Source organism: Rousettus aegyptiacus, unplaced genomic scaffold, assembly GCF_014176215.1.
Source record: "Rousettus aegyptiacus isolate mRouAeg1 unplaced genomic scaffold, mRouAeg1.p scaffold_m13_p_3, whole genome shotgun sequence".
Lineage (NCBI taxonomy): Eukaryota > Metazoa > Chordata > Mammalia > Chiroptera > Pteropodidae > Rousettus > Rousettus aegyptiacus.
The window spans coordinates 137,258,040-137,402,218 of NW_023416306.1; the positions used below are offsets into that span (position 1 = coordinate 137,258,040).

At 39.5% G+C, this 144,179-nt stretch overlaps 2 protein-coding genes, 2 long non-coding RNA genes and 1 pseudogene across 4 annotated transcripts; 4 read left to right on the plus strand and 1 right to left on the minus strand.

Annotated features, from left to right (window-relative positions):
- The first annotated feature begins 1,716 nt into the window (after positions 1-1,716).
- Positions 1,717-16,705, plus strand: RTRAF (RNA transcription, translation and transport factor). The gene is made up of 8 exons (XM_016120816.2): positions 1,717-1,941; positions 3,053-3,177; positions 5,794-5,893; positions 10,327-10,413; positions 11,712-11,800; positions 13,838-13,906; positions 16,208-16,256; positions 16,377-16,705. The coding sequence occupies exons 1-8, from the start codon at positions 1,881-1,883 to the stop codon at positions 16,529-16,531; spliced, it is 735 nt and encodes a 244-aa protein (XP_015976302.1). The 5' UTR covers positions 1,717-1,880; the 3' UTR covers positions 16,532-16,705.
- A 109-nt stretch (positions 16,706-16,814) lies between these two features.
- NID2 (nidogen 2) lies at positions 16,815-71,521 on the minus strand. The gene is made up of 21 exons (XM_016120815.2): positions 71,229-71,521; positions 70,268-70,576; positions 62,005-62,237; positions 56,407-57,155; positions 49,425-49,574; positions 48,746-48,991; positions 47,322-47,522; positions 45,756-45,986; positions 37,831-37,974; positions 37,046-37,174; positions 35,988-36,131; positions 29,626-29,745; positions 28,619-28,849; positions 24,810-25,031; positions 24,034-24,203; positions 21,682-21,811; positions 21,024-21,195; positions 20,177-20,334; positions 18,788-18,911; positions 17,810-17,922; positions 16,815-17,511 (listed from the first exon to the last, which is right to left on the minus strand). The coding sequence occupies exons 1-21, from the start codon at positions 71,460-71,462 to the stop codon at positions 17,501-17,503; spliced, it is 4,221 nt and encodes a 1,406-aa protein (XP_015976301.2). The 5' UTR covers positions 71,463-71,521; the 3' UTR covers positions 16,815-17,500.
- A 35,294-nt stretch (positions 71,522-106,815) lies between these two features.
- On the plus strand, positions 106,816-106,916 carry LOC118601092 (annotated as a pseudogene).
- Positions 106,917-118,080: 11,164 nt separating this feature from the next.
- LOC118600401 lies at positions 118,081-119,243 on the plus strand. Its single transcript, XR_004950045.1, has 2 exons — positions 118,081-118,163; positions 118,841-119,243. It is a non-coding gene; the product is annotated as an uncharacterized LOC118600401 (long non-coding RNA).
- A 9,148-nt stretch (positions 119,244-128,391) lies between these two features.
- On the plus strand, positions 128,392-139,883 carry LOC107498116. The gene is made up of 6 exons (XR_001593941.2): positions 128,392-128,554; positions 128,851-128,959; positions 129,508-129,632; positions 130,519-130,640; positions 137,207-137,310; positions 138,960-139,883. It is a non-coding gene; the product is annotated as an uncharacterized LOC107498116 (long non-coding RNA).
- The last annotated feature ends 4,296 nt before the right edge of the window (positions 139,884-144,179 follow it).

The window sequence follows — 144,179 nt, forward strand, 5'->3', positions numbered from 1 at the left end:
GGCTGACAACTTATGGTCCTGAGCTAGAAAGATGAGGTCGGGAGCAAACAACTTAGTTTTGTTTGTTTGTTTTGCATTAAAGGGTCAATTCCAGAAAACAAATTTTAAGAGCTGCTTTTCTTCCCTTAAAAAATATATTATCTGCAATTGCATGCAAGCTTTCTTTTATTATTTTCTTTTGCTGATAGGCTCATTTTTCTTCTTATTTTTTGGCTAGTATTTCCTTAATTACACAACTAGTGTACACCACAGTATATGAGTATACCTGTAGCTTTCATCAAATTTTGTTTGTGGCAAGACATTATTGAAACCTGTTTTCTTAATTCACTCTGTAAGGATCTTAATTGGAAAATATAAATTGTGTCACAGTGCCTCCCTCCTTAAAGCTGTATTCTGACCTGACAGCATGCTTAATACTTCTCATAATTTATCACTTTCTAACTCTAGATTATCAATATTTATTTACATATCTATTATTGCAATTATAGTTAAACTTCCTGAAAATAACTTACTCATTTGTATGCCCCACAAATTCTAAAAGTGTTTACAATCTGTGGAAATAAAATGAAACATATAGCTGGCTTACCCTCAAGAATTTCAATAGCTCCCCCATACTATAGCATGAAAGGCTCTTCTCCATCAGCCCCCTGCCTCTGTCTACAGACTCATAAGCTGTCATTCTCTCCTACCTTCTAGTTTCCATAAGCTATAGCCCCTCTGGGCCGTGCCACTGCTCACTCCTTGCCTTTATACATCCTCTTCCCTCAAAATAAGTTATCCTTTTTAACTGCATGGTGAACTTCTCACCATCTTCAAACTATAGTTCATATTTGCTTATCTGTTTATTGTGTGTGTCCCTCACTGGCCTTTTAAACTCCATGAGAGTAGTGGCCTGGTCCGTCTTGCTCACTGCTCTCTCCCGTGTGTGAAAGCCAATAGGGACTAGATCAAGAAGGATCTTAAATAGAATAAAAAGTTTTGATATTTTCTAGAAAGCATTAAGAAATTATGGACAGGTTTTCATTTTATAAAAATCACCATTGTTACTGTGTGGGGGAATGAACTGGAGAAGGCAGACTAGCCCTACAAAATCAGATAATTAGAATAAACCAAAGCGATGAGTGCCTAATTTGAGGTAGTATCAGTGGAGTTGGGCCAGGGTGTGGGACTTGAGCCAAGGTGTGGGACTTGAGAGAGGCATGAGAGACAGAACAGCAGAAACCAATGATCTACTGAATGCTGTGATTGAAAGTGAGAGGGAGTAAAAGACGATACCCAGTTTCAGGCTTCAGAGACGCTTGTGGCTGGTGGTGATGTCTGTAATTATCATACAGTATTATAGTTGTATGTTTACCTGTGGATCACTCCCAACTAGTCTGAAAGAGATCTTGCTAAAAGTCTTTGTATGAGCAGTGTTAGAAGAGTACCTATTATGTAGAAAACTTACAATAAATGAATAAATGAATGAATGTACTGAAATACTAAAGAGTAATTCTACGATCCAGTGAGGGGTATAGTCGAGAGTAAAAATTCTACATATACTATTCTCTAAATGCTATATCAAAAAGGCGAGGAAAACAGGAGAACGGTGCCTTATCAGCTGCTTTCTGCCCATTGTACAAGCAGGAAGCTGACAATAAAGTTTATTTGAGCGTCGACGTGCCCCGACGTGGCCCCACCTCCCCAGCCAAAGCCGCGATTGGTGAGAATTCGAGGGCGGCCGTCATTCCTAAGCCACGATTGGTGGAGGCTGCCGTCATTTCGGAGCGCCCAGGCGCCTGGCCGCCTTCTCGCCGCGTCGCCGGTGCCTGAGCTGGCCGCACTTCTCGCCTCTCCTCTCCCGGCCGAAGCCCGGGGGACCCGAGCGAGAAGCGGGGACTATGTTCCGACGCAAGCTGACGGCCCTCGACTACCACAACCCTGCCGGCTTCAATTATAAAGGTGAGGTGGGGCCCCGAGCCAGCCACGCGCCGGACACCCCGCCGGCGGCCACTCTCAGCGCCCCAACCCGGGCTCCCTACCCCGACCCTCCGCGGCCTTGTGTACCCCAGGGGTCCCCGGACCGCTCTCCGCTCGACCGACTAGCACCTTTGCTTTCCGCCGCCCCCCGGCCACTCCGGGCCGTCGGAGCCCCTCACCCAAGCTTGCCTTGGCATCGCCACTTTCTGCACTTGTGAACTCCAGACATCCACACTCCACCCCACCCCCAGCACACTAGAGGGAAAATATTCGCTTTTTAACTTAGCCCTTTAACTTAATGGTTTCCCGAGTAATTGGGCACTACCTTGAGCACCTGCTCTGAGCTAGCGCAGAGCTGGAATCCGGGGAATATGCTGAGTAATGTGAAGATTAGTTTACTGGGTGAGAGTCGGTGGGAGGCAGTCAGAACCCACCTAGCAATTTCAGATCGAGACCGTACATAATGAAGCTCTGGGCCAACATTGTTGGAGTAAGCGATATAGTAACGGGCATTAATTATGTTGGGTGGGTCCTACAAAAGAGTTGATAGTAGATGAGAGGGGTGGTTGAACTGTGAATAGGAAGCTATTTGGAATTTTACAGCATTGAAGTTTTTGAAAGTATTAACATTGCTACCCACTGTTACTTAACTACTGTATGATTACTGTTTATTTCCTTCCAAAGTTCTTAGCGTGTGGTAGAGTAAATAAGTAAATACGTTTGAAAGTAATCAGATACAACTTGGGATGCTCAGATCATTGTATATAGCTCCCAAGACTTCATAATGGTAGCTTGAATTTGAAATTCAAGCTTAAATTTTGAAACAAAATAATTTCTAAGAAGGATAAATGTTGTTATTACCTCCATTTTGTAACACAAGAATCAGAGGCACAGAAAATTTATACAACTACTAAGTGTCTGGAACCAGAATTAGAATTTTAAATCTGTTAATCCAAAGTCTGCACCTTCAAATCCTACTTCGAACAGCTTAATTTATTATTTTGGAGTTTAAAAAAATTTCACACAACTATTTGTGTTGAAGAAAGTATTTTATCTAGTGCTTCTGATGATTTATATGGTATTTTTATTGCAGATGAAACAGAATTTAGAAACTTTATTGTTTGGCTTGAAGACCAGAAAATCAGACACTACAAGATTGAAGACAGAGGTAATTTAAGAAATATCCACAGCAGTGACTGGCCCAAGTTCTTTGAAAAGGTAATGAAAGTAAAGTACAGAGAGCTTTTCTAAAAATTATATGAAGACAGACAAGCTTACAATTACTTTTTTCTTTTAAAATAAAATAATGATCAGTATTAGAAGAGCTAGATTTCAGGATTTAACTTCCTTTTGTTTTTTAGAGAAATTATATTCTCTCTTCCTATCAAGCTTTCAGTGTTACATAGAAATAATTTTGTCCGGAAGCACTGTGAGGTTTCATAAATAAACAGTGACATGTATTTTATAAGTGGCAAAATGGCCAAAATAAGAATTTTTACATTAGACTAAACATGTATCAATAATGCACTTATATTAAGATATTATTGGTATGCTTGAAAACTAAGATTATATCTTATTTGCATGTTTCTTATATACAACAGAATTAATCCTAAAAAGCCTTTTATGTGTATCTTAATTTTTTGGCTAGCATAATTTTTACATTGACTTAGTTTAATTTTAATACTACTTGTGCAGAGAAAGAATTTTTTTCTAATTAGAATAAAAAATCACATTTTAAAGTAGCGTTACTTAAACACTTTTATTGGCTATATTTGATAAGATATTTTCTTTTAAAAATATGAAAAAGACTTAAATTTTCATTTGCTGGAGCAAAGTGATTACCTTTCTATTTAGAAGCAGAATTTTATTAGGGGATTGCGTAAGTTACACACTAGTTCTGTGACTATGGGAAAATTTTTTAACGTTTCTGTGTCTCAATATTCTCATCAGTAAATAGGGATAACAGTGATACCAGTCTCATAGGGACGGTGTGTGTTGCTAATCAGTGATATACCTATATTATTACCTGTTCACAAAAGAGGTGCCTGGCCCATAGCAAATGCTATATGCTTTCCTACTTCCACTTCCTCTATTGCTGTTATTGCTGCTACTGGATTATTTTTCTTTGCTCTTAAAAGGTATTTTTGAAAATTTTGATAGGCTTTTAAAAATTTTTAAATGTATTTTAAATATCTATCTTCATATCACGCCTTATGGCCCATTCATATTTATAAAATTACACAAAGTTCTACATGGTATTTGAAGAATACAGTAGTCCTACCTTATATGCAGTTTTACTTTTTGAGATTTCGGTTACCCATGTTGTCAACAACTGTCCAAAAATATTAAATGGAAAATTCCAGAAACAATTTATTAGTTTTAAATTGCTCACTGTTATAAGTATCATAGTGAAATTTCATGATGTCTAGCTCCGTCCTGCCCCAGAGGTGAATCATCTCTGTCCAGCGTATCCATGCTGTATATACCACCTACCTGTGTATGTAGTCATTAGCCATCTCTGTTATCAGATCAACTGTCATGGTATCACAGTGCTTCAAGTAACCCTTAGTGACAGGAAGTAAGTGGTACCCTAAAGTTTCATCACACAATGCCCATGTCATTCATCTCACTTCATCTCACATTGTCACAATAAGGGTGAGTACAGTATAAAATTTTGAGAAAGACCATATTCACATAACCTTTATTACAGTAGTATGTTGTTATAATTGTCCTATTAGTTATTGTTAACCTTACTGTACTTAATTGATAAATTTAACTAAATTTAATTTTTCCCTAAACGTACATCATAGGTATGTACGTTTAGGGAAAAAAATGTATACGTAAGGTTCGGTACTACCTGAGGTTTCAGGCACCCACTGAGGGTCTTGGAATGTATCCCCCATGGATAATGGACTACTATATAAATATTTTTCTGATGAAGAACACCCAGAAGTGACAGTAAAGTAGGATAACAAAGGTAGGTATATTAGAACTTATGCATTGAAACAGTTATCATCCTTCAAGTAGGTTTCTGGAATGATGATGTGATTGCTTATAGCATATTTAGAACTTCTTTCGGAATTACTTTAAATATCCTCAGTATTGACAATTTTTTATATTTTTTACGTGGATTTACTTTTTAGGTAATGACCAAATCTTTCGAATAAGGTGTTGTTTTTTAAAAGCAGGGTGATAAGTTTTTTGGTTAGAAAATAGGTTATGGTTAAAAGGTGCCAGTTAATTATTCTCAAAAGGATTTCTCAGAGAGTTCCAAAAGTTGTGAGTAATAGCATTGTTGCTGGGATTCTAGTATAGTACTATTTTTAGATATACAACTTCTTACAGTAAAAATACTAGGTTACATTGTACATGTATACATTACATGGCTTACTCTCTGGTGGCATTTCCATGTGAAAGCTAAGGTTTAGATAATAATTGGTTTATTTTTATATCCTCCTCTTTAGGTCTTTTTAAAATGTAATTGACCTGTGTGTATTGAGATCTGGAATCAGAAAGTTTAGATTCAGGTCCCAGGTTTAAGTTGTATAACCGTTGGCAAGTGTTAACCTCTCTAGGCCTGAATTTTCTCATCTATAAAATGAGGAAGTTGTTCTAGATCAGTGGTGCCCTGCCTGTAATCTGAAAAAGAAAAATTTCAAAAAGCATGATAGAAGTACTTAAGATGATACACTTAAATATTTCCTTCCTTTGGGTTATATAATTACATTCAAATTTTAGTAATATAAATATTATAAGAAATTATTTGAGATCCAAGCTAGGTATCTTTCAGCTCTACCATTTTTTGATTCTATGACTTTTTTTTCCCCCTCACAGTATCTCAGAGATGTTAATTGTCCTTTCAAGATTCAAGATCGACAAGAAGCAATTGACTGGCTTCTTGGTTTAGCTGTTAGACTTGAATATGGAGATAATGGTATGTTTTGTGGGGAATGTGTGTTTTAAAGAGAGAAGAAAGGTGGGAAAGAAGGAGTGTTAGAATATAGCGAACTTACCAGTTTGTGTTTCTTTGTCTTACATTGTTTTACTTTTGGTTCATTTCAAGTTTTATATATCTTCACGTCCCTTTTCAGCATCTATTTAAAAACTTAATTTTTTTCATAACCATTCTCCTGTGTCTGGCACTTACCCTCCAACTCCCAAATTGTCTGGGAAAGAATTTTCTAAAATTAGAGTCTCTTCATTATCATAAGAAGTTAAAAGCACTGTCTTTCATTGGTATTTTTACTTATTTTTTTTAGAATTTGAAAATGATATCTTCTGGAGAAGGCTAATTGAATGTCTTCTCACAAAGTAATGTTACTTTGGTCACTTTGTCATCTTTCAAACTCTGCACCTTATCCTTTCAAGTTAAATTGTTAGTGTTCCAGGATTGATGGTATTTCAGAATGTTGGTTGCAGTAAGTAAGTTCACAGGAGACTGATAAATATGTCTAATGCCAATATACACTATAAGGCAAAAGTTTCGCAGTAAACTCATGTTTCCTCTTACTAGACTATTTCTTTTGGAAAGGCCTACCAACATCCAAATGTTAGATATGATTATCTTATCTCAACCTCCATTCTCTGTGTTTTATGTTCTCTTTTATGGGACGGTCAGTTCCAGTTCTCTTAATCATTTGTTTATGAAACCTTTTTGATATCTTTGACTTCTCACTTTTTCTCCCATCCTGTCCTCATCCTATCTTTTTCCTTGTCTGTCATATCTTTTCTTTCTCATTTCCACTACAAACGCCCTAATTCAGTCCATGGTCACTTTCTGCTTAGATTATTGTAGTATCTTTCATACTAGTCTCTTATTAGCATCACCCTCTATTCTCATCTGCATGGCTCATCAAGCTAAATGTGTTTTCGAATGCCGTGCTTTACAGTGCTATACTTTGTTTCCAGAAAATACCTCCATGTCTCCAGACTCCTTAGCCTGGTATTCAAGGCCTTTGATAACTGATGTATAACCAGTATTCACATACTTGATATCCCTGCCAAACTAGAATAACACTGGTTCCTATTTACATCTTTTTTTTCTTCCCTCAGTTTCTTGGTTTGCATTTTTCCTTTTGCTAATATGCCGTTTCAGTCTATCTCTACACATGTAAATCCTGCCCATCCTTGTAAGATTCAGCACAAATGCTACCTAGCAGCAGTTTTTCCTTCTGAACTTTTATAGCTTTTACCTCTACAACTTTTGAGTCACTTATTACTTTCCATTTTGCTTATATGTGTTATTTTTGCCATTAAATTATAAGCTTATACTCAGCTTTGTTTCCTTCATGGTACCTCTGTTAGTTTCTTATTGCTGCTGTAACAAATTATCCCAAACTTAGTGACTTAAAACAACTTACTGTATAGTTTTGGAAGTCTGTCTTACTGGACTTAAAAAGCCAAGTTGTCAGCAGGGCTCGTTCTTTTTGGAGGTTCTAGGTGAAGATCACTTTGTCTTGTCTACCTTCCTGGAGGTTGCCTGCATTCCTTGATTCTGGCCTTTTTATCTTCAAATCGAATAGCATTGTGTCTTCCATCCAGTCTCTCTGACTGTTTCCATTGTCACCTCTTTAACTATGATCCTCCTGCTACCCTCTTACAAGGATGCTGTGATTGTTTTGGGCCCACCTGGGTAATGTAGGATAATCCCCCCCATTTCAGGATCTTTAATTAACATTTACAAAGTCTTTTGCCATGCAAGGTAATATTCATAGGTTACAGGGATTAGGAATATGGACATCTTTGGGGGGGAAGGCTCATGATTCTGTCCGCATAGTACCTTACATACTTCCTTATCAGCTTTAATAAACATTTGGCAAATGCAGAATGTGAATGTTTACATATTCTGATATGGAGCATCAGTCAGCTTCAGACTCAAATTTCAGAAGCCTTATGGCAGAAACCTTAAGCTCTGAGACTTTTTTTTTAAACTCCGAATTTTAATTTTAAAAGAAAATACTTGTGATTTTCTTCCTTTAGAAAGTAAATGTTGTAATCATAAGCCTTTGTAGCATTAGTTGATTTTTAGAACTTTTAGCAAAGTCTTTACCTATTCTGGTTTGAGTTGGTAACCTCTGTTAGTTAATTTGCAACCACTTTTTGAAAGTGTTTTTCAGCTATCCCCAAATAAAATTGTAATCACATCTCAATTTACTTTTGTTTTACCTTTATTTATTCCATTTGTCCCATTTGTATAATACTTCAGCTTAGGTTCCCTGGGTACCAAGAACTATGGGTATCTATGATCACATATCTCTACAATTGAGTATAACTCTTAAGTACAATTATATCTCAGTAATAGCATGGTATTTTTTTAAGTAATTTTTTTGATATTGAAAATTATAGTTGAATATTTGAAATTTTAACTGAATTATAGTTGAAAGGTAAATGATATCAAAAGTATATTAAAAGTATAAATTAGAAAACAAGTTTTTACATAATCTTAAAATTCAGAATTGCAAGAAAGGACTTTTTGGGAAAAGGGCTAAAGTAGTAATACTACCCCTTATCAGTAGAAGGTGCTGTTCTTTTGTAGTTCTACATTGAAATGTTGCATTCTTACTGACTTAAGTTATTAAAAATGTTTATTATTTGATGAAACCATTGTGAATTTATAGTGTGCTTTAATTTTTAAAGCCTTTTGTAGCTTGTCAGTTAAGGTGATTAAAGTCTGACTTAAATTTTTTTCCTTTAACTTTTTTGACATAATTTTAGATTTACAGAAAAGTTGCAGAAATAGTACAAAGAATTTTTACATACCCAGATTCTGCAAATATTAACATTTTAATTCATATGCCTTATCTTTCTCTATGTAAATAACACAATATAATATTTTTCTAAACCATTTGATATTAACTTGTAGTTTATTCTCTTTTACCCTTAAGTACTTTAGTGCACATTTCCTAAGTGGATAAAACCACAATATGATTATCAAAATCAGTTAACTTTGATTCAACTCTTATCTGTAGTTTGTAGTTTACCAATAATGTTCTTTGTAGCACACACACACAAAAGTCCTCAATCGTGTTGCATTCAGTTTTTATGTCTCTTGAGTCTCCTATAAACTGGGAAAGTTCCTCAGTCTTCTTTATTTGTGCTTCATGGTACTGACATTCATTTTGTAGAATATCTCTCAATTTGGGTTTCTTTGGTGTTTCCTCATGATTAGATTCAGGGTTTGTATTTCTGTTAAGAATAATACGGAAATGATGTGTGTTCTTTTAAGTGCATCATATCTGGAGGCATATGTTAGTGATATTTCCGTTTACTGGTCATGTTACTCTGATCACTTGCTTAAGGTTTCTCTACTCTAAAGTTACAATTTCCCCTTCTAATAAAATATGTATACTGTTAGGAGATACTTTGAGATGATGTCAGTATGCTTTTGCTCCTTGAACTTTCCCCCTAGCTTTGCATCCATTTGATGATTCTCCGATGGGTCAGTTTTGATGTCGATGATGATTACTAAAAGGTGTTTTTCTAATCTGTCATTCTTTCTGATTTATTTGTTGGCTTTCTATCTTAAGGAGGAGCTTTCCCATTTTTCAGATTTGTTTATTTAAATCAGTGTGAACATGTGGATTCTTACTTTACTCAATGGGTCATAATCTTTTTTTGTCATTGTGTATTTTGATGTTTTCACTATTAACAGATTTTGCCAGTGGAAGCTCCATTAGGCTAACTCCTGTCAGACGTAATAAATTTTAAATTTTATGTTTCTTCTTCTTTTATTAGCAAGTCATATAAATACTATAGCCAAAGATGGCATTTTGGGCATTGAGTTTAGTGAATATTAAAGTATTTTTACTGTAAAGTCTTTAAATATTAAATATTTTTCAGGTCAAAGTTATAAATCTATCTTTGGAATTCTGAGTTTCAGATCTCCATGAAATAAGTTTGGATTGTGATGATGTATTATTTGAAGTGTTGATTTTTTTTTTTTTTTTTTTTAGAAAGCCAGGTTTTGGATTCTGTATATGGCATTCAAAAGATTTGGGAAGAAACTTTTTAGTGGACTTGCATTTGATCTGTGTAATTTATACTTACCCTCCTTCCTTTCTACTACTCCTACCAAATTTCAGAGGAAGTTGTAAAAGCATTCTCTCTTAAGATTTAGATTGTTTGAAATGTGTTGCTTTTAAAATATTGATGTAAAGATATATATGTCAGGTATTCAGTAATCATTTTAGCTTAAAAAGTCATAATCACATTGTCTTTGTGAGTTTTTTTAATAGCAAAAAATAATTGTGATCAGACGAGTTGTCTTATTCTTATAACTGGTTTGGCTCATTAAGTTTGGTAAATAAGCAATATTTGTTTTATCTTAATTTGTAGTTCTACAAATTTTATTTTTGCCTATTTTTACAGCTGAAAAATATAAGGACTTGGTACCTGATAATACTAAAAATGCTGACAAAGCAGCTAAAAATGCAGAGCCATTGATCAATTTGGATGGTAAGTACAGTAGACCCCCTTCTTCACAGTTTCACTTTCTATACTTTAAGTTAGCTCTAGTCAACTACTATCTGAAAATAGTAAATGGAAAATTCTAGAAATAATTCATTTTAAATTACACACCATTCTCAGTAGCATGATGAAGTTTTGTGCCGTCTTACCTGGGCTATGAATCATCCCTTTGTTCAGTGTATCCATGTTGTCCAGATTAGTTGCAGTATCGCAGCGCTTGGGTTCGGGTAACCCTTATTTTACTTGGTGGTCCCAAAGTACAAGAATGGGATGCTACCAATTTGGATACGCCAAAGAGGGAAGCCGTAAAGTGCTTCTTTTAATTGAAAAGGTATGTATGTATAGGGAAAAACATAGTATACATATGATTTGGTACTGTCTCTGTTTTAGGCATCCACTGGGGCTCTTAGGGTATGTCCCCTTTGGGAAAAAGGGGATGACTCTATGTAAATGTATTAAAATGATTGACATTATTGGTATCTTATTTTTTATTTTGTTTTTTATTTCCTAGAATGAGGTCTGGGTTTATTTGGTTTTAGTTAATTAAGAATGTTTTATGCAATCACCTTTTGTTGTGGGTATTTTATTCTTTGTGATGTTTTTTATTGTATTGCATTGTGCTTTCTCCTTCCTCTTGTAGTTGCATATATAAATGTTAAAATGCTGTTCTTTGATCTTCTCATAGTAATGTAGAGGTTTCAATTTGTGTTTAACCCTAGTGGTGATTGTTTGCCTTCCTTGGTATATAACATTTTTTCTAATCTAATGTGACACTCTGAGAAAGTAAAATTTTTCATTATTTTATGTCCCAGATGTCTTTTAGGAATTTTCCTTTTAGAAGTATGAAAATTCTAATTACTTAGATTATAATGTGTTAAATATTCTTTCACTGCTATATTATGACCTACAATTTATGAGTTATGAATTAATAAGCTGCTTGGACACTCGAGAGCTGTTCATCGAAGAGATCTATGTATTCAAATTAATAGCTTTGGGAAGAAATGTTAATTAAAAGTGCTACATAAATGGGCCTTGCAGAAAGTTATAGGACAAACCTAAGATGCATTTAGTTGTTTATTGGATTGTTCAGTTTGGCTGATGAATCAGAAGACCATTCATTGCCACCATCAGTTTACCTAGTTGCTGACGCTCCTGTAGTGCTTTTGTCAACAGTTTTAAAAATTTGTTACTGGACAATTCAAATGTTTTTGTAAGTTTCTATGTTTACATATATATCTAATTGTACGTTTGCAGAGCTGTAAGTTTCCATTTTTAATCTTTTATAGTAAATAATCCTGATTTTAAGGCTGGTGTCATGGCTTTGGCTAACCTTCTTCAGATTCAGCGTCATGATGATTACCTGGTGATGCTTAAGGTCAGCTTCATATTGTTAATTCTTGCCTGAATATATTTTTTAACAAGTTCATTTTCAAAAAACTGATATTTAAATTTATAGTTGAGTGTCTAAAATGTGAAGGAACGTGGGACGTAAAGGAGATTTCATGATTTCATCTATTTTAGATTATCTAATAACTGATAGCAAAGAATGTTTACTGTGTGCCAACCACTGTGCTTTAAATCATTTTGCAAAGATTGTTTCATTAAATCCAACAATCCTAGAGGCAGGTGCTAATACTGTTCTTTTTAATATGTATATGAAGAAATTGAGACTTAAAAATAATGTCCAAGACAACATGGAAAATGATAGAGTCAGGATTTTAATCTACGTACTCTGACCTTGTGGTCCATTCTTTTTTGTATATCATTAAGGTAGTGGAAAATGCCAAATCAATAATGGTGAATTTAGTCAAAAATACATACTTCAGAATCTCTTGGAACAATGAATATTCTATCTTCCAAGTCATCTGTCCTAGGTAGGCCTCTCAGTTCAGAGAACCCAGTGGTCTGAAAGAGATTTCTTACCTTTGAGGAAAAATATACTCATACTTCATAAGATTTATGCCAAATGATTATGATAGTACAGTAGGGCTGGGGGGAGGGAAGTGGTAGTTAAGATACCAGACTTGGCAATTATTTTAGAAATAATTATTGATTTTATGAAAAATTAAAAAGCTTCGGACTATGCCTTGTACATGTAAATTACTTTTAAACTACTTTGTAGTAAATTGAATAATTAAATTTCACTCTACCCACAAGAGATTAAGCCAGAATTTTTTCTACTTTTTAGAAGTGTATGTATTAAATGGCAATTGTAGTAAGGAAAAGACTCTTCTGTTCCTAGATTATTATAATTCTGTATGCTGATTCTGAATGTTAACTTGGATGTTCTCAACTCAGATTGGCTGCCAAGAGACAAAAAGTTGTTTTTAGTGAAATTTAGCTCTTTGAAAGGCTTGTTCCTTACTCAAGCAATTATGTAAATTACTTTGGAACATTTCTGCAGTATTCATGAGAGCTTTAATCGTAAACTGAGGCGAGAAACAGACAATGTTAGCATTTGGGGGGTACTTTTCATTAGACTTTAAACACCCAATGGGAAAAAGTAAAAGTCAGCTATAACCAAAAGCTTTATAAAATTCTAATCCTAGCTGCACGATTATCCTTTGAGTTATTTTAAGAAGCATTCAAATAATATGTAACCATATGGAAAATACCTTCATAGGTTTGTCAAGTGTAAGAATCAGTATATTAACTGGCAGCCAAACTGTTCACATTTGCAATCACTGTTAAAGATTGGTTTAATCCTTTTCAATTGTAGCATTTGGGTTTTTACTATTAAAAATAATATCTTTATAAGTTTTCACTTATTTTTGAATTGTAATTGTCATTTACGAATTAAAATTCCATTTCAGAAAATCCTATTTTTTGAGTTTGTGTAGGTGTGTTCATGCACTTGTGTCTGCCATAATAAAATGGCTTGGCGATTTAAAAAACAAGCTGGTCTATGAAAGATCCGAAATCATTTTACTATAATTAAATGAAAACAAGGACAGTGTGTATGATATGCTACCATGCTACCCTTGTGTCAAAGTCTGTGTGTGCATGACCCTGTATGCATACACATGCTTGTAATTTAATAGAGTCCTGGTAAGGATACACAGGATCTGATGATGCTTGTCTTCTGGAGAGAAATGGCTGAGGCCTGGGTAGAAAGGAGACCTACTTTTTACCATGTATTCTTCTTTATTTAAAATATTTTTTTTACCATGCACATGAACTATCTATTCATAAAGGTTTTTAATTGTTGTGAGCATCATTCCACATTATTAAATGGTAAAACAACTTTTATTACAATAGCAGTTTTAAACATTTTTTAATTTACTGGGGAGTTTGTTAATGAATTAGGTAATTCTAACTTTATCAAACTGGGCATTCTTGTTCTTTAGATTCAGAGAAGAAAAGGTGACAAACAGGCAATGAAAACTAAAAGCAGAATTTTTTGGTTTCTTAGGCAATTCGCATTTTGGTCCAGGAGCGCCTGACACAGGATGCAGTTGCTAAAGCAAATCAAACAAAAGAGGTATATATTTTTTTAATATAACTTATAAATTAATTATTAATGAAAGTTTCTTCTGCTGTTGTCATGAGTTTGAACTTTGCATGTATCTGCATAAGTTATCTATTCTAGGTTAGAACTGCACAGAGAAAGGATAACTTCAAGGCAGTTGAATTTGGTTCCTAATCACACTGTATCTAGTCATTTTTGAGTGAAAAATGAATTCATGGTGATCTCACTTCATATCTTAGAGAAGCACCAATAGCACATCCATAGTCTACCAATACAAACCACTTCATATGACTAGTTGAAGTTTATTTAGAAGAATTTGCCCTTGTGAAAATTACTGGGTTATTTTGACTAATTGTCGGAAAACAGGACACACCTTCTCTTTCTAATTTTTTTTCTTTGACCTAAATTCCATCATCACTCTTGTTTCTTCAGAGAAATCTATTCCCATTTTCTCCTTTCTATTTTATAGCATAAAACATAAGTAACTTTTAAGATCACCTAACTGACAAGTGGCTGAGCTCAGGCAGTCTGATTCAAGAGCCTCTGCCATTTTGTGGTGCTCTACGACATGAGCTAATTGGCCCATGTGAAGCCAGGTGTAGACACTTTTCAGCCTACAGGTGACTGGTGCTGCCATCTTTTAGTCCTGCTTTGTAGGCGGAGAAAACTATACATCATAACTATCTTTCCCTTAATAATTCTGGTATATTTTTGGATGAAAGGTACCAGAAATCCAAAGTCTTGTTGACTTTGGGGCAGTAGAAGAGTCCTCAGGGATTAGCAGCAGCAGCTGCAGGTATCTAATAATGCATACTTGTGCTGTGTAGATGTTGCAGTGAATGCTTTTGGCACAGCCACCATCTTGTACTCTGGTCCTCTTTTGCTTCCTTCAGTTCCCCAATGTCATTTGTCCTCTGACCCCATCTTTAGCAAGGCTCAGCAGTGTTAAAAGGTTATTAATGCCAAGGAAGTATAGTCCCCTCTGAAAGACACTCAGTTTCTTTTAAAGGTTCTTATTGGCGTATTAATTATGTATGAATCAGGCCACTGAAAATTGAAATAAAGATCTGCTTATTTCTCCCACACTATAGAACAGACAGTAAATTGTTCTGGCATAATAAAATCATTCAGTCAGTAAAACTATGCCTTTGCCTTTGGTTTGGAAGGCAGCACAAATAAGGGAATAGCCAAATCTCTTTGCTCTTATATATAAAGTAAAACTTAGTTTTATTTTCAGTGCTCCAAATCTTAGTTTTAGAGTCATCCCAAAATGATACCATGCTATAATACAGTAGAGAAATTGTTAAAGTTGAGTGTTCTTATTTGTAACTGTTAGAACTAGCATTTGGGCTTTTGGGTCTGTGGTCATCAGCGGTAGCTGGTCCTTGGTGGTCTGTTGGCAGACAAAGAGAAAATGGAGACTCCGTACCAGACTGACATAGAAATCCACCCAGTACAATTATAGTCTTTAGTTTTGCTCACTGAATTATCATACCCATTTGTTTCTTCACTTACGTATTTATTAGCTATTTCGAAGCAGATGGAGCCTGAGTAGATTTTCATTAATAGACTAGTCAAAAATTGAGTAGTGACAGCATTTGTAGCATTGAAAGTATAGTGACCCTTTTTTTTGTACTGGTAATGATTTTACATAATATAATCAGAAAGTGTAGGCTGCCTGTCCTTATTTTAATTTGATAGTTATTGTGAACTCCCTAGAGTTCATCGTGGTCACTGTCTTTGGTATATCTAGATGTAGGTGCTGACTGGTAGGCGAAAGTTTAGATTCCATTTATTTTCTTAAGCTATTTCAAAGTAATTTTAAAATGAACTTTTGAAAGGTAAATTATATGTAATCAGGTAAGCAATATATTCACTGAAAAAAATATGTATATTTTAGATTTGTATGCAAAGACAATGTGCTCAAATAAACTTGCTTGAGAAAAGTAAAAGTAGTCTTACTCCATTTGCCCTGTACCCTGCTGCTTACTGCAGCTAAAATGGGACATAGCCTTGCTCGACCCTCCTTCCACAGCAGTAGTGACAGCACTGCAGCAAAAAGCTATTTTATATGCCTGGTCTTAAAAGATTGAATGAGTGGTGGAACTGAATGTAGTGGGAAGCTAAAGGCCATTCTTTCTTAACGGGTTAAAGTAGGAAAAAACATCAGATGCAGACTTAAAGTGAAAATTCAGTCCCCTTGCCACTGTGGCTAAAAGGGTTAAAATAGCAGAATAGATACCTGCTTTTCAGCCTCAGATGAAAAGAGTCTGATACTTGTATATAGTGTTGATTTGTCCATTTTTTTTAAAGGGCTTGCCTGTGGCTTTAGACAAGCATATTCTTGGTTTTGACACAGGAGGTAAGTGCTTTTGTTTTGATTAATTCAGACTACTTTTAGAGATTTGGTGAATATTTGGGGGGAATAAGTAAACTTTTAAATAAAAAGTTATTGATTAATGCAGTGTTTCTTATAAAACAGATGCAGTTCTTAATGAAGCTGCTCAAATTCTGCGATTGCTGCACATAGAAGAGCTCAGAGAGCTACAGACAAAAATTAATGAAGCCATAGTAGCTGTTCAGGCAATTATTGCTGATCCAAAGACAGACCACAGACTGGGGAAAGTTGGAAGATGAACATTTTAGGATGGCAGCCGCTCACCACTTAGTACAGTTGGGAACCATGTACGCTGTGGCATGTGTTTGGGAATCAAATGTCAATTTACGAGGAAAGAATCCCAGAAAATTGACTATGTTCTAGAGATTTATCATCATTGCTTTTTCTTTAATAAAGTTCAGGAATGTAGATTTTTTTCGACTATGTGTAATATTTATGTATAATTTATCTTTTTCCTTTATGATTAAGGTACATGCCAACCTCCAACTTTGTTACAGAAATAATATAGATCCTCAAAAGTCATAGGAAAACTTAAAATATTTTATTGGAGTAATCTCGAAAATTTAAGAACTGATACATCTTTGGTATTTATAAATGTAATTTTTGCGGGTAATTCTATAGAGGGACTTAAAGGATCAGAAAATACAAATTGGAACATTCTAGCACCTTTTAATATAAATAGAAATGCACTGACGCAGAGGTAAAAAAAATCTTAGAACATTTGTTGGGAAACTATAAATAAATTCATTCTTTCCCATTAGTTCTGCATAGCTTCTAACTGTGTCAAGGTTTATGATCTTTAGGATTGTATTTTTTATACTGGTCACTTGTGCTTTAATTTCTTGGCCAAAAAGAACCCATAGCAAAAAATCAGATAAAAGGTCTTAACATATTTGGTTCTTAGTTGAATGAATTTGACCTTTAAATATGGTATAAATGTTTATAAAAAGTTGCTTTAATAAGCAACAATTAAACTTCTATTACCTTTTTTTAAACTTGGCAATAACTTTTGATTTTAAAAATACAGTAGTAAAGATTGAGGTATAAACTTTTCACAAAACATAGTCTTTTTGCACTGAAATTGTTCATTTTGTATGTCCAGAGACTTCAAATGGCCAATTCCTTTTTCACTTCACCTTTGTTTGCAGTCAATGTTCTTTAGGGTCCAGATTTTGATTGTAAACTCCAAGTCCTTTACGATGTCATATTTACTTTCTTCCTGTGAGGGGAGGTAACAGTGTGTGAATATTTTATGAGTTACAACAGCAAGTCTTTTCAAGGGGAAATAGCTTAGTAGGCTGACGCTTTGGGTGTAACACACAAAAAGCTAGGTAGACTGAAGGTAGTAAAGACTGGTCACCCCCATTTTTTTTGGCCATTAATTTTTCCAGCTCAAAGTGGCTCTCACTGGTGATGATGTCAGTGGCAGCAGCTAGTATCTGGGCCAAGGGTAATCAGTTACCAGATATATCCTCTCCCTGCTGATCCAAAGGAGCAGCCTGAGCACGTTCGTTTACCTGTTGGGCAGTAGGGGTAGACTGCAGTTATCCCGTAGAGATGAGATCGCTGCTCTGGAAGATACTCATCAGTAAACTGGCCACTGTCTCTACTTACTGATATAACACCATCCCTGGTAACAGAAATGAATTCATGGGATTTAAGGTTGGATAGAAAAAGTTAAAATAGATAAAAATCCCTGTCAGCCTTTAACATATTTTAAATTCAAAGTGAGTTTTGACTCATTTAGATTCAGAAGATTTGTCTTTATCAGTAGTCCTCAGACCAGCATCATCTGGGAACTTGGTAGAAATGCAAATTCTGGGATGGGACTCAGCAATATGTTTTAACAAACACTCAGGATGATTCTGATGCTATCCTGAAAGTTTGAGAACCACTGGTCCAAATCAGCGGTTCTCAACCCTAGCTGCATGTTGTAATCGCTTGAAGATCTATTAAACTACTGATGCCTGGGCCTCTTGCCAGACTAATTAAATCAGAATAATGGAATAGGGTAGAAGCGCTTAGACATTATATATATATATTTTTGACATTCCCCAGATAACTGGTCTGAATTATAGTATTTTTCATTTTTCCAGGTGGACAACAACATTTAATAAGTCCACAACATCATTTAAAAAATCAATTTCAATCATATAATTAATATTCCTCATGGTGCCACTTAAGGTAGTCTTTTATTCTTTGAAGATCAGATTTAGATTAACATGCTTCATTTTTGGGTGATTTATTTATTACTTAATAGCTCTCCCACTTTTAAGCTACATATGAGTAATACCATTAAATTTCTGGGTGATATAAAAGTATGATTTTAAAAGCAATAACATTTGAATGACATTATCTGCTAATGTGATAATGAAATGAAAACTTCAATAGAGTTTAATTACTAAAGACACTTACTGACATTTGGTAAAACAAGTGGTGTGTCCTCCACAATAGTTTGCCTTATCAGGCTTATCTTTATCTAGACTGAAGCTTACCTTCTCCAGTCCGTGTGGTAGAAGTGATCTGCATAGCTAACAATGCTGAAGGGGTAGTTGAGGTTGTTTTGAATGACATGCCGTCCAGTTCCATCAGGTAGTGTACACTCCAGTTTTTTTGTTCCTTTTAAAGCATCAAAGAGGGAAAAAAATGAGATGCTTTCATGCCATGGGGGTGGGGAGACTCCTTGCCAAAAATAGTGGCAGGTAGATTCCTTCTTAAAGGAAGGAAAGGTAGAATAGGAAGTAGATATTTTTATTCCCATTGCAGTGACACAAATTGGAAACTAAAATATCCTGTTCTGTTACCAGTCTATAGTTCATCTAACAGCACTCTAGTTTTTAATAGAGGTTAAACTCGTAATCTTTTTTTGGAAAAAAAGATTGCATTTAAAGAAAGTTTCTCCCAAAGCAGGGCATTAGAGATAAGCTTTTTTATAATTGATATAATTTAAAGTGTTAGCTCATAAATTATAGATATAACATCTGGATAGATACTTGCCCTTTGTAAGCAATATATAATAGCCAAGTCTACCTTTAAATAAAATCCTATTAGCTTCTAGGTAGTAATAAAAAACTAAACTAGTAACATGGCTCATATTTTTCAGTGTAAAGGAAGCCAATACTGAAAATGTTGTAGCAGCTAAAGAAGTATTTCCAAGTGTCATGTTTCTCATGGAACTCTGCTTTTTAAAAACATAACTGTTGTTTTGGACAACTGGGTTATAATAGTGACCCATGTGTATTATAGTTTCTCTTATTAGATTATAAATTCTTTAAGAATGGCCTTTTCCATATTCTTTAGTATATTAACTAGACATACAGCATCTTTTCGGTCATGCTAATGAAGTCACACAACAGCATTAACCTGGGTATTAGGAATCAGAGCTTATTACTGATGCAGCCTTTCCTGCCACGTCACTTTTCAAAGAATGCCCTCAGCATAATAGCATACTAACTGTTAAAGTGACAGATATTTCTAAATGTATTACAACACTGGCAAAAAAGAACTAGTAACCTCTTGTTCATTTACCTAAGTTTGTCAATTCCAACAGTGGGTAATACTACTTTTTTAATTAAAAAGCATGCCAAATGCTCATGTAGGGGAAATGGCACACAGTATGAAAATGGGTTGGACGTAGTACTAGCCCCCAAACTTAACTGCCTGATTCACACACACCCCCCCCTAAAATCTATTATAAACATCATTACAGAGTGTTCTTCAAAAGTTTACACACTGAACAAAGGAGTAGATTATGTGCTGTACTGTCATAAGTTTAAGCCAAAAGATCTAAAAGATGGGATTTGGCTTTGTTGTAAAATCTGTTAAGAGTGCTGGCACCCGCTGTAATGGAGCATCCTGTATCCGCATGACATCAGTAGTATTACCTGCATCTGCCCAGCAGAGCAGTTTGGAGAAGGGGTCAAAGGTTAAGCCATTGGGTAGTCCGATGTCTTTATTTACTAGAATTCTTCTGTTTTCTCCATCTAAAGATGACGTTTCAATTTTGGGAGCTTCTCGGTTCCAGTCTGTCCAATACAAGTTCCTGTGGAAAATGAAATAGAGGGAGATGAACTTTACTCAGTATGCAGAACCCAAATTTCAGAACCATCTTTGACATTTTACTCAGTCAAAAACACTTTGCTTGCTGAAATTTAAAGCTGAAAGTTCTTTTTACTGATTGAAGAAGGGTTTATTTTTTTTTTCTAGAATTTCATTTGGTAGACTTCCCATTAAATAATGGCAAGAGTTTCTCAAGGTACAGAAATCCTCCCTGGTTCTAACAAGTACTGAAACACTGACCAAGTTATATGTTCTGGTTGTTGATCTTAGCAATTATCATGGACAGGGAACATCTATTCTCGACTTTTGCTATAATGAAAGGCCAGAGAAATGAAACATCAAGTGTGTGAGTTTTGATTACTCTCACCATTTAATGGGTGTAAACCTTACTGTGGTTTTAACACTGATTGCCTAATGTGTTGCTGATGGAGACCCACTTCATTCGTTTAAGTTACCTCAAACAGGCCTTCCCTGATCATCTGTTCAAAGTAGAACAAAGTGCCTGACACCCAGGAGATCCTCAAATACTGTTAAATTAATGCATTTGAGCTTTTGTGCTCTTGTTCTGAACACCCCCCCCCCACACACACACACACAGCATTGAAATCCAAGGGCTTCTACAGGTAACAAATCAGGATCTACAGGTAACAGAATTAGGGAAGTCTAGCTGACCCTCGAATTGGATCCACAGCAATAGCGCGGGGGTTCACCAGTTCTGTGTGGAAGAGAGCCTTGCGCTCAGAGCCGTCCAACTTGGCCCTCTCTATCTTATCCAGGCCACTGTCTGTCCAGTACATTGTTCTACGAAAGTGGTCAATGGCAAGTCCTTCAGGGCTTATCAGACCTGGAAATAAAACAAAGGCAGAACTAGAGCATTTGCAAATGTGAAAGGTGAATCCAAAACAAGAGATCTATGTTTGAGTAGTCAAAAAAAAAAAAGTCCTGAAGTGTCTGAGTCAGAGAGCCAATTAATGGAGGAACAGATAGCTTTTTCTGCAACCTCTAGTTTCTCTAGGCCAACCTACCAGCCTGATGGTGCTGGAGCTAGGCAGCATCAACTGTGATCACATCGTGAATTCTTAACTATTAGTCCTCCCATTGAGAGCCCTATTTCTCACTAGAAAGGGCTCACAGTAAGAATTACCTTCTCATCCCTTATATATGAACATGTTTGTTTATAAAGAGGCTGTTATCGTATAGCTTAATAAAGTGACTTGCATAGAACTTAACCTCCTCGGTTGGATGAAAATAGAAGGGAGACTTTGGCATAAAACTTGAACTTAATAGAATCAAATGAAATGTGAAGCGTATTCCAGGTGAAGATGCTAACCTGAGTTAATGATTATCTCGGGCTCGGCTCCCAGTTCCAGACTGGCACGGCTAATCGTCCGTCCAGCGACGTCTGTCCAGTACACCATCCTCTCTCGACAGTCGTAGTCAATTCCCACAACTATGGAGCCCTTTGCGGACCAAAACGCAGAATTGGAAGAATTAGGATGCCTTGCATTTCCTTCAGCTCCCTTACTCATGCACGGCTGCAGTGAACAACCTTGCACTGTAGTCTTGCTGGCAGCTGAGCAGAGTGGTTAGACACGTGAGCTATGGATGCCGACTTCTGGGCCACTTACTAGTTGTGTGACTTTGGTACTAAACCTCTCTGTCTTGATTTCCTTCTTTGTAAAATAAAGATAACAGTACTTACATTATATATGGCTTCTATAAAAATTAATACCAAAAATGCTTGTGAAGTGTCCTAATTAGTAATGAGGATGCAGTAAGCCCTCATTAAACACTGTTACTCTTGGCAGTAAAAACAAAACTGACTTCATGAAAACATCAGCCAGTGATCAGAGAAAAACTTAGTCTTAGCAAAGTAAGTTCTCAATATTTTACTGGGCAAAAAGTGACTCCTTTCAAATGTTATCAGCACTTTTTGAATGAGCCTTTCTAAAATTTTCCAGCATATAACAAAATCTACTCACTCTTCCCCTGTGGCATGAGACTTTTTTCCCTACCTGAGGTGCTATCACCCTTTCCCCCAACTCTGTGTCTCACTGCAAAGCACGTCTTTGGTTGTATTTGTAAAAGAAAGTCTACAATTTGATGGATTAAGGAGTTGGGGAATAGTGGTCACGCAACTTTTGACAGGGGAGGTCTCTCCTCCCTTTTTGCTAAATAAATGACAGTCTTTTTAAAAATGCTGAGTCTGTGGTATTTGTTTCCAAAACTCTGCACGATACTGGCTTTATTTAATTTCCAACCAAGACTCCTGCTTTGTGAAGGCCAGCAGATGTGCAAAGCCAACATTTAGAGGCCATCTGGCTGTCCCTGAGGCCATGCCAGCTCCCTTCTTGCCTAACAAGGCCTCCTGGGGCCAGCCTGACACGCCTTTGGGAGAGGAATCAGCATGAGAAACACTAATGCAGGATTCTGCTCCTGTGGAAAAGTGGGCAGTTTATACAGGGGCATCTGAAGGTCAAATACAATTTTACTTGAAAATTAAAAAGTCGTCTGTCTCAGGCAGGAGTACACATCCATATGGGCTTTCATTAACCCAGGGAATCATGGGCTCCATTAACCTATGAAATGCCTTCAAAGTTCCTTGGAGGAAAAAGTCCCAGTTTAAGTAAATTTCCCTAAGATGTGTGTATAACCCATATTCCATTTCTCTTTCAGTTCCACCACTACTACCATAACCACCCTGCCCTCATCAGAGGCAAGTTCAGAGATGCAGTAAAGCTGCCTGACTTGGCTAGAATAGATGGTTAGCCTGAGGTAATGACAATTTTGGTTTCTACCTCTTTTAGGGAAACTTTTACAAAAGAGCATGCTAGTGTTTGTTGAAAAAAATTAAAAACCACAAGCTCAAATCTTAAAAAGGAAGAAAATAAACATCTTTTTATGAATACTGGCTGCTTCTCAAGTTTTTTTGGAACCAGATAAAGAGTTCATTAACAGAAGAAAATGTAAACCTGGATGCTATACTCTTCCTTCTCATAAATTGAGCATGTACCTGGAGTGTAGAGTTTAGAAATGGAATCAGACCATTATAAGTATCAATGCTTTTCTAGCGAATTCCTTTCTCTTTTCATTTTAGAGAAGAGAGCTCTCTTCCAAAATGGAGTGTCCTGGCAATAGGGAGGCTGCTAGCTCAGGAAGTGGCGAGCATCTCCTAGGAAAAGCTCAGTCCACTCCTTTCCCGGTATCACTTCCCAAATCTTCTCTGAAGAGTCAGAAGTTGAGAAGTCGGGCCCATCAGCAGAACCGGAATGGGAGAGGGAGGGGGCTGCAACAATGATCCAGTCATCGATTTCCACTTGGGATTCTCAGCTGACCTGTAGCTAGTCCTATCATTTTGATTTTCAGGATCTCTGGAGATTTGGGGCATAGGGAGAGCCCTGGGGACTTGGGTTAAGAGTCAGTTTTCTCCTCGAATCACCACCATACTGCCTCAATATCCTGACACCTCTGCAAATTCTTTTCCCCATATCTGAAACCCCGTAAACAACTGGAGAAGGCAGCCTTGGGCAGACGTGACGCCCAGCAACAGCTGTGCTTTCTGTGTCAGACCCATGAAGACAGACTTTCACCCAGAAACCCTTCAGGACCTCCCTCCACCTCAGCCCTTGCCCAATCTGAAAGCCCCATGCGGCTCCGCCCCCACAGGAGAAATCTACTTTACATGCAGTGACAGCAGAGTCTTGGCCGCGTCCTTCTGAAGCCTGGTACCATTGAGGGGCAAGTAGCCGATTTGCTGGCCCTGGGCATAGAGCAGGAAGGTGCCGACGGCGGGAGGGGTCACATCAGGCCTGGGCACGGGCCGGACTGTGGGTGGAGCAATCGTGGGTATACCTGCCGTGGGAAAGAGGAGGTTGTGAGGAGCAAAGGGGAAAGGAAACAAGAGGGTGGGGGGAGGAGAAGACAAGTTACTTTCCCACACACCAGAGCGTCCAAAAACATCAAAAGTTCTTTAGACAGATGTGGTCCAGATGTTCCTTAAATTATAATTTCTAGGGTTTTTTTTTCAAGGATCAATTATGTAAATCGCTGCCAATTATTAGGGAGAAAGAGAACAACACATTTCCCTCAGACCAAAGCAGGTTTTGCTTTTTTATTTTTTATGTGAAAAAAACCAGACCCAGTAATCGTGTCAGCTTCTCTGGGGCCCCAGGATGACATACGTCCCCTTTCACCCTGGGCTGGGGGAAAGGGGAGTAACTATATGCTAAACTGAGTTCCAGATGTTCTTATTACAAAAACTGCTAATGGCAAAACCAAACAGTAAATCCAAATTGGGATCATGGGTGGACTGGATTATAAATCCACACGGAAAAGTAGTGACTTTTCATTGGACCTGCTGATCCCTTGTTTGCCCACCTTCACGCACAGCTGGCAGCCTCCCTACAGAGAAACCTCAGGTGCAGCTCCAGGGAGTGAGGGCTTTCCCTGAGTGCTTACATGCAGGGGTGGTGCCTGGCTGGGAGCGGGTGCCCTGCACCTCTCTGCCATCTTTGTCCACACACCAGCAGAAGTCACTCTTCCCATGGCACTGCAGTGGGATGAAGTGGCCCAGGTCATCACACTGGGGCACGTACTGGTCATCCCTGGGCGTGCCGCCATAGTGCTCCAGCAGGTTTTCCCTCCAGCGCTCACAGACGGTCCGGGGCCTCTGGGTGGGCTCTGAGCAGATGGGACAAAAAAAAGCCTTTGATTAGGAGCCAAGGACAGAATGCAGCACAAGATCCCCACGCCTGGCCTCCTGGCCTTCCTCCTCTTAGTGTCCATTAATGAGGCCTCAGCCAAGCCTCTGAACGCTGGACCAGAGCAGTAAAGTGTTCTAAGAAGTTCTCCACAGGAATCAGGAGAAGGGGGTCATCTTGATGTTCCTGTCTTCCCAGGCTAGAGGATTTGCCATCAAGACCCCCCACCCCCACACCTCAAATCAGGAAAAAACAAAAGGAGGTAAGAGCTGTGCAGGGCTCACTCAGCCTAGGAAGGGGTTGAGCTCACTCAGGACAGAAGAGCCCCATGCAGACCCCTCTGCCTGAGCCCAGGGCCTCTGCTAACAGAACACTCGTGGGACTCTGCTTGGGGGCTCAGTGGCCTACATGATGCTTAAAGCCAAAGATTTTTTCCCCTCTTGCTTCAGATTCCAGGACTTGCATCTTGAGAGGGTTATCTTGAGACTGGCTCGTATGTGTCTTAGAAAGTATTACTGAATGCCCTACTTATGTATCTGGCCCTCAGTGTCTGTCTGGTGGAAAACTATATTGAAAGTGTAACTTACAGTCATTGCTGTATGTGAGCAGAGCAGAGATGGTGGCAAACTCCTTGATACTGTGTGGCATTCCAGTTCCTAGACGTCTTTGGCCACCCTGCTCTTGGGGTCATCTTAAAGCTGAACACTTTTCTGTAGGCTCCAGTTTCCCCCCATTTTGCTGTCTCCTTTCTCCAGCATCCTCTCCCTTTCCCCCTTCCCTCCCAGCTCACCACCATGCTTAAACTCCTGTTAGCTTCTGTTGCAGAGCGGTTTCTCTACCTGTAATTTACTCCCAGACTGCTTCCATGGGGCCACTGAGTTTCTGTCCCAAACAGCAGTTCTGTCAGAGAGGACTCTGCTATAGCTGCTTAAATAACTTGTACAGCCATCTATGTAGTGTTACCTAAAGGAACTTAAATTGAAAGTGCTGCTTTGTTATTTCCTGCAACTCAAAGCCTATGGTGTGTAGAATCACACAGCCAAGTACCTACCTGATTACCACCATTTGGAAGTATAACAGAAATCTCAGAGGAGAACTAACCCCCATCAAAGCTGCTCTGCCATAGACTTTTCCTAATTAGTAAACTGCACCTCCATCTTTCCATTGCTCAGGCCCAATCATCCTTTACATTTATCTCTTATTCTCCATAGGTCAAGACATGTCAGCTGTACCTTTAAAATACATTCAGAATATTTTTACTTCTCACCACATCCACCCTTGTCACCCTGGTCAAAGCCCCATCATTGCATTGGCCAGCATGGTGCAATCTAATGACAGCCATTGACCTAGAGCTTCCCAGACTTAAACTCTAGACCTCAGGGGATGAACAGAGTTTTGTTTGTTGTGCCAGGATCAGTTTCCCTGCTCCCATCCTTTTCTCCACCCCCCACCCCAGTGTAAATTGAACCAGAAGCCAGAAAGAGTCCTTTTAAAACCATTTCATGTCATTCTTTTAGTCAAAACCTCCGATGGCTTCAAAGGACAAAGCTGAAAACATTACAGTTGGGCTTCAGCATCTATGGTTCCTTTAGGAAAGCAGCAAGATGGTGAATAAAATCCTCAGAGTTCAAACTCAACTAAAGACTAACCAGGTTTGGAGGAAGTGGATGCCTTTCAGGTTGTCTCCTTAGCTCATGACCCATGGAAAGCAAAGCTTTTTAAAACTTCATGGAGAAGGAAAGACTGACTTTCTCACCCAGATGTGTGTCAAACCAGAGAGGGAAATGCCACTCCCTGAACACCCGCCACCCATCACAAGGCAGGATTCCCTAGAGAAATTCCTAACCACCCCAGGTTCACACTCCAAACTCAGAGGATCCATACTTGGTTACGGGGGCCACCCAGCACGGCACACCTCTTTGTTTGGAGTGAGGACACACAGGACAGTCAGCTTCTGGGAGGTGGCCACCTCACATCACTCACACGTGGGCATCCCTCTCATTCCTTACCACTTGAAGTTACTTCTGAATCCAACCATGGATTTATTTCTCTCTGTTTCTGGTTGGCAAGATTTTAAATATTTCGAAATCTTGGGCAGAGAGTGTTTCCCATTTAAGCTGACCCCATTATGCAGATGAGACTAGTCAGAAATGGCAGCCAAGGCCACACCAGTGCCAAGAGGGAAGTCTGGGCGATGGGAAAGAGTCTGCACTGAGAAGAATGTGTCCCTCTTTTAGTCATTAACTTCTCATTCTTTTGGCTCCCTTGTGAGTCTTTGTCCTTAACACATGCTTGTCTCAATAAATTTAACGGAATTCTGAATTTAACAGAATTCCTTTAAGGTACATCCTAACTATCTGATTTCTTCAAATCCCAGCTGGATTTAAAACCAAGGCTTTTTTAAAGAGAAGGCATGAGTGAAACAAGAGTTTTCTGTTTTTTTTTTTTTTTTGACCTGCAAAATCTTTTCCAAAAATAGGGACAGAGAGGAACTAGGAATACCACTGTGGAAACAAGGTGTATGTCTAGATTAAACATTACCAATTTTTACATATAGGAGTTAGAATCACTAATGTCCTGGCCATAACAACAGTATTAAAAAACCAAAACTGGTGGCAATTCTCTAGCTCTTCATAATCACATACATTAAAGGCCAAGGCTAGTATTTATAGAACCCTTTTTAATAGTCAAAATGGATCTTTGAATAGCAAGCTCATGGATATAGGAGCTTTTTTGGGCTAAAACAGTATCAAACTAATGCTATATTCCTCATAATAAAGTTCTGTATTAAAAAAAAAAAAGTTCTTCCCATATCTGAATAGTTCAGTGAGGAGCAGAAAAACCTGCCTTGGCAACCTGTGGAGCACCCGATAACCACCATGCTCCATCAGATGGCCTGTGCTCAGATGATGAAAGACATGCTTATCTTCACCATCTCAAATCACACAGGCTAATAGGTTCCTGCAACTCTTCTAAAGGTGGCCAGGGCAAGAGTGATTCCCCGTGGAATCACATGGCCTGACTAGCAAGGGCTGGGTTATTAGCGTAAACTAGCAGGATCCAGCCACAAGTGACATACTTATTTTTCCTGTCAATATTAAAACAGCCTTCAGATTGTTCCCTACAATTCGGAAGGCAGAATTAAGTGATATAAAGGTAAAAGAGAAGGTGGTTTTCCTTTCAGACAAAAGGCTGGTCTAGCAAGACCCTCTTGCTCTAACATCTCCTCTAAGCTGCCATAACGGATCTTGGGCAGTGGCCTCAGCCTGACCTACACATTCAAGCTCAACTTCTAGTCTTGTTCTAGACGAAGGTTACGAGGCTGGTGTCCCGTCTGGAGCAGTGATCGCATATGTCATGTGTATATGCCTCCATGTCCCTATAATGCCAATGGGCATATAGGTGTGCACATATCATTCAAGTGTCCCTAGGAGGAAGCAGGAAGCTCATCAGCTCTGAGTCTGCATGGTCTGAGCAGCGGTTATAATCTACCCCACAATCAGCACCATTCTGCTTCTCAAGCCCCAGGCCTAACCCGGTACAAGGTTTATTTTCTAATTGGCTTACCTGGTGGCCCGCAGTGAGGTGGAGTGGAGCCGGGTGGAGTCCGGGTACCAGGGACTTCATGACCATTAGAGTCCACGCACCAGCAGAAGCCAGTGCTGCCGTGACACTGCAGTGGCAGGAAGTGGCCCTGCTCATCGCACTGGGGGATGTGGATCCGGGTGCCGGGATATGCGTGCTGAGCCTGGGCACTGCGCTGCTGGTATTCGCAAGGTTTCAGTCCTGAGGAGGAGTCTTCCAAGGCCCAGGCAGAGGAGATACAAAGGAGGAATAAAAAGCATTGCAACCTACCCACTTTTACTAGCCATCCTCAAAGTCTCCTGCCTGAGGATTTTTCTTCTATAATTAGAAGACAGCATAACATGGGAAAAACAGAAAAGCCCTGGGATTTTGGAATTCTAGATTCTTATTTTAGTTCTGCCACTATCTCCTGAAATCTTAGTTCTTGCAGTCCACCCTGTAAGTCCCTAGCTGACTATACTGTTAAACAGCTCCTCCCCTCAGCCTCCTATTGCTGTCCAAACATCCTAAGAGACTCTGGAGAAAACAAAGCTCTGTTCATCTCCTGAGGTCCATAGTTTAAGTCTGGGAAGCTCCAGGACAATGGCTGTCACTAGATTGTACCATGCCGGCCTGGTTTTCCTAGAGAGGTCACATGGGACCTTACTCCCAGCTCACTAGTGCATATGACTCCTGATTAGTAAACTTAATCTCAATACTTCATCTAAATCGCACTCATCAAGGCAAAGCAGATACTAGGGCAGTTAACCAGAAGTGCTACTAGGTAGGGCAATGGATGGGTCATACTCTAGGCCTCCTGGAATGCTAATAGACAGTGAACTGTCAGTAAACTGGACAGCTGGAGGTAACTGAGGAAAAAATCCAGGGCCTGGGAGATCTTTCAACTAAGGCCTCAGACCTGGATAAATCTAGAGTGGGCTGAAGTGCTGTGAAATAGCACTGAAGGAGCTGGGCATTCTCTGTGCCTAAACTGGCCTCCCAAACCTTACCAGGGGTGCACTGAAGTCCGTCCCCATGATAGCCAGGTTGGCAGCGGCAAGAGAAAGAGCCAGGGGTATTGTAGCAGGTAGCCGAGGGGTGACATCTGTTTTCAGCACATTCATCAACATCTGCAGAGGTCAGATGAGAGAGAGGAGGGAGGGAAAAAAGGAAAGGACGTCATGACTTCACTGTACTTACCCTGTGCTCCCACATGGCCTCAGCACACGTGGATCAGTGATGAGCGAGCAACTTCAGAGGAGCTTTGGGCATGAGCAGAAACATGCTGACACCTGAAGGCAAGCTTAACAGAATAAGTCTAGGGACACGTGAGTTAACCCATTAGACTAAGAATATTCAGTGGAGAAATCACATGTGAGGTCACTCAGATAAATATATCCTGCAGTGTATTTCTAGAGCATCTTTCATCTACAGTGAATTCCAGGAAGTTATTGCCTTTGAACTAATCTTTCGACTATAAATCGCTTCCTTTGAATAATGCTACAATACGTATACGTAACAATAGTTTTTTCCCTTCTTTGTTGGCAGCATCTCCCTGCGGCACTGATTTACAGATGCAGGGGAGCCCAGTGAGGCCCCAGACTGTTTTTCATCTAAGTTAGAAGCATGCATTCAGTCTTGCCTCATCAGAGTCCTACTATCTAGAATGCACAATTAATCAAAAATTTTCTTTACTTTCCACTTTTAGAAGAAATAAAAAAGTGTAAGAAAAATATTAGCGGAGGTTTTGAAATAACACATTAAAAAAATCTAAATTTATCAGGCTTACAAGTACAAATAATTCTGGACCCCACATTCCAGTACCATGAGGATTAATTTTCATATATCTCAAAACTATTACATCCTGAAACTCCAAACAAAAGCCAACTTACATTCCTTTTATTTTATGTTCTGACATCAGCACATTGCTGACAATAGCAAGGCACCCCCTTCCACCCACACACCAAAGAAAACAACAGCAAAAAAAAACCACCTCTGAGAGTCTAACTGTTAAAACCCAGGCCCAGTGGTTGAGATAAGCTATCTTCAGTGACAGGAAGTCTTCCACAGTAAGAGGAGGATAAGGGTGTAGGTCTGATCAAGACTCCACTGAAAATAAAGTAGTCACATCTGTAATAACACCGAAAAACTATTTTCAAAATGTGTGAATAGGAAAAAACGTGGGATGAGATGATCAGTGTGAAACCTAGAAAACAGGAGTCCCAGACGACGTGAAATGCAACAATTCAGTACAGCCCATGGCGAGGACACATCGGACCTGGAAAGCCAGACTTACAGCCCTGAATTCGATGTGGATGGCTGAGACAGAGGTGGCTCCTTACCCAGCCTCCTGTGACTGAGACGGAATCTCTTCTAGGGTTATCAGTGTCACCCTGGCTGTCACATCACTCTCACTGAGCCACTCTCCCATGACGCAGGGGCTTTCCCAAGTACCAGCTAAGTGGACACACTGGACGTTCAACACAGGCCTGTTCACAGGAGAGGGATCTCTTACATTGTAATTAGCAAATTAACATCTCGCTTATCCTCAGGCTTCAGGGAGGTTAGTTAACATAAATCAGTTCTCGTAAGCCCCCAAAATCCTGAATGCTAGACCAAGTTTAAAGCCACCCAGCAAAGCTCTGCCCAGATGAGCAGTTGGCCTCCATGGTCACCTTCCTTTCACCTACAAAAACAGAAAGGTAGTTACAAATTCATCTGTGAGGTTAGACGCAAACAAGGTTTTCTGATTAACTCTCTTCAGTTAACCCAAAATAAACCAAATGAAAACAATTACAACAAAAACCTTATCTCTAATCTAATGAATATGAGTTCTATATTGTCATATTTAATTATCCTTGAAGTTGGCACTGTCTCTTCTAAAGCACAATTCAGATGCCCAGTTGGGCAAAGCTGGTGACCGCCTAGTTCCTCGGGCCTGGAAGAGGCTGTAAAGCTGGCTATTTAGCCAAAGCTGTGAAAATCAACATCCAGCCAAATGCAGGAAATCAAAGCTATTCATAATACATATGCTAAAACTACTTTTCATGGTCACAGGAACCCAGGCAATGACAGGAAGCAGGAATTCCTGAGACACAGGGCCTATTTCTAGAACCCAAGCACGGATCAATTTCTTGTGATTATTTTTCAACTAAGTGAGAGGGGATTCCCCAGAGCTGCCAAGTTACTTATGTTCTTCAAGTCTCTGGCCTAGAATTCTGATCAGACCTGAAAGAGCAGCCATCCTCCCCAGGCACTAAAGTCATGGGGAAACGGTCACTGCTGTAAATGACCACCAGGAAGAAATTCCCCAGAGAACAAGTTCAGGCTCCCTGAAATACGGTCCCTGACACCTTGGAGGACCTCACACCGTGACATAAACTGAGCCCAGTCAGCCCCTGCAGGGCCTGCATGCAGAGCAGGCCACAGCCCGCTACAGGAGTGCAAACATGGAGCGGTTTGGGGGGAGCTGGAGCTTCTGTGTGGAGAAGGAGAGCTCTTCTCTCTATCTCAGGACATCAGGTGTCAGGAGAGAAAGCATGGAAAGACATTCACCTCTTGCAAAGGGAAGAGCTTTCCTAGTATCATTCAGGGAAAAGGCTGCATTTTTGCCTAACAATCACTGTCAGGGGTCTTTAGGGACCATTAGGACACTGAGGTCTAGACAACAGTGTTCAAGATATAGCGAAGCTCCTTTACCATTCAGATAATAAAGGCTAATTCTCCATTCTATCATCTACTAAGCTGGCAAAAACCCTGTTTTGAAAATGTGTTAAAAATCCTCCATTTTGAGTTCATGCTCTGGTGCTTCAACATGCTCATGGCCTTAATTCTGAGCCCACACCCAAAACCAGCTGAAATCCCTTCAAAACAACCACTGGACTCTAGCTTCTCCCTCCCTCTAAAGCCCCTCCCCACCTCCCTGGTTTGCTTTCAAACCACACAGTGAAGTTTCCCGGTGCCAATTAACCTCCGTCCCTCTCAAGACCCCAGCAAAGGCTTTGGCCCATAAGTTCTCACTCCCCACCCATTCAGTCAAGCAGCCCTCTGCTGGTTGTGGCCCTGTGTGGCTCTGCATAACACACCTTTCCTCTAGGACTTATGAGTATAATAAGCTTCCTCTTCTTAAGCCTTGTTCTCTTCTCCTCCTGTGGCTGTACCAGATTAACCATGCCTTACCCAACATCACATTCTTGGAACAGAAAACCTGAGAGAATAATGCCAATAGCTTCCCTCGTTTTGCTTCGGAGCAGAGATGGCTCTGGGTAATGGGCCATCTGGAACCCAGTTCAACTCATGCTTGCTCCTCCCTGGAAAGGTCCCAACTCTAGACAATCCATTTTTATACCTGGTAAAGCTGCCAAAGATCCATAAAGACAAACATGCCTGATAAATATACAGTTTATACCAACACAGGGCTGAAATCAATTCAAATTGAGAGAAGCTAGAAATGATTTAACTCTACTTGGATAAAGTAATTCCTGTTAGTGATTCAGACTAGATTGAGAACCTGAAGTCAAATTGTAGCTTCTCCAGAGAACCTGGTTTTTAACAGACTGGCTGGAGAAAAACCCCTACACCCTTTTATTGCTAATTTGATGGAATTAAAAAAAAAAAGTTTGCTTCAAAAATGAACATTTTTCACAAAATAGCACCTTTGTCTCTATTTTTCTCTAGTTTTTCTATCTCTATGGTCACTAGGACACATGCATACTGTAGCATGCCTTTAAATATGCACATGCGTGCACACACATACATGGGCTAATCGAGTCACCTTCATGATTAGCCCAGCCTGGCTTATGCATGGCATAGATCATTAGGAAAATGACCATTCTCTACCATGACATAGTCTGAAGGGTTAGAAGGCAACCACATGGTAACTAACTGTGGGAGGCAGGTTCTAAGATGTCACCAAAGATCCCTACCCCCTGGTATTCACAGTCTTGTGTCATCCCCTTTCCTTAAGTAACTTGCTTCTAACCAACACATGAAAGCAAAATCGAGAGGATATCATTTTTGCAATTATAACTTCCATCTTGCTAGCAGCCTTGCCGCCACTGGCTTTGATGAGTAAGCTATCTTGTTGGAGAGATCCATGTGGCAAGAAGCTGATGGTCACCTCCAGGCAACAGCTAGCAAAAACCTGAGGCTCTGAATCCAACAATCCTCAAGGAACTGAATCCACGAGAGGCTCTTTCCCCAGTTAGTACTTCAGATAAGACCCAAGCCTGCCGGACCCCTCGACTGCAGCCTTATGAGGGTCCTAAAGCAGAAGACTAAACTGAGTCATGCCCAGGCCACTGACCTATAGGTAATAAATGTGTACTGTTCTAAGCTGCCACATTTTGGGGTGGTCTATTATGCAGCAATAGAAAACTAGCACACAGGGAAGCAAATGATGGCTTTGCCATATTTTTAAGTCTGTGGGTTCCAGAGCAAATTCTGGAATTCTAAAAGCAGGGAACCAGAGAGGTAACCAAAGTCTTAAGAACAGACTAGAAGTTAAAAGGGAAAGAGAATGATTCTAGATGGGATTAGGGCAAGAAGCATCTAACCTCAATTAATAGTCTGATGATTAACACTCATCACACCTAGGCTGCAATTAATTTCAACTTCTTTGCTTTAAACCAAAGACCTAAGGAGATTAAATACTTTATAAGCACCATTTCTGCTGACCTGAGCAACAGATGTGTAAATATGAAATTCTACTGACAAATTTTTTTTTCTCTATGCATTCTCATTTTTTAGAACCAGTAGTGTATTCAATCAAACTGAATTAGTTCCACAGGGTACATAAAGTGTTATTCCCACTGTGGGACTTAACAGAAACAAGGAGTCTATGCTCGTTGCCCTGACCCCCCCTTTATAGATGGGGGTACAGAAGGTACCCCCATCTGTAAAGAGTGTATTGATTATAGATGGAGCTCTTTGGCTGGTCAAGTGTGACAAGCACCTGTAGATTACAAATCTACCTCTTTCTAATTTCAAAACACTTGAGCTCTGTCTAAAGCTGCAGGTGTGTTTGTTTGTTTGTTTGTTCGTTTTTTTGGGGGGGTGACCAGGGCTGAACTGAGCCACAATTTTCAGTCATTTCAAAATGTCGTGTTTTCGAGAAAACCATAAGCAGAGATTCCTTATATAAGTGGCAACTTTAATTGATTAAATAGCAAAGTTCGGACAATACCAAACAGCCACATCTGGAAAGGAGTGGAAGGCTGTGCTGTTCTGACTCATTTGGTCTGTCAATAGCATACGGCTTCAGTCTGCTGGTCCAGCCAGCCTGTCCTGATGAGGAGGGAGGCCAAGCTATTTAGGTCTGTTATGGAGCTCCTGGGACTTACAAGGCTTAGCAAATCAGCTCAGTGGGCCCAGGTGTACAGTGGCGGGTGTAGCAGCAATTTGAGCAATGGGGAATAGTCTGCCTTTTAGGTTTATGTTCCCAAGATAGACCCTTTCCCATTCTGAACCCTTTTCTCACCATTCTCTCACTTCCAGTGTTTCATTTTATCATAATTACTGATGGACAGACAGCATGAAATTGAGTTGCAATTCAATAACATGCCACTGGGTACCTTTTGAAAACCTTTAATGGATTATTTAGATTTACACTGAATAATCACTAAAGTACTACAAATTCCAGTTTCATGAACATTTATACTCAGAGTGTTAGGCCTATATTTTCAGTAACAACCTCACACATTATTTCTAAATTATATTTGAACAGTTATTCCTGCATTCTGGTTTAGTGCTTTTATAAAATACTGTATGAAGTCTTAAAAGTAGTTAGATTTCTTGGAGAAAAATTTTGAGTACCTAGGTATGCCTTAATATCCTTTATATCTGTAAAGTTCCTCTATGGATCTTTATCTATCACTCTCCACAAAGACAGAAGAGAGGGAAAAAAATAGAGAAGAAGAATTACATGTATATTTAGTAGACATTGCTTAAAATATCAGTCCAAGCAGGGGAAGAGCAACTAAAAATTAGGCACGATTGGAAGTGTTAAATTAAGCCATTATTAACCAAAGAGACTGAAAGATGGAGACATCCTAATAGAATACATGACTTTCCCTAAGTTCCTCCAGCCTATACTAGGCTCCAAGGAACATAAGGTTCCAAGCTGACAGACTCCTCAGTGCTCCAAGCACGCCTCCACCAAGGACAACCATATGTGCTTAACAATCCAGTTCAAGGGAAATCACCCTGGGCCCCTCTTTCTGATTCAAAGGATGCCTTTTCTCTTTTCCTTTTGGCAATCCCAAGGCTATCTGAGTCAAAGGAAGTGAGAGAATTTCTGAGATGCCCTGGCTATGTGGGGATGGGCATCCAGGTGACTGTCCATAGTTGCTGAGGCTGACCTGCAGGTACTTACCAGTACACTGGTGTCCATTGCCAGCATAACCAGGAAGGCAGGTGCAGCTGAATGTGCTGCCTCCGTGGTGAATGCAGCGGGCCTGGTCAGCAGGAGCACAGGTATGGCTGCCATCCTCACAGGGGTTGGAAGGTGGGGCAATCACTAAAAAGAGAAGGCAAGGATGTCTGAGTTCAGGTCTGCAAATGGGTGAGCCTTGCTCTTCACAGTGTGATCTGCACACCAACAGCACTGGGATATCTGGAGGCTTACATATAAAGAATGCCCATCCCCACATAGCCAGGGCATCTCAGAAATTCTCAGGCCCCGGCCCAAAGCCAGAGAATCAGAATCTAAATTTTAACGAGATCACTAACAAGATGCTTTGTATGCAAACCATCTGGGTTTGTGGTTAAAACACTAGGGATGAAGATCAATCATCAAGATAGTCCTTGACTCAAGTTTATAACTCCCAGAACAAATGTTACACACAGAGTCTCTACAATCACTGCCACTTTTTCATTCCATTGGGTTAAAAGTGTAGATATCATCTAGCTCTACCAATGAAATGAATTTGAAATTCTAGTTCTTTTAGTTCTACTTTTAGGTCCAAAGTATTTTTTTTTTGAACCCTAGAGAGCGTATATTTATTATAGATGGAGCTCTTTGGCTGGTCAGGTGGGACAAGCATCATTGAATTACAAGTCCACTTCATTCTAATTTGAGAAATATTTGACCTCTATCTAGCACTGTTGGTATTTATTAAAGAGGTTCATATTCTCATTACATGATTGAGCCAAATACCAAGACATGTAGTAATCCCAACTGAGGTGAACATCCTTCAATAACTCAACACCAAAAATATCTGCTTAAAGAAAAAGAAAATAATAACAATAACAACAAAAACAAACAGAAAAACAAGATTGAACTGAGCCATAGCTTTGGGCTATTTCTATGAAAATTCTGTTTTCTAGAAAACCATAGAACAGAACTTCTGTACAGAAGTGGAAACATTAATGAATCCGAGAGCTAGGTTCAGCATCTTTTTGGCCAAAAAGAGGAATGATTTTGGCACTCACAGGTGCAAGTGTGCTGGCCATCTGCAAACTGGTAACCACTCCGGCATTCACACTTGTAGCTTCCCTGCAAGTTGATACACACAGAGTTGGGGCCACAGCGATGGAAGCCAGTTGCACATTCATTTACGTCTAGGAAGAAATAAGAACAGAAAAGCTCTGTTTAAATCAAGGATCTCACAAGTGGGTCTGTGAAATCAGTGTTTTCTCACTATTATGAGGCTTCAATGGGACTAACAGGAGTTGAAATGTAAGATTTTTAAGTACCAGATATGGATGCATGTTGCAGATCATCACAAATAATAAATATTTATTTCAAGTCATTCAAGTATAAGCCACAGGGAGACATATTTTGAATATTCTGAGAATTCTTTAAACATTTTAAAAATACTGAGCATTTAGAAGAGAAGAACTATGACAATTTATTTTTTTAATGTAAAGAAATTTCTACTGCTGCTTTTTGGAATATAACAGGGGAAAGAAACAATTTCTGAAATCTAAAGATAACCAGGAAACATACTTGTTAGTAAACGGAAGAGATGCTTATTACAGGCTTAAACTTACAAAACTTAAGAACTCAAAATATCCAGGAATTGTAGTAGATGTCTTTTCACAGTCCCAGTCCCAAATACCCAACTCCAAACTGCCCTCTCAAACCTAACCAGAATACGCATTCGTTTTCAAATCACTGTCTTTAGATTAACAGCTGCTAAGAAGACGGACACTCGTCTGCTATAAACAAAGTGCTAGAGGACTGCATGAAAGGACACAGAGCACACAGCTCTTACCCACACAACTCCGTCCATCTCCATGGTACCCAGGTGAGCACTCGCAGGTGTAGTCTACACCTGTCCCTGGATGGCACCGAGCTCTCATGTCACATGTGTGGCTCCTGTCATAGCAAGGATTCACTGGGTTGGAGTTTGAGTTTTCTGTGTGGGTAGAGAGGAAATAAAAAGCAAAAACGCAATCTAGCTGTTATTAAGAGAATGGCACGGAGGAGATCAAAGAGTCCTCGGAACTGACTGTATACTTGCCTGTGTTTGAGTGTCCACCTGGCAACCTCAATAAATTATTAACATCCAAAGCGAAAGCAAATTATATACACTGAAGTTTTAAATTCCAGAATGGCTTCCTCTAGTGTCCTCTACAGACAACTAACCTTCTCTTGTTCACACTGGGTGTGTGTCCAGAGAATAAAAATATGCAACACATAGCAAGAATCCTCTTATTTAAAAATGCTTTTGGTTTATCATGTGATTCTCAGAATAATTCTATGAGGTGAGCTGTCATTCTCTGGGAAGGACATTTGACCTCTGTGGTCTTCCCCCAAATCTTGGCCTCCACTTAACCATGAGCAAACACCAGATAACCCAAGCTCTATAAGGAACCTGACCCCATTATCGATAATTTTCACCAATAAAGAAAGTGAGAGACATTGGAAAAATTGCTCAAGCTCACGAAGCCAGGAAATGATATAGCAAGGACTCATATTCCAAATTTCTACCTCTCTATTGGGCAATATCTCACTAAAATTTACTGTAAGTCAAAATTCAACTAATAAGAAAATCTTTTTTTTTTTTAAATGGTTTCTAAGACCAAATAAATAGGAATGATTTTTGCAGTACTTACTTTTAAGACTTAACCTTGCCATGGACTCATCCATCCACTAGGTAGTGATGACTGTTAGCATCTAAAATCTTCCCTAAGGAACATTATTTCTAGTTAAAGCGTAATAGTAACACTTACTGAGCATTACATGCCAGGCACTGTTCTAAACCCTTTATATGTCATTCCATTAAATCCTTGGGATGACACTGTGAGGAAGGTATCATCTTCATTTTTACTGCCACGTAACCTACCCAAGGCGCACAGTCAAAAAATGTGGCTGGAGGTGGGATAAGAAGCCAGGAGCCTGGCTCCAGAGACCATGCATCCCATTACTTTCCTACAACCACAACCAAAGGAACTTCATAAAGTTTATATAGTCTAAGCCAAGGGCACAGAGATGGTGGTGTTGGAAAGAGTCCCAGATGCTCAGGCAGAATGAATCCATTAACTGTGGACATTTCTCTGATTCTTCAGGTATAAAATGAAAATGAAAATAACACATATGTCTGCTAGAACTACTGACGAAAATACATTAAGACAACCCAACGCAATGCGTGTGAAAGGCGATTCCCCTGCAGACAGGCCTACCCAGTTCCCAGTCGCTGCATTCCTTTTCCCTCCTCGCTTACGGTTTTAGCTTTGTCTCAGTCTCTAGAATTAATTTTGATCTCATATTCAAAAGATTTCAAGAGCCCCAAACTTCCCAGACTCTACATCAAGCCATCTCTGCTGCCAATGGGGCTCCATCTAAGTTATGATAACTTGGGCTTCTGCCTTGGACGTCTGTGCCAAATCCCCGGTTGTGACAGCCAGCTCAGTACACTCCAAGTCCTGCCTCGCTCGTCACAGCTCCTTCACTCCCCCCAGAAACCAGCATCTTGGCATCTGTAGACAGACGTTGGCAGTTCCACCCACTTTAACTTCCAAGTACCACCTCCTCCTGGATTCCCTATCACTTTACTCTATCTCGCCCACGTCTCCCTATCCCCTTACCTCATATGGGGTAACTCCTAGTCTGGACTCCGGTGCTTACTGCTGTCGCCTGCTTTATAGACAAGACTTTCTCCCAGTCCTTCAGGAGGTCTGCTCACCTTGCCAATGCTTGCCCCACGGCCCACATCAGGGCTCTTTCAGTTTTCTGCTATAAACTAGGATGCCTTGGCTGATTCCCTTGCTTTCTGGTAAGCTCCTACCATCTGCTTTATAAGAAATACCACAGTGTGTTCCTGCAGTGAAATATTCTTGGTATTGATTCCCATGTTACGGTTTGGGGCGGGGGGAGGGGGGTTGGAAGGAGAGCCATGGATTTATCCTCAGTTCATCTCGATGACATGGCTGGAGTAACAGCACCTTTGCCAAGAAAAGAGGGTCAACGAATGGCTCCAGCACTTTCAAACCTGATGAACGTAAGCGAGTTGGCATAAGCCTAGCCCTCCGAATCACGCAGATATCCTTGGATGCCCCTCATCCCTCCTCTGGATCTCCCGGCAGAGGGGACAGAAGCACAGCAATGGGGCTGTGTGGTCGTGGGGTAGTACAGACCAAATTCCTGAGTCAGGCCCCAGCATGTGCGACGGTTAAGAACAAGGTCATGTCCTCACTGAAGGCCCAGTGTTAGACAAGAACCTGATTCTCCATCATGATGTCTCCATTTTAGGAGAAGATTCTGTACAAAATGCCTGGCCTACTCAGACAAAGGGGGAAGTGAGCTTCGAAATGTTTTAATTTGTAAATACTAATGCTTAGCCTTCTTGTTCAGTACTTTCCAGCATTGAATGTTCACTGTGGCACATTCCAGCAAAGATTAGTGAGTATATATGGATACAAAAGCTTACCACCCTGCTAGGCATACAATTGAAAAAAAAAAGAAAAAAAAAAGCAGTACAAAAATTGACTTGCAAACTTGGACAGGATACACTGGCCTATCTGAAATTAAGGGGAAAATATCTATAATTACATGACACTGATTTAAAATGTACTTCACTGACAGGACCAGTCACAATCTGCAGAGTGCAGTGCAAAATGAAAATGTAAAGTCCCTTGGTTCAAAAATTATTAAGAGTTTCAAGACAACAGCAGAGCATTAAACCAAGCAAGCATTACAGCCCTTCTGAGCATGAGGCTCTATTCACTGAATTCAGTTTCCAAAAACATTATTTTAGAAGTACATTTCTAAAACCATTTGGCTCTTTATTCTCTATGGCATGTTAGCTTTTTTTCCTATTATAGTAAGTAAAGAATAGCAGTATCCTTCTTAAGACATTTTCTCTTTCACCCTCACCCTTTTAAACAGCTTGACTCTTTGACAGAAGATCTGGAACTAATTTACTCATTTAATCAAGAGGGAAGAGTGGTTTTCCTTAAAGGAACAGTCTGTTCAGCTTCAGTGAGGGGCCCTCTGCCCAAAGTGTCCTCAGCTGGCCAGAAGTGGGAGCAAGGGCAGGAGGCATTCCTGAGTCCTGTCCTAGGACCCCATAAAAGACAGCCAACCCACACTGAAGCCTGAAGAGGGTGGCTGGGGAGTGGGCAGGGCCAAAGCTCAGACTGCTTGGTGGGAAGACACAACAGCACTCCTGATGCCTGGGAAACCAGGAGCTCCCACATCAGGTGGGGCAGCTGTGCTGTTTCACAGGCATTCCACCCAGATAATCGCTCCCTCTGGAAAAAGTGAGAGATTCTTAAGTTACTGCTATGCACTGAGCGGGGGAGAAAGAAAAAAGAGGTTTTCTTTTTCTTTATTGTTTTCTTTTTCTTTTCCCCTGCTCAGGGAGAATGAATAGTACTGCTGTGTTCTATAGGAGTGGATGACACAGGGTGCAAATATGGTTTTTTAAAAAAGACACACTCCTTTTAAAATTTGGTCAGAATTATGAGGCACTCCCGAGGTCAGCAGTGTTTACGTAGAGGACCAATGCCTGGAGGAGTTAAGAGTGGGCTCTGGAGCCGGTGACCAGGTGTGAGCAAGCAAATCGCTTCAAGTCTATGCCTTGGTCTCTGTCAAATGGCGTAATAATCCCCACATTGAGCAGAGGTTGCTGTGGGGATTAAACGAGTTAATTCATAAAGATGCTTAAAACTGTGCTTGGCACCAAGTATATACCATTCTTTGCTTTTATTATTACTGTTAGTATCAGACTTAGGCTAGAAGGGAAAGTCATATAAAATTCTAAAGGCAAATTAATAACTTGGTACCTGCCAGTTTATTATTCTCATTTGGTATATCTCTAGGGAAAATACACCCAGAGATCTGTCTTATCCCTAAATGATTCCAGAATCGGAATGAGACTGTGGCTTGGGAGGCTCTTCCACTAATTGCTCTTTTTACAGATCAGACGCCTACACCCAGTAAAGGGCTGAACTAGACATGTGAAGATGAAGAATGTTTTTCCCAGTTGTTTTTCTTTAAATATCTCCTTGAGAAATAGGCAACGACAATCTTTTCCTAAAATCAATTGATACTTCCATGCTATTAATTCCTTGCCTTACAATCCCATCTTTGGACACTCAATGCCTATGCCCCCAAACCAAGTTTTCTAAAACTAAACCAACCACTCACTCAAAAAAGCAAACTTAGATTCTCATTTCAAGTCACTTCTGCATCCTAGAAGAGTCTAGTTCTCTTACCTTAATCTCCTATTATCATATTGCTGAAGTGACCCTTGCATATTGACCCTGAAGAGGCTTAAGGAGCCCTGCTCTCCAGTGATCAATCATGGAATCGCCTGTAAGTTACGAATCACCACCTCTGAGACACCGATTCAGGGCTCAGCAGTCTCAGTGTGGAGCTGAATGAGGGAGACAGTCAATCTCTCCTCACGAGCCTCCTGTGTTCTAAAGGAAAACACTCCCTACAGGTTTTCATAATGAAAATGTCCCCTTGATCTGACAATCATTTCCTATCTGTAGAGTTCCCTGACTTCACAGGCTCATCCTCTGGCTCGCCTAACTTTTTTTTTTTTTTTTTTTTAATTAATAGACATTTTCGGAAGTTTTAAGTTTACAAAAAATTGAGCAGAAAGTACAATTTTCATAGCTTCCCCCCACTTGCAGTTTCCTCTATTTTTAACATCTTGTATTAGTGTGTTGCATTTGCTATAACTGATCAACCAATATTGATATGTTATTATTAACGAAAGTCCATAGTTTACATTAGGGCTCAATCTGTGTTGCACAGTTCTGCAGGTTTTGACAAACAATGACATGTCGCCACCCTTATAGCATCATACACAGTAGATCCACTGCCCCAAACGCCCAGCCCTGTGCTCCACCTATTCATCTCTCTTCTCTCTCCCTAAACCTCTGTCAAACACTGATCTTTTTACTGTCTCTATAGTTTTACCTTTTCTGGAAGGTCATATACTTAGAATCAGCCTTTTCAGACTGAATTCACTTAGCAATATGCACTCAGGTTTCCTCACATCCTTTGATGCCTTGATTGGCCTATCTAACTGCATTTTTATCAAGCTATGCAGCTGAGGCTAATGCTGACTGAAATATGAGAACCATTGCTTTGGAGTTTTGGTTTTTCCCCCACTACTATTTTTAATTGAGATATAACTCACGCGCCATAGAACTCACTCAACTAAAGTGCACATACCATGCAAATGGAAATTTTTTTAAAAATGCACAATTAAATGGTTTTTAGTATATCCACAGAGTGTGCAACTATCGCCACAATCAATTTTAGAATATTTTAATCCCCCCCCCCAAAAAATCCTTGTACCCTTTAGTTATCAACTCCCTATCCCCTCTACTCTCCCAGTCCTAGGCAACCAATGCTCTATTCTGTCTCTGTGGATTTGCCTATTTGGGTCATTTCGTATAAATGGAATCATACAATGTCTTCTTTTTACCTTCACTCAGTATGCTTTCAAAGTTCATTCATATTGTAATGTGTATCAGTACATCAATTCACTTTATGTTTAATAATAGTCCACTGTATGGATATATGACATTTTAGAAATCCATTCATCAACTGACGAACACTTCGGATGTTTCCACCTTCAGGGTATTATGAATAATGCTGCTATAGTCATGTACAAGCTTTGGGGGGACATAATTTTCATTTCTCTTGAGTATACGGCCAGAAGTCCAATTGCTCAATTGAATTGTAATTTTGCGTTTAACTTTTTGAGAAACTGCTTGACTGTTTTCACAGTAGCTACATCATTTTACACTTACACCAGCAATGTAAGGGGGTTTCAATTTCTCCACATCCCTTCTAACAAGTATCTGTTTTTTATTATATCCATCTGTATCCATGTGGATTTGATTTTAGATTTTCCTGATGACTAATGATGTTGAGCACCTTTTGGTGTGTGTGTGCTCAATGGACATTGCTTATCTTCTTCAGAGAACTATCTATCCAAAAATTTTTGCCTTTTACTTTGCTTATATATCTTTTTATTATTGAACTGTAAGAGTTCTTCATATAGGCTACATATAAGTCCCTTACTAAGTATATGATTTGCAAATATTTTCTCTTTTTTGATCACATCCTCTGAAGCACCAAAGTTTTAAATTTTTGACACCCAATTTATCTGTTTTCCTTTGTGGCTTGTGCTTTTAGCATCGTTATCTAAGAAGCCATTGCCAAAGTCAAGGCCAGAAAAATTCTGTTTTTTTTCCTAAAATTTTAGTTCTTACATTAAGGTCTCTGACCCATGTTGAGCAAATTTTTGTACATGCTGTGAGATAGAGGTCCAACTTCATTCTTTTAAATGTGGATATCCAGTTGTCCCAGAAACATTTTTTTTTTAAAAAGATTAGTCTTTCTCATCAAATTGTTTTGGTGCCCTTGTCAAAAATCAATTGACAGTGAATGTGAGTGTTTATTTCTGTATTCTCACTTATCTGTATGTCTATCTCTGTGCCAGGACCACAGTATCTTGATTATTCTAAGTTTTGAAATCAAGAATTAGGAGTTTTCCAACTTTATTTATTTTTTTAAGATTGGCTATTCTGGGTTTCTAAAATTTCCATGTGAATTTTAGGATCAACTTGTCAAGTTTCTGCAAAAAGCCCAGCTGACAGGATTGTGTTGAATCTATAGATGAATTTAGGAGGCTTTGCAATTTTTACAATATTAAATTTTTGATTCAGGAACATAGAATATTTCCCCATTTATTTCTTTTTAAATTTTTCTTCAAAAAAGTTTTTTAGGTCTCAATGCAAAAGTATTGCACTTCTTTTTAAAAATTCCTAAAAATTTTTTGAAATAGAATTATTTTCTTAATTTCCTTTTCTGTTTGCTCATTGCTACTATGTAAAAATACAATTAATTTCTGTATATTGATCTTGCATCCTGCAACCTTGCTGAAATTATTCTAATCATTTTCTAATAAATTTCTTAGATTTTCTACACATAAGAACCTGTCATATGAAAATATACACAGATAACTTTACTTCTTCCTTTCCAATGCCTTTTATTTCATTTTCTCGCCCTGGCTAGAACTTACAACACGGTGCTGAATGGAAGAGCAGGCATGACATCCTTGCCTTTTTCCTGATCTCAGAGGGAAAGCATCCAGTCTTTCCTCATTAAGTATAATGTTAACTGTGGGTTTTCGTACATGCAGTTCTATTTTGTTTTGTTTTAGGCACTGGCTTTTTGTCCTACCATGATTTGATGAAATCCTTCTTATCCTTTAAGTTTTAGCTAAAATGTCATTACTTTGGGGACACCCTTCCTGAACCTTCAGACTAGGCTCATAGTACTTGCTTATCATAATTATAACAAATACTTGTCAGCATCGTTCTCCCTACTAACTTGCCCCCACCTTGTTCACAGTTGTATACCAATGGTATATTTTCATACACCAACACAGATAGGCGCACATGATTATTGCTACAAATTAGCCTCATGTACTATGCTTTATTCATAAGTTTGGCGAGTATACAGTTCTAAAAGTTCCATTTCTGCCTCTGTCTCCTCCTCAAGGACAGGACCTGACTTTATTCATTCTTATATCCAGCACATAACACAGAGCCTGGCACTCAGTAACCCTTAGTAACTTCTGCAAATCATTCTGAGGCGACTCAAAAAGGAAAGAAGAAAGGTTAGATGTAATTTTTGCCCAAGAACAACAACAAAAATTTTTACCTTCAACAGGGCCGATTTGATTGGTCACAGCAAATCTAAGCACTCTTTCTTCATCACTATACAAGGCAAAGACACGGTCCACATCCAGCTGCTGGGTGGTAGGAATGCCCAGGTGTTTGGGGAGATGCCTGCACTCCTGGTAAGTGATGTTCTGGTGGACGCGGTAGGACAATGTTTGGTTGATAGCACCAAATGTGAGAGAGTAGTCCCTGAAGCTTGTGGAGGTCACAACTGCAAGACACACATACTGTAACTGGTAAATTGAAAAAGTATTAAATACAGAGATTTTAATGTGCAGTGGGTTTTTCTGCATAGTTAGTTTTTCATCTAATTCCTGGAACATGTTCCCTTGGGAAGCTCCTGGGTTTACATGAAAATCCTGCAAGCCAAAACCTGAGTTGATGCAAAGCTAATAGGCTGAGAGGGAGGAGGGCCAATCACTGCTTGTCATCATATGCAGAGAGTAAATGCTACTATGCACCAGCCACACTGAGTGTTCTACATGCGCTGCCTTACCGTTCCTCACAACGGCCTGTCAGGTGGGCCCTGCAATTGTGTGTGCAGAGCCTTACGGAGGTTGAGAAGTCATCTAAGATGCAGGGCTGGTACATGGTAGAGCTGGAACTAGAACACAAGTTGGCCTGACTCTACATCCCAAGCTTTTAACAAGCCTATCCTCCACACCATACAGGGGTGATGACTTCTGACACCATGCACTTGAGTAAGTCTGAAGGTTTCCGGGGAACTTGGGGTGCAGGCCAGTTATCTGGCATTGGCTATTCTGCACGTGGTCCAGGTCTCCACTGCCCATTCACTTCCCTACATCTTTGCCTGGCTTCCAGCTCTCACGCTGTAAGAGAAGCAAGGGCCAAGGAAAGGCACAACTCAAAGCAAACCGTTGTGCTGCAGGACAGCACCTGTGTTTGAGCCAGTATCCTGCATGCAGGTGGTGTTTTACAGAACACATCACTTTACACATGCCAACCATGGAAGACAGACAGAGAAGGTGTTATTATTTTCATTCTAAAAATGAGACAACAGGCTCTCAGATGAGTGATTTTTTCCTGACAGATTTTAAATGGCAAATCCAAGATATGAATTTCTATCATCTGACTCTAAATCTAGCATTAGTTTTACACTTTGCAATATCTATTTCTGTGATTTTAAAACAAGATAAAATAAGGTTTAGGACAAGTATAGATTCTAATAATCAATATTTGACATGGCCCAGAGAGGATAGTTAAAAACTGTACAATTATAGGACTGTTACTCATCTCCAAAGATAAAGTTAATATGGATTACATCATCATTATCATCATCTTATTATTATTATTATTATTATTATTTAAAAGCATTGGGCAGGAATATTGAGATTCTCATTACAGCAACTGACACTCTGCTCACTTACGCTATATATTTAACGAAAATCATAAAAACTACATTGGGCTCATTTTATGTGCCACACACTAATCTAAGGACATACCATGTAGTAAATCATTTAATCCTCTTAACTCTCTTGAGAGACACATACCATCCCCATTTTACAGAAGTGAAGACGTTACATACCTGAGTCTGCATAGTGGTAAAGCTCCTTGTAGGGAGCAATGTGAGCTGTGAAACCTGCTGGGATGTAAGGCACTTGGCCTTGAATGTTGGTCTTAATGCTCAGATAGTTCTCTGGGTCAAGCCCCTCAGCAGTTTGAGTGATTCGAACCCTCTCCTCTCCTGGGTAGAAAGTAACTTCCATGTCATGGATAAATGTAGCACCTGGCAGGGGGGAAAAAATCAGAACAGGGACGAAAAGAGGTCTTGCATATTCCAGTAAGAATGACCAGTGCACGTGTCCACCTCCGAATTTCTACTGCTACTGGGGATGGTGCCTAAGGAAATGATCTAATATCCGAGACGAAGTACTCACAGCTGTTGATTAGTACTAAGTACTAACATCAGTTCCTCACATTTTCTATTAAAGAGCATGGTTTCATCCTGCCACATCTCATACCACTTCTCTCTGTAGGAGCTTGTTTTTTGTAAGAAATAAACTCCTGGGAACATCCTTGACCTTTATCTTTCCAGGATTGCCAGACTCAGCAAAAACAAACAAACAGAAACCCAGGACACTCAGTTACATTTCATTTTCAGATAAATAATAAACGTATTTTTAGTATAAGTATGTCCCATACAATATTTGGGTCATGCTTACACTAAATTATTCAAATGGTTCGTTGTTAATCTGAAATTCAAGTATAACTGGGTACACGGTATGTATCTACTTTTGACTCAAAGTTGTAGTCAAACCTTGATTGAGAGCAAGATCTACAAATAGCTGTTGAGCTCTTCAGCTGGAGGTGGGGGAAGAACTTTTCTCTTAGCACTTTCTGTGCAATAAAGATAAATCCACTAGGAAATAAGGTTTTTCAGGGGGAAAGGTGAAAAGCCAAAAAATATCCTCTATACTCTTATCTATGAAAGGGTAGTCCTTAGACCAGCATTAGCACCTCCAGGAGCTTGCTAGGAAATCAGAACCACAGACCCCACCCCAGGTCTTCTGAATCAGAATTGGCACTTTCACAGGTGCCCCGGGGGGTTTGTATGCAGGTTAAAGACTGGGAAACATTGGTTTATACTGTTATAGACCAGAGTCATGAGGGTAGGAGGGAAGGATGAAGTAAAAACATCTCCAGATGCTCTATTATTACCATCTGTACATCCCTATTTGACAGATCTGTGTATAACAGCTCAACTGAACAAAGTCTCACACACAAGCTTCAACAAATCGAGGAGAAAACACAAGTGCCCCAAATGTAATCATCCTATTTTTCAGGACACTGTCGTTTAAAATAGTCCTATGGGGCCAAACCATCCCCAACAACCTCCAAACAGAAAACCACACATCTATGGCTCTGGGACACTGAAGCAGCAAATCCTTTCATTGGATAGAAACCCACCAAAGCAATGGTGACCATCGGCCCTCTTAGAGCCCTACTCACCTGTGAGGCTGAAGCCATTCTCCCAGCCTGGTTTCTCTAGAGCAAAGAGCCAGCCAAACAAGCCTCCGATAGGCGTGAGGGGGAGAAGGGCCTGGGCCGCGGGCTGTGGGATGTGGCTGATGGCCGTGTAGGCTCTGCCATCGTTGCTCACGATGTAAGCATGCAAGTCCACATCAGTGAAGTGCACGGGCGTGTGACCCACACGGAGGTGGCCACTTACTTTCCCATTGATTCGATGAGGTGCCCCTGAAAAACAGCAAATCCAGTCAACCTTGACCATTGTCCAGACTGAGGATGGGCCCATAGATAAAATCATTCCACTGACAACTCCCAAAATGCAACCTTTAGCCATTTTCACCATTCCCTAACCAACCAATTATCCATCTCAGTATACCTGCCTTCGGTCTCTTTTCTCCCATCCTCTCTCTCCCCTCCACTTTGCCTCTAATGAGCTGGCGAAAGGAGGAGACATTTCTGGTTAATCCTTAAAATGGGAAATCAGCCCAAATGTGTTCATTCTGCAAACATTTATTGAGCACCTGCAAGTTGCTACCTCTTTGATTCAAGCGGTGGAGATGCGAGGTTCATAAGCAGAGCTCACAGAGGCAGCTAGAAACAAGCAAGCAGCAGAAATACACAGGGAGCAGCCCCCATCCCCAACCAAGCCAGAGCTCCTCACCTGCGGGTAGACAGTGCTTCCCATTTCCATAAAACCTGGACTGGCAGTGGCAGCAAAAGCCGGTGGCGTAGTCAGTGCAGAAGGCGTGCCGGGAGCACTGTCCGTGATTGTGCTCACAGGTCTCCTTGTTGGAAGCATTGTACGTGAAGACTGGAAAGTAAAACAAACTTGCATTAAAAGGACTAAGTGATTCCAGCATCGTCGTTGCTGCCAGCTTCATCATGGACACTGCTCCGTAAAATCAGTTTAGGTCATAATAAACAAATGGGTTTTGATGTTTAAGAGACAGGAATAACATTCGACCCAGGGGAGTTAACTCGCTCTGTCTTCTGGCGAGAAGAATTGCTGACTGCTCCCATCTGGTTGCATTGCGAAGTCAGTGAACTAGGAAGAGCTGTGCCACATGAAAGCTAACCAGTTAGCAAGTGCTAGGCTGAACTGTACTACACTGTCATTTTGTGGGTCAAAAATGGTCACAGATCAGCAATTTTAAATGGTCATCCTGATAGTAATGACCCCTGAGAGGAAGACAAAAGAGAAACAAATGTCATTTTATGTCTAACCATTATTCTTTTCAGTGACCCTGAACTTAGAAGAGAATAGCCTATAGCTTTTATTACTCAGAAAAAACAATTTTTTTCTGAGACGATGGGCCTTAAAGAACACACACACAACCCTTACGTATAAACACAATGTCCCACTAGCAGTTCCTTCCATCTTCCACTTATGCCCCCATCAAAAAAAAGAAGAAAAATAAAGAGGACCATTTGTACTACCAAGAAACAAAGAAAATGGAGCAGATGCCATCATCCATAAAATAAATGGCCAACCAAGGTGGGGAGGATGTGGCTGGGGGTGGGCAGGGATGGACAAGAGGGGGCTTTCTCCCCCCCACTGGGACTGGTGCCAATCCCAAACATGGCCACCAGGAGGCAAAGGGGCTGTGCGCACCTCTGCCTCAGCACGCCCAGGAGCCGGAGTTGGGTGGAGGCTTCAGGAGCTCGCCGACGGCAGGGGCGGCACAGAACTTAATGCTAGACTCTGAGGCTGCTGTGAGGAGCCAGCTCCAGAGGCAAACGGATACTCTACTCTTGGGGGAAAGTAGGTGACAGTTGTGGTTCAGATCTAGATCTGAAAAGGAGGAAATGAGAGGGGAAGGGTGATCTTGAAAGATCAGTATTTACCCAGTATTCCAGGAGAGAAGAGAAATAAAAAAAAAACCAGTGGGGGGAAGACATAGCACCATGTATGTAACAATATGGCCTTCATAAAGACTTGTATCGGTGGGGGGGAGGAGTATTAACACTGAAATAGTGGTGGCAGAGAGGAGAGAGAGGAGAGGGAGTAGGCCACAGTGAAGGTTACATGTTGGTGTGGGAGACTGGAAGGGGAGAGCTGCCACTTACTAAGAGGGAGACCGGGCCGGGGCAGGTTTGTGGAAGGTCAGTTCTAGCAACAGCTTCTAGGGAGCAGGAAAGTCCCACCCAGTTCCAACAGGAACTTGTATCCTCAACAGGGTGCTATTTAACCATTAAAGGGAGCCTGCATTTCTCCTCATGGATTCAGAGAACCACTGCATCAGAATCACCTGGGATACCTGTTAAAAATGCAGATTACCGGAGCAGGCTTAGACCGACCAATTCGGATTCTGTAGGTTGATCCCAGGAATCAGCCTCAGCCATTGACTAGGTGATTCTCACACCTATCATCTCACTGATGACAATGCTCATTTTCAAACTTACTTGCAAACTTTCCATTTCTTGACTAGAGAATGCCCATGCACATCGTTAATGGATGTCATCGGACCTATTAGCAGCTCCCGGGGCAGTGGGATTTCAGATAATGCTCTCATGTGCATTCCCTGCCAGCTGAGAAGCGGATCTCAGTGCTTATGGCCCACTTAGGCCTAGATGCAGAAGCAAGCAACGTGAAGATTCTTTAGTGGAGGTAGCCCAGAAGCCCAGAAGCCAGGTGCCTTCCCTCATGAAGGGGAGAGCTGGACCAAGAAATGAGATCCCACATGCAGCTATCTATCCAGAGTGAGAAAAGCTAGTCTTCTGGCCAATGTGACTTCAAATTCCTATGAGAATTACAGGTAGATTGAAAGATGCTGAACTACTTAAAGGTACAGAATCAGGGTTTGGATCCCAGGTGGATAAGATGTGTAGTGAGCATCTCCAAACACAAGGTGGCATTTTTTTCTTTTTCGGTGGTCATTTATATGCCTCTTTATATCATAGTTTGGGAAGCATTTTCACACACTTCTTCCCATTCTGTAAGAAGATATTATATCCATTTTACGGATAAGAAAACTGAGGTCCACAGAGATGACATGATCTTCTGGCTCTAAATCCTGCACTCTTCCATTACACTAGCAGCATTAAAGTGTGGTGGGATTCAGAATCACCAGGGGGGCCAGGCTTAAAAGTACAGATTCTGGTTCAGGAGATGGAGGCTGGGTGTGGAAATCGCCATTTTAAACAAGGGCCCCACGTAAATTAGATGCAAGTGGACTGCAGCCCACACTGAGAAATAGTTTTATTCCATGGCTCCTTTCTCCCGAATTTACCCAAAGGAGCAGGCTGTCTTCCAGAGCCTCTGAGGACCCACTCTCTGCCAGGGAGCTCCTGTCACGGAGAGTCGGAATGACCGGGACAAGTCTGCTGGCACGGCAGGACACAGCGTTTGAATGAGCTCAGTTTGCAGCAGCTTTGTTAGCTGAGGTTAGATAGTTGCTCAAGGAATCTTATCATTGGGAATTTAAATTCTTGTTTATTTTGTTTAAATGTAATGCTTTTTTACTCTTCTCATATCCTTAATAGAAAGAAAAATGGAATGGGAACACATAAGAGAGAAAAAAAAAAAAAAAAGCAAAGGCACTGCCAAAGTATTTCACACTAGTCCTAATCAGGAGTTTTTCACAAAAATGGAAAACATCCCTTCTGCATTTGCTCCGATCCATCCTTTAATCTTCATTTTTTCCGGAAACACCTCAGCACTTGTCTTCAGGCCTGGGCTGGCCTTCCTTCACTCAGCCCTGGCCCAGCCACACAGTAGGTGGGCACGGACTGAGTTCACTGTGTGAACATAAGAGGGATGGAGGGCTTCCTTCGTGGGGCTGCCCCAGCGGCTGGCGTGGCTTTTACTCTTAACACCTTCTACTGCTACCTCAAGAAAAAGAACCCACATTTCCACTGCAGGACAGATTTTTCTAGAATGATAGACTAGTAAGAAAAATCACATCCAACTTCATGATGGAAAACAGTGGTAAGCTTTTTCCTCCAGTTCTCATGTTTGTTTATTGTTGATGTATGTGTGTACTACATAGTGATGCTGGCTGGGCAAACAGTTATTAGGACCCTGGTTGCGGGGCGGGGTTTACATCCACTGTCATTACACCCGCAGGCTCTCCTATGCCACAGGTATGGAGGGCCCTCCTGTTCACAGACCCACAGCAACCTGGAGGTGCACCCAGAGAGCGGCTTTCCTGCCTGGAAGGCTGGACTGGGCAGCAGAGCTGCAATTCACTCCAGGGTAGAGCTGCATGAGCAGCACATTCCTCAGCCTTTCTCAAGGCCAAAAGTGGAGTCAGACTAAAAGCCACAGGGAAATCCTGCTCACAACTGCCATTTAATGGGGAACAAAAGGGTTCCCACAATGGAGCGTGAGTGCCTCAGTTTCCCGAAAGCCAGGTAGCCCTCCCCCTTTCTAATTTATCCTGCGAACTAAGGTCAGCTTGAGTTCCTCACAGCACCACCCCAGAGAGTTTAAGAATTTCTATGGCTGCAAGTCAACAAGTAGTCCCTGTCCTGGTGGGCTGTAGCCCTCCCTGGCAGCTCGTCTCCCATATCTACCCCCTTAACTCACTCACATGGTCTCCTTCTCCATTTCTACCTCTGTGCCTCCATTCTTGTTGCCTCTTTGTCCAGAATTGTTCCCCACTTTTTCCCCTATCTAAACTCAGACTCTGACCTCAAGGCCCAACTCAAGCCCCTAGTCCGCCACAGTGACTTCCCTGACTTGGTACAGGCAATTTGCCCTTCGCTCTGTTACCTGACAGCTTGTTTCCTTCCTGTCTTGGTTTGCCTCTTACTCAGACAAGTTGCTTAGCATTTCCAGGCTTTGATTTCCTCCTCTATAAAATGGGAGGAATAAAAGTATCTACCTCACAGGGCAATTCTGAGGACTAACCATGATAGCACAATCTGTAACAAAGCTCCCTCTTAGAGTCCCCGTGGGCACACAATAAATGCCAGCGAAAACTCCCACTAATGCTTTGGTCAGATATGGCACATGCTGGGTATTCAGGTAACTTTTGATTAGACAAGCTACTGGAGTTCCCTGGAGAGAGAGAACACCTCAGACAGAGAATGCTTGCTCACTCGTTTTATTGCTGGTTCTGAAGTCTATGAAAACAGAGCAAAGCAAATAATACAATTGAGGCCAGAACTAGAGTGTGATTGGGACATTCTTTCTTGGTATAGACATAATCTGAAAAGAATCTGAATGTCTTAACAAAAAGAAAAGTCTATAAAAAGAGAGTCCCTAAGGGAAAAAAAAAATTTTTAAAGAAGAGAGAGATATTTTGGGAGCCTTTAGATCTGAATTTATTGTTTTAGCAAGATGACTACTATGAAGCTTAAAGGGGAAACTAAAATCCATTGAGCAAGATGCTTCCCGTGACCAATTTTAATGCTCACAGGTACTTAATGAGGGTCTGCATTTCCTCCATTTTGGAGCTGAGGAAAATAATGGCCAAACAGAGCATATCGTGTTACACCAAACCACATAGCAGAGCTGGAAATCAAGCTCAAGTCCACCTAACACCAAGATCCATGATCCCCTACTCCATCAGTAGAAAAGGCCAGGCATAACGGGTCAAGGCTGAGCAGTTAGTTGCAATGTTGTGTGTCTCTGCCACCCCACCCACCAGCTTTCCTCGGGGGAGGTCACATCGGGATGATAGGCCGCTAAAGTGCCAACATTCATTTGGCGGGGTGGGGGTGGGGGGAGTTCACAAAAAAAAAGTATCTAACAACTGCATGGTTCTATATTTCGCACAGGCTTCATGAAGCCTGAGCTGCAAATAGAGGCTCGCCTATTTTCCCTCTCTGTTTTCAAGTTTTAAAGTGTTCCCTCTCTGCTCTCTCACATGGGGGTTACTGATTTTTTCTTTTTTTCCTCCAAGGTTCATAAACTTCTAGTTAGATTTTTTTTCTAAATGTCTCATACACATGCTGCCATTTCCAAGATGTCAGTAGCGGACGCCATTCAGCAGCTGAAAAATATCACAGTTCATAACCCAGAAGCGCTATGGCTACCCCTTCTGTTCTCTACAGCCAATTCCCTGAACCTCCAGCAACCCCAACCTCTCACAGCTCAAAGCAGGGGGAGCAGCCCCTGCCTCTTCACTCTTTAATAAATCACTCCAGGGGTCTGATTTTTAATATTCCAACCTCTTCCCACAGCGGAAAATAAAATGAAAACACCATTTAGGAATATATCTTCATTTCGAAATTCCTTTGCTAAAAATCTTTGATACTTGGCTTTAAATTTTCTTCAGATATACAGAACTTATGATGAAAAGTCAGGAGACTGTCAGAAGGGTCTGCAGGTTCCAAAGCCTTCCAATAAAATTCACATCTTCAGCTTGACAGAAGTGTGGATCTTAAGCAGGAATTAAGGCACAACTACTTAATGAGCCCATTCTTTATTTTTCTACCCATCCCCCACCCCATTCCCACTGCTATACATTTCCTATAATTAGTAATAGCAGCCACCATTTATTAAGAACCAACTAGTGCAAACACTAGTCTAAAAACATCATTATCTCATTTAACCCTCTCAACAAACTTAGGAGAAATTAGAGGCTTGGGGGTTACATAAGCTGCCTCATGTCACCCAGCAAGGAGTGTGGCAGCCAAGATTCAAACCTAAATCGAATACCAGTGCTTTTTCTGGAATCATTACACAGCACCACTTTAGTCACGCAATAGTGTCTTCCCTTCTGAAATAAGCACCTCTTCAAGCGATGCTGATGCCAGAATAAAAGAACCTGAAAGGCCCTCTTTGCTAGGTCAACGTGATTTTACCACAAAAGGGATGGGAAACAGAAAAGGTGAAAAAAAAGGAGGTCCTGAAGAATGCCGTCACCTCTGACCTCTTTCCTCCTATTAGAGGCCAGATGAGCAGTCTCTGGAACAAATGGAATGAATCTGTGGATAGTTTCCCATTCATGTGTTGACATCTCTGACCAGGAAGAAAGAGCTGACATGACAAGTCTCAACTAGGAAGAGAAGGGGACATGGGCTCTGTGTCTGTATTAATTAACCACCGCCTCCTCCCAGCATTTCTCTCCTGGCTCCTCACCCTGGTCAGTGAGTCATGAAATGAGGACAAGGCTCCTGGGAGGTGAAAACCACAGCTGCACAGCCATGATCCAGAAATGACATGACACAGGTGGCTAGCAATCTTCTTTCCCCATGGGTCTCTTCTCCCACACACTACCAAGTAGCTTTAACCAAGGGGAGCACAAGGCTTTCCCCATAACAGAGTAAGAATCTGGAATGTTCATCTGAGCCAGCACAACTAGCCACTTAAAACTAACGCCTTCCGTCCTCCATGACTGTAATGTGTAGGAAGCCTCAGAACATTTTACCTTTGCTGAACTTTCAGACTGAAATACTTCATTACACTTGAGAGCGCAGCTGGCACGAGCAACCCAGTTCTTCCACATTCGCTTCATGAGGCCCATTTTTTAAAAACATTATTAATGGTCAAGGGATTCCAAACAGAATTTGCCTGCCAAGATGTATTTGGCAAAGGAAAGATACTCTATCTCCCGAAACACATTTAAGAAATCAGTTCCAATCTTCTTTTTGCTAAACTTTCCACGTACTCACTTGAGAGAAAAATCATGGCTCTATGTAAAACCAGCATTTTTTAAATGGAATCTTAGCATGCTGTTTTCCAACCCACTTACCCTCGGTGTTGGGATGAATATTGTCTTCCACCCCGACCACGTGTCTCCCATGACCCAGTGGTGGAGTGTGACCTGGCGCAGGGTAATTGTTCAGAACCACCTCTCCTTCGGGATGGGCTGGAGGAACATCCCTTTCTGAAGGCAGTGCCCCTCCATTTGGGTAGGGCCGGATGCTTCTGTTTTCAAGGTGGGGAGGTGGGGTTTTCTGGGACAGATCCAGTGAATCTCTCTCTGTGTTTGATGGAGCCAGGCCTCGGGCCCCTGGCTGTTCAAAAGACTCCACTTGGCCTCTTATATCTGGGGTATCCGTCTCCCCCACAGGCCTCCCCTGTTTGGTTTGAGGGTCCAAGGTGGCAGATTCTGTTTCAGGGTAGAATGGCCTATTGCTACGTGGTCGATGTGGCAAAGGGGAGGCTAGGTCGGAATCTGAAGGAGAGAAGCCAACTCCTAAAGGCCTGGAGTCAGCTCGTGAGTGGGAGGAAACACTGGTACTGCCGTGGCCATTCAACACCTCCTCTGGTTCACTTGGTGGGTATTCAACTTCCTCCTCGTTCTCATCGTAATAATCCAAATTGTCCTCAGCGTCATCGCTTTCCAGGGCTGCAGCAGGGCTGAAGGACTGTTCCAGGGGAGGTGAAGCGCGGGCTATGGAAAGGTCTCCTCTGACTGTTGCTGGCCTGACATTGTCCAGCGGGGTGGAGCTGCCGATGTGAAAAGCCCACACTCCAGGAATCCCCAGGTTGCTGTGTCTGGATAAAAAGGAACACTGCATTGTAACAAAAATGTCCACTCACCCTCCTCCCTACAAAGGTAAGCAATTTATTTTAAAACTGAAAGGCTATTAAGATCAGACCGACTGGTGTAGAAAACCAAATAAAATGAGGCTTCCATGGTAACTGAAAGGATTATACCGGAATTTTGGTGTACACTACCTCTTATTTAACATTCAGTTTCACAGGCTGTATCTCACAGAATACTAGACCATCAAGTTACAATCTGCTCTACAATGCACGTGTTTTATCTAAAACATAGCTGTTTGAAAACAAATAGAGAATGCCGGACTATTTTATCCTTCCTCTACTCTCAACACAAACAAGAAAATGTATGCTTAAAAATTTTGGCTGAACATTTAAATAATGACAACTACATGCTTTTGAGAGTTAGTTATGTGTCAAGTGCTTAATGTTCTTCAATACAATCTACAAGGTAGGGGCAGTGACCATGCCCCATTTTAAGGGAGAAAATAGGTTTTGAGAGGCTAACTAATCTTCACACACCTAATACTTGACAGAACTTGGACTTAAATCCAGCACTGACACCAAAGCTCATACTCTATATTGAGATTTATATTATGAAATAATTATTTTATATATTATATCAGAAAACCAATACACTATAATTGATCAGCATCTGAATTATCATAACTCTAGAGAATGTTAAAGACATTTCACGGTTTAGTCACATGGATTAATCAATTAATTAATTCACAATGAATGGAGAGTCGATATTAAAAAGTTACAGAAATATAAGTGTGCCAGTGTCGAAAGTGTTGAGCAAATATAAAATAAAGTTAAAGGGGAAAATAAGAAAGTAGTTTCCTCAAAACGCCCCAGGTTGTAGGTGAGAGTTGTTCAGAAACATCTGGAACCCAAGAGCTCACCTGTTTTCTGCACTAGAAAAGAACACAGACTTTATTCAGTCTTTCAAATTATTTTAGAGCCAATGATACATTCTGAAGAGAGCAACTATATATAAGATTTCTAAAAATGAGAAAAACTTGAATAACCAAGGGTCTGGCCCGTTTCAAAACACCAGTTTGTGTATTCCTCTGGTCTAGGTACAAAATACTAGACTCAGAGACACTCATGCTATGGGATTTCCTCAAAAGTCAGTCGATGAGGAATAAGAGGCAATGACTAATAAGTTAGAAATAGGTAAGATATTCACAGAATCATATAAGGACAAGAGACTTTCACTTATTTGAGTAGATACTTCAACCCAAATCATATTCATATGGCTTTCTACAGCAATAATACATTTCACTATAATTCCAGGAATGTCTCCCCATTCCCCTCAAACTCTCCCTCTGTGTGTGTGTGTGTGTGTGTGTGTGTGTGTGTGTGTGTGTGTTGTGGTTGTGGCTGCTGCTGCTGTTATAATTAACTTTGGGTAACAGGAATATAAACAGCAAAACTGTGATCCTTTGTGCAATATGCTATGTATACTTGATAAATTCTGAGAATTAATGTTGGCGTTTCTTGGCAAGCAAATAAGGAACACGAAAGCAGATAAGAAAGAATCTGAAGATTTCAGGATACTGAGTTTATTATCACATCAGAGGTGTTGCAGCTGTGAAATTTCTTCTTGATGTTAGAAATAGAAAACTATAAAAGCTTCAAAGAGTAGGAAAATACAAATTATGACAATAAAAGATAAATAAAATAACCTTCTAATTAAATGTAAATCCTTATCCTGGCTTTTGTCATTGTGTGTGAAGGGAAAGCAACCAATTAGATTTTATCCTAAAATCCAAGGTCATTTAGAAAGCTTAGAGATAGAACTTAATTTATTTCCTATAAAGGAAAACAAGACTAGAAAATGGATAACAGTGTCTTCCTCCCTGGATTGTCAAGAAGATTAAGTTGAAAAATTACACGGAATGTCTAGCACACGGCACTGCACATAACTACTTAGTAACTACTATCTTTCAAGAGATAGAACAGTATAATCTCAAAAGTGCAAATGTGTACATTCATATTTAAATTTGCAGAAGAGTTATGAAACATACTATAATGATCTTTGAACTTTTAATGATGAGACAAGTTTGAAAAGACAAAAATTTTACTGACTAGAAAATTAACTTTATTCTTTAGAGATGTATACTGAAGTATTTAGGAGTGAATGGTATGATGTGTGTGACTTAATTTAAAATACTTAAGCAAAAAAATGATGAATATGGCAAAATATCAACAACTTATAAATCCAGATGATGAGCATTTGGGTATTCACTTAGCTATTCTCTCAACATTTCTGTGTATTTTTGAAAATTTAAATAATGAAAAGTAAAATAGACAATTGAATTGAAGAACATTTCCTTTCTAAGAGTAAAACCAAAAACTGAAATCATAAAGGAAAAGACCAATAACTTTAACAACCTCAACTCACAACTTTTAGATCATAAGCAACTTTACAGATGAACAACTAGATTAAAATATTTACAGTATATGAGAGGGTTAAGATCTTTACTATATATATTTTTTTATTTATAAGAGTTCTTTGTAAACACCCCAATAGAAAATAGCAAAGAATATGGACAGACACATCACACAAAAAAAGATAGATAAATGGCTATTAAGCATATGAAAAGGTATTCAGTTTTACTAGAAATCAAATAAGTTAGAGTGAAAATATGAACCTGTTATACCTATCAGATACATAGATATTAAAAAGAACAGCAGCTTATTGACAGCAGACACTGTCAATCACAGCTGCATATCATCGGCGAGGATGCGAGCTGGTGCAATGTTGCTGAAGGGCAATCTGTTAACATATGCCAAAACGTTAAACTTCTCAACAATTTTATTTTGAAGAGAAATGAAAATTTGAGCAATATGTTTCGTGGTGTTTACTGTGACAGCATTTATAAAAACCAGGAACAAGTTAAATGTTCATCAAGAAGTTACTGTCTTAATAATATTGGCCATGTTTTATAGTCCTAAACAGATATTGTACTGAAAGATACAATAAGTGGGAAAATGCCACATGTATAGCAAAAGAATCATTTTGGTTTTTAAAATTTTTTACATATACCTAAAATCCTGGAAGGATTATTAACATTGGTTATCACTTGAAGTAGTGATATTAAGTAATTTTTACTTTTATTTCACATTATTCTGCATTGTTGGTACTTTATTTTATTTTTTATAATAAGCATGGGTTACACTTAAAGAAATATCCCTCTGCTAGTAATGTTGGCCCCATAACTATTCTGTTCTTGTCAAGCAACTCAGTGGTTTCTGGGAAGCATCAAAGATAAACACGAGAGAAGGCGTGGAGGGAGGTAAATGAAAGCACACATGCGTGTGTGTGTGTGTTTTCTTAAGGGCCTTTATGGGTGTGGTGGAAGAGCACAACTGCTTTTTTTGAGCCCCACCACCTCCTGCGCCCCGTGTAGATGTTAGCACTTACTCTAATGCTTTGGATTGTTGATTTATTTGCCTATCTGCTCTACGAGAATGTAAGTGGCTAGTGTGCAGGGCCTGCACCTTAGACATCTTTGTCTTTTAAGTGCTTGCCTCCCTGTGAGCTCTCCATACTTTATTAAGAGCAGAGACTCTATAGACTTCAGGGTAGAAGAGGCAGGTGCAAGCAGGGAGAGAAAGCAAGGAGCTAAGTTTTCTTCAGAGTCCAGACTAAAATGCAACTTAGGTGGAGACCTACAGATGCCCGATGTGAGTCATAAGAATGAGAAAGAAGACCAGGGTTCAGCATAAAATCAGTAGTTCGGAATTCCAGACTCGAATATTGGTTTTGCCACTTAACTGAGCTTATAGGCAACTTAACTTCCCTAAGCTCATTTGTCAAACTGAGAAAAGTGTAGAATTCACCTCCTAGGATTCTTATGAGTTTTAATTAAGACAGCTTCTGGAAAGCGTTGCACAGAATGTCTGGCAAATCGTAAGCTCTCAATAAATGTCAGCTCTGAGTAACCATATTTGGTTGTAGGGCCCGCTCTCTGGTAGCTGAGCAGAGCAGATGGCATGCAAATGTGCGAGGTGTTATGTAATGAAATAATGCAATGAAACTGAGAGGCAGTAAAGGGAGGCTAAGTAGCCAATGTGTTCTGTCTGGCTTTTAGATCGGTATTCAGAAATTCAGAAAGAAATAAAAGCGAAGATATTTTTAAAGTCCTGAAATTAATAAATATCAATAGGTGCTGACCCGCACAGTAGCATGATGTGGACCAGCAAAAAGTGAAAGGGCCTATTATTGCACTAGCAGATGGGACTGAGCAATGTGACGAGCCCTGGCACCTCATGGAAAACCAAGCAGTGTGATTTCAGATGATGTAGCCAGAGAGAAATCCTGAGACTTCTAAAAATCTACCAATCTGTTTCCCAAATCACATTACTCTTGATTTAACTTTTAACATGTACCTGTCTAAAAAAGACCAAATCACAACATCTCCTGTGAAATAATTAACCTGGAAAAAACTCAATCTGGGCATTTATATTCCTGGATATTCTTATGTGGTTCCAAGAGCAATGTTTTCCATAGCAAGCCTCAGTGACTCTACAGAGAGTGAGAGGGAAGGAGGAGAGAGAAAGAGAGGCAGAGAGGAAGAGGGGGAGAAGGGGGGAAGGGCAGAGGAAGTGGAGTTCTGTTTCCGGTTATCTATAGCCAATAGCTCAAGAAAAATAAAGGACCTTTTATATTTTGGCAAACTTGCTCCTCTCAGGGTATGGTTTTGACTTGATGCCTTGCTTAAAAACCACCAAGGTATGATTTAATGGTCTTATGGCCACTCAAGTTTGGGTAGCTCTTAAGGGTTCTTACATTCAAACAGGAAAGGGCCTAAGCCCTATCTATGGTACTTACTGGTAGAGATTTTTCACAGACTGCTCAGTGCTAGTCAAGCTGAAATACGGTCCCTCTCTCCTCAGGTCATCGGCCTCCCCTCGGCAGAAGCCTACCCGGGCAGGAAGCTCTAGCTGGACATTGTAAGATTCTTTGGGGCGGGTTCCAAAGAACTGAAGACCATTGGCAGGATAAAGAAAGAGGGCGTAGGTATCAGATTCATCAGATGCCAAAACTGCCTGAAAAGTATTCAGCTGTGAAAAAAAGGAAAGGAAATATTCTTAATAAAACAAACAACAACAGTAAAAAACCCAAAATGCAAGCAAAGCATCATAAAGTACAAAGGGTTTTCTCCCTTCTCAGGATTTCTCCAAATTGTTTTATACATAGTGTCTTTAAAACTTCCTCTTCAAGTTACAATAGAATTTTGTAAGTTATATTATTATAATAATCTTTTATCAATTTAGAGTAATAGTTGAAATATACATATGTAAAAAACATGAGTTAAAAAAATAATATCTTTTAAGGTTTCAAACTTCTCTCATCCAAACCTCTTTTGGAGCTGAGAGCAAGTAGCAAACTTAACTTGTACACTCCTACCACCACTGCCCTGGATTACTGCCCTGGGCACTCACCTAGATCATTCATTCATTCATTCATTCATTCATCCATCTACTTATTGAATGCCCATTGTAGGCAGACACAATGTTAGGCCTTGGGCGATCTTTCATAGATGAGGAAACAGATACATGGGCTAACAGATCTGTCTGTCTAAGGGCAGTAGCTAGTGTGGGGCGACAGGACAGCTAGCTCGAGCCCATATCCGGCACCACTAGGCCATCCTAACTATTCCTTAGCATGCCATTCAAGGTGATGTGTAACCTGCCCCTAACTCTCTATGTGGATTCAGATCTGCTGAATCTCCATCACACTATTTCCTATTCCCCGCTGGTCCCATGTACTCTGATGCTTTCGTACTTTTGCTCGTTTCCCTGTACCTGGAAACCCTCCTAACCTTCTACTGCTGCCCCTCTGGGGTGTTTTGTGATTCCCTGTAAATTTATTTTTGTCCTCTGACCCTGGTAACACCCTAGGTGTTTCTAGTTAGCATATATCTCATTTTTCCTGGTTAGCTGTTTATGTGTCTTTGAACTCCATTAATCAATTCAAATGGCCAAGGGCCTACAAGGCACCAGACATTGTGTTTGGCTCTGAAGGTGTGAAGCAGCAAAGGATGAGGACTCTGCCTTACAGCTTCAGAGAGAGAGACAGCCAAGCCTGCAATTCTAGGAGAGTTATTGAAGGAGGGAGCAGAGGCCACGGAGGAGGGCATGTGCCCAAGACCTCTGGGTTAGCGTGGGAGGCATCGCAGAGGGAGCCTGGGAACCTTAATAAGCACAGGAGGAGCCAGCACCACCCTGAATGACCAGGAGCTGAATCAGCCAAAACTCAATACCCAGATCCTTACAGAACCACTCTTTAAAGTTCAATGTACTCTCATATTTTCAAAAAGACACTTTTTGCCTTTATTTACATCTAGCTATCTCTCCCATTTCCCCCAATGAGAATGCCTCTCTCACTAAATCCCACTCTTTTTATAATAACTGGGGAGGTATTTATAAATAACACTCCTAAATAACGCAACTCTTAGAAAAATTATGTATTGGTAGGTAGTGTTGTTTCCCCATTTTCTTAGACAGACAAAATTAGGCACAGAGGAGAACATCACATTTTACTGAATAAAACAGCAAACAACAAGGACCACGCCCTGCATTTTGTTCTATCCTGGGTCCTTCCCTAAATGGTGCTCAAGCCCTCTCCTAATGTGAATTCTACCTTTCAATGTTAATTTCGAAGTACAGCTTTGAAGTTTTGCTTATAGGACAAAGACTCGGGTGTTAAAATGCGTTTTGAGGGAAAAAAAAATGATACATAACCTTTCTTTTAACTCTCTAACATAGAAAAGGTCACCTTGCTTAGCTTTGCTCTTTGCTTTTCTTTCTTTAAGTTCACAAAATTAAAGTTAAGGGGGAGTGGGGGATGGTATATTTGTTACTGTTGTAGTTGTTGACTGTTTCATCAATAAAGCTTGACTTTTCCAAAAACAAAGGCAAGGGATATTTTCTCGAATTTCTCAAAGCTGGGAAGGCAGAATTTCTGCCAAATGTAAACAAAGGCTGTTCTGCCTCATGTCTATATAAAATATATACTACATCATTGATGAATGTTGATTCAATAACTTCAGAGTTTTACTTTAGTCAGAATAAATAAAGTTCCACTAAGGAAAGAAAAGTACTCAAGGAAGGAGAAAGAGCCTGTTTCAAAGAGCTAAGCTTTCTCTGGGCATCAACTGCCTATGATAAACGTGAGCTAGGAAGAAATCCTGTTCTAAGTTTAGAGAAATTCTGTGAGATAAGGAGAGCCTATAGATTGTGAAGGAATTAAAGGTGATGGGGGAGGAGGGGAGGAAAAAAGTAAACAGAGCTGTGAAGGGGAGAGTCTGGCTTTTACTGTGAGGTTCGGGTATTTAGCACTTAATTTTATTCATTCTTTCAGTCAGTCAGTCAACAAACTAATTTCAAAGAAAATTTATTCACTATCTTTTACAAGACATCCCTGAGATAAGCACATATTACAGGTGGCAAGCATTTAATGTACTTGTCTCCACTGAGATCAGCAAATAGAAGAAAAATTTTAAATAGAATTTAGGATCCCAGAGTACACTCAAGGCTTTGGCTGTTTAAAAACCATCCACACACCAAGTGATCACTTCTAAAATTCTCAGTCCCACAAAATTCTACATCTAACTGTTGAAGAGCACCCTTCTCAAAGTCCTGAAGGGCTCCCCCCACCCCCCAAAGGTCTCCTTGACTGGCTTCCAGACCGGAAAGGTCTTCACATTCCTAGAGACTCCACATGCCCTGTCTCTGAAGAGAAACCCTCAGATGCACTGCCAAACCCCATAAAGGGGTCACTGGTTCCCAAGTCCTCCAGGATCCCAGAGAGGAGACAGAGCCTCTATGAAGGAGGAGCAGCACAGAAAGGATCAGGGCCAGTGACTGCTAAGCTTCAAGGTTTCCACCATCCTGTTATCAGAAAGAAAAGCCAGAACCCTCAGCAGAAATCAGGCAGAAGGAGTCTAACTCTCTTTTCCAGGTATAGAACAATGCCATTCATTGACCTGCCACTCAGCAGAGCCAAGCTGATGGGTAAATAATATGCTTATCTATGAGTTTCTAAATTTTGCAATCCGGTTAATTAATTTCAGTCACCTGGCAAAAGAAAAAAAAAAAAATCAGAACAGTACCATCCCTGTCCCAAAGGGATTTGCCTATAGTGGCTTACAAAAATTATAATGAAAGTTTATCAGTAGGGTGACTCTTAAAAGGGTCACACATTTCTCTTTTCTGTCTTGCTTGGGGTCACATGTTCTCTACGGTTGTAGTATTGACGTCTTGCCTCCAGTGTCTCGTGTCAATACTAACCTCCATTCCTTAGTATAATTCTCCATTTCCTATGACACTGTCACATGCATGATTTTCCTTCATTCATTTTTCTGCCCTAAATCCTACAGATTTTGCCCCAAATTCAAAGATAAATGTTCAGTGCTACCGCATCCCTAACATTATATCCTTCCTGATACTTAGAAAATTTTCAAGCAATTTCTTTAACCAATATCATTATGTCTCTATTCTCTATGTCTTCACAGTTATGTCTCAGACTCAGGTTAAACTCTTTTAGATGAACTGCAGACCTCTCCTCTTCTGGACATCAACTCTGACAAAATTCTGCTTTTACTTCTCATTCTCTCTATGGGTCCAATGCCCTCAGTCAGTGACTAGCATCCTTCGAAATGAGTCAATAGGCCTCAGATCCCCTCATTAAGTCTCCAATGGACAACCTTCTGCTCATCTTATGATATCACCCTACAACTCCTTTCACCCATTTTTTCAGCCTCAGCAATCACAACCTTCTCCCAGAACACACGCTAGCTCAGAATTCTCTCTCCTGCTACCTCCTTCTCAAGATCCATTCTTTCAGCTTCTTCGGGCAAACTTAAAATCAAGGTAAAAAAAAAAAAAACATTTCACATACCACACAGGTCTGTGTAATCTAATTCTCTATAACTCTATTCCTCAAAAAACAACAAAACAATACTCTTGCTCACTCTCAAAAAGACCGAAAAAAAGAAAGAAAAAAGAAGAAAAAAGAAGAAAGAAAGAAAGAAAGAAAGAAAGAAAGAAAGAAAGAAAGAAAGAAAGAAAAAAGAAATACTGCTAAAGTAAACACTAGTCCTCTTTAAGTTTCCTGTCAATAAGTTCTTTGAAGGTCAATACCATGACTTCTTTGCTCTGTGAAGTACCACTTACAGTTCAAGGAATCCCAGATTAACTAAATTGATAAACACTATTTGTTCACATTATTTTGGATGCAATTACAACTTGACATTCCTGAAATATCAGCTACAACATCCTGTCACACCCATCTTGACTATCTATGGAGAGAAAGGGCAACAACTAAATTTTTTTAAATGGTAAAGATGCCATTCCTCTAATATCTTCAAGTTTCCAGTAACTTTGCAACATAAGATTAGTGTGCCCAGTTTTAAGAAAGCCATGTAGAACTCACACAGTCCTTTAAGCAAAGTGGATTACTGTTTGCCAAAATCTACCTCCAAAGAACTATTAAAACAAGAACTCAAGTCACAGAGCTCTTTAAAGTAGTTAGAAGAACCTTTAGTGTTGTAATTGAAAAAACATCCTCTCTCCAAACAGAATCCTAATCTCTTTTCTAAATGAAACAAATTCTGAAGCCAAGTGAGCATATGGCAATGTCTAAAGATTGATTTTAATTAGAAAAATAAAAGATAAAAGAAATCTACAAATCTTCCTGTATTCCCCACCCAGAAAAGTTCAGATGGAAATTACAATTCAGAAAACCTTGCATTTAAAGAGTCTTCATGTAAAGGAGTTGCATTACAGAATCCTTCTAAGACAGAAATAATAGAACCAGAACCTGGTCCCTTCAAGCCAATGAAGGAAACACAGATTGGCTCAGCATCCATGTCAACTAGACATAAGGGACTACAGTGGCTACTTTAAAGATGTCACCTTAGTAATTCTCATGACAATCCTGTAAGTTAGGCATTGCTACTCCATTTTACAGGTTGGGAAACTAATATTGAGGCTGAACCATTGCTTCTAAAATCACTGGAAAACCTTTCAAAAACACTTTTTCTTTCAAAAATATTTTTATCTTTATTGTCTTTGTCTTCACAACCAAATGAAAGTTGGGTAACAGAAGCATTATTCACATGCTACAGATGAAATTGAGAAAAATAACTTAAAAAGTCACCTTGTCTGTACTGTAATTTTAGTTTTCAGAAAAGCCCTGACAAAATTAGAACTTAAAGCTATAGCGTGATTTCATCACCCCAAAGTTTCTGTGCAACTGCTCATCTTTTCTATTCATCTCGTTCAACTCAACTTTGTCTTTTCTCTGTTGAGTAAGTATGACAGACACAGCTGATTCTCTCCAAAGTACTGGAATCCCAATTTATAAGTAATAAGGCATCAATAGTGTCCTTGGCAGCAGATTTCATTCCAAGTTCATTCTTCCTTTGAATGACATGGGTTTCCAAGGACTCTTCTGATACTAAGATCACATCAAGACAATAAAACTCCACCCTTATTTATTGGAAGTCTTTGGAAAAGGCACAACTATTGTGTCTACCTTCATCATTTGTACCAAGAAAATGGGTCTTGCATGAAAAGTCTGTGTACAAGTAACAACAAAAAGAAAAACCTAAGAATCCAGAAATCTGTACTTTAAATGTGGCTTTGCCTCACTAACAGCAGAATTCTGGACAACAGCATTAACTTCTATTTGCCATTATCTGTGAAATGCAAACAATAAGTCTTGTGCTTATCTTGCAAGATTGTTGTAGAAAGACAGTATGCTAAAATGTTGTTATTGGAATTAACAAGATATCTTGACTAAACAACCTATATAAGTGTCTAAGTAGTTAATCTTTCTTTTGTGCCATTACCTTCTCCCTGCAGTCAGAAAGAGCTCTCTTAACAAAAAATATCAATTCCCTGCATAAAATCCTTCAAAGGATGCCCACTGTCAAAGAACCAAATCCAAACTCCCAGCATCACGTGATCTGTCCCTGTCCCACGGCCTTTCCAGCTTCCTGTCCCACCACCCTTTCTCTTCAGTTAAAATGCACCACATGTGATGACCAAAACACATTCACTTTACAGCACATGGGTGGTATGATATATGGTATTTCTTCTATTGGGAATGTTCTACTCTGTTCAACTCAGATTCAAAGCTACTTTCTCACTGAAACCTTCCCAGATCAAGTCCCCTAACCAGGGAGGTCTCCATAAGTAAGTCAAGATGCTACTACTGCACAGTATCATAGTGAACAATAATCAATGTCCCTACTAAACTAGGAGATCCTTGGGAGTAAAGAGTACGTCCTTTCATGGTATCTATATGTCCTGACTCACATAGAGTAAGTGTGCAAAAAAGCTTGTCGGATGAATAAATCTCAACTATGTTTAAATATAAATTACTCACACACACATATATGAATATGCCACATATAAGATATATGTTTAGAAAAAAGACTGGAAGAAAATACGAAAGTATTAGCAATGGTGACCTCTGGCTAGTGAAATGATAAATAATGTTTATTTTCTAAATGTTTTATTATAGGTATGTTATACTTAATTTGAAGTGGTTTTTTCTAAACCTAAAAGCAGGAATGAATGAATAAATGCAACATAATGGTGGGGGCCTCACCTCACTCAACTTTCTGAAACCTTCCACCTAGTCTAATGACCCGCACAAAAGAGGTATTCAATATATATGTTTGCATCGAATGTATTCTGTTAAATTGAATAATTAAAATGTCAAACCATGTATTTTAAAAAAATAATAAGTAAAACTAGATGTTGCCTGACAAAAACTAAATGGCAAAAAATCATAAATGCAAACACTTTTTATTTCTAGATCTTCTTTGCTTAGTACAGCTTTTAGGAAATATTTCTCTTACAAAATATCAAACAAAAATGGTCACCATCTTGAAATACTCAGTGAGCAAGAGCAAGCTACTTAATCTCTCAGGAGAGAGATGTGCAATCTTTCTTTGGATAAGAAACACTGATGAGTTAAAATAGAAATAAATTGTAAGAGTTTCAGCTCTTGGAATATGGTACTTTAGATTCAGGTCAATTTTATAGGAGGAAGCCCTTCCCTTCTCCAGGAATGAAGCAGTTCACCATTTGCCAAACCACCCTGGCCCCCCTGTCCATTTGGAGTACTTTAAACATTGCTGCCAAGCCTAAAGACTTGGAGCTTGGGTTATTTTACTTTCTCAAGTTCAGATTATAAAACAAATCAAAGACAGTCTCCTTCAAACTAGGGGGCATGTCAGCTGGTACCTGGAGGGAAAGTTGGCAAAAGTTATCAAAAACCTTATAAAAAGCACATCATCTCTAGTCCACCAATTTCACACCCTGGAATGTCAGCTAAGGACACGCACAAAGATTTAGCTAAAAAAAAAAAAAAAAAAAAAAAAAAAGATTCACAAATTTATGATGATGAAAAATTGGAAATAACCTAATGACCACTGGACACACTGGTAAATCCACTGGATGGAACATAATGCAAACATTATAAATCAAGTTACAGAAATAGACTAACTGACATTGAAACGTATTCACAATATACTATTAAGGCGGGGGAGCAGGCTAAAAACAGTGTGTGCAGTGTGAACTCATCGTTGTTAATAGACAGTGACAAATACAGATATTGATAGGAAAAACCCTCTGAAATACACAGGAAAATGTTTAACAGTGGTTATCTTTGAGTGGTAGGAAAATGAGTGGTTGTTCTTTTTTAAATTGCCTGTATTTGTTTATGTTTTTCTTTCAATGAACATATAATTAGAAATAATTCTTGTATACTTAGAGGTGATTCTAAAAATAAACAACCAAACAGTAAACTGCCTTGTGTTCTGAGGGCCTTCCGAATCCACAGGGGAGCCCTCTTACCCCTGGGCATTTTTCCTTGCTAGAAATGAACACCTCTCAGATCCTCAGTGGAAGGTTCAGAGACTTCACTTCCAAGCCACTTCAGCCCGGGTGCCACCAAACGATATATCAGGATCGGCTTAAGAGTAGATTCAAAAAAATTCCAAGCCTGGGTCCCAGCCTAGAATTCAAGCCCATCCCTCAACTGGCTCAGCGGCCAAGCATCCCTTGTCACTTACCTCTCCCGAGGGCTGCTTCCCACGCGTGGCCTCCTGGTATGCGCCCACCCGCTCCCACGTGGCCACGAAGGTGTGGGTAGGGATGAAGTGCGCTGCGGCGCGCGGAAAGCCTGCGCGCACGTAGCGGGCGGCCAGGCCCAACACCTCCCGAGACGTGTCCTCGCGGTACAGAATCCGGCCCCGGCCCTGGCTGGTGTCGATGTCGGCTAGAAAGGGAGCAATGGCCGGGAAGTCCGTGGGGAAACCATCGTCCACATACTGGGTCTCCCTGGGGAAGTCCTGGGTGGAGATGATGCCATTGGTGCCCACCTGGGAGAGGAGGGGAACAAAAGGTGACGGTCGCTTACTACGCAGGAAGCCCAAGGGCGGCCACCATAGGTCCAGGCTTGCGCGCCCACCCTGCTCCTCATGGAGGGAAGGGAACCGCCCTGGGCATGAAATGCTCCCGCTTCCCCATCGGCTGGGAGTACGACTCCTGCCCGGTTCAGGGACTCCAGCACAACTTCAGCCGGCGTCCAACCCGCCACTCCTACCCTACAGCACGATGCAATAGGTCCAGGAGCCCTAAAACTCGTTTGCATATCTTCTCACTTCCCGCACAACCCCGAAGAAAACCTCCAGTTCCGAAGAGGGAGCACCCCAGCTTTGCAGACGTGCACAACCTTCTCGCTGTCCTAACTGGAACATCCCCTAGCCGCCCTAGGACCTTCTTTTTTGACTGGGACACTTATACGGCAGAGAACAGTTCTTGCTCTCTCCCTCGAGGCAAGGAAAAGCAGCGGGTCTGGCAGGAGCATTGCTGCAAAGCCAGGTCCCACCCCCAGGGTCGCTCCGGGACAGCCGGGCGTGCGGGCTATTTACTCCCATCCGAAGACAGGGGTTTGGTGAGAGCCACACTACGCCTAGGAAGAAGCTGCGAGAAATCTGCCGAACCCTCGCACCCGGCGGCGGCCGAACTTACGTAGAGGTAGCTGAATTGGGCTTCGTAAAAGCGCAGGGGACTCGCCAGCTTCACCGCGGCTGAGCTTTCGTCGTCGCCTTCCTGCAGCAGCTGGTCCCCTCGCGACTGCCCGTAGGGGAAGAGCTCGCCTGGATGGAGCGCCGCGGCTCTGGACAGCACCAGCAGCAGCAGTAGTAACGGCGGCGGCGGCGACGACGACAGCGCCGGCCATCTAGCCTCCCGGTCCCCCCGCATGCTCGCTCGGCCCCTGGGCTGCCCCTCGGTGCAGCGTGTCCCGGCCTGGCCCGCCAGCCCACTAGCGGCGCCGCGCCAGCCTCTAACCTGGATCCCCGCGGGAGCCCGGGTGGGGCGGGCCTCCGACCCTCCCAGCGCGCTGACTGGCTGCAGCCCTCGGCCGGGGACCAATCACCGGCTCTGAGAAAGTTCGACAGCGGCCGCCACATCTGGTTCTCGTTAAAAGTTTTCTAAGGCAGCGGTCAGGGAAGCGGCCCCGCTTTTACCCCTGGCGAGGTAAAAGCCCCCGGCCGGGCTGCCGGGAGCTGCTCCGGCTCCTCCGCCTCCGCTCCCCGAGACCTCCCGGGGTCACTCCCGCCCTCCTGTCTGGGCTGCCCCGCGAGCCCTACCCCACCCCCTGGGACCAAATGGCCCTCGAGGTCCGCAGACAGCGCTGCGGGAGGTGACCCCAGCGCTAAGGGGGCCGGGCTGGCAGAGCGAGGGTGCGCGGCAGGGTTACGGTTTGCGCCCTGCTCTGGGATCCTGGGAACCCCTTGTCCTTCAGGCCGGGCCCTCGAGCCGAGAAGCAAAGGGACATTGTCGCAGTCGCACCCTCCTCTACCGCTTTGCTCCACCCAGAGACGCCCTGCGGAGAAGCGCGTCTTTGTACGAAGCCGGGGGGGCTGACTCGTACGTTCCGTTCCCCTCCAGAATGACTGCGCCACCCTGCAGAAATGCTCACCAGTCTGGGACGAGAGCGCTGTTTACCTTCCCTGGGGGAAACCGCACCCGGGAAGAACATGAAAAACAACTATTTGTGATCAACTCCTTTTGGGGTGTGGGGTGAGGTATTCCATTGGGCACTACGCAGACGTGGGCGAGGCGCCAGGGTGGGGAGGACTCTGGGTCTCTCACCTACTGCCTACGGGCTTCGGAGCGGCCCTCGAGCTTCTCCGCAGGACTGGAAACCGCACAAACCAGCTACGTGGGTGTGGGGGAACCCCATCCACTGTAAACATTCCCTCTGCGAAGCATCAGGAGCCAGACGAGATTTTATTACCACTTTTATTATCAAGAGCTTGAGGTTTCCCAGATAGTCTGTTTTCTCTCTCCAGCCCCACATGGGGTCCTTGGAAGCAAAGGTATTTCAAAAGAAGGAAAAAAGCAAACTCTTGGAATTGCCTTAGGGACGCTCGAAAGATAGTTTCTTTTTGTGGATATTTATTCCAGTTGCACAAATCCTCTAGGGCCCATTGGCCAAGCCCTAAAAACTTTGAAGATAGCAGACTGTGAGACGCACAGAATCAACATAAAATGGAAAATTGGCCCAAAGCAGTTTGCTTCCTCAGACTGTGGAGGGAGCGTTGTATATTTTTGCTGTTACAAAATGTATTTCTGCTTGCATATATATGTTCTCATTTCTTCAGGGGATACGTATTTTCATTGTATTGAGGAAATGAAGGCTCAAAGACATGAAGTGGCTTGACTTGCCCATGGTCACCTAAAGTTACTCCTTAATAATGAATCCTTCACTGGCTCTCTAGCTTTTCCAACTCTCTCAGTTGAACATAATAATAATAGCTAACATTTATTTAGTGGTAATAAGCTATAGGCTTATTAGTGGGTCAGACCCTAAGATGGCCCCAAGGATCCTCATTTTCTGGTGTTCATTGCCTTGTATAAGCCCCTCCCTCGGAGCGTGGGCTGGCCTAGCGACTTCTAACCCATACCATATGGCGATAGCGATGAGAATTCACTTAGGTGATTAGGGTACATCTGTTTTGCTAACAGACTCTCACTGGCTTCCATGAAGGAAGCTGTTATGCTGCATAGGCCAACATGGCAAGGAATTCAGGCAGCCAATAGCCAGTAAGTGAGCTTAGAAGTGGATCCTTCTCCAGTCATGTCTCAAGATGACACCTTAGCTCTGGCTGACACTTTGATTGCATCGTTATGGGAGACTGAAGCAGAGGACCCCACTAAGCAGAGTACAGATTCCAGACCCACAGAAACTACAAAAATTTAATAAATGTATGTTGTTTCAAACTTATGATTTCGAATAACTTATTATGCAGCATAGCTAAGTGCTACAGCTAGACACTATACTAAGATAACTAAGATTTAAGGTAGTTAAAAAAGTATCACTTATTGTTATATGGCTGGTAAGTACCAGAGCTGAGATCTGAATTCAGTTCGGTATGATTTCTAAACCTCTCTTCTTAAGCACTAATTCACATTGCCTTTTTGCAAGGTAGCTCTAGCCTCTCTTAACTTTGGCCACAGCCACACTTACAGCTGAGACTTTAGTTCTCAATCACCTCCTGTTTTATGGTTTGGAAAATCCTCACACACATGCTAGTTAGTCCCTCTACCTATGATGCTTTTCTTAATCAATTTCATGTAGCCAACACTCACTCATCCTTCAAGACTTGAATCAAAATCGTTCCCCATCAGAAACCACTGTTTGATTGAGAAGCTCCTTCTTCTTGTTCCATGTGCCCTGTGCTGGCCATTATCATATCTTCGATCACACATATCTCTATAATCCTTGATCATCATATGTCCCCCTCACCACCACCACCACCACCACCACCACCACCATCACACTTTAGGGGCAGGGACTTTGTCTGATTTGTGGCCTGCTGCAATGCTTACTGAGCTCAATGGAAGAAGTTTAAACAAATGTTTGTTGAATGAGTGAAGGCAAGCCCACCAGCCTGAGGCTAGGATCAATGTCTGCTGGCTTAGTAAAATATTCTTTCCCCCGCACTACCTTTCCCCCAACCTGACCTGAATTTTCTAATCCTCTTTACTAGGCTGCCTAGCAACTCACCTACCAATGCTGTCCAGTTTTTGTCATTCTTTCACTCATTCATGCATTCAATCACGATTTCCTGCAAGTTTACCATGACAAACATAACGCTATAAGAAATAACAGAGTTACAAGATATGACCCATGACCTTAAGGAACTCATAATCCAGGAAAACAAAATTTAAATATATATATAAAAAGGAAGCAATGATGCAATGTAGCACAGATTTAGCATCAAAACAGGCCAAAAAAAAAAAAAAAAAAGGGCCTTTGAACCGAAAGGATGTTACAAGTTTTGAACCTGATGCTGAGTACAAAGAGGTAGACCCGATAGGGAAGAGGCTGAGATGACTGAGCAGTCCTGGCTCCCTGACTGTAGAAAGTGGCCAAATTCTCCTTGAAATATGAGGCTTGGACATCTGTGCTTGAGCAGACATTCCTTTGAGCTCTTATTCTAATATTATTTTTAAAAGACTCTGGCACCAAAAGAGTGGTTTCTCCTTTAAAATGTCACTTTGTGTCTTGGGGAAAAGAAAAAATTTGTCATAGCTATTTCACTGGTCAAAGTAAATACTGAAGAAATACTTCTCTTGTATCCACAATTCCAGAGCAGAATTTCCATGACCGGCCAGACTTGCTAAAGAGGCAGAGGCCCCTTTCAGGCTGGCGGTTAGAGAGGACTTTTTCTGTAGAATATTTTAGCCCTCTTGGATTGGCTCTTCATAGATCTGAGCACTGCTTGAGGGGTAAGACTATTTAGATGCAGAATTTTTATTCCAAACCAAGGATGGTTCCAGACATCTTGCCAGTGGACCTCAGCAAGACTTGACAGTTGTATTTTTTGTGTGGTTATATTTCTGTAATAAAAATCGAGACTTCCAGAATGATGATAGTTCTTGTTATTTTAATCAAAAACATGAAAATACATTTGCTCCACAGTGTGACAAATAGATGTTGGTATTCAAGAGCAAATTCTCCATATAGCACTAACTGGTATGTGTCCATGTTTGTATTGAATGTGTGCTTGGCAGGAAGTGTCCTGGTTCTTGTTGCACACAGTAATTCCTTGAATACATTTATTATCCTTTAAGTGGTAGGTGTGCGAACATGGAGAAAAAATAGCTGTACCAATTAGCACGTCTCCACAGACTCAGGCTAAACTGAAGCTAGGTTAGGTGGATGAAAAACCACATACTCCTCAGAAATTCTCTAATTGTGTTGCAAGCCCTAAGCCTTCACCTGAGTTTTTTAATTTATATCCAACTCCCTACTGAACATCCCTTTGGGATGACACCACAAATCCACATCTAGAAGAACTAGATCCACTACTCGGAATTTTGAGTTTTCAGTTTCATTTAATGGCAACAAGATCCACTACTTCCTTATTGCTAACCTACTTAACACTTATTCCCAACCTTCTACCTCGCATGGATCTGCTATAGAGGAAAGATGATTGCTTTCTCAGCTTCTTTTGTAGCTAGAGATGGCCATCTCTAATATAGTCCTTACCTAACCGCCATTAGTCTGCTGAAAAGCTGGTGGTTTCTGGTAGCGCTTTGACATTGGTGATTAAAGGGAATCATTGCATCTTTCCCTATCCTTGCTACCTTAAACATGGATGTGATGCTTTGAGCTCGGACAGCCATCTTCTGACAGTGAGTTGACAACTGTGAGAACAAAAGCCTGGCAAAGCAAAATAAAAAAAGAAAACAAAAGACAGAGAGGAGATGAGAGTCTGAGCCACTTAGTAAGAGCCTACCTCCAGATGTCTTGCCATGTGAGAAAACAAACCCCTATTGGCTTAAGCCACTATTACATGCAACAGTACCAAATTCTAACTGATACTTTGCTAAATCCTTTCTCAACATGTATCTAACACAAATCTGACCGTTGCATGTTCCTGTCTAGGACCCTTTGGTGGATCTCCTTCACCTTTGGGGTGAAATTTAATCTGCCCAGCAAGGCTATGAAGGCCTTCGCGGCTTGGCCACTGTCTGTCATCTCCTGTCCTTTCCTTTAGTAGCACTTAACTGTTCATAGTTCCCCATTTACATAAGTAGCTTGACTCCAGTGTCCCTCTGTTTTTGCTGTTCCTTGCCTGGAACACCTTGCCCATCTCCTAATGATGTCTCCTTCTCTTCAGTATTCAGTCCAGATAGCACATCACATTGGCAACCTCCTTGAGTTCCAGCAGAGAATGTCCCCTCCGAACAGCTATAACACCTGGACGAACCCCTGTCTTAGCTTCTCGCCAAAAATACTGACATGATCTATCTCTGTGTGTCACTTCAATGGGCTAAAAGGGTTAGTTTCTACGTAATGGCACATCTTTGTTTCCTTTTTCCTTATCTACTCAGTATCTCTGTTTCAGATTGTTTTTACTCCAAGCTCAAGCATAGGAAGACAAGCCTTGATAGTTCCACATGGTCACTAGAATGTGAACCAACCCTTGAGGGCAGAACCATGTCTTTTTCATTCTAAATTTCATGGGTCTTACACAATATCTGATACAGCCTTCTGGACTAATAAACCATTGCTGATTTGAATTGGGAAAAGTATTGTAAAGGTATCTTCATAGCTCCTGTACTTTTTCCTGAATAATCTATTCCTCAATTCTTCACGTATTTGTTGTATTCTGGATTGTTGCTGGAAAAATAGAAATTAAAAGGCATGGCTTTTTTGTTGGTAGACAAAATACCTTCCTGCTAATTATATTTGAAGGAGTTATTGCTAATGGTAGCATTTCCTCTAGAAAGAATGATGTGGAAAGACCAGTCTCTCTCTCTCTCTCTCTCTCTCTCTCTCTCTCTCTCTCTCTCTCTCTCTCTCTCTCCTTCTATCTACTCCTGTAAGCACAGGCTGAACCACAAAAGTTAGTACTTACTTATATAGCCTCAGTATCCATCTTTGTCACAGACTTCTCTCTCCACCCAGACTCTAAGTTTTTCAAAGGTTCTACTTTTCACTTTCTTTAAGACTCATACAGCTATCTAACACAATGTTGAATAAATAAAGGCTGGTTAACTTCTAATGAACTGAGTGACTGCCCAAGAATGACCTCAGTGTGTGCTGTCTCCATTGGGTAGTGGCTGTGGCTGTGTTTCCAAAGGCTGTTGTCCTTGGCTTCATTGGTGCTTTTTTCCTAGACATCCTGTACTCCTTACCAAATTGAGTCACCTGGTTTCTGTTGCATGTGACCTGTTGGCCACTGTCACTTCCTCTAGAAGTTAGTGCATGAGTCAGAATAATGCTAATAAAGCCAAAAACAATAATAGCAAGACTTAATTGAATCTTTATAATGTACCACGTTCTAGTTAAGAACTGTATATTCATTTATTTCATTAATCCATTGAACGTATCCAGGTTATAGATAAAGAAATTGAGCTGAGACAGATAAAACAACTTGATCGGGAACCCAGACAATCTGACTCCAGGACCCAAGCTTCAACTTCCTAAGACTGTGGATCTGATTCCTTAGTGTGTCGGTCACATTGCTCAGTAACATGGTCATAGATCGTACCTCTAATTTTGCAAGCCTGATAAAGGTAATTAGTTCTAATAGTCCCTATCATTTATAAAGTGTGTTATCTTTATTGAGCACCATTTCATGCATGCTTAAAGAAATATAAATATCTAAACTTGGTAGAGAAAACATGATCCTTAAGACATTTGCAATCTAGATTTGGAGATAATAATAGCTATAATTTACTGAGCAATTATTATGCAATAGACACTGTAATATATTATTTGCAATCTCTGCAACAACACTACAAGATAAGGAAAATGAGATTCCGAGAATTTAACTGACATGTTCAGCCTATAACAGCTATTAGTTGCTGAGCTAGGATCTGATTGCCCTAAAGGACACATCGAACATTAACAGAATTGTACTCTGTGCATCTGGTGACAGGAACTTGGTCTATAAGCTCTTCAAAATAACTGTGAGCACCAAAATGAGCCAGAAATCCTGCAAGTATGAACATCAGAAACAACAACAAATAAATGAAGAAAAGACAGAAATGTAAAGGCTACAAAATCTCCTCAGTCTTTGATTCTATTAATATATTGATATCCCTAAGCAATAGAATATCCATATCAGACACTACTCACGCTTGTTCATATCGTAATACTATGACCAAGATTATCATCGATAAGAACAAGCTCTCAAATTCTAAATGATATAAAGTGGGCTATGGGGCTATGTCCCATGGCTGTCTTTTTTTTCCTTACCAGGGACATGTAACCTGATAAAGACACTCCATGAACTGGCTAGTGTGCATTTCCACTGCCAAAGTAAAGAGGAAAATGAACCCCCTCCTCCACACCGATGGCATGGTTTTATTAGCAAAAAGCTGAAGCAAATCTCAAAAACAGTTCCATCTCCAAAAGGCATCTATCTTACTGAGTTAAAATTTAATTTTGTGCTCTCAAATTTTATAGAAGGTCTTTATGAGAAAGGCAACTTGATATACATTTCAGTATCTTTCCTAAAACTATATTCAAAGATACTGTCCATTTTAATGAGTTTTCTCATATAAGGTTACAAGAAAAATGCCTCCTACACTTTGGGGCCAGGAATAAGTGTCTCTTAATCTGGGCATCTCTTTAAATGAATATTGAGAAGCTGTACAACTCCACATAGATCACTTGGTTCCAGCCACAGAACCCAAGAGTTAAATCCAGAGTTTATTTCACTTTCGAAAAGCATTTTAGATTATCAATTCTTCAAGTTCATATGCTGAACACTGAATGTGTCATTTTTCACACCAACCCAGCCTCCCCTGCCTTCCATTGCTGTCAATTACACCACCACTTCCACAGACACTCAAGCTGGAAGCCTCAGTCACCTCTATTTGACCTCCCACTTTCCCATCTCATTGACATTCAATTACTGGACAAATGCCATAGACCATAAATTCACAGAGATCAAGATTTTGTCTATTCTACTCGCTGATGTGTTCTCATCCCCTAGTGTAATACTGGACACATGATAAAAGTTCAATAAGTATTTATTGAACAAGTAAAGTTCAAAAGATTTAATTCCTTATCTCCTACTCCTTTAGTCTTTTGGCTCCTTCCCATCCTCCCTGCCATTGCTCAAGTACAGACTCTTACCACCTTCCTTGTCATTAAATAACACTCTAATCTGTCCTGACTTCAGTCCATATGTTCCAGTCTATCAGAGTTCAAACGCCACTAAGTAAGCTTTCTACAATATCTAAATATGTCCCTTCCTTGCTCAAAGGTGCCCTTGACTTTGCATTCAAGATGAGTGTTTGATATTATTCTTAAGTCTGCTTCCAATAATAACACTGTGATATGAGTAAAGAGAGGTAGGATCAGAAGCCAGACAATGGCAGCTGTGAAGAAAGACACCGATTAGAACTAAGGACAGGAGCAGGATGGAGACAAACAGTCTATGTGCCTGTCAGGTTGTGGGAATAAAAAAGGTTATGTACGTGAAAACAGGTTAAAATGGTAAAGAACCACAAACAGGTACATTTTGTTTGTCAGTAATAGGTGTTCATGAAGATAACCCTGAGTCATCAACAACAACAAAAAGTATGAAGTATTTCAGCATGTCACAGAAATGAATATCTCATTTTAGAAAATCTTCTCTCATAGGTTTTCTTCATAATCTTACTAGCTCATAATAATCCTTACATTTGCAGAGGAGTTAGTGGCTTACAGTGCATGATTTCACATGCATTATCTCATATAGCTCATTCCAACATCCCTGGGAGATAAGCATTAGTATCCTCATGGCGAGACCAAAGCTCAGAGAGAGTGGATGATGTGCCCAAAGTCACCCAGCTGGTAAGTGGCAGTGTGTGCTTAATGTAATTTGCACCATGGGATTTGTTTGTGAGCACATTCTTTATCTCTGCATTATCTTGAACTAAAACCCTAGACTTTGGATGACAAGTCGGGTGCTTTAGTCACTCCACCACAGCTGTCCCTTCCCTCCATCACCATCCATGGTTCTGTGCAGCTCTGGAGCATATCGTTCACTCTATAGTATATGTGGTAGGAGCAGCAGCAGTAGGAATAGTATAATAATATTCAACAAATGTTTCACGATCATGCATTATTTTATATAATCCTCACAGCAACTCTTTGAGGTGAATAATATTATTATCTCTTTTTACATTTGATGAACTGAGGCCCAGAGAAAGAAATTCAGCTAATGATACATAGCTACCAAGTAGTGAGGCTAAAATTTGAAAATGGCAGGCCGACTCAAAAACCTGAGTATTTAACATCGCTATGCCATGCGTCCTCAAATTTTAGAAACATCTCCATATTTCAAAATTGTCCTCCTTTAATAGTATTATTGTCCCCTTGCCACTCCTTTAATTTTCATTCTGTATATTCATTGAGCAGTATACTGATAAACAGGGGAGTTTAATGATTCGAGAAGAATCCTGAGCATTATGCGTCCTTGAGCTCATTACTGATTTAATCTAGTTGGGTTTCATACATTTCCTCCCCACCTTATTTCATAGACTCGTGGCCTTTTAAAACTGGAAGCGGCCTGAGAAATTTTGTAATCTAATCCCCTAGTTTTAGTGTGACAAATCCTGACTCAGAAAGATTCAGTTGCACATTCAAGTGTCAGAGCACCAGTAGGAACAGAATCAAGTCTCCAAGTTCCCAGGCGAGTAATCATGGAGCCAAAGTTTCAGCCTTTTCCAAATCACATCGTGCCAGGGATATACGGAGATGATAAGAAGAAACACCCTCTCTCAGATCTTTTCAAAGCACTAGTGATGTTCTATTTCCTGAGCTTTCCAGCTGTCATCTCTTCAAAGACAAAGGATATAGAAAGGGTTTAATAGACCCTTGTGCATTTGACTTAGATGTGGCAGCATTAAGTTGATATTTGGGTTGAAAAGACCTCTTTTCAGCCCCTACTGGAAGCATCTGGTAGCCACAGTAAATGGAATAACAGGTAGAATAAGCAGAGTGCTAACTCCCGGATGTTATCTTTTGAAGAGAAGGTCGGGAGGGGTGCACCGGGAAGGTGTTCTGCTACAAGAAGGGAAGTAAAACGATAGGCAATTCGGGGAACTTCCTTCAGTTTAAAATCTCACGTATGCGTTTATGTGAAGTGGTGACTTCATTAAGGACCTCTGGTACATCATAACCATTGTTTAGGGTTCCACTTAAAATGCTTGTTTACACAGGACAAACTGTGTCAGTCTCTTCTGTTTACAAACCCAGATTTGTCAAGCCTGACTCACTAATCACCCATGTGATTGGGTCAGCCTCATTTCTAGGCCGAGCTAGAAAATGGCCATGACCAAGAAAAAAGCTCGGTCTTCTGGCCTCCCACCAGCATATTTTGCTGTGCTGTTTTCTCTTCCTTCTCCTTCTTTTTCCTCTTTTTTTTTTTTTCCTTATTTCCCCTCCATAAGACAAGCTAACTGCTAAAGAGATTATTTTCATACCGCCCACCTAAGCATTACATTTTACCTTTGGAGCCCAAGCAGATATGTACAGTTAGAGTCCACAAAGCTGTCAGAGGAGAGTGGATCTTGCTTGCTCTGGCCTTCAAGGCCCTTCTTTACTCATGGTTTAATAAAAGGAAGAGAAGCATAGGAATTTAAAACAACGGTGATCAAATAATCTTTTGCATCTGATTAATTGACGAATAAGGAAAGGCACCCTTCAGGTATGAAGGGGGAGCTGCCTGGTATAAAAGCCTTGATGGACATCATCCACAATCTGTATAGTCCACTCAGAAGTAACTGAGCGTTGATCTACGCTTCATGCAGTTTGCACTTACAAGGCAAGTTTGCAAGCTCTGGCTCTGAACTCCCAATCTTTTATCAAGTAGCCAGGTTATCATAATTAATTTCTACTTGGCAACCAGTTCTATCAAGTCGAAAGCAATTTCCCTTAACTGTACCTGGAAAGTTTGTAGGAAAATTAATACTTGTAGAGAGATTTTATTTTAATAAAACATTAATTAGATCTTTTTTCCAATAATATTTTTTAAAGTTATTTCAAAATTTACATACAATAAAATTTACTTTTTTGGTGTATAGTTCTATACATTTTGACAAATGCTTGGAGTCATATAATCACCACCACAATCAAAATACAGAAAAGTTCCATCACCCTAAAACATTGCCTAGTGCTGCCACTTTCTTCACCCTATCCCCAACCCCCAGATACTACTAATCTGTTCTCCAACCCTATAGTTGTGCCTTTTCCAGAATGTCATATAAATAGCGATGGGTCGGACTTCTTTCACTTAGCAAAATGCATCTGAGATTTATCTATGTTGTTAAATGCATCACTAGTTTGTTCTTTTTACTACCAAGTGGTAGTTCGTGTTATGACTGTACCTTAGTATATTTAGCCACTCACCAGTTAAAGAATATTGAGCTATTTCCAGATGCCGATGATTATAAATAAAGTAGATATGAATATTCGTGTACAGTTGTCTGTGAAAATAAATTTTTCTTTCTCTTGTCCTAGATGTGGAATTGCTGGGTCATATGCTAAGTGTATGTTTAAGTTTCTGAGACACTGCCAAGCTGTTTTCCCTAGTGGCTGTACCATTTTACATTCCCAAAAACAATGTATAAATAATCTGGGTTTTCTGCATCCTCTCCAGCATTTGATGTGGTTTCAATTTATATTTCTCTAATTATTAATGATGTTGAACATTTTTCATATGCTTATTTGCCATCTCTATACATAGATTTTTAAAAGTCTTTATCTGATTTGAAACATGATACATACTTATTATAAAAAAATTAAAATGTTATAGAAATATGTTATATTGAATATAAAATTTACCTTTAATAATTTTACTTTCTACTTATAGTTACTGTTAATAGCTTAGTGTATGTTCCTGCATATATTTACCATGTATATGTCTATATACATGTTTATATATAGTGTTTATGTAAGTGCAAAAAATAGTAACATTTTATACATACTATCCCAAAACTTGCTTTTATCACTTAACAATAATCTTGGATAGCCTTCCATACCATGTGGTTTATTCAATTTTATATTGTATTATATTTTTAATAAAACAGAAATTTGTTTTTTAGGCATAATAATTACATTTTGGGAATCCCATATGTTTCAACATACTAGCAATTGTATTGCTAGTATATCTGAGTAAAATTGTACAAATTCTGATGAAATTATACATTGCACATTTCCCAGCTTTGAACTGAGAATTATGTTGCAGCAATCAGGACTATTTTATAAAAAAAGTGACCAGTCGAATTATGTGGAAATATCAAACAAGGTCCAGTTAATTTCATGTTTATGTCTTAAGAAACTCGGCATGCGGGTAGCTGCTGTATCACAAGGAACAGCAAGACTACAAAGACATTTAATACAAACCGAATCTGTACATACAAACGTACAAACTGAATCTGTATGTACTAGTAATTATTTCATTTCCAGGCAATTCCTTTCTGCATCATCACTCGCATTAACTTATAATATTTTCATAGGAGTTAAATTACTAGCAGTTCTTTCACTGATGATCTCATAGAGAATAGATATACTGTCAAGGGAATGTAAATGGCTTATTTCTTGTGACTTAACCTTAAATACTTATGTTTATGCTTGCTTAAATTTAGGAAAGTAAATGGAAAATGCTGACATAAGGTCATTCTTAAATAAAAAATTCTTTTAGACTTTTTGGTAACAAATAGATATATTTGATCCTAGAAGGCTACACAGAAGTTGGAAAGAAAAAGGAAATATCAGAGACCTTAGTGGGTATTTCCTCTCTCTCTCTTAAGAGTATTTAATCTTTTGGTTTTCTAAGCAAATCTCTTGCAGCTGCTTAGTTCTTCTCTGTTCGTGCCAAGGACCCTTTGTTTATACTAACTGCACCCAAAGAATTCTTCTTACACAAGTTGTACTACTTAAGCTCTTTTGCAAGTTTCAGACTTTATCAGATCCATGGGGAAACAGCCATACTTTCCTTTCTCAACATTCTTTCTGGTCAAAGGAGAATGTAGAGGATTTAATTCCTTAAGCATCAAGTCTTAACTTAATACTGCTTGTAATTTGCATGTATGAGAAAACTTTCATAAGCTTGTGGCTAGATACACCTACCATTTCCATGCAAAGTGAGTTTAGAGAGACAGCCCTAAGAAGGGACCTGGAATAAGTTTAGTCCATCCGAATTCAGGTGGTTTTCTATCCTAACCTTAAAATCAGCAAGAACCAAAAAGTCTAAGAAAGCAAATAAAACGACTGGACCAAAGTCTCCTGGAGGAGACCAGCTCCAAATATTTATTCATAAGTTCACAACTTTTTAACTTTTTAGTTCCAAAGAAAATACTTATTTGGGACATATTTTTAAAGCCCTTGAAAATTAAAAAATCAGTATCATTTTTTTTAATCATCAAACCCCAGATTATACAGTAATTGAGCTAATTCTCAACTTTTAACATTTCAAGGCTGAAAACAAAAATAAGTTTCTTTCCTTCAGCTGTGTCTGTTCAATCCCAAAAGTTAATATTATGTAAACATTTAGATCATAAATATCATTCAGTTAAACGGTCTCAGTTGATTCACCATTTTAGGGATGAGAGAGTTAAAGCTAAGAATGGTTAAGGGACAGGTTCAAGGTCATTTAGCTATCCACTGGCTGAGGGTCCACTCAATCCAGACCCTTCAATTTCTCCCCATTCTCTTCACTGTACCACAATTGCTTTTCCCAGATTATCCAAATTTTTAAAATGAAAAAAATCACAGCTAATTATCCTGATGTTTTTTTATTATCCAGATAGAAGAGACCGATACCTCTCTTTTTTCCCCCTGACATTATATAGATAAAACTTCGTCTATGTCCAGTCTCACTTGGCTAACGTTACTTCTCTCCAGTGTCTTATTTCCCAGTTCCTCTGGAAAGTTCATCATCTACAGAATTCACAGATTCAGGTCCCACCTTACTCTAGCCACATCTCACTCACTTGTCAGCTGTGCAATTTTCACCAAATGACGTAAACTCTCTGAGCCTCTCATTCCTCATTTCGTGAAATAGGAAACCAAAAGCAGTTTCCTCAAAATGGCTGAACGGAAAATCAGTTGAGAAAATGCATGTGAAGCCTTTAGGTTGTGCCTGGCTAGGTCAAGTACTCAGTAGCAGGGTTCCAAGAAGGACCCCTACAAGAATAAGTGTAGTAAAATACAGAGTAGAAAGACTGTGGACCTTGCTACTAAATGGTGGGCGACCAAGTTTGCTTCAGGCCCCATAATATATACCAAGTGAGCAACATAATATATACCAAGCAACATAATATATACCAAGTAAGCTGTGATGTGCTGGAGGCAGCCAATATCACTAAGACTGGATTTTGTGTATTTGTTCCCAACTCCGTTTTCAGTGAAATCAAGTTGGTAGCTCGAAATCGGCCATAACAAAAATATTTACACTACAGGAAATTGGCCAAAACTATAAAGTAGGACTCCCCTCCCCCATCAGAGAGCTGGTTATTGAACATTCACAAGTACACCACTGTAGAGACAAGACTCTGAGGTCAAACAAATTCAAGTTTGGATATGAACCTAAACTCTGACACTTACTAGTATATCCTAGAAGCTTCGTCACCTTTAAGATGGGAATAACAGTACATAATTTAAAGACTGCCGAAAATATTAAGTGAGATAAGGTATATAAAACACTTAGAATACGGCTTAACGTCAAATAATAGCCGAAAGTGGTTGTTGCTATTATTGTAAAAAGTTTGGAGTACTTTAAAACTCAGTTAGGTCCTATATATTTTGCTTATTTGGCATGATACTTAATAAAGACATGAATGTGATTTTAGAGTGAACTTGTCAGCCTAGGTTGGGAAAGAATTTGTTTCATGGAAAAATTTCTATTTATGTTCTTTTATTGTTTCTGTTTCAAAAATATTTAAACAAATTTGAACATCTAAACAAAGATGGTTTTAAAGCCAAAAATCTAAGTGCTCTGAGTCTCCTCTGAGCATTTTTCAACAATGTTGGGCCCCAAACCAGAACACATTACAACCTTTATGAACCTACCCTACTCTGCCTCCACAGCAGGCCTCCCCCAGAGAAAAGAATTTGGTACAATGCCAAAAAGAGAATCTTCCTCTTTAGAATATCTTAGGCTCTCATCCCTTTTATTTAAAAGAAGAAGAAGAAGAAGAAGAAGAAGAAGAAGAAGAAGAAGAAGAAGAAGAAGAAGAAGAAGAAGAAGAAGAAGAAGAAAAAGAAGAAGAAGAGTAGCTTAAAAACTTGGCATGTAACAGGCTTCAAAATATCCAAATGTACAGAGCCTAGAGAAAGAAATGTTCAGAATATAAAAATCTGTAGTTTGGAAGCATGTGGATAAAGCACTTGGGTCTGAGGTTTCATTTACCATACTGTGAGAATAGCCCAGAGCACCACAGGGCTGGATTCCCTGTTCCCTCCCAAGACTTGCCTTTAGTTCCCTTATCATTAAGCTGCTCACCCTCCTATTGATGCCCTTGGCAGAGGCCTGTTGCAGTGGCTTGGGGAGGTCCAATTGGGCAGTTGGATGAAGGACCATCCAGTCATTTTCACTCTGTTGCCAGGGTATGCAAGGGTGGAGCAGGAAAAGGAGAGCGCAGACATGACTTAAGAGCACTGGTGGAACCCCAGAAGACACACCCTATAGGCTGGTGAAGGAAGGATGTATAAAAATGGCTCCTTGCAAATTCCAGAGTTCTGAGGAAGTTCTGTCACTTCCTCTTTATCTCCACCATCCACCTCCTCCTTTTGCTGGAGGGACTGCCAGGAGCACATGATGCATTTATGTGCCCTATAGCAGGGTAAAATCAAGATTTTATAATGGATAGCAGCCTCTTGATTCTTATACAGAATTTTCCTGGCATGACTGTACTATGAGCCATACCACCACTGCCCCACTATTGTGTAATCTGAAAGATGAGCAGGACCTTAGAATTGCAGATGATTCCACTGACAGGACTCCAAGAGGTATAATCCTTTTTCTGGGGTTGCATGGCTCATTAACTGCCTGTGTGTCTAGAGCTCAGATTTTTTTACTTCCTTCCAAGTACAATTTTTTTCAGTCCACACAGTGACTGCAACTCTTCACTTCCAAGACCTTAAACTTCAAGTCTCCTTCTCTGAACTGACTTTCAGAATTCTACTTCTTCAGGCTAACCTTGAACCAAATTCCCACACGGTGTTATCCCTCCCATTCCATTTTCTAAGAATACTAACCTCCTTCTGAATTCACTCCCTGTGCAGAGGCTGGACCCCAGGGCCTGGCTCCAGGTTTCCCAATGTAATCAGCCTTGTCTGGGTCTCTCCAGCTCTTGACTTCCCACTCACAATCTCAGGCTGCCAGGCCTGCCCGGGTTCATATGAGCTTAGCTGGGTCCTAATTGCAGCTGAAAATCCTCTTTGTGCCCTCATTTGACATTCACCACTGAGGCTGGGTTAGGCTGTTCCCACTCACCTAGTTCTCTTTCCCCACCCCCACACTTCTCTGAAAGCCTGGAGAACTCCTGCATCACAGCATCCTAAGAACAAGTGGATTCATTAAAGATTATGTCATTCAATGATCTCAATCTACAAAAAAGGAATCAAGATCACCGATGTTCAGAAATAATACGTATTTAAGGTACCTGGTCCACACCTTACCTTCAGGCAGGTAAAATATTGTGTCCCTGTTAGAGATGAGACACTAGCGATTCAGAGAATAATGTGATTTGTTCAACATCATGGAGCCAGCCAGTCAGGTTTTAGAACAATGCCCTCTTCCTCTTGACTCCCTACTTTCAAACTGCTTTCTAACCATATATCCACTTCCCACTTTAAAATATCTCTGTCACTTTCACCCAACAAGTGTCAACTGAGCATCTACTATAGTCAGCATAAAGGAAGTTCAAGAGCTAAAAAGATGAACAGAACACACCCATCCTCTTAAATTACATCTCTTTCTAGAAGAACACAGAGTTTAGTCTATGCTATTTTAAATAAGGCAGTTTTCTCATCCTCCCAAATTATATTTTTTATTTATTAAAGGTACTAAATACATTTATTAAATAAATGTTTCCTCTAAACTCTCAATTTTCATTATTAATTATAGGTCTGGTCATCTCAATCCCATATTTTATACAAGGCGTAGGTAGATTTTTAGGTCTAACTTTTCTGCTGGCTTAACCTGAGTTCTCCAGCAATCAGAGCCTGAAGCTGCTTTATATGTTGCTATTTTCCTGGGGAGTGCAATCTCAGGTAGCAGGCATGAGAGATAAGGAGAGTGAAACAGGGAAGGAAGGAGAACCAATATAAGGATGCTCGATAGAGATTTCTGCCATTAAATTCAACTGATGCCTTTAGATTATTGGCACTGTCCTTTAAAAAACCATCCTATAAACTGTGTCTGAGGCAGAGATAAAGGAGGAAAAATTTGCCCACCAGTTCTCTTCTCCTATTGGCAAAAAGCTTGCCCAATGGAGCATTACTACCTTCTGTGCTTTCAGAAGTGCATGTGTGAATACGAACAGGGAGCCGTCCCACACCAGAGAATTTATGGGGCTGGAATCAAGAGGGCTACAGCATGTAGAGAAGGTGAGGCCCTGACAGGGTGTGCCTGAGCCCACACCAGTGCTGATTCCCACGGGGGGTTGGAATAAGACCAGGTGAGGCCTGATGCAGGTTTCTGATGCAGCTACTATTGACATCTGTCCTGCTCTCTGTTTCCTTATAATAATAGGAAAGACAAAAGTTGTTTGTAGTTGTTATTGACCTTTCTTTGGCCTATGGTTCTATAGTCATGAGCTTGAAAGGACTAAGCTGAATGAGCTCGATACTGAGCTTCTAGGTGATCATACGCATATGAAACTTGTATCTTAATAGCTCCTGAAGGTCAGGGTTAATAGGACTGATCTTCTAATTTATCAGATAACCATTTACAGCACCGCAAAAGAGGGATGTCCTATGCCTCCTTCTTTTGAACTTTAATTTCAATGCCTGCTATTAAGAACTGAAACACATATTCTCTATACAAAGGATATGATTTTACTGCAATGTACTAGGAGTGGTCTTTGTAACCTCTTAGACTTGCTAATAATTTTTTTTTGCTAGAAAGAGTGACTTAAGAATGAATCTTAGACTGCTCAAGATGGTGGAGTAGGTAAATGCTGTCCTCGCCTCCTCCCATGACCACATCAAAATTACAACTAATTTATAGAGAAATCACCCATAAGAATGAGCTGAACAGAATTTCTATAACTAAGGGTATGAAGAAGAAGCCATGTCAAGACTGGTAGGAAGGGCAGAGATGCAACACAGGCTGGTCCCATACTCCCCTATGGTGGTTAAGAATCAGGAGGGACATCTCCCTGCAGAGGCCCCTGCTGAAAAGCAAGGTGTCTCAACCCACACTGGGCTCCCTGGCCTAGAGCACCAGTTTTGGAAAGAGGAATCCTCACAATATCTAGCCATGAAGATCAGCAGGATCTCAGTTCCTGTAAGATGAAGAGCTGCTGGAGACCCAGACATTCTCTTAAAGGTCCCAAGCACAGACTCACTTGCTGACAAATACTCACTGTAAACTCCAAGGTTTAGCACCAGGGACATATGGGGAGGAACTAAATTGTCAGGCTTCAGGACAAAGGCTGGAAGAGTAGCTTTCTCAGAACTAAAGTGCTGGCAAATGTCACTGTTTCTTAGTTGAGCCTTCCTCCTACTGCACCTTCAGGTGCAGGCAGGCACAAAATATGAGTTTCCATTAATCTGGATACCACTGTTCTCACCCCACCTTAGCAGTTCCCTGAGACCCTGCCCCACCCACCTCATGGACCACTTGAACCTCTTTCAGGTGCCATTCCTCATAAGCCACTGGCTCTGCCTGCACTGTGGACTTTCCTAAAATCTCTCAAAGGTCCGCAAACCCCAAACGAATAGCACCTGGCCTTGGCATATCCTGTACCTCTTGCTAAGTGACCTCATGCCTGGCATAAGTGGCAGTTGGTCTTGGTTCACAGCATAACCACTATCAGGTGCCTCCAAGCCCAGCACAGGCAGCTACCAACCACAGATCACTTCACAGCTCCTACCAGGTGGTCCCGGGCCATACACAGGGAGTGGCTGAACTTGGCCTACACTGGAGGCCCTCCCAAGAGGCCCCAGAACCAATACACCTGGTGGCCGACTTCAGGCCACACCAGAGCACCACCTAATTAACACCACAAATGACACACCCAAAGAGCGGACTCAGCAGGTACCAGAGCCTCACTAAAGTGAATCGTGCTCTGTGGAGTCAGCACCTGCACAACAGCTCATTAGCTATAGTAATGGCAAGTCCTCATGACCAGTCAGCCAGGGGGTCAGTCCCACCCACTGACATGCCAACAGCAATCAAGGCTCAACTACAACAGAAGAACACATACAACCCACATAAAGGACACCCCTGGAGCACCTAGCTCAGGTGACAAGGAGACTGTGCCACTAGGCGCCATAGGACACCTACTACATAAGGTCGCTCTGCCAAGACTGGGAGACATAGCAGATCTACCTAATACATACAAACAAACACAGAGAGGCAGCCAAAATGAGGAGACAAAGAAACATGTCCTAAATTAAAGAACAAGATGAAACTCCAGAAAAAAAATCTAAACAAAATGAGGCGAGCAATCTACCAGATAGAGTTCAAAATACTGGTTATAAGGATGCTCAATGAACTTAGGAGAAGAATAGATGATCTCAGTGAGAACTTCAACAAAGAGATAGGACACATTAGAAAGGAGATGAAGATATTAAAAAAGGAACCTGTCAAAAATAAAGAGTACAATAATTAAAATGAAGAATACATTAGATGAAATCAATAACACATCAGACGAAGCAGAGGGCTGAATCAGCGATTGGAAGACAAAGTAGCTTAAAATACCCAATTAAAATGAGAATAGTTTAAGGGACCTCTGGGATAACATCAAATGTAACAATATTTGTATCATAAGTGTAACAGAAGGGAAGAGAGAAAGCAAAGAATTAAAAACTTATTTGAAGAAATAATGGCTGAGAGCTTCCCTAACCTGGTGAGAGAAGTAGACACATACAAGCCTGAGAAGTGCAGATTCCCAAACAAGATGAACCCAAAGAGGCCCACGCCAAAACACGTCATAATTGAAATGCCAAAGGTTAAAGACAAAGAAAGAATCTTAAAACCAGCAAGAGAAAAGTTAGTTACGTACAAGCAAGCTTCCACAGGACTGTCAGCTGATTTCTCAACAGAAACTTTGCAGGCCAGAAGGGATTGGCACGAAACATTCAAAGCAATGAAAAGTAAGGACTTACAACCAAGACTACTCTACTCAGCAGGCTATCATTCAGAATCAAAGGAGAGATAAAATGCTTCCTAGACATGAAAAAACTGAAGGAGTTTATCACCACCAAGCCAGTATTACAGGAAATGTTAAAGGGACTTCTCTAAGAAGAACAAGAAAAAAAATTTTAAAATATGAATAAGAAAATATTGCAAAGAAAAAAAATTCTCACCAATAAAGGCAAACACACATTAAATCTAGTACAAAGGTTAAAAGGCAAAAGTAGGAAATTCATGTGTAATTATAACAGTAAATTAAGGGATACACACAAATGCACACAAAAAGGAAGTAAAAAATAATCACAAAAACATAAACATGGTGGGAATGAGTAGAAATGGTAGTGGTCTTAATATATATTTGAATTTAAGCAACCACCAAGTTAAAATAGACTGCTATAAACATAGCTTGGTATATATGAAGCACAGGGTAACCACAGACTAAAAATCTACAGATGATATGCCAGAGATAAAGAGAAAAGCATCCAAACACAGCACTCTGGAAAATATCAACATGCAAGAGAAGAGAACAAGAGAATAAGAAAGAAACAGAGAACTACAATACCAATCAGAAAATGGCAAGAACTGCATGCCTGCCAATAATTACTTTAAATGTAAATGAATTAAATACTCTAATCGAAGGCAGAAGGATAAAAAAGAAGTGGTATATATGTACAATAGAATATTACTCGGCCAAAAAAAAAAAATGAAATCTTACCATTTGTGACAACATGGATGGACCTAGAGGATGTTATGCTAAGTGAAATAAGTCAGATAGAGAAAGACAAATATCATATGGTTTCACTCATATTGGAATCTAAAAAACAAAATAAGTGAACAAAATAGAAACAAACTGATAGATACAGATATGGTTACCAGATTGGAGGAGTATTGGGGGACTGGGTGAAAAAGGTGAAGGGATTAAGAGGAACAAATTGGAAGTTTAGAACAGTCACAGGGATGTACAGCACAGTAGGGAATATAGTCAATAATATTGTAATAACTGTGTGTGGTGCCAGGTGGGTACTAGACTTATCAGGGGGATCTCTTCATAAGTTATATAAATGTCTAACCACTATGCTATGCACCTGAAACTAATATAAAGTAATATCAAATGTCAACTATAATTAAAACATAAAAATAATTAAAATAAAGAAGGAATCAATAAAAATAATTAACTTTGGCATATGTTTCCAATATTTAATCAGATTATATCCATAATTCTACATGACAGATGCGATTCTTCTTCCTTCTTCCTTGTTAGAAGAATCTTGACTTTGTTTCAGTAGCCACCTCTCCTCCGGTGGCTCGGTGTTCGGTCTTGATTTGTCTAAGTCTGTCTAGATGGTCCCATTCAGCTTGCTAGTAATTCATCTGCATATGGATGCATGCTACCACTCTGACGAGTTATATATATATATATATATATATATATATATATATATATATATATATATACATGTAAGGGAAAGATTACACCTAATCCTACAAAGGTAAACAACGATGAGGAATGACTTTATTGCCACGAGATGTTGTTGAATAAGAATAGGATATTTAGAGCTTCTGCAGCCATCTTATGATAGGAGGACAGCCAGATTGAAGCACAGTAGAAAGCTAGAAAGACCCTCAATTCTTGATGATGTCTCTTAGTCACTAAACTAACCAACTCTGGAGCTGCCCAACCTGTGCACTTTTTCTATGAGATAATAAATCCTTTGTTGTTTGAGCCAAGTTTTTGCTAAAATTACAACTTCCAATTCTCTGTGGTCCAGGAGTTACACAAAGTTTAGTTACAAGAATGGAGCTTGCCAAAATGCACATAATCCATCATTCTGCTGAATATTAGAAAACTTGCCCTTGGCTCAAGAGGGCTGTCCAGAAGCCACGACTATACCATTATGCCTCTTTTCCTCTCCCAAATCACCCCATCAGCCATAGCATTACATTCGAAGTTATATTTTCAACTGAAGATTGTTAAAGAAATAACCACCCAAATTCTGTATTATACATAACTCTACTGAAGTAATGGCCCAGAATCTGAGTGGAGTCCTAGTGAAAGAAATACAGTCCACAACCAAAAAGAAATGTCAACATAATGCTAATTCTTAACGCGTGTTTCTTAAACACAGCAAAAACAATACATTGTTCACAGCAATATTTCGTAAAATCTCATCTATAAGTTCACGATCTTGATTGTGGTTGTAATTTCATGGCTGTCTACATATATCGAAACTTATCAAATAGTACCTTTAAATATGTGCAACTTATTGTATGTTAATTATACCTTGATAAAGTTATAAAAAGTAAAAAAGCTACCAGAAAAAGTGCCACCTATGTTCCACTATCATATCCTTCAGTTTTTACAGAATCACTCAACTCCTAAATCCCTAGGAAAATTCCTGACTTGTTCTTTTTTGCCTACCCATTGTCCTTCATGATCCTATACCCTTTCCTATCATTTCTTCATCATGAATCTCAGAAGAACTAGTCTACCAAAAGCAGGGCCTTGCTTAGAAAACAGGGGAGGAAGGAAAAAATTAATCAGACAAAGCCAGAATCTTCTTCGAGGGAGGTTAGTGGCATGGGAAGGAGAGGCTAGGAACACTCAGTGTTTGCAGCCCTCACAAAGAAATGTCTTATAATTAAATGTACGACTGGGACAATCTCAGCCATGTAGAGCATTGATCTGGCCTACACCTCTTCTTGAAGTTTTCTTAAGAAAGTAGGTATTCACATATAGCCATTTTTTTTGAGACTTTTCATTTTCTTTTGTTTTGTCGTGTTTCTGATGAAACGGCCTCTAAGTAATGAACACATACCAGTGCATTATTCCTTAGTTTCCAACTCCGAGTGGATTATGTCTTAAGTGTGGCCCCGTGACAATATTTTGAGACTACCTGTGCTCTTGGTCTAACCATCAGAGAGAAACTGTGCTCTCAACTCGTGTCTGCAACAATGTTTTCAGTCTAGCATATAGCTAGGGTGCAGCACTACAGGTCTGCCATCCCAAATGGAAGCCCCCTCATATATCCACAATAAAATAACAACCTATACCCTCCAGCCTCAGAGCGGTGTCAGTATATATATGGGAAAAAACTCCCAACAACCAGCTAAGATTTCAAAATGAAAGAATCCTTGATTAATCTTTCTCAAACATTATGAAGAAGATACATAAGCGACGTTTTTAAAAATCATTTTGTTTTCTTTGTGCTTCTTTCATGCATCATGGCTCCTCCGAGCCAACCTCTCCTCCAAAATCTCCTTTAAAGAGTCCCTCTCCCAACCTTATTTCACACATATCTTGGCTTCCCATCCCTCTCCCTTCCTCTCAATTAGTCATCAACAAAATCCAGAAAAAACAAGTCTGTAAAGGCAAAAATGTCTTTAAATGGTGGAGAAGAAACCGAGCGAGCAAAGCCAAATGGCTCTTTGAGGAGCAGGGTAAAGGAAAAGCCTGGCGACATTCACATATTAATACATTTGCTCCATCTAAATCCCTGAAGGACTTAGACAGGAGAATACGTCATCTGTTACATCATTGGGTCCTCTTTCTGTGAACAGTAAGAAAACACTCCAGTGTCAGTATTATGGAAAGCTGTGCTCCTACGAAACAGTGGATTCATTTTTGTGGATACTGAGAACCCTTTACCTGTAGTGCTTCTGTGTCTACACAGGTCATTAAGAAGTCTAGAGCCAAATTTATGCCATAGCCCTAGTAACATGCAGTGTAGTATAGTGTCTATAGTACACAAACCTAATATCACAGCTGGATTTGATATTTCCTGTGCTTATTTTTGACATCTACCAATTTCCTCATCTATTTATAATCTATGTAATTTTATAAATGGTTTCAGATCTTTGAGGAATGAAGTCATGTAATAAATACATACATACATACACACACACACACAGACACAAGTACATACGCATCTTTCCTTCTGTCTCCTCTTTTACAAAGTTATTCTTGCCTTTTCCTTTTTTTTTTTTTTTTTTTTAACTTCAGCTTCACCATACTACAGACTCATTTCTGTCCCGGGTTCCCTTCTTTCTCCCAGTGACCTGGGATCAAACGGTAGACATCATCTTTAGCTTCTCCTGCGCTTTCTCTCTCAGGCAATCATAAGTCCTGCCAGTTCTCTAGTTGCCGCTGCAAATCTATTCTTCCTTTCCATTCTCAGGGACAGGCCCTCATCACCTCACGTCTATACAGTTGCAATATTTTTCTAACTAATTTCCTTGGCTGCAGGCCTCCACTCTAAATCATCTTACAGATGCTGCATCATTATTCCTAAAGCACCGCCTAATGCATAGAAACTTTTGGTCTTTCCTAATTTAAACTCCAAATTTAAATTTTATTTAAAAATCTGTTAAGATTCTTTTAGATCTAAACTATCTTTGAGGTTTTCCAGATGATCCCTGGGTAACCAAAACAGATTTATCCCTTCGCCTTATGAAAGGAGTAATACTGAAATGAAATAATAAGGTACGTTTCATGCTCTTCATATTTTAATTAAGTCTATCAACTATACAAGTTACTGAAATAATTGTGTCAATGCCACTTTTTGGTTTCAGATGTCAAATGAGCCTTTTCCTTTCTTAAGCAAAAACTAAACTAATTCTAGTTTGGACATTAAGACTTCTGCTAACCCCTTCTCCTGATTTGTGCATTAAGGGCAAGTTGTATTTTAACAGTACTTTTCAAACCTCGGAGCTTATCATAAGCCCATTGTTTATGTTTTCCTCAACCCCTCATCTAAGGCTTATTCACCTTGTTTATCTGCTGGAGGTCGCCCAACAATACACTGTAAGCCAGTTGATTATCTATTATCTATAAAATTCTTGTGCTGTCTGCTTTCTACACACTAATTAAGTGCTGCTCCTATCTAGACCCAGTAATTCTACTTTCTCTTCCTAATATAAGCAAATCACATGACATCTAAGAGCTCTTCTAAGTGTGTCCTCTTATGATTTGACTGATGTTTAACACTGATGACAACCTTAACATGATATTATTTGGTGATTACTCACATAGTAAAAATAGTCGATGTATAATTTCCCCTGTATGAACAATATATCTAAATGTTCTGTTACCAATAGCTTATTCTCAGATAGCTCCGACATGAGTATTCTTAAAACAGGTCTAAAATTAACATTGTTAACATTGTAACATTGTTCATGATTTTTACATATTGTTTTATAAAAAAGCTTTTTCTAACTTCTTTGGATGCCCTAATCAAAAATTTTAAAAGAAAATTAATGTCTACTTTGGAAGCAATCTAACATCTAAAGAAAATCTCAGCCATTAAGACTGAAGCTCATTCTAAAAGAAAATATCTCAGCCACCCAGTATACAAAGCAAACAGCCCGTACTGTATTACTACAGTTAAAAGAGAGTTGTTTGATCTGATTTCTGAAAAAATAGACTTACTCAAATATAACAATTTACTCCACTAGAAAGAAAAGATACTATTTCAAAATTTTTTTACATCTTACAATGTCTTTCCAAACCACATCTCTAGGCCTTTACACATATGCACTGAAAAATAACCCAAGCGGTAGTGGCAAGGTCAAACTGGTTCACACTTTACGAAACTATGGGTGGGAAAAAAATCTATCTGAGAGACTCGACAGGTGGTCAGATCTTGCCTTACAGTAATCCAAGGGGAAAAATAGATTTTTTTAAAAAAATCACACCTTACAGTTAAAATATTTAAGGAAATATTTAAAGAAATCTGTCATTGACATATCATTCCTGAAACTCTAAGAACATAAAATGAACTAGTGATATTTTATAATAAAAAATATCCCAGTTTTTCATTTTAATGGAATTTGTTAAAGCCCCTATAAATTTTCATTATATAAAAGTGTGACATAAAACTCTGTGCAAGTCTATTCCTCTAACAGATGCCATTGGAACATCTTGGGCTTGCTGGGTATAGTCAGATTGACATGTATGTAGTCATGGGTTCAGCAGATGTGAGCTGCAATTCCAAAAGTTACATGGCTGAATTCACCACCACATGTTATAGATTTAGAAGACCAAATATATTCAACTAAAATTTCAATGGAAGTCAGCCTTAAAACTACATGGAAAGGGGCCATTTTCAGTACTCTTAACCACAAATACTGTTCTTAAGTTCCTAGACATACATCACAGACATATGCTTGCTGGTAAACACATGTATGATCCTCCAACTGGATCTTACAATTTATACCACTGTATATCTAACTCAATGCTCACCAAAATACCCTCAGAAACAACCAACTTCTGGAATTCATCAGCTTTTCTTCCAACCCTCTATAGATGAAAAAGGTGGTGTCAAGTATAGACAGTTTTCTTTCAATACCTTTGGATGAACATCTACGATTGGGTCAAAGGACTTATCATTGGATTTAAGATTTATAGTTTGTCTCTTCTCTACTTCTTTTGTGTTAATCTCTTTTGCTCTCTTCTCAACTGCTTACTTTCCTATCAAATTTTCCGACCATAATTTGCCTTTCTCAAAGAATTGCAGTGACCACTGCCAACTGATGGTGGTTGGTGCCAATTAAATGCCAACAGGAATCCCCAATTTGGAGTATAGTGAAGAAGGAAACTACTCAATGCAAACAGCTCAGTTGTGATACAGCATGGGTGTGGTACAGCTCAAAAGTGTTATAGCTCAATTATGAAACAGCATGGCTAAGGAACAGCACCACTGACAGGCAGCCCTGGAGTGAGGCAGACCTGGGGCCAGGGCCCTCCAGCTAGACAGCTCTACTCCAGTTCGGCTCCATCTACTCCAGTCTGCTTCTTTCTTCTCAGGCGAGACATCTTCAGTGTTTCAGTTCCAGCCAGAGAAGTGTAGAGAAAATGTACCACTCACTCTTCAGTGGAAGGGAAAGTGCATTCTTTGAGACAGAGGGGAGCTGACTTTATATAAACAGAAGTCCCCGCCCCTGGTTCCTGATTGGTCTGTCCTCATGCAAATGAGAACTCCAAGTCCTTGCAGTATGACTTGGTCAAAATGGAGCTGCTCTGATTCGTCAGTGACAATGTTGATGGGGGTGAGGGAGGGGGGGAATATAGCCTGCAGCTCTGATTGGACAGGAAAAGCCTAGTCCTATTGGTTGAAATACAATTCCAGGAACTCTTTTGTTAGGGCAGAAATACAGGACAGGAAGGCAGTTCAGTGCAAGTAGGCAGTCAGTTCAGGTTGGGCTTTTCTCTGAAGCACTGCTTGGTGTGAGAGACCTCTGTTTAAAAATGGCTGCTAGGCTCTGTTTTGTTGTTGTTGTTGTTTTTAATTTGAGTCTAGTTAGTCACCAGGAGCCTTTCTTAGTAGGTATCTTCTTTCTCAGGGTCCACACTGCCAAACTTTCTAAATATTAAATTTGATATATAGCCTTGACACTCACTAAAATATATACTTTTTAACTTTGGCACATCTATATGTTTTAATGGAAATTTAGGCCTCTACCAATCAACTTCTGTTACTGATCTTTTTTAGCGCTTCAAAGGGATTCAAGATCATCAGAAAATAAGGAAACATGTGACTAATTATGCAAACTAGTCCAACTGTTTTCCCATAAAGCTGTGCAGGAATCATTGCGTGATTTTTTTTTTTTAATTCTCCCTGGAATTTTTTCCTCCACAATTAGACCAGTGAAGATCAGACTGTTATCAGTAGCTATTAAATAGCACCTCAATGGATTCTTGAGTTTATTCTTAAATACCGAACCAGTCTTCTTGTTCTTTCCATATTTCCATATCTGATCTTTGGACATATTAATTTAGTCTTTCCAAGTATTCAAATCTATTCTTCATTTGCTCACATTTTGTGGAGAGCTTTGTAAGTTAGCTTACCAAGAATTGTCCAATATAGTAGATTTCACTGGTTTACACAAAGATTCCTGATCCATAATGTGTGATCTATAAATTATCTCTGACAATGGCCACTATCAAATAAAACAATACAAATTTGGATTGCTCAAGTGGCTAGTTTAAATTTGTTGGCTAAAATATTCCTAAATAATCAAAATGCCTTAGACTATTTACTCGTCAGTCAGTCAAATGGAGTCTGATACTATTTAATGCATTTTATTGTACCTAGGTAAATACATCAAAAAAAAAAAAAAGGAGGAAAGAATTACTCGAATTACTCAATTAAGGGGATCAAAGTCACTTGATTGATTAAAACTGATCAAACCGATCCTTTGTGACTTATTCTCCTGACTAAAAATTAAATGCAAAATAGGTTCCAATGTTCTTTCCATATTTGTAATTATCCTCATGCATGCCTATCTTTATCTGCCCTTTACTGTTCAAACTGAATCGAAAAGAAACTGAGGCCCTCATGGTAAACTGTTCCTTTTGAGTTTGTTTTGACAAAACTGTGTACTTGTTTATTTTCTCTCTTCTCCACTAGAAACATAAGTTTCATGACTAGAGGACTTTGTCTTGTTTACTCTGTACCCTCAGTGCGTAGATGTAATAGTGTCTGGCATGTAATAGGTGCTCAATAAGAATTTGTTGAACAAATAGGCTTCACTGCCCTTCATAGATAGCGAACAATATAGAATTATTCTTAACACTTGGAAGGAACATTCTAGGTGGCCTTTAGATGGTGGCTACATGTACGGCCCTGGCAGTGGTCATGCAGGGTGAGCAGCACTCCACTTTCAGCAGAGACACCTCTGGGGGGCTGTCAGAACCAGGAACTCAGAAATTGGGCTTTGTCACCTACCGTTACTTCAATAACCAAAACCAGGTCTTAGACACAGTCTGCATCTCTGGAAATTCCAAGATTTATCTGAGGAAAAAAAGGCTTCAGAAATGATTGAACTTCTTGTAATCAACTGCCATCAAGACTTGGATATGCATATTAATAGACCAAAGCTTTAGGGATTGGGATTACACTTACATTTTCCATTTTGAACATGTATAATCAGCTTCCCTGTCTCAACTGTAAATTTCTCAAGGACAGGCATTCAGTATGAATGAGGAGTTTTAATGGCTAATGGTAGAATAAAAATAACCTTAGAGGTTTAAATCTAGGGAAATGAAGAATAATTAAAAGTAGGTCAAGATCTTCCTATCTTAGCCTATTTTCTACTCATAAGGTCCCTGAAAATAATTTTTAAACCATTTGACATTAGAAAATTCAGCAGCAAGGAAGTTGACTGAATCAATATAATTGAATTGTCCAATGTGAACTGGTGGTGGTATTTGCTTGTTTGTCTTTCAGAATAGCCAAAAATAAACTTCTTTTTTCTCCCTTGTTATTCAGAGAGTAGCCCAAAAGAAACCTAACCAATAGTAATAGGTTGAACCTGATTTAGCTACTGACTAGTGTGACACTGATTCTGACTTCTTTCTAATTTTATTTCCTAATCTGTTAAACAAGGATCATATTTGTTTGTGTCTCACAGAGCCATTATAAAAAATTATACAATATAGAAAAGCACATATAATGTAAATTATCCTATATTAAAAGTGAATACTCTTTCAGTAATTTAATGCATTTTAAGCAGTATTTATGTTGTAGGCCATTTGCCATCATTAAAAAAAAAATAAAGCACAATTCTGTATGATGTAGTTGTACATATGGCAAGGTCATTGCATTGTAAAAATATGTCGAAGGCAGAGTCCTCTGCATAAAGTATTTCTGAAAGGGAAGCCATGATTTCAGCCCAGAAATGTTTAGCTACAATTTCCATAAGTTTCCAAAAGTAGAAGACAAATCAGAATATTAGGGTCATTAAAAGTCGCATCCAGTTAAGGCCAACAGCTTATCCGTTTACTTTTATTTCAACTCCTGGCTCTGAGAAGGTGGTATTATTGATGCTGATACCTATATTGCTCACTGATAACCTCAGCTTCTTGCTAATGCAGAGGAAGCATCATCTTATGGGAAACATTTCTTACAAATTAGGTTAAAAAATTGAATGGATTAATCAATAAATGTCAGGGGAAAATGTGAATAAGATATATGCACAGGACATAAGACATTTGTAAAGACTAAAAAATGTTTCAAATAATTCCTGTCTGTTTTTCTTCTTACTTATTATAAACACGCAGTACTGTTTGGTGTTTGTTAAATAAATACAAATCTAACTAAGAAAAAGAAACCATTTTATTTTCTGGTGACTGAAGCACTGAGAAGTCACTTGGCAGTCTCCATGCCTTCCAGTCTCAGGATAATGTGAGAATCAGAGTGTCAGGCAGACATTTAGATGGCAGGCACTTAAGTTTTCTGTTTTGTCTGAAAAGATTTTGCAAAGATAGATATTCTATTCTCATATCAAGTGGTCTAATGTTTGAGCTCTCTTAGATCAACAAAAAGCTTCTCTTTGCCTGGCCAAACTCTTTGCTGCGAGTTCAACAAATATTCCATCTCCTCTGAGGAAGATGGAAAACAATTATCTAGCATTATCTCCTGATATTTATATGTAAATATATATATATATATGCTGTATATTTATATATATAAATATGTAAAACCTGATATTTATATGTAAATGTATATAAATATGTAAAACCAAAACAGTACCTTCGTAAGAATGAATGAGAAAAGATACTTTCTCTAGGTGAGTGCACGTTCTGGTAAGCAGAAGATGCCTTAGTAGGATACAAAGTTATTCCTCTACCTGATGAACCCATCCTGAGCCAGAGCAGTTTCGAAAAGCCTCCACTGGCCTCTTTGGTTGTGACACTTTGTGCAGTGCACAAACCCTACAACTGTGTGTAGTAATTCTTCAGTCCTCAAGAATAGTCATTGTTACATTCTGGCTTTCTAGCAATAACATTGTCCCATCGCTGTCGATGTTTTAGAATTTACAAAGCTCTTTTAATATTGCCTTATTTAATTCCTTCAAGAATTACTTAAGGAGATATTATTTCTGTTACTTAGATGAAGAAGCTTAGATAGGTTAAAGTACAGAGTTAGCAAGTGGCAAGGTCAGGCATTAAAACCCAAGCCTCTGTTTCATATCCAGTCCTGGCACTACAGCATCAAAGCTGCTCCTTTATTCCCCTGTTTAAACACAACAGCTGATTTGACCATTTTTCATGCAAAAGCTTGTTTGTGTTTGCTTCTCTTGTGAATGTGACATTACTATTTCACACCGCAATTTGACAGCATTCATCAGAATGTTAATGCCATACTTTCAGGCTCTTCTCATTTCATACTTGTAGCACTTCATTTTAGATCCTAAATGCCTACTCCAACTTAATCATTTATCATGTTCATTTTTAATTCTTTTTCTGACACTAGATTAACAATACCCTCCTCGTCCTGTCTGATTTAGTGGCATCTACAAATTTAGCCAACAGAAGTTCAATACTTGATTTCAAGTCATAGATATCTCTCTTATCTTCTATTATTGACAGAACCCTTCGTAAGGGTGTGAAATTGTGTAAAGCTATGTCTGTAAATGCACTAGAGCAAGAGTCAGCAAGCTTTATCCGTGAAAGGCTCGAGAGTAAATATTTTAGATTTTGCAGGCCACGTGGTCTCTGTTGCAACTATTCAACTCTGTCGATATGGCAAAAAACAAAAACAAAAACAAAAAAAAACCCATCTGTAAACAATACATAAGCAAACAGGCATGACTGTGTTCCAATTCATCTGGATTTATGAACACTAAAATTTGAACTTCATGTAATTTTCACATGTCACAGAATATTATTTCCCTTTTATTTTTCTGACCATGTAAACATCTAAAAATCATTTCTAGCTCACAGATTATATAAAAATAGGCTAGATTTGGCATGATGTGCTAGCCGTGCTATAGAGATCAATACTTATATTTACATATTGTGAGCTAGGGACAATTATAACATTCATGCACCCCTATTTCAGTTTCCCAGGCAGTAAGATCACTAGAATCAAATTCTAAAGCCCAGAAATGGAAACTAATAAAAATGCCTTTAATAAAATAAATTTCAAATTAAATCTAGAAACAACTGTTCCCTTCAAGTTTGATTACAGATTGCTGTAGCTAAGTCTATTCATTTATTCACACGAGGTTTCAGATTTTCATAGTTCACCTTTTTCCTTCAAATTGTGGCTTTATGAAATGTTCACAGAAAAAAAATTTGAAAAGATTTTTGATTCCACCTTAATAATAAATAGCTCCAGGCAGTGAGCGCTAGCCACTCCCTGTGTTGCCTTTGGCTCTGAAGTCTCATTGCCATGTTGACTTCTTCCTGTCTTGGGCGATTTTAATTCAGGCCCCACAGTCCATTCAGGTCCGTGATAGTACTTGGTTTCTAGTTTGGTTACATGCTTCTGTGAGTTAAATAAATAATTTGGATTTAGGGCAATGGGCTCTGGACAAATCCTTTCTCAAGAGGAATTTTAAACTGGTAGGATAAATTGGAGAGAAGGATAAAGAAATGGAGAAATTACATGTAGTGGAAAATTTAAAGTGGCCTCCAAGACTACTACCCTCATTAGGACTTTGGACTTGAAAACACTACCCATTAGAAGACAAAAAAATGTATATCCTGTGGAGTTAGGTGGTGTGGGCTTTAGCTCTGAGGTCTGGATCATAGAGAGTTGTCTAAACCTTTCTGTTTTTTGCAGGCCTGACTCCTGTGGCCTCCCCTCCTCTGCCACATCCTGTCCTTACATGCCTCTGCTCCTGGCTTCTTCTGCCTCAGCTGGGGATTCCTGGGTTCCTGCCTCTAACACTTGCCTCCACCTTCACTGCTATGGCTGTCCTTCTGAATTAGGGATTCTCTTTCCTTGGTATTTTGCACTTTTCAAAAGGCAAAGTTGGGTTCTTGGAGAGGAGAAGAATGTGAATGGAAACCAGAAGACACTATGTTTCTGTAACAAATCGGTAATGAATATATAGTATATTTGATGCTGTTAAAAGTGTCAGGAAACGTATTCTTATATAATGCAGATGCGTGTGTAAATCAGAACACCAGACAGTCCTGTTGATATACAATGTGACAAGAGAAAAGAGCTGAACGTAAAATTGCATATATGAAATAAGTGCAGTGATAAAAAAAAATCAAAACTCTTCATCAGGGGCATCAAATCTAAACATCTACAGGAGCCAAATAGGCATCATAAACAAATAAAAGAAAGTGCACTGGGACAATTTTCAAATTGGCAAGCACGTGCCCCTTCTGAGGGTGACCATGTCTCTTCCGCTCCTGACATTTGGGAGTGCAGGTTCAATTTTTCAAAAAATAATCCTAAATCTGGATTTAATGTGAAATCCCTTCATTTTTGCATGTTCGAATCTAATTTAAGTTGTAAATATATTGCATAAGCAAAGTAAAACATGCCAGATTTTTTTTGGCCCAAGGCTGTCCATTCGGATCTTTTGCTCTACTTCGGAACAAGTATACACATACACATATAAACAGACATTAGAAAGGACCCGAAAAAAAGGAAACAGTCATCCAGGCTGGATGATGGGACTCTGGTGATTCCTATTATTTTCAATGCTTCCATACATTCTAAATTTTCCTCAATATACACGAATGCTTTTATGATGGAAACTTTGAGCATTATTTTTCACCCAAGTACAGAGTTGATCTTCTTAAAAAATTTCTCAGTTTCTGGAGCTCCTTTTTCTTACTGCTCTCTGTATATTATAGCCAATAAATTAAGCTTTTAATTGTTTTTAAGTGGGCTTTACAGACAGTACTTACACATCATATATAGATACAAGACTTAAATACGCCAGCATGAAAAGTGACCATCATGTAAAGTGAACAGTAACTCAGGATATCATTTTGATGGGGCTGCCTGGGCCCTCGCTCTCTCTTTCCCAGTCCTTTGCCTTTCATCTCACAGACCCGAGCAGAAGGAATCACATCCCTTGAACACTCTTTTTGATAAGCGTGAACCTGAGGAGGGGAGGGGAGGGAAGAAAAATAGCTAAGCTTATGAGAACTTATGATAATGCAGGAAGAGTTGATGGCTTGGAAAAAGTGAAAAATTTCACATTTTACCCAGAATTATTTTAATAATTCTACTTTGAAAGCTGAGCTGTTTCTCCAGACATTAAAAAAAAAAAAAAAAAAAAAGTAACAAAAGACCATCTGCAATTCTACTCAAGACGGAGCTGCAGATGCTGGAGAAAAAGTATGAAGGAAGTTAAATTTGCTCTTATATGAGTTGAAATGCCATTAAAGGGTCTTTTAGCATCCTTCATATTTTCCTGATAAGTTCAAAGGGACAGTTCAAGTTTCATTTTGTGTTTAGAGGTGGCATACCTTTGGCATGGCTGGAGTCATATTTTCATTCATTCTTTTGCTTGTCCATGGAAATGAACCTGGTTTTCAGGCCTGCTCTAAGAACCCCTGGGGAACTTCCTGCTTGAACATAGCAAACCAGCGTTTGGGGAGATGGGGTTTCTTCAGGGAGTCCTGGGGCACTGCTGAGAAAAGGAGGTAGTAAGGTAAAGTGGTTGGGGGAGGATCTGTATACTTTTGAACTTCTGCCAGGACTGCTTGATGGTCCCTAGATTTTTGCCTGAATGGCTATATATGTCTTGTCTCAGTGATGTGTCGGTACATTTTTAACTAGTTTTTTGAAAATAAGAGCCCTGATTTACAGCATTTGCTGATTTTTATGGTGCAAACACTTGTGCCATTGCTGACTGAATGCAGCGCCAAGAAGAGAGGTGCACAGTCAGCTCCTCCACAGCAGTCCCCAACCTATGAGAATCTAATGCCTGATGATCTGAGGTGGAGCTGAGGTGGTGATGCTCGGGCTGGAGAGCAGCTGCAAATACAGATGAAGCTTCACTGGCTCACCTGCCACTCACCTCCCGCTGCAGCCCAGCTTCCCAGTTCCTGACAGGCCATGGGCTGATACTGGTCTGTGGCCCAGGGTTTGGGGGCCCCTGCTCCTGCATACCCCTAGTTTATCTCCCCTGCTTCATAATGGTCAAGTTAATGGGCCTCTGGCTTTCTGGTTCGGTTGCTCAGCCCTGTGAGAAGTTTTTGCTATGGAAAAGTGCAGCTTTAGTCTCTGCTGCTATTTTAACATCCTTTGTTTAGACATAGTCTTATTCCGGGGTCTTTTTTAGCTTATCTGATTATTTACCAATTTTGTCTAAGTGTATTTTACTGTTATATCTCCTTATATTTTATCGTTTTCATTTTAGTGATTTTATTTCTTTACATTGCTTAGTTCAGGTGGGAACACTGAATTCAGAATCACCCCTTCCCTAAAAGAGGTAGAGAGCTCGTGCCATTGTCCTCAAGAAAAGGTCCTTTAGTGTTCACTTTGGCAATGCATGAGCTAAAATTGGACCAGTTCAATCAGCATGGCCCCTGCGCACGAATGACATGCAAATTCATGAAATATTCCATATCTTTTCTAGGGACCATCTATCTATTTGGTGGGTCAGATGACTCAGACAGATGCTTAGGCTAGAGATGGCTTTTTTTCTCTAATTCTGAGTTAACTTTGTCACCACCGCCACCAGGATGTCTTCTCAGAAATTACTGAAATGATATGGGTCGAATATGTATTGGGCTAAAGTCAAAGTCTGACTTTACCACTAGCTTTATGTGTGACCTACCTGTCACTTAAGCCTCTCAGGAACTTCAGTTTTCCTAAATTGATCCTCAAATAACAAAATGTTGCTCACGTGGACAAAATACAATGAACTGAAAACTCTCTCAATTGGATCTTCCCCTTCCTCCGCAACCAGGAGTCTTTAGGAAGAGAATTAATGGGCTTCTGGAGATGAGGTGCAACCATTGCTTCTATCCTGTGTTGATTTGTAGTCCCTCAGGACATGCAAATCCCAAGCTCATCAGAAACTGCTTAATTCTAGGAAGGATGCAGGAGGAAGTCCATCTTTACCTGTACATCTACGTCATTGTCATAACTGCATTTCATGCCCTTTCTTTTGTACATACATATCTGGACCTTTGCTGTCTTCTTTGTGATCAGAACTACCTCCATCACCATCCTGTCTTCTTTGTGTTAAACCCCTTCATTCACCCCTAACCTCTGAGTATCTGTGACATGAAATTAAAAATTAAAGAGAGAGAGAAATAAAAGAGGTCCTCTTGATTCATTTAAAACAGTCGTGAGGGTCAAAATAATACATTTGTTTAATTTACTACAAAAGTAAAATATGGTTTTTGGAGAATATTAGGAAATATGATTAGCAAGAGAAAAAAAATAAGCAAAATGAAATAAATGAAAATCACCCATAATTCTAACAACCAGATGTAACAGCTGTAAGTGGAATATATCTTTATAGAAATATACATATATATTTGTATTCATAAAATGAGTTAATGCTGTTCTTTCTGTTTGGTAACCCTCTCCTTTCTGTGTCAATAAATATCACTTTTAACGGTTGCAGCGTGAGTATTCATTATATTGATATACCTATTTAACCAATCCCCTATAGTTGGAATTTAGTCTGTGTCTTATACATTACATTTTAATATATTTTTGTGATTTTTTTTTTGGCTACATTTCTGAAAGTGTGTTTGATCAGAGAGTCCCTAGATGTTTTTAGACTTTTGATTGAGTTGCCAGGTTGAAGCAATAGATCAGAGGGTGGGGGAAGTGCGATGGGCTACATCTGGAAGGAATCGAATTGAAGTGACAAAATGCTGTTATACAGAGTGGAAACAGTGAAATAATTTGTACTTAAAATTATAGCTGAAGGGAGGAGGAGGAAAGGAGACATGACATTAACCCAGAAATGGATTTCCTTGAAAGGCGGAAGCATGCGAAAGTGGGAATGTGGAGCGGTGATGTATTGGATGCCGTCAGAGGATCCTGGAAGTTTGAGCTTCGGGCCTCAACTCAGCTGCCTCCTGGGAGGTAAACGGTATTAGCTCTGCTGTTCAGACTGGGAATGTGCAAGTGTATTAGCTCCTGCTGCAATTCTTATTTTAATTAGCTACCTCTATACCTCTCTCTCTCTCTATATATATATATATATATATATATATATATATATTTGTTTATTTTTTTACATTTTGGGGCTGAAAATATGTTAGTTGGTAGTCTCTTTATTTGATAAGAATTTTATAATATCCTTCTCTATAGAGTGAATAGACATGTTTAGCCTTTCTTTTAGCATGGTATCTTCTGACAGTGTATTTCAAACCTATTTATCCTCCAAAACCCTCACACTTCTGGCATCAGGCACCTTGGACCATGTTCATAGTATTAGAGCAGTACTGACCTTGAACCTTCATGTTGAATGATGAGTTAGCACATTGTTTAGGAAGATCATTCCAGGTAACAACTCAAAGATCCATCACCTAATGAATGGATGAACAAAATGGTGTATTATTTAGTCATAAAAAAAGGAATAAAGTACTGATTCACGCTGTAAGATGGGTGAACCTTGAAAACATACTAAGTGAAAAAAGCCAGCCAACACAAAAGGGACACATATTGTATGATTCCATTTATATGAAATGTCTAGAGTAAGCAAATTCATAGAGACAAAATAGATTAGGAGGAGATGACAAAATTAGGAGCTGGCTGATGGTGGGGGAGGAAGAGAATGGAGTGACTGCTAATAGGATTTTCTTGTGGAGGGTGATGAAAATATTCTAGAATTAGATAGTAGTGATAGTCACACAACCTTGTGAATATACTAAGAATAAAGGGTTGATTTTATGGTATATGAGTTACGTTTTCAATTTTTTAAAAAAGAGCATTCTAGAATTAGATAGTATTCTAGAATACTGAATTGTATGCTTTAAAAGGGTTGATTTTATGGTATATGAGTTACGTTTTCAATTTTTTAAAAAAGAGCATTCTTGAAAACTATTTCTATATCCAAACAGCTAGAATAAGTATACCCAGAAATACCTGCAAACTATATAAATATATCATACTGAACTCAAACTCAATCTATCTTTAATTTAACATCCCTTTAGCCAGATCCCAATGCCCTTAGATGGTATATGATATGAAGGGAGGGTGATGGAAGAAAGTTAGGGTAGAATGAGACATTGGTTTTTCACTCTTGCTTACTCTTGTTAACTATTACCAGGAAAACACATTGTCAGGGCCCTGGAAGGAGACCTGGCAAGTGAAGGCTCTGAAGTTTAAGTGCATGGTTAATTCCCCTCTGTATCCAGTCACCTACCGCCACCTCCCTACCCTCTGTGTAGGCCATACATTTAAATTTTAGAAAATGCTCAAGTGGTTTCTTGAAATAAAGCAAAGATTTCTTAACTAAGTTATTAAATCCCATTTACATTGTATCTGAATAGACTGACATATTTCCCCTAAAAAAGAGAGCACGAGAGTATACACCAAGCAGGGAGCTTTAAAAGTTTTCATTATTCTTTTTCAGGACTTTGCAATGCGTTCTCATCTCCATGAAATAGAGTAGTCCTGATTGAAATCTCTTTCAACAAGGATTGCCCCTGGGCAGAGGATCAAAGCTCAATTTCATTTCACCATCAAGGCCTAAAGAGAATTCCAGAGCCCTTCAAATCCTCTGCACTGATGACTCAGCCCCTCAGGCTGACCCTCCTCCTTGTGGAGTCCCCTTTTCCGAGGGGATCACATTGTGCACCTGTCTGGCCTCCTTCTCCAGTCTCTCTCTTGCTCAGCTGGATTAGACTCAGGTATCCTTAACTTTCTTCTCCAGCTGCTTGGAACCAAACTGCCTCTCAGCCTAGAGGAGGCGGCTTTTGCCAGAACCAGGAGCTTGAAATTCACTTATTTTGGAATTATATAATCCCAAACTCTAAAAGGCAAATCAAGGTCTTTTTCTGACATTGAGTGTGTTTCTAACATTGAGTGACCCATTTCCCAGTGACCAAAAATATTCTTTTGGATGCAAACTTCTAACTTTCCACTCAGGTATGAACAGGAAATCAGCTTTAAGAAAATAAATTGTCCCTGCTTCCTAACTAAACTTTCATGTTCTCTTCTTATCTCACTTTCAGCAGACAGGTGAATAAACACTAGTCCAAATGACCATCAGAGGGTTGGCTTCTGAAACACCTGGCTGGTTTAGCCAGAACTGAGACTTTCATTTCAAAATGGTGGACTGAGTACACGTTGCAGTATACTCTAAATTCCTAGAAATCATTATGCTTAAAAGCCAGATTAAGAGTTTGGTCATAAATAACTTAAATAATAAAAGTTAAGGTCGATTAAAAAGGAAATCTGTAGTCCAGATTCAACTGAGACTTCTGAGAAAGGTGGGAGCAGACTAAGGAGTATGTACACCTGGCAGCTCTATAGTCCTGCAGCAGAAAGGGGTCCAAGGCAATAGAGAGGGTGTAAATACCATAGCAACAGCAGCCAGGCAACAATGATAAGGTGTCTTCCTCCAGGCTCCATTTGGTCAGAGACAGAGCAGCAGGTGGCCAATGACCTTAGGAGGGAGAGGTAAATACCAACATCTAAGGTGCCCTGCCTAGTGACACATCCTGTTCTTCCTCTCCCTGAACACAGGTCAGAATGCAAGTCACAAGACCAACTCTGTCTGTTTCTCAAGTTGACCCTGCAGACAGATAGTCAGAGAATCTAACAGTGAATTTCAACCACAAATATGAGCCCACAACCATGAAACATAAAGTATTCAAGAAAATCTACCTCTATAAATGGAGACAATGAACTAAAGAAATGGAAGAACTTATAACATAGGGAAGAGTCATAAGAACTACACAAATTTATGAGTTGTATTCAGAGCCCATGATGTGTTGCTGCCAGACCATGGGAAGCCTAGAGAACGAAGAAAGATTCCTGCTGGGATTACTATCAAACTATTTACCCACACGATAAAGGGAACCGAGGAAAACAGAGTGTTCAAGTCCTACCCTACTTAAAATAAACCCAAACTTTCATTCCCTACAGGGTACCTATGGAATAAGGGCTGAGATTACTAACATGTGTTTAATGCTGCATACCCACACCTATATGGCTGCATACCCATATCATCAGAGGAAAACAGGTAAACAAAGTCTTTAAACTGTAATTCATAGAAACTAAGAACCACATATAAACAGAATTCCTTGAACACTCCACTCTGGGCCTTTCTCTCTTTCATTCTCTGTCTCTGAGAGGAGACCATGCTCTGTCTATGGAACTCTATTCCTTCTGTAATAAACTTTCCTTTTGTCTCTGACTCCGATGTGTGCTTAAATTCTTTTCTGTGTGCAGTCAAGGTACGGACTTGAGTCCCCACTCGGGGATATTTGCCCTGTACTACATCACTTACATATGATAAAACAAAATTAGCGGAAAAACAACATAACACTTAAAAACTAGAACCTGGTCTCCTCATTCTCAGGCCACCAGTATTTCCCCTTCTTCACATCGTAATCCATTCCTAAATTGAGCATCCCCTATATAGTAAAAAAATCTCTTTATTGTAAAGAAATCTCTTCATTGTTGCAAATAAAAGCTATTGGGGGGGAAAATTTACACAAGTGAGGAAAGTATACACAGAGAGATACCTACTTCATTTCCTCATTTTCTGTTTTGAAGTAAGGCTTTACCATTTATCCTAAAATGTCTGAATTTACTCTATCTATTGGTGAGGGCACCTTCGTGTCTTTCTAAAATGATTGCAACAGCTTTCTAACTCCTTTTCCTGTCTTCATGCTCCACCCCCCACACCCCAATCTGTTCTCTGTCCTTTTAGATAGATTAAACTTCTTAAAATGAAAAATTTGATTGTCTCTCTGACTGCTCCAAAACTTTTCAGTGTTGTTTCTTAGCTCTTTGTATGAAGTTTGCATCCCTTAAAAGGACCTACTAGCTGCTACAGGATCTGGTTCCTGCCTTTTGGTCAAGTCTTATCACCTGACACTTTACAACCATCCCCACCCCAACTTCCTTTGTTCTATGACCCACCCATACATAGCAAACTTCTTTCATGTTTTCTCTTCTCCACACTGTTTTTTTTTTTTCTTTTTCTGCTAGAAACAGATTTTTCATCCCTTTTCATAAAGCCGACTCCTAGTTATGCTTCAGATTCCAGCTCTGAGAAGCCTTCCCGGGACTCCAGAGGAAGCGGCGCCTCTTCCGTACTCCCATGGCACTCTGCACCTTGCTCTGCATCTCTCTCTCTGGAACATGTGGTTTCTGGTCTGTGTGTTCTTTACTATATAAGTCTCAGACGGTAAAGACTTCTCGTTTTACCCGCAGGTGAAGAATAAGAACACAATGACAATCTTAGAATAGATAAGCTGTCTGATGCCTTTAGCTATGTTTTTTTGTGGCAACACTGAATGGATTTGGAGCCCAAGAGAAACATGGCCATTCTCTTTTTTTACAAAATGGATCTGTAGGCTATTTTAAGATCTACCACGACTTATTAATCATCTATTTGGTCAATAAATTTATTCAACAAATCCTATGGAGGGCAAGGAATATTCCATATGCTGGGTACAGCAATAAACAGAAAAGACTCAAATCTTATAGTATTTCATTTTATAGGAAATTACTTGGTCATTAGTCTCCTCTTCCCCACCAACTCTCCCCAAATCCAATTTGCCGTTCTGCTGGAATCTTTCCCAACTGCTGAGTCCTGCTGGTACAGGACACCATTTTTCATAATTATACTTTGAGCTTATATTTCATTTTTAATTTTAAACTATTTTTTATTAATGAAGATTTCAAACATATACAAAAATAGAATCAGATAATGAATCCTTGTACACCTAACACATCAACATATGACCAGGTCACCTCATTTATACCTCCACACATTTTAAACTGCCCATAGGATTATTTTAAAGCAAAACTAAACACCTAGTTATTTCACCCATAAATCCCTTCTGAAGGAAGAGAGTTTCATATGGACTTGGAGAATGGATAGGTCATAAATAGGCGGAGAGGAAGTAGTGTAGCATCCAAAGTGAGAATGAAATTACACAGAAAGTTTCGAACAAGAAATTAACATTGTAAAGAAGAATCAGGAGGAAACTATTCTGGATGGGGAGAAAGTGGGACAGATCAGGTAAAAAATCATTATGAAAAGTCAAATGTCTGCATGAGTACATGGGATCCTGCAGAGCAGGTTTAGTTAGATATTTATATAAGGTTTTAGGTGTGATATGAGTCAAGCAGTGTTCAAATGAGAATCCTCTGGGGTGGCAGTGGATCCGGGGTTCCCAAGAACGAAAATGAATGGAAGATGGAAGAACATAAAGGAGTCCATTATAATAATTCAGCATGACAAGGCCCAGACCACCTGGTGATGGTAGAAATGGAGAGGAGGGATGCACCAGGATGCATTTTAAAGACTGAAAGAACAGAATTCATTGCCTGGCACAATAAAGTGGTTAAGGGAGAGACATGACTATGAGGCTCCGGGTGTGGCAGCTTACAGACTGGAAGTCTCATTCACAAAGTCAAAGGAAGAATCTTGTAGGGGGATTATAAATTTTGTTTTAGATTTAATAATGGGATATCCAAATACATATATCTAGTAGTCTGTTGGAAAGGCAGGATTGGAACTTGGCGAAGGTGATATAGGAGGATTCTACTTATCTACCTAAATGTGATGGTTGAGGTCAGGTATCTTTTTTAGTTTTATGCATGGAGAATGAAAAGGCAAGAGGGAGAGAGGATGGGAAAGGAGAGGAAGAAAGAGGAGGGAAGAGAGAACAAAGGATGCCAGGGGAAAGGAAGGAGTGGAGAGGAAAGAGGAGGAGGGAAAAAAAGAGAGCAGAGGAGAGGAAAAAGAGCAAGTCGGGAAGAAGAAGAATCATGGCTAAAACAGAAAAAAAAAGGTGAAAATACGAGGATAGTAAACTCATCTCTTAAGTCAAAGCGGAGCACCTTTCTAAAAAGAGAAATTTTAGTTGTTGGTGAGACCGGCGGTTGGAAAAGCCCGCTGAATATGCATGATGTCATGTACTGTACATTCACAACGCACACAAGGCCACATTCAATCTGTTGACCTGAGGGCAGAGCACAAGGCTCATTTGTTCCCCCCCAGCCTTTGCCTGAAGAGAAGGAGAAGTCTGTCCTTGGAGAGTTTTAATTCTTGAATCAAGTTGGTTGTTAGCTATGTTGTGAAGTAGGCTAGTTTTCAGAAACTGAAAAAAATCACTTCTGCTTATAGTCACAGTAGTAAGTAGATGGTGGGTAATGGGCTTGAGGGAAACTGGACCCCCAATTTGGTGTGAGGGATGAAGTGACAAAGCTAGGCCTTGCCAGTGGAGAAGAACCAGCATAGCTTAGAAGGAGCAAGCTGTGTCCCAATCTTTACTGTGATGCAAACAGGCGTTCCTTGTGCAATTTCGGTGCCTCTTCTAGTGACTTCAGGAAAAATAAATCTAATACATACCCACATAAGAGAAACTAAAGTCCTATAAATAATATTAAACATAGGAAATTTCATCATGGTATGGATAACATGACATTATAAATACAAACAGAAATGAGATAGCTTTATATATATATAAAAAAAAAGAGTCTTAAAATTGGGATACCAGAATCATATGGAAGAGAGGTGGTTGGGTTTGGGAAAACTGGTAGTGACAATAGAGAGAAGAATGGAGTTATATGGAGGAGCTGGTTAGTTCAACAGATTATTTTGTTGCTGAAATTTTCTTTTGGACGTTTTCAGTTTTTTTTCCTTATTCTACATTTACCAAGATTTATTTTTTCTAATGTTTTTAAAACTATGCTTATTTAGAGATAACTTAGATTTCAATTATTCACCAATAATTTATCTTTTTTTATTTTTAAAAACCTTTAATAATAAAAATTTCAAACTTTGAAGTAGAGAGAATAGTGTAGTGAACTCACAGGTACCTACTACTCAGTTTTATCATTTTTATCAGCAGTTTTAAAAAAATCTATTCTCCTTCTTTTTTCTCCCTCCTTCCTTTTTTCGCCTACTAGACTATTTTCAGAGCAAATCCCACACATCATATTAACACTCCTGAAAATACTTCAATATGCATTTATCGATTACTGATAAGAACTTTAAAAATACAATTATGACAATATGACAATAATACAACTTAAAATGATTCCTTTATAGAATTGAATGCTAAGTCTATATTCAGACTTCCCTGATTATCTCAAATATGTATTTTAGAGTAAATCTGTTCAAATCAAAACCAAAATAAGATCCATTAGATTTGGTTATTATATCTCTTAAGTATCTTTTATTCTCTAAAAATCCGTCCCTCTAATATTTATGCAACTATTTTTTTTTTGGTGAAATTAACTAATTTATCTTACAAAATATTTCATTCAGAATTTGGTTTATTGTACCTTCTGGTCTTGTTTAAAATGTTCTTTTTTTCCCCCTCATTTTCAATAAAGTGATAGCTAAATCTACTGGCTTGATAAGATTCAGGTTTAATTTTTTAGTCAAGAATATTTCCTAAGGGGTGTTGTGTTTTTCGTATTGTAGTACGTTATTACATAGTCCAGTTGTTTTGCTTTTAATAATACCAAGATTGATCAGTGCGCTCCAATGATAGCACTCTAATACTTCCATTATGAAATTCTTCATTGACTTTTAACTTAATTGTTTTATCAAACACTGATGGTCGTTGCCTAGATTCATTGTTCTGTTGGGGTTGCAAACTAATGATTCTTTATCATTCCTTCTGCATTCACTGGTTGAAATTCTTCTATAAAGAACTTTTTCTTATCAACAATTTGGTTACCCTGAAATATAGTACGTACAGAAAAGGTAAGATAAATTCTGGACATTTTCCTTTTCAATACATTTTCAAGTAATGAATTGGTACCCTAGCAATCTCCAAAGATGACTAATGAGATATTTTAAAAAATCGTTATAAACTTATAAATTTTTAGATATCCAATGTGTCCTAATATTTTTTCATGATTAAATGCCCTCATCTTTGGCCAGTGGGAGCCTCAAAAGTGGCTTTTGTGTCCTTTTGATGTGACCTTATTTGTTTTGAAAGGCTTCCCTGTTTCTTCTTTGACTTTAGATGATGCCCTAGACTTACTTTTTAATTTCCTGCCCTAGATTTGGAATTGGGCATTTTTCTAAAGAATTCCAGTTCCTCTTAGTGGAGAGTGTAATTAGAGACCACAATCTAAATATTTGTTGTGCTTAATACTACTGAACTGTCATTTCTTCTAGGCCTTTCCAAGAAACAAAATAATTAAATATGTATTTTTTATTTATTTTAAGAGAAAAAAATGAGTCCTGTAGAAAAATAATATAAACAAAACCATTTCAAAATGAAGTTGGACCTGCCATCCTAGAAGAACTGCCTTGCACATCTTATTCCTCAAAACTTTGGAATATTAAAAGTGGGCAAAATAAATTTTGGACTGGGCCTAAACTTGCATTGTATTCCAAATAATTGTTTGCAAAGCTAACAAGGAAGTAGACATGACCACCTATCTGAAAATTAAAGACGTTCTTTAGAAATTTCTTCTATTTTTGTAATCGTCCCCTTTCCCTTTCTCATAAATAATTCTTGCCTTCGCCTTCTAATTAGAACACTTAGGTTTCTACCTGAATCAGTGCTTCCCAAATAGCTATTATTCTGGATCTCAAATAAATGTTTCTTGGTTCTCACTTTGGCCTTTTATTTTTAGGTTAACAGTTTATACTGATATGTCCTGTTTAAATGGGAGATTATAAAATTTTTACTTAGCTTATTTGATTATATACTCTTATTTCAGTAACTTGACTGTTACTAGTAATATTATGCTTTAGTATCTCTTATTTTTGAAGAAACAGCCAAGGTTCATCGAATATTTAAGAAAATCTGAACAATGAAACAGAAGCAATAAAGACAATGAAAGAAAACCTTAATGCAAAAAGAAACTATAATTAATCTCTTCAGAAGCCTAGCAGATATATTGCCTCTATGGAATTATTGCAAAGAAATCTTAACCAATGTTCTATATGTTGTGAACTAAAGCTAATCATTATGTTACTATTATAAAAACCAAGTTGTTCAGCAAAGGAGAAACAGGATATGAACATAAAATCAAATGAATTAAGTTAAAACCCTGTAATTATAAACTTAAATTGAAAATATCAATAGAAACTCAGTCTTTCTCATTTTAAAAGCATATATATTTTCTTTATTTTGAAAAATTCACAAAATAAAGACAATTCAGTAGCAAAAAATGTCCCTCATACCAAGATGGTGGTCTCCAAATATCTTTTCCCAACTAAAACAAACTAGAGATTCTCGAAAAAATACCGCAAGGATGTGTAAACGTAAGAACCATCCAAACCAAAAGAGAATTTTCAAGAGTTTATTTGAGCTAAACTGATAACAATTGTCGGGAAGCAAACTATCAACAAATTGAGAAAATGCTCTAAAGAATGGGAGTTTTGCAGCTTATTTTATACTTCAGAATAAAAGCAGGAGCCGTAAGGAGGATTACGTGAAATCCATCAGTAGTAGATTCAGGGGGAGGGGGAAAGCACAGTGGGGAAATCACTGGGATTGGATAAAAAGTAAAACGGAGGGACACATACCTCTTTTACATTGGTGAGTACACGGTAGTTAATAATGAACATTTACAGCACATAGGGATGGTATGCAAGGGACAAGATAACAATGAGGGAGTTCTGTGGTTTGATGCTCCGGGGCTGCCAGTTGTGCCTTGAGGGGTCTGGAAAAGAAGATTACTCTGACATTTCAAAGGTATGTTATCTTAGATGCAAAAAAAGACAAGAGACAAGCTCGCTTAAGGCAAAGACTGACCTTTGTCAAGGAAGCCACAGGCCTAGGTCATGACTACATGCCATGACCCGATTTTACTTAGGAATTTTTAAGCTCAGACTATCCTGTGTGGTTACTTTCGGTTTCTGAGTTTGTGAGGTCTGCCATGCAGGCCTCTTCTGAGCTTGTTGAGTTTTGTTTGTGACCCCTTTTTTCGTCCACAGATGAAATAAGACAAATCTAGAATATGAGAAATTCTACAGAAATCTTATAACCTAATTCTTCTATAAATAAATGGCATGAACAAAAGAGAGCGTGTTATGTTTATACTGGTAGTATGATATGAAATCCACTATTTGTTCTTTGGCACAAAGTTCCTAAAACCCTTGGAATTTCCCGAGTGATAGTGTCTTTTGTCATTACTAAGAAGCCAGTTTTGAGCACACCCTTTATGCTAATGAGGTGACTTAGAGTGGAGGCCTCTAAAAAGCCTTAAGATGGGAATGGTCACTAGAAAGACCTAGTGATTAGAGGATTGAAACTTTCAGCCACACCCACAGACCACTGGGAAGGGGACGGGGTGGAGGGGGAGCAGTCAGTTGGACTACAGATTAAGTTCTATATAAACACTGGAACAACAAAAGTTGATAATCTTTCAGGTTGGTGAAGGTATCCACATGCCGGGAGGCTGGTGCACCCCATTTCCATGGGGACAGAAGCTCCTGATCTCTGGACCCTTCTGGACCTGGCCCCACATATCCTCATCTGGCCGTTCATCTGTATCCTTTACAATATCCTTTATCATCAACTGGTAAACGTTATAAGTAAATATTTCTCTGGGTCCTGTCAGATGCTCTAGTTAATTGCTCAGCCCTGAGGAGGAAGTTGTGGAAACCTCCGGCTTACAGTCAGCTAGCTGGTCTGGAGCACAGGTAACCACCTGCATTTGCGATTGGCATGGGAATTGAGGCAGGCTTGGGGGACTGAGGCTTACCCTGTGGGATCTGACGCTGTAGGGAGATAGTGTCAGCGCTGAGTTAAATTTGTAGGACACCCATTTAGCGTCTGCTGAGAATTGGAGAATTGCTTGGCGGTGTTGGAAAAACACACACATACATACTTGAGACCCCAGCTCGAACCAATTTCACGAAAGATGTAATTTAGACAACTGGAAAAAGTGGAACACCGGCTATTATATGACATTCAAAATTACTAATTTTATTATATGCGATAGCATTATTATGTTTTTTAAAAGTCCTTATTCACTAGCATTCTGAAGTTTTTACAGTTGAAATGATAAGCTATTTGGGATTTGCTTTAATATACATTTTTGAGGAAAAAATGGAAGAGACAGAACTAAAACAAATTTGGAAAAAATATTGATAAATATTGAAGCTAGGTGGTGTGAGTTCATTATCTGTCAATTTCTTTTGTATGTTTGAAAATATATTTAATTTTTTTTAAAAAAATAGGCTTTTAAAAAAGAACTCTAGAAACACTAAAGACCCAAATAAATGGAGAGATATAGGATGCTTAATTAATTAATTAACTAGCTAATTAACTAATTAGTTAATTAATGGAGCATAAGAAAGCAAGAAAGACTCCAGCTCAAACCCCACGTCCCAGAGCCTAGCGAGCAGCAGGATGTGCCTGAAATTCCCCCGCAGCCCTGCTCCAGATGTCTTTCGACCCTCAGGCCTTTCTCGCCTAGAGCAGCAGTTTGTGTTCCAGGCCTGCTGGTTGGAGGCTGCACGTGGGGCCTCATCATTCACAGAGCCCTTTTGGATACCCGGGAAGAGTTGGTCACATTCTCCACATTTTTATGCAGATGACATGGCTTAGGGTGGAGACTGGAGGCTGGGGCAGCTGATTAGGAAATCACCAAGGGCAGCTCAAGAAAAACATCTCCTAAGGGACACCACAGGAAACCAGCATAAACTCACATCCCTTTGGGTTTGTTCCTTCCCTGTGGCCTCTGTCAGGCTGCAGCGCCCCTGTCTCCAGCTGTGCCTCTCCCACCAGCTGTTGCTTCCCCTCATTCCCTCTCCTCCCACCCAAGGTATAGAACTTTATTCCACTTAGAGAACTCCTGCTGTTTCCTGGTGACCTGTGATGATTCATTTTTATTCCCTTGAATCTTCTCTATGGCCAAAACATTGTTTTCCATATCCTTCCCACCCCCTACTCCCCATAAAAGAACAATAGGCAATATTTGGTCTCCCATACATGGCTTGGGCTGAGGGGTTCCTCCTACTCCCTTAGATTTCACACAGAATTTTGAGATAAACTCTAATAGTAGGATACATTTGCTTTCCGGTTGAAGTGATGCATTATATGATTCATCTGTTCCCTACAATTTCCAGTTATAGTCATTAAATCCGGCCTCTACTCCCGATGCAAAACCTTGTTTATAAGAAGCAACCTAAGTAATTTACCACAATTTTAACGTTCAAATCACACTTTCTGTCCCATGAGTCTGTAAACTCAACAAGATTAAATTTCCTTGTTGCAAGTCGACCATGCTTGAAAAGTCGGTATAGTTGAAATAAGTTCTAATAAGAGCAGGTTTAACTATGTCCTAACTCAAAAATTTCATCTCCTCACGTCTACCCCAAACTGTGGCCGGATCAATGAGATGTTCAATTGCATTTTATTTCACTTTCTGATCCTAAATGGAATCACACTTATTTTAGCAAAGTAGAAGGATGAAAAAGAGACGTAAGCCATTTAGAATTAGATCTGTAGCAGAGAACAAATAAGATTCTCAGACTCGCAGAACATTAGGGATGGGCAGACTTTAGCCAGCACCTACCCACCCCCTTCACAGGTGAGAAAACTACAGCTCAAAGGAAACCGTATTTTGCTGAAGGTCAGAGAGGTAAAAGAAACCAGGTTCAAAACCGGGTTTGCTACGAAAGATTCAAAACCCATTTTCTCACTCATGTCGGCTTCTGAAGTGTGCTCCTTACTGGTCTCTTCTTGTTCCTTCCACCTGTCCTTTATACTGCTATCTGCCACAGCCCTCTACTCCGCAGCACACCTCTGACCATGTCTCTCCTGGCGCAGAGCTGTCTAATGATCCTTGGCTGTCCCCAATTATCTCACATTGCACTCACGTGCCCTTCCCAGACCACATGGAAAAGTGGTACCCCCCCACCCCCCAAAGTAAGCTCTGTGCTTGTATCTTTTCCCAGGCAGTTTTCTCCTCCGAGAAGCTTCTTCCTCTTTGACTGTACCAGGCAAGGTCCTCCCACCTTTTGGAAAATGGTGCAGATGCCACTTCCTCCACAAATCCTTCGTCAACTCTCCTAAGTGAAACGAACCTGTTCACCCTCCTCATCTTGTGGTACTGTACAGTGAGGGCCTCTGCGTTAGTAGATAGCACATTCCATTTGGTGAATACGGTAGTTTATTATGAGCGTTCTACTTCTTCCCACTATACTGCGCATTTCTTTAAGACAAGGACCAGGTCTCCTTTAAAGCCCCATCGGAGTTATTTTCTCAGAGTAAACAAATAAAAATTTGAATTAAATTGGGTTAAAATCATTATCTTTGGAAACCCAAAAGCATTGAGATGTGCAAATCTAAAGAGCTGAAATTAAATATTTTATGTGTGTCTAGCCTTGATGTTCTTAGGCACACCGAAGATATTTCTATTTCCTACCATGTGTCATGAATAAAAATAGAGAAGATTCTTTTCATTTTACCATGTCCTTACATCACGCTCAACAAAAAGTCCAACTAAACATATATGTATTGAACACTGAGTAATAATTGCCAATTCTCTCTGTGTAATATTAAAGAAAGTTTCACAAGGCTAATAGCCTTAGGAACTACCCTTGGTTAGGAATCAGAAAACCTTGTGTCTACTTCAGATTATACCAAATTTTTATCGACATGAACTTGGACGAATAACCGAATCTCTATTCATCTTCCTCATCAGTAAAAAGGGGTATTCGTACAGGGTGGGTCCTCTCATGAACTTGATGTCACCCACCTAGCAACAAGGCTGTAGAGCAATTCTGCAGACATATATGATATGAGTTAAAGCAGTAGTTCTCAAAGTGTAGTCCCCATACCACAGTATCTACTGGGAATTTGACAGAAATGCACATTCTCAGGCCCCACCCTAATCCAACAGAATCAGAAACACTGAGGAACGGTGGGCTCTGGTGCTTTCTCTTCTCCCAGTGGAAGGTGCTGCTGGTCATGTGGGGAGCTGCATTGGGGTAGCTCCCTCCCATCCCACTGGCTTACTGTCCATACAGTCTAGAATGGCCTTATAAATCATTTTAAAACAGTTCTGCTTACCTAAGTCACCACGGGCCAATAATGCCTAGCTTACTTTCTTCACAGAGGTAAAGCTCTGAAGTTTTAGGGATATGATTGTCAAAGTACTTTGAAAACTGAGAATGGCCATACAAATGTAAATATTGCTAAAGTAGCCAAGTCTTTAGGGAGGAATTGTATAAAGGAAGGAAAGGGAATTAATGGAAGAGATGCTGATGACAGATTGTATAAACTACTCTCATCATTTTGACTGTATACATAGCTTCCCTCCCTTGATGTCATCCTGCTTGTCTGTTTACACTTGAAACAAAGATATAATGATTGAATAGAGTGAAGACACCTTAATTTAAAAGGTAGCCCGGCACCCTATGACCAGTATCTGGCTACTTCACTTGCTTTGACAGAGAGATGAAAACCTGTAGTGCCCTCTTGAGGGTTCGGCTGGAGGGGGCACTGCCTTTGATTCTGAAGCAAACAGGGTTTTCTCCCTATTCCTACAGCTCCCTGTCACTTGAATAAAGGGTCTGAACAGTTTGCATGTAATTCGAACTGTCTCCTTCCACACACAAGAATCTTCAGTCCTACCTAAGTGAGACAGATTAGGTCTTTGGCAAATGCAAAACTGATTAGTCTCTAATTTCTTCTCTCCCTCCTCTAACAAATCCCTGTGGAGAACTGCTTTCCAGAGGGAAAAGTATATTGGGGGCAGTAAATGACCTTAAAAGCCAGAGTTAGTTAGGCTTCTGCTATGTTACTATATGAGGGTGGGCAAATCTCATCTTGACCTCATTTTCCTTAGGGTATTTGAGTGGACTACATGGCGTATGTTTGTAAACTACAAAATAGTTACAATATGAGGTGATATAATCATACTGCTGTTAGCAAAGCAGAGATACCCAAGTAAAATTACCTTGGTCAAACTCTTGTTTTTTAAAGAAGAGAGTTTGTAGACAAAGGGGGATGCCATGTTTATCTATAGCAAATTAAAGGACAAGGGAAGAAAATCAAGACATTCACTTCCTTGAATATCTATTCAAAACATGGTAGAGTTGGTGGTTAGTGGTTATCGAAGTCTCATATATCTGCTTCTGCATTCAGTTTATTGTGATATATTGTTTAGGTGGAAACATGTGAAGAAAATCCAGCCTCCCACAAATAAGTAATTGGAAAAAAGAGAAGTATTTCAATGGCTTCTCAGATATGCTTGTGGCTATCGACCTTTTGTACTACAACAAACTACCAAATGTTAGTAACGATATAGAAACTGAAACTATATCAATGACCTTGTGTACTCTTACATTAAAATCTATTGACCCATTTTGTGTTTTGAATAGCTCTTTTACCCGTGCCTAGGGCAAAACAGTGATTCACCGAGTTACGCGGATCTTCAATTTTTTGACACATTTCATCATACAATATCAAATCCATCATATTCATTAATATCACCACCAACTTTATCAGAAAACTTTTCAAATATAGAGAACTTTTGAAGCTCGCTGTGATAGATCCAAGTTTTCTAAATTTCTAATTTTCACTTGAAAGTGCAAATTTTATTATTGGCACCAATACTGTTAGTTGTTTTCCTTAAAAGGATACGTTTGCTTTATTTTTATTAAATATCTGCCAAATATTGAAGCATGAAAAACCATAATTTAGCAGACTTTTTTTTTTTTTTTTTTTTTTTTTTAGCAAAATGGTATTCAAAAGGAAAAGGGGATCTTGTTCAGGTTGTGCGGGTATTTTTCTTTAAGACGCGCAGAGCTGCTTTATGTGTTCTCCGGTTTTGCCATACTGACTTTTTTTTTGCCACAAGGACATGAATTCAGGAGTCGAGATTTAATAAAATGAATAAGTATACTGTTTGATCAAGGACATTCTCAGGTGAAATGGGCATTTTTAAAAAATTGCAAATGCGTGGTGGGAAAGAACATGCAGACTACTTACTGATAGTGTACTGCCAGTAACTTAATTCAAGCTAAGGTGCCGTCGGTTTTAATCACCATCATTTTTGCACCATCGTTTGGTGCAGATATGGACGACGAGAAAAAGAAAAATAATGTCTTAGTGTTGGCCTGAAAATAGTTTTACCTGAAAGGGACTCTGACCCCCAGGAACCTGGAAAACACACTTTGAGAATCATTCATCTAAACAACTTTTCTGCCTCAAAGATTGCACTGTACTTGCCTCTTAAACCTCTTGTGAGAGAGTCAGCCTGAAACAAATCAAAGAAAAACTTTTATCCACTTCTGCCGCCTAGTGGTCAACTTTAAATACTACAGCTGGTTGCATAGCAAGCTTTTTCTTTGTAAGGCAAACGAGGAATATGGTTTCCTTGTTGATGTGGCAGAGGTAGTATTTCCTTTCAATCCTATTTTAATTATAATTTACACAGGAGAATAAACAAATACACTACTTGGTGGAAATCGCTTAAGAATTGCTTTCTTTTTCTTTTTTTCTTTTTCAATTACAGTTGACGTTCGATATTTTAGTTTCAGATATACAGCCTATTGGTTAGACATTTATATAACTTATGAAGTGATTCCCCCTGAGAAGTCTAGTACCCACCGGGCACCATACTAGTTATTACAATATTATCAATTACGTTCCCTATGATTTACACTCCTGTGACTGTTTTGTCACTATCAGTTCATACCTCTTGATCCCTTTACCTTTTCTACCCAGTCCCCGCACCCCGCCCCACCCCCTCTGGCAACCATCAGTTTGTTCTATGTAGCTATCGGTTTGTTTCTGTTTTGTTTGTTCATTCGTTTTGTCTTTTAGATTTCACATGTAAGTGAAATCATATGGTATTTGTCTTTCTCTGTCTGACTTATTTCACTTAGCATAATACCCTCTGTGTTATTGCAAATGGTAAGATTTCGTTCTTTTTCATGGCTGAGTAATATTCTTTTGTATATATGTTCCACATCTTCTTTATCCAACCATTTAGTGACACTTAGTTTGCTTCCATATCTTGGCTATTGTAAATAATGCTACAATGGACAGAGGGATGTATACATCTTTCCGAATTAGTATTTTGGATTTCTTTGGATAAACACCCAGAAGTAGAATTGTTGAGTCATATGATAGTTTTACTTTTAATTTTTTGAGGGCCTCCCATGCTTTTTTCCATAGTGGCCACACCAATTTTCATTGGTAGTGGCATTCACATACAAGATCTAAGTGTGCTCGATCCTTTAGTGACTAAAACCGAGGAGAGTAAATAGTCATTGTCATAAAGGCTGAGGATAGGATCTTCGGTGAAAATAACTGGTGCCTACTTAATTCTTAGGGGTGTCCTTGCCACCCCCTTTCTCTCAGTAGCCCCAGGGCTTGGCCGCCTCTGTCTGTGAAAACCATTGCTAAAATACCTTTCTATTGAGGAACAAACTATAACTCGAGTTTTCTCTCACTTTTCTAACTCCAAAGCGAGCTTCAAAAAAATGAGTTCTAAGGGTTTTCGAGGATAGTGATAAATGGGAAGGTGGACCACGTATTAAAAATTCTTTCCTCTGTGCTTCATTCTGTTTTCACTGAGCTCTCATAGAGAGAGACAAAATCCACACACAAATGTTCTAATCATGAACCTCTTCACACTTCAGGATGCAGTTTCAGATCCGGATATTTGAGAGTGTCAAAAATCAAAATTCAGCCGAGTAAATTAGAAGACCTAATTGGCTTTATTAAGCAATTCATGAATGGGGTGGCATTCCATCTAGCAACTGAGAAGTTGTACAAAATGAAAGGATTTTAAAGGCAGAAAGAAAGTGGGACTAACAAGTTAAAAGGGCGCATTATTTCTGGCAAGGACACCTCCCCTCAGGGGAAGGCAGAGGGTCTGATCAGGCAGTTGACCTCAGTGTTGATCAGGAAATTCCAGACTGATTGGTTTAAAATTCTACTCCTGGAAAAGGTTGAAACTGCAATCAGGCTAGGTATTAAATTTTGGTTTGGTGGTGCAGCTTAGCAAAAGTGACTCCATTTGGGCCTGTTGTTACTTTTTTTTTTTTTAGAAGAGAAACCTGAAGACTAGGGTTACCAGAGGTGTCCAAGTATCACACAGGTTGGTGCTAAGTGGAGACCTGAGGGGAAATGGCAGACGGGGATCTGACTGACTGACGGGGAGGAAGAGAAGCAGGGCCCTGGGATTCTACTCTCTCGGATTCCCTCTCTCTTCCGCTCTCACAGGCTACCCCCTGGCGAGGTGAGAACATAAGCCGACCATGACTCCAGAGCAGACATGAGCTGCTACCCACACAATTCAAAGATGGGGAGAGAGAAGAGGAAAGGGAGGGCGTGGGGCTGGGGAACGATGGACGCTGTTTGCCTTACCATCTTCAGGAGGCCATTCCTGCAAGTTTATTCACGAGTAAGGAATGTAAGTCGGGGCCTGTGTGTCACAATTAATGTAAAAGGAGATGGAAATGTAGAACTCTGTGACCCTGAGCTGAGGAAGGAGAGAGAAAATAATGAGAGCTTGAAGAAAGAGATGACGAGTTGTCACAAGTCCCTTTTACGGGTGTGAGCTCTTCACATTTAGCTAATGTCAGAGACACAGGGTGGGGTTGGGGTGTTGGGGCAATCCCACCTCCTTACTGTGTTCTTCAATGCCCGTCTCCATCTGGTCCCTACCTGCCGTCTCACTGCATCTCCTGGCTCCAGCCCGCCTTGAAATGCTCTGGGATCACAACCTGCCATTTCCTGAATGAGGCATCTTATTGCTCATCTCCAGGACTGGCCTCCACTGCTTCACAGCCTCTAAAAAGAGTGTTCCCTTGTGACACTCTTTCCACTGACCCATCAGATCCCATCTGAGGTGTTCCCAATATCCAAGACAGGGCCACTGCCACATGCTCCCAGCACTCTGCACTTACCAGATTTTACACTCATCGCTCTATGCTATGTACACTTGCTGGTCTGTCTCCACCAAACCATAAGAGGGTGGGGACTCTGTCTATATCTCTGTTATATTCTAGGCTCCTAGCACAATGTTTGCAGGTAGTAGGCAAACAATGAAATCTTAGAGTGTTGTGGGATCCATCTGTGTGAACTCTTGGATTCCCGGAGTGTATTGTCCTGAGGAATTCTACTCGTGCTTCAAGACATAGCTCAACACTTCCCCTCCTTAAAGTCTTTCTTCCCTGATGTTCCCATCCCCACTAATGCTTGGACCTTCCTCTGTAGCTATAGCCCATTATTCATATACTGACGGCAGCGCATACATATCTAATGAGCTTGCAAGAGATTTGGTTTACTATATTTGAGCCCCTACTCTCTCCCAGATCCTCTGCAGCTCGTGAGGAGAGGAGTCTAGGAAATATACCTGCAGTTTAGAGATATATCGATGGCCTGAAGGGAGGGAGGGAAAACTGGGCAGAGTTCCAGCACCCTGGATGAAGAAGGCAGCTGTTCTCCTCAGAGCTTGGTCCTTTGACTCAGCCTCAGATGTGGATATTGCTGAAGGACCTGTACTTGTCCTGCTTTTTGTAATTAGACCAGTGGAGACTTTTTTTTTTTAATCGTGAAGGTTTTTCTCCTTCCTTAAAGGAACGTGTTTTCCCAGCCCTCATGTCATATGTCTCAAATATCACATACTGAACTCTTACTGGTAAACACCAAGGTTATCTGTTAACCCTTCTCAGATGTCTCTCTACTTTCTTTCAGGTCCTTAAAGTAGTAAACTTCAGCTGCCCCCATCTCCTCACACCACCACCCCCTCACTTCTTCCCTTGCAATCTGGATAATTCTCCCATTACAACAAACTACTTCCTTGAAGGAACTTTAACCTTCCACAGCCCTCACCTCTGATTCCTGCAGCATTGGCATATTTGATGCCCTTTTTTGAGATTCTTGGTTTCCCACATTCAGCACTGTGCTGATTCAAATAGACCCACCTCTTAGATCACTGCAGGCTCCTCCTCCCCCTCCTGCTGGCCTAGGAGGGTATCCTGTTCCAGTCCTGGCTCCTTTGTTTCATGAATCTCTCTGCATCTCCAAAGCCACATCTCTGTTTGGGGAAACCTGGCAGATGACAACAGTGATAAAGAAGAAGTTCCAAATCCAAGTTCTTAGGCCCTAAGGAGGTGAGCGCTCCTTCAGAATCACCTTTTCTGCCCAGAAGATATGGCCATGAGAAATGGACGGTGGTCTGGGCTGGTCAGGAAAGGCTGTGGTTCGTGGGACAGTCTGCAGGCAAGCTATTGGGCTCCTGGGGGCATCTGTCATCTCCACAGAAGATATCTGCCTACCAGCCCTAAAACCTGGGCTTCTTCAGGGCCCTTCTGGATTTGTTGTTCCTCTCAACCAGAACTGAGCTATCCTGCGGTACCTAGGTACGTTTCCTGCCTTCTTGACTCTCCTCCCACCCCTTTGTTTTAAGAAATGGCAAGGATAATGAAATCGAAGCCAGGAATTCTGAAATCTAGCTCTGGATCTACCATCAGATGACTGACTCTATAAGCCTCAGTTTGTCATCAGTGATCTAAGAGGTGGGTCTATTTCATCTCTAAGACCCTTTAACTTGTTGGTAAGGAAGCCCTATCACCTTACCTACATTAGGAGTGGTAAGATATCAGGGCAGACCTCCTGCAGCTCTTGGCCAAAGGATGATGGAATTTCATGAAGGTCCTAAAGGGAGGAGACCATAAAGCAGGAAGAGGCTTTATGGTGGGGATGAGGGGCATAAAAGTTCTATGTGCACTTAGAAATCAAGAGAGTCTAAGGTTAACCCAGAGAAAAGCCTACCCTCAGCCTGGCCAGCAGCAGTACGCTGGTGGAAGCAGCGGGAACAGCTGAGAAAACACAATTACAATAACTTCTAAAGTTTCTAAGATAATCATTTATAAGAAGGAAACAGCCACACCCTCAGTGTCTCTGTGGGTAGAATCTGTGCCTAAGAATTTGATCCTGGATTATATTAAAGAACAACTGCAGTTCCAAAGCTTCTGCCAGCTCTCTCTATTTTTCATGATAAAGTCATAAAACAAACACCTCGTTTAGCTGAGCCAAAATTGAATTTCTGTCTATCCCAAAGCAGGACAAAACTTCATTTGGAATGGTGGGAGACTGCTCCACTGCTCAGATGAATTTGGAGTACAAAGTCCTCAGAAAGCTGGGTAGAACACAGAGGGAACAGTTCAAGTGACCTGCAGAAAAGAGAAGGTAGGTTCAGAGAGAAATTTTCTGGAGCAGGAATGTTAGATCAATAAAAAAAATATCTTGCAATAATAATGCCTGATGTTCAATTGTCATTTCCTTCCTTGAGCTGCAATTAACCTACATATCTTATTATTTTTCAAAATGTCTGTAATAGGCACCTATCTATTGTCAATGGAACTTGGGGGAAATGAATAAAAAAGGCTGGTTCCAGGGTAGAACAGGGTGAGCCTGTAAGACAAGACAGCAGCCAGGGAAGGGATGTTTATGGACAAGATATAGTGGAGACCTGGGAGTCAAGAGGAAGATATAGAAGAGAGAGAATTATTAGTGGCAACAGATCCCTGAGATGCAGAAATTGAAACCCGTGCTATCGAAGGAAGTTTTCGCCTTGACTAGGAAAAGGGCCGTCTCCTCCTGTAGCCTGGTCCCACGGTCCCAGCCTTTGGCACTCACAATCTGAACCCACTCCCATTTCTCTGCCTCCACACAGGACACCCCATCTGAGCGTTCCATTTTTCAGACTTTTTCACTATTATCACTGTCCGCCCAGCACCCCTTAATTAAAATATACTAAAAACATGCTGTCTGACATTTTCTTTTGTTCTCTGCATTACTGTTTCTTCTGAGGGTAGTTTTTTTTTTTTTCCTGACAATATATTTAATGGAGTCTTTTTTTGAATGCTTGGGGAGTTTTAACTGACTCTTTGCATTTAAGAACAAAGCCTGAAAAGCTAACTGCAAACTCTGTGTGTGAGAGTGGGGCTTATGAACTGATAGGCTTTGCTGTGAGGTGATTAGCTGAAAAACGGGCTTTTGCATTTGGCGCACAAGTGTCAGTACCTGACATCATTTCTTCGCAGAATGAAGCTTTACTTTTTTTTTTTTTTAGGGGTAAGAGTACATACCTGACACATGGGAGGCAGGACGAAAGAAAAGAGCTGTCATATACACTTAGCTCTGTCTTCTTGGGGTCAGCCCACCATCTCGCCAGCACCTTCTGCAACACTGCAGGTATCTCCAGCTTCCGAATCTGCCCAGGAATCTGTGGGGATACTTGTTCCTGCTCTCATATCTTCTGGAGGCATCTAGGTCCTAAATTCCTCTACAGTGTACGTTCCTCTACATCTCCATCATCTCCATCTCCCATCCACTGTTTTCTAGTCTTCAACTCTCTTTAGCAATATGTTGAAGTTTGTCCTCGGCTTTCTTATTTATCAAAATCAACTGTTTGATTTTGGCTTTAGCCCTGGTCTTTGAAAAGACATAATCCAAACACCTATTCAACACAATTTCTGTCCTCTCTGAGCCTATGTGTGATCAATGACCAGGTGACTAAGTCACCAGCATATCAAATGAAGCTAACCATGTTAGTAACATCAACAAGACTAGTCATTGAGATGTACCGTTAATATTTAAATATTCACTTTATGTAGCTGTAACTGGAGGTACAAAATTATTTTATGTACTTTATACAGAGAGTCCCCAAATTATGATGGTTCAACCTACGATTTTTCAACTTTACAATGGTGCAAAAGCATTCAATAGAAATCATACTTCAAGTTTTGAGTTTTGATCTTTTCCCAGGCTGGTAATAGATGGTATGATCCTGGGCATTGACAGTGAGATGATTTTGCCCAGCCGTAGCCTAATGCAAGTGTTCTGAGCACATGTAAGGTAGGCCAGGCTAAGCTATGATGTTTGGCAGGTTAAGTAAATTAAATGCATTTTCAACTTATAATATTTTCAACCCATTGCGAGTTGAAAAGAAGCTATATGTTAAAGTTCTCTCAGTTTATAAAAATATATATGTATATTTATTATTGAGAAAGCAAAATGCTACAATTAACAATTGTACCAGCTTTTATTTTATGTACAAAACAATTCAGAATTTTCAAAAAGTTAAACAAACAGGGAAATAGATTAACAGTTAATGTGACTATTAAGAGAAGATGCATTAGCTGGAGAATTTTATGAAGTAAAATGTGTCCTTTTAGAAACAACAAATATTTATAAGAATTCCAGTAATAATGCAAGACTAAATAATAGAAATTTACTTATAGTTCCAAATCTTGTAGAATTGTCTGGTGCACATACATTTGTAACATTAAATAAACAACTTATAGAAATTACATTTAAGTTTTAGTTAATTCCATTTAGGCCATGAGTCTTTCAAAAAATGTTCTATTTGTGAATTTGTCATGTGTGAAAATGAACAGGAAGTAGAATATATCAACTTTACCACTTAAAATTTTTACAAGAAAAAACTATAAATTCTGAACTGTAGCATGTATAATAAATCATCTTTTATTTGATCATAATAAAGAAAAAAATGTGAAAAAAGGAGAAATGTTTTTAGTAATCAAATATGTTGTTTCTAGTAATCAAACTTCTAAACAGAATTTTCAAAACTGCCTTAAGACAACACTGTAATTTTGAGTCAGTCTATCAAGGCCAAAAACGTAAATGAAATCTTGTCAAAATGATTGCTGCATACTGACAATATTTTCAATAGTTCAACATAAAAGATTTTTTGCAACTTGCCTAAGCTAAATGCAAAGTTTCTTCTAGAAAAACCAAGCACATCAGTGTAGTGAATTTTGGTCCCACTGGGCTGGAAATGTTACATACAAAGGTAGGAGGAGTTGCATTTGCTCAAACACCTGCTTTAACACTGAATAGCCTTCATTTCAATTTTTTTTATTATTATATTTTTATTTGGAAATATTTATATCAGGACAAGGAAACCACATTTTAAGAAACACTGGATGTCATTAGTTTGTATATCATTAGTTTATTACAAAAGAGAGGCATGGAAATTAATTGCATGATGAGATTTCAGAACTTGAGTAGAATGGGCAGCTTCACGTGATGCCATTTTTGACAGTGATTTATTTCAGTCTACATACTTTCCAAAAACGTCACCATTTCTAAATTAGAAATAATTCATGTTATCTAGAACTTCTTTGGTGTCTCCATATTTTGGAAGATTATCTTTCATGCTAACTTGAATCTCTCAATTCTTTCCTTTAGAGTCTGATCCAACAGCTACTACTTTTACTTGCAGTACTTTTCCTTGAGATTTTTCTAGAAGCATAATGCCTCCTTTGATTACGGTTTCTGCAGCGCTCCTTCCAACTGCCCCAAAGTCCTACCAGGACTCCAGCCATTGCAGTTCATACTCTGCTGTCGTGCCCTGGCCTCTAGTTGAGACCGAAGTCTGGCCCTCGGGACATATGAACTTTCATTTCCGTCTTAAGTCAACAAGGTGAATGAGCACAGGGCAAGGCAGCTCCTGATTCCCTTGTATTCAGGTAGATTAGATATAGAAGATTGACAGGAGGGGCCCGCTTCCTTCCTATTTACTGCTATGAACAGAACCTCTTATGCCTGTGGTTCCTAAATCATTTATCGCCTCCACTATGGTTGTCACATTGTTGGTGACAATTGCCTGACTATCTACTTCACTCATTTTCCGATATATAACTGTTTCTTCCGTCAGATTCACTGTGATTTTAGTCATGTGAGACATAGAATTCTCTTGGCAGGCAAGTAAAATAGAAGCAAAGTTAAACAATAATTAGCATTCACCCACCAAGTGGTCACACAGGATGTGTCTGGGTGTCTGCTACAAAATGCAGAATTAGCACATTGTAAAATAGCACAGAGAAAAATATAATTCAGGAGCTTTGGGGGATGGAGTGATGGTGCAGCTTAGCAGGACCAAAATTCAATAGCTGTTTGCAGAGAAAAATAGTTAGCATCCTAGAGTATGCTGAAGAGGCCACATGCCAAAGAAGACACCAAACTGATATGCATGGAGAGGCAAGTATCTTTTATCTGATATCTGTTGTAGAAAGCCTTCTATACTTCTGTCCAGTGTAGATGCTAAAATTAGAGAACATGCAATGGAAGTCGAGATCTAGACGGCAATTCGAAGATTTTTTTTTAACTTTCAAAACCAATAGCATCAATCTATTGCCACATTTCCAGATGAGAATTCATGGACACATTTTTTTAGAAAATAAACTATCAAATGCCTGCTTTTCCCCAAGGGGAGGAAGGGGAAGAGAGAGAGATGAGGGAAGGAAGAAAGATAGATAGATGATAGATAGTAGATAGACGAGAGATGATAGATAGATAGATAGATAGATAGATAGATAGATAGATAGATAGATAGATAGATAGATGATAGATAATGAGGGCAGTAATATAGTTTGTTTCTGAAAATATTTAAGCATTCTTTTCAGAAAGCAATTTTATTGGTTTTCTTCAATAAAATTGCATCATCACTATCAATCAAGTTTTAATGTGCAGGAATCAAAGAAGAGATAACTCTAGGCAGTTACTATTAGGTGAGAAAAACTTGGCAGCTTAGTGATGGCATCAAAATCAGCAACACCTACGCTGGTACAACAAACCAAAGCACCGTTAGTACCACTATTGCTAAAATCTTGCTGCTCACCTCACCTGGCCACCGCATCTCAGTTACAAGCCAGCAATGTCATTAGTATCGCCAGCCTGCAGTATGATGACCTCAGGTACTCTCTACAGTTGACAGTGTTAAGAAATTGTGTTTCTGCACAATAGTGTCAAACTTCTAATATTTGACTACTAACACTTTTTTCATAACAAAATTGAAATAATAGTTAAAATTCGATAAAGCTTAAGATTTGTTTTTGGACCCCACAAATTCAATCGGTGATGATGATGTTTGATGTTGGCCTCGGCTTTGGGTACATATTGATTTGAACATTCACCCGTTTGGCACCTGTATGTGCTGCACCTCCATTTTCCTTTTTGTAGACTTTTACTTTTTAAAATTCCTTTGCTGTAATCTTAGTGGGATTTTGCAAAGGAGCAAAAATAACCACACATGATTATTTGAGTATACTACGCTTTTGAATCTCATCAATTTCCTGGAGAGTATGATCATAATAATAGTTGACACATATATGTTCTAGAAATTCTTCCACATGCTTTATGTATAACAACTTTTATTTGCTCAGATGAGAACTTGCCCACTCTCAACTAGGAAGCGGCAAAGCCAGGACTCAAATAAAATATTTTGGCTCTGGATTTGATGCTTTTAACTTTTAGGTAAAACTGCTTCCTAAATGGCTCTTTTTTTTTTTATCATACTCTATTTTTCCATAAAATGCATGTAATTATTTACATATTTATCTTGTTACATATATTTTATTGCTTTGTTGATTATAAAAGTAATCCATATTTTTTAAATGTCAAGTGTAAAATGTAAACATGTAAAAAATATAAGCAAATGCAAACAAAAGAAGTAAATAATGACAATAATCTAATTCCAATACACAAGCATTTTCTTCTGGTTCATTAACATAAGGTGTTATATTAGGATGAATGTCCTCCTCAAGAAAAATAGTGACCATTTGCTCTCTGCTGTAACTCCAGTACCTACACATATTTGGCACTCAATAAACACCTCTTACATTAGTTAATAAGTAGTTCTAAATTGAGATAACATGGTATTTATAGATTTGTATTTTCCTTAAGGTAGTATTTATAGATTTGTATTTCCCTTTATTCGCCTATTTCATATGATAAACTATTCCCCATGTTACTAAATATTTTCCTGGAACATTTCATGTCTGCTATCACGGAGTCATTTATTTAACTATTTCTCTCTTGTTAAAGAGTTAATTTTTCCCTAAAATCTCAATTTTATAGACATTCAAAGAACCACCTTGAGCATAAATTTGTCTGCATATCTATGTCTGATTATTTCCCCAGAATAGATTCTGAAATGAGGAATTACAAGATCAATGAGTATGAATATTTTTAAAATAGTATGATTTAGTAGTTTATAATGTAATAATAGTTACAACTAACATTAATTGAGCACTTACTCTGTTTCAGATCTTAAACTAAAAATTTCACCCACATTGTCTCTTTGAGCTATTAATAACCCTAAAATGTTAGTACAATTGTTATTCCCATTTTACAGATAAGAAAACCCGAGAGAGAGAGAGAGAGAGTAACTTTCCTGAAGTCACACAATTAATAAATGGTGGGTGCAGAGCTGAAAACAAGCAAGACAACCCCAGGGCCTAACTCCATTCTCAAAAGTGAAGGTTTGGAAATAAGTTTGCTTGGTTTGTAGCTCACGCCCATCACTTACTAGCTGTGGAATCTATGCAAGTTGGTTAACTTTTTTGGCTTTGTTTTGCTGTAAAATGAAGTTAACCATACTACCTTCCGTAGTGGGTATTAAATGAGATCACGTAAATAAAACTCTTACTAGTGCTGATACATAAGAAAAGCTCAACATAAATTAGCTACCCAATTGCTATCTTCTTACTTATAAAAAACTGAATATACCTTACATATTTTCGATAAAACCCTTACAAATTACATTCCCACCAGTGGTGTTACTGACAGATTTATGTAGCTGCAGATTATACTGGGTTCCAACAGTGCCAAGAAAAATAACACACCAATGAAATGACCTACATATAATAGACCCACTTCCTGTTGCTTGCATGTTATAATGGTGTTATTTTAGATCTCCCCCACTAAGCTTCCTTTCTATTTTTTTGCCACAGTATTCATTTTGGAAAGAGAAATGTAAATAAGCGAAGTGGAGAATTGGCAGAATGATTTTGGTAAATCAAACTCTGAAAATAATTTGATATGAAATTTTTATTTAATGAGGGCAAAACAGATTTTTGAAGTTATCAATAATTTCATCATTATTTTATGATTTTTTTTCATTACATACAAGATGCTAGAGGAAGAGAAAGGAGAAATAACTAGTACTCACAAGACTCCCTGCTCTTTGAGTCACTAATAACATAGAGGCATCTAATTGAAACAGGTTAATATTTCATTCAATTTTACTCATATTCTGCAACACCATTTTTAGGTACTACTTGAGGAGAGGCAGGGACTAGAGGGTGCTCTAAATTCTATGTCTTGACCTCAGTGATAGTTATATGGAAGCTTGCTATGAAATAATTTTATGTTTTGTGCATTTTTTTGCATGTGTGTTATTCTTTATTTTTAAAAAAATGTTTAAAAAACTCAATTCTTGAAGAAATAGGGGAGAGATATGGAGCTTCCAGAAGCAGACAGACAGAGGTCCTGGAAGTTGTCCCAAGCCCTGTGCCAGCAGCGTTTAGCATGCTCCGTGGGAGCAATCTTGCAGGCAATTTGAGCGTAGATAGTTCTTGGCATACAACCTCTACAACTGTTTCCCTGACTCTCCTAGTTCTATGAGCTACTAAATATCCTTTAATAAATACTCTTCCTGCTCTAACTAGCTAGAGAATGCTCTTGGTTGGCGACTAAGAACTCTGACTGAAACAAAGAGATTCAGGTTCTTTTCAGGCCAGTCCTGGACTTGATGCTGAAAACGCTGTCCTCAGGGCAGCAGAATGCTGGCTTTGGTGGTACCTCCAGACTCCATTCCACAATCAGAGCACACAGAGTTGACACTATACAGAGCATGCTCTGCCTCTTTCAGTTGATTATTATTACCTTCTCTGAAAGTCATAAATTTTTCTACATTAATTTCTACTATTTTTTCTTCCCCCACTGCTTCCCAGAAAATACATGTGGACAGACACCACCACCACCGCCACCACTATCATTGCAACCTGGAAACCCAAGAATGTGTAAAACTCATGTTATACTAATGGATCACTAGAAGGTAAGCTTCACGGGCAGAGGTGTTTGTCTATTTTGTTCAGTGCTTCATCACAGCATTCAGAATGGTGCCTGGCACATATTAGGTACCCAATAAATACCTGTGATATGAAGGAACACCCTGCTCTAAAATGCATACATTTATTCATTTGTCTAACAAAGAACAAATGTTATAGAGACCGACATGCTCATGAAGGCAGTGGCCTGGGTGTTGGGAATGTCAAGGGGATTAAAGCACAACTCTGCCCATGAGCAATTCAAAATGAGCTGCTTATTCCAGAAATATCGCTAACAACCCTCTATGAGGTGACGCCTCCTACTTGGATCGCCCCGTAAATGGAGATGTGGGGCAGGGCAGGTAGGAGGTTGTTTATTAAGAAGCAATGCCTTCCCTCCGCTGATCTCAGTTTCTGGAGGGAGGCAGTACCAGTGCAGAGCGGCAGATGAGATACTTAGGTATGGGCCCACGTCTTTGTCCAGGCTAGTGCGGTGACTCAGTGGTTGTGAACCAACTTTCACCAAGAATAAGGTAATACCAGCGTGCCGGACAGCAATCAGATTTTAACACTCTCCAAAGGCTTTTCTTCAGACTTAGAATTAAGCCCACACTCCTCGTCCCTACACGATCCAGCCTTGCCTGCCTCCAGCACACCAAGCTTGTCTCCACCTTTGGTCCTTTCTCTTGGTCTTTTCCTCATCTAGGAATAATCTCCCCACTGAACTGGTTCTCAATGGTTCCTTTTCATCATTGTAATTTAAATGTCATCTCCTCAAACGGGCCTCCCTTGGCCACCCCTTTCTACTTTTTTTTCTCATTACCTTGTTCAGTATGTAGAAATATAGGGCATATCCATATCTGACTTATTTCTTGTGTTTAACATTCGTCCTTCATCCTTCTTGCCCTTCCTTGTCCCCCTCTCTTTTCCCTCCTTTCCTTTCTTATCTCTCTTTGTTTGTTTGTTTGTTTGTTTGTTTGTTTTGGTCTGTCTTCTCCACAGATTCTTAGCTCCATGAAAGCAGGAACTTGTCTATCTGATTCACCATGTCTCCCCAATGTCTGAAACAATGCTTCACATGCATGAGATACACAATGCACATTTGCTTAAAGAATACATTAATCTAGACCTTTAAAAGATGTGGCTGACATCACTCCCTTCCAGGGTAAACTATTATATGCCATATTTGGGCCAAAATTTCACAATTCCAGAGAAATCCTGTATAATGTAAAAATTGAACTTCCTGAGAAAAGTGCTGTTGGCATTGTGATCTGGGATATCACTGGCTGAAGGAATGTGAAAACAGGAAGTGGCCCAAACAAGATAACAGCTAAAGTTCGAGTTAGTGTATCTGGATGATCAAGAAGACAGTTGACGTTACATTGTCCAGAATATCAAATTTATCCGTTGTTAACGTCAAAAAAGAAAAAAAAACAAAAGCAGTTCAATGACTTTCATACACAGCTCAGGAAACGATTATCCAAACAAACAAACAAACATGCATCCCTTCCTAAGGATGAGCACATATTACTGCACTCAACCTTTGTAACAGGCCTATGAAGAGATCCTATTACTACTCCTATTTTTCAGATGAAGAAACTGCACTTATTGCTTTACTGATTTTTAGAAATTTTTTTTTTATTATTTTGGTTCACAGCACAACAGCATGGAAAAAAATTCCCAGCCACTCCAAGGCAGGAAGATGATGACTCTGTTCCCAACTCTGCAACCCACCAGCTGTGACAGATTGTAAATAATGAGATTATAGATGAGAAAGACCACGAGCAATAAAAAGGGTCTATTTGGCTCAAGATATTTTTTAGCAAAATGGTCAGAATATTAAAAAGCTCCTGGTACTTTCCTGGTTGATTTTAGAAGATCAGCCTAATCAAACTTAGTAAGAGAGAGGAAAACAGTCTGAGATACTTACCTAATGATGTAAGGAACAGTTAGTGATTATCTGGCAGAAAAATAGCCCGTATCAGGAAATTTTTCAGATACCTTCTGGAACACATAATGTTTTCTACGTGCCACAGGTGGATTTGCTGTGACTAATGAAGCTAAAGCTCCAGGGCCCCTCTCTGACAAAGGCACCTTTCAAGGCTCTGTACCTAATTTTGTATATTTTCTATATTTTACTTTAAGAAAGGCTCAAAGTTACACACGCTTCAGGCCCCACAAAATCTGGTCAGTTCATGCCCCATGTGGGAAGAAGAGCTAAAAATTAAATTACTCTGAGAAAGCTAACAGAAAATTAACCCTGCAGATGGACAGTGCCTTCATATCTCAGATCTGCTTCACTATCTGTGCTCATCTTTAGGGTTAGGTGGTATTGGTAGGTTGGTTGGTGTGTTTATTTATCAAGCATAGCACAAAAATGAAAATTCAAGTAAATTTTTGTTAGTCACTTAATATGTTTTAGAAACTAACTTATGAGGCTATCAAAATGGGTTTCGATAGGATAAAAATGATACTGTATTTTCATTTTAGATATGAAAGCAATGAACTTGAGCATGCTGTCAGTCTCAGTTAATACCCCAGATTTTGTGGTTTGAATTGGCTCTCACATGAAAAAAAAATTCCAACCCTTCTTTATTTTGTGACTTGCAATAAATAATAGAGAAGACCTAGAAAAAATACTATTGTACTGTTAAAGTTATTCTAACTGAGTCCATTTTGCATAGACTTTTTAAAACATTAACTCATGTTCACGCCTAGTTATAAAAACAGTGAGTAGAGAGCATTCGCTTTCGAATTGTTCCCATAATGATGTGTACAACATTGGATGGGACACACGTGTGTGACAGAACCTTGCCAGTCAGATTAGTAGAACCAACAGGGTAAATGGTACATCCAGAGAGTTATTACACCCTTCGAATTCTGAGCATTAATAACTTTAAAGTTTATATTTTCTGAAATCTTATGAAGTCAGAGAGCAATCAGAGCTTTGTTCCCTGAGCAGTGAAACAATAGCTTTGTTTCCCTTATGGCCATTCTAAACTGGGGAAGTCTCACCATCTTAGATTCACAGGTTATTTTTGTGGAAGTTTAAGAAAGAGAAAAAAGTAAAAGATATACCTTGTGCTCCCAGTACCCATTTTCATCTCCTGTTAAAACCTGAGCGGTATGTGTGTGTGTGCACGCGCGTGTGTGTGTGTGTAAAGTGAGTGGTCTCTTCGAAATATAATTTTAATCCAAGATCATGGTACCAGCTGCCTATCTCCACCTAATCATGACCGACATCACACTGATCGGCACCATCTGCTTCCCCACAAATTCAACAACCCCTCCCATGCACATGTCACATTGTCTGTGGTTTCTCTTTTCTGACTAAAAGTGGATCCTAATGGATGAGGGGGAGGGAGAGAGAGAGATAAATACTACCATCCTGCCCATTACCACCAACCAACTATTGATGCTCTTCATGGCTCATCCTCCATCCTGGGAAGAAAGGTACCCCAGAGGTAGGGGTAGAGACCATTATCTCTCACCATTATTGATTCTAAAACCCTTAAAAATATTAGCAAACAGGATTTAGCAATATATAGAGAGAATTTATACCATAACCAGGTGGGGTTTCTCCCAGGGATGCAAGTTGGTTCAATGTATGAAAGCTAATCAATAAAACCCACCATATTAAGAGGATAAAGAAGAAAAAAATATCATGATATCAACTGATAAGATAAATAATTTGGCAACTGAACACTCATTCATGATATCAAAAAAAAAAACTTCATTAAAAAATAGGAGTAGAGAACTTCTGCAACTTCATAAAAAGCATCTGCAAAATCCTATGACTAACATTATACTCAATAATGAAAGACTGAATGCTTACCCCTAAGATCAGGACTAGACAAGAATGTTCACTCTCACTACTCTTATTCAATACAATGCTGATATTTCTACTTAGTGCCTTAAGGCAAGAAAAGGAAATGAGGCTCATACAGAACAAAAAAAGAAGAAATAAAACTGTCCTTATTTGCAGAAAACATATGCAGAAAATGCCAAGAAATCTACACACACAAAAAAACTCCTAGAACAAATAAGTAAATTCAGCAAGACTGTAGGTTACAAGGCAAACATACAAAAATCAATTGTATTTCTTCATACTAGCAATGAACACAAAAACACAAATATTTATAATTGGTAAAAAAAATAAATAAATATTTAGGTGTAAATCTAACAAAACATGTTCAAGACTTGTATGCTGAAAACTACATAATGCTGAGAGGAAGAAAAAATCAAAGATCTAAATAAATGCAGAGATATACTACGTTCATGGATTGGAAGACTCACGATTGTAAAGATGTCAAATCTCCCAAATAAGTATTGAGGTTTAACGCAATGCCTATCAAAATCTCAAGGAGATCTTTTTGTAAATCTAGGCAAGATTATTTTAAAGTTTATATGGAAGGAAAAAAATCATTAGAATAGCTAAACAATTTTGAAGTAGGTATAACGAGGAAGGAATCAGGCTATTCAATTTCAAGACTTACTATGTAGCTACAGTGGTACTATGTGGTACTAGTGGAGAGATACACATATAGATCAATAGAACAGAGTGGAAAACCCAGAACTTGACCCATAAAAATATGCCCCAATTATTTTTTGACAAAGATGAAAAAGCAAGTCAATGGAGAAGAAATGGCCTTATCAACAAATGGTGCTTGAAGCAACTGCACATCCACAGACAAAAGAAGAATGACCTAAACTTCACACCTTACACAAAAATTACACAAAATGGGTAACAAATTAAACGTTAACACGAAACTATATAACTTTTAGAAAAAAACAGGAGGAAATCTTTGGGGTCTAAGACTAGGCAAAGATTTCTTAGACTTGACACTAAAAGCAAGATTCATAGAAGGAAAAATTGATATACTGAACCATCATCAAAGTTAAAAACTTTTACTCCACGAATGTCCTGGTAAAAGGATGAAAAGCCACATATTGGGGAAAAAAAAATATTTACAAACCATTCATCTGACAAATAACTAGTATCTAGAATATATAAAGAATTCTCAAAATAACAGTAAAAAAGTAATGAAAATACATTATATCAAAAAAATATACAGATTGCAAGTAAGTACATAAAAAAGACGTTAAATATCATTAACTAAGAGGGAAATGCGAATTAAAACTATAATGAGATATCACTGCACACCTATCCAAATGGTTAAAATAAAAGACGGTGATGACACCAAATGCTAGAGAGGATGTGGAGAAACCAAATCATTTGTACATTGCTGGTAGAAATGCAAAATGGTACAACCACTCAGAAAATTTGAAAATTTGAAAATTTCTCTAAAAACTAAACATTCGATAATCATTCAACTCACCAATTGGTTTTCGGGGCATTTATCCCAGAGAATTGAAGACTTAGTTCACACAAAAATCTGTACCTAAAGGTTTATAGCAGCTTTATTCATAATTGCTGAAGAATTGGAAAAAACCCAGATGTCCTTTTGGGTGGATGATTAAAAAAACCATGAAATGTTATTTAGCAAGAAAAAGGGGTAGGTGTGGGAGGAAAGTAGATGTAGTTATAAAAGGGCAACATGAGAAATCCTTGTGGTGATTGAATGGTTTCATATCTTGACTCCATCAATGTCAATATCTTGGTTGTGATATTGTGCTCTCATTTTACAAGATGTTACTATTGGGGAAAACTGGGTAAAGGGTACACAAAATCACTGTATTATTTCTTACAACTGCACCTGAATCTATAACTACCTCAAGTTAAAAAGTTTAATTTAAAAAATAAAAATTAAAATAATCATTTTAGCTTCAGATGTCTGTAAGAACCACCTTATCTCCACTGCATCCTGTTGTATATCATACCTTTCCTCACTCCACCTCATTCAGCCTACACACAAACCACACAGTATCTGTGGTTTATTTTTCTTGACCTAAAAAGGTGAGAGGTTGGAGAGAGAGAGCAAGTGGGGTAAATCAACCAATCAACCACTGGTACTTGTCATGGCCTAAGCCCCTCTAATTCTGGGAGAAATCATACTCCCAGAGGTAGAGTCAAAAGTTCGGCGTTTATCAAAGGTTTGGGATCACGTGTTTTGGTCCTGGCTACCCCTGATGTTTTTCAATGACCTGCCATCTGCTTCCCTTTCCACTGCCCACACCTGTCTTTTTACCTTTGAAATTGTTTTTTCTACTCTGTCTAACAATAATCTCACTGATTCTCTCCTCTCTTCTGGGAACACATAGATCTTTGGAGATTTGTTAAGAATTGCAATTCTTTTTGTTCCAATAACAAAAGGAATATAGTCTAAGATAAAACAACAATTACATTATTGTCTCCTCCAAGCTCAATTTACTCTCTTTTAATTTAGACGGAGTAGAGAAAGACAAAGGGCTGGCAACTCTGGTTACACATGATGACCCCTGAATTATGTTGGGAGGGCACCAAAGGCTGTTTGAACCCATTCCATATTCATTGACTCAAAACTCTGGAGCTGGAATCCAAGAAGCATGGGTATCTTCGTAAAGCTCCAAAGATTATTCCGATACCCGGGTACTGTTAAGAACTATAATTCTACAAAAAGCACTAAAAAAGCATTCATCTCTCGTTCAGAGGAAAAGCAGATTCTGTATAGATTAATTCAAGATCTCTAGGCTCCTGGGTCACCAGAAACCTGAGGCGGGGCACCTAGGATGGGAAGAGCTGGATTAGAAGCTGGGCAGCTGGGCTAACTCCAGGGGGTGTTGATCCTTATGAGGAATTAAACATCTTTAAATAAACTAGAACTGAGGTACAAGTCTGTTGCATGACAGTGGAAACAGAAATGGGTCTCACTTAAGTGGGAGCTGACATGGCCTTCTCTAAAATAAAATTGTGAATGTTTAAAGAATATTGATTTAA

Bases quoted from the DNA above. Each gene is read 5' to 3' on its own strand.
- RTRAF (XM_016120816.2), top strand. From the start codon at position 1,881: ATGTTCCGACGCAAGCTGACGGCCCTCGACTACCACAACCCTGCCGGC. The intron at 11,801-13,837 runs GTCAGCTTCATA...TTGGTTTCTTAG, and splicing joins ATTACCTGGTGATGCTTAAG to GCAATTCGCATTTTGGTCCA. The intron at 16,257-16,376 runs GTAAGTGCTTTT...CTTATAAAACAG, and splicing joins TCTTGGTTTTGACACAGGAG to ATGCAGTTCTTAATGAAGCT.
- NID2 (XM_016120815.2), bottom strand. From the start codon at position 71,462: ATGCGGGGGGACCGGGAGGCTAGATGGCCGGCGCTGTCGTCGTCGCCG. The intron at 57,156-62,004 runs GTAAGTACCATA...CTTTTTATCCAG, and splicing joins TCTGTGAAAAATCTCTACCA to ACACAGCAACCTGGGGATTC. The intron at 47,523-48,745 runs GTGAGTAGGGCT...CCCCCCTGCCAG, and splicing joins GAATGGCTTCAGCCTCACAG to GTGCTACATTTATCCATGAC.